We start from the raw sequence: 141093 nt of genomic DNA, 5'->3' as shown, positions 1-141093 counted from the left end.
AGGACCAAGGCTGGAGGCCCCTGGTGACTACGCTGACCCGTGTGTCCTCTGCCTTCACTCCACAGGCTGTGGCAAGATGTGGGACAACCTCACCTGCTGGCCAGCCACCCCTAGGGGCCAGGTGGTTGTCTTGGCCTGTCCCCTCATCTTTAAGCTCTTCTCCTCCATTCAAGGTAAGAACCTCGGTTTGAAGGGCGGGAGCTGGGTGGCAGGAGTAGAGGTGGCCGGAGTGGGGAATCACCTCTCAAGGAAGTGAGAAGGCAAAGGAGGTGCTCAAGGGGCTAGAACAATTGGGGGTGTGGGGGGCCTTCCTGGAAGAGGCTGCACTATTAGCTCTCTGAAGGGCTCATGGGATCTGATTAGCTCTTCCCAGAAAGATAAGCATGTGGGAAGGGCTCACTAAATATTTGTTCAGCGATTGATAACTGATTGGCAGTTATGACTCCCATGTTCCCATTTTGGGGGGCTGGTCTTGGTTCATTCTTTCACTACCTGGAGGCAATGATCTTCCAGACTCTGCGAAACTGGCCTTTCTTGCACAACTTGTCAGGTCCTGCTTAAGTGAATGTGCGCATACAAGGTAGAAAAGAAAAGGGGGGACCTCTTCAGGAAATGGGCCGTCTTGCTACTGAATAATTAAAGGGGTTTAGGGCACATAGTCAGTCATACTTTCATTCCGAGAATGTTCGTTAAACACCTACTGGCTTGACCAGCACTGGGCTGGACAAACGCAGCATGGGTCAGAAGGATAAAATGCTCTGTGTTCAGGGAGCTCATGTTCTAGTTGAAGACATTTAGCAAGAAAGCACATGCAAATATTGTAAGTAGTAAGCAGTGCTGGGAGAGAGAAGAGACAGAAGCAACCTAAGGCAGCTGTCCCGGCGGCCTCTACAAGGAGGTGATACTGGGACTACTGTCTGAAGACCTGGGCTGGGAAAGAGTCTCAAAGATCCTGGCGGGGGGGCAGAGGGGCGGGGGGGTCGCTGAGAGGATCCACAGCCCGTGGTATGAGCCCTGAGGAAACTCAGTGGAGGCCACGTGAGCTCGGGGGAGGGAGGAGGGAACAGGGCCCAGGCAGGCAGAGGCCTGGAGGGCTGACAGGGCGTGGGCTCTCCCCTGAGTTCACTCAGAAGCCATGACAGAGGTTGCGCAGGTGACGGACACAGTCCAGTTGGGGATTTTTAACTGATAACTGGTTTCTGTGAGAAGAGAGGATTCTGGGAGTACAACCCCAGGGCAGAGGAGAGATGCTGATGGTTTGGACTTGGGTGGACGGCAAGTCAGGGGAGGGAAGCAGGAAGGTGGGGGAAGAGGGAGGGAGAGATCCAGCATGCCCCACTCAGGTATGGGTTTGATGAGTTGGGGGAGGACAGAGGGAGGAGCAGGGCTGGGGTGGGAAGGGGTGGTGATGGACAGGACCTAGATAAGAATTGAGAGGATGAGCAAAAGTCTCTCTCTCCAGGTGACCTTTCCCCCTCTGGGCCTATTTCCCTATTTGTAAAGTGAGAATGGGAGGGGGACCAAATCGTCTCTGTGAGGCAGTCTTGTTTTGCTCCCCAGTGCTCAGGGATGCGTGCTCAGCGGTCAAGGAGATCTGGGTGCTGTCCTTGAGGGTGGCCTCCATGACATGCCTCAGCCACAGGCATGTCACAGTCCAGGCCAGCACCCAGCTAGCCCAACCCTCTTCCAGGGGGACCCAGCACCTGGGCAGGTAGGACCTGAGCTCCCTGGGACAGCTCTCATAATGCTCCCTTCTGCAGAGCCTGGCAACCAGCCTTTCTTCGCATCCCTGGAAGCACCCACTAATTGCATTCCACTCTGACACTATGCTAATTGCATCCCTCCTGAGGCTCCTCCTTCTGTCCCTGCTGGAATTGAGAAGGCAGCTCCTTCACTTGAGAACCGGAACTCCAGCCCACCATCTGGCTAACACGGAGGCTGCCAGCCTCACTGGGGCCCCCACCGAGCCCTCAGGCTGATGAGAGAAGGCAGCTTTTCCTCAGGTGGAGTCAGTCAACTGCTCACTGAGCCCACCTTGTGACAAGCTGAATAGGAAGTACACTTTACCGCTCGGTGTCCATCAGCCAGATGCCCTTGTGCAGTGAGCAACCCGCACAGCTATCGTTGGTGACTCTGAAAATGATGGTGAGGAATAGGAGACTGGGTTAGGGGCTGAATCTGTAGGGGAAAGAGGGTGTGTTTTCCTGGGCAACTAGATGAAAAAAGTGTAACCCAGGAAACTGGCCTAGCCCAGTGCCGCTTCCTCTGCAAAGTCCTTCCTGCCACAGTGGCAGGAAGGAACCTCACAGCCGACTGCTCCTTCCTGGAGATCCCCCTACCCCAGCCATCCCTCAGTTCCCTATCCAGAAAATGGGGTGACAAGCACCTCCTTCAAATGGCAGCCAGAAGGATTCACAGAAATAGTGAATAGGGAGTTACCTGGGATGCTCTGAGCACACGGCAAAGTTTCGAAATATTAGACATGCGCAGTGACCCTCCCCAAGCTCAGGATAGCTTGACGCCTCCCGCCTCCTACAGCTCTGCACCTGGACACCTGAACTAAGTCCTCAGTCACGTCAGTGCAGATGAGGGTCAAAGTTACCTGGGAAGACTGTGGGGACCGCACCTGCTCTACCCTGTATCTCCTATGTGGTTTTGGAAAAGTGACCAGCCTCTTGGAGCTTGGCTCCCCAACTGTGATAATTGAGGGGCTCCAAAAAGATAATGGGCCCGAAGTGCTCTATCCAGTATACCTGGGGAAAGTTCTCAAAACATCCGTGGTGGTGATGGTGATGGCGATGATGTTGATGGTGGCGCTGACGATGGTGGTTCAGGTGAGAAAGCAGCTAGAAGGCAAGGATGTCAGGAGCCATCTTCTTTCTCAGTTCCTCCTCATCAGCTCGCTTCATCTCTTTCCCTAATCTTTTCTCCTCCCACCTTCTTTCTCAACTTCTTACCTCTTCCTCCTACCTGTTCTTTCTCCTCTCATCCTCTCTCCCTCTCCTTTTTCCCTCCTCCTCCTCATCTCCCTCCTCCTTCTCCCTCCCTCCCGAACAACAAGCCTGGCAGGTGGGCTCTCTTCTGGACTCGGTGTCTCTGTAAGCAGTCCTGGGATAGAGGCAAGGGGGCTCCTCTTTGTCTTGCCCATTTCCTATCCAGCCTCTCCCTGCCCTGAAGAGGGGGACCCTAGGGGGTACCCCTCACCTCACATGGCCCATTAATGGTCCTGTCCCTTGGCTGCAGCCCTGGGCCTCCAGGGACAGAGGACAGTACACTGCCCCGGAAACCCAGCCTCAGCGGTTCAGCTCCGAGATTCTGCAGTCCTGTGTGGCTCAATTCTTCTCATGCTTGCCATTGCCTGGGCAGGTGCTCCTGCCAGGAACTCCCACTTCTCCATGTGTCAGGACTTCACATCTGTGCCTTTATAAGATGTCCTCCAATTCTCACCCACCTCCTGCCTTACTCTGGTCCCTCTCCAGCAGCACATCTGAACCCCTGGCCCCAGGGTGTGGGAGGAAACCCAGACCCATAGGCCCAGGCAGACTGACCCAGGAGAACTGGGCAGGCCTGGGCCCCTTACCCCAGCCAGAAGGCTGCTGTCTGTACACACGGGACCAAGAAACCAAATGACACAGTAGCATCCATGACCCTGTGACAGGAGTCAGCATTCAGCTCATGCCAAGGGTCAGGGATCAGTCTGTGCCAAGGATCCAGGCTGCCTGTGATGAGGATCAGGGTTTAAATCGCCCTGAGGTCAGGTTTATACACAGCAAGGGGCAGGAATGTCTGCCCTGTCATCTGTGTGGGAGGGTCCACTGGCGGCCCTGGAGGGGCTTCTCCCTGCCCCAGGCTGCCCCAGGCTGCCGCGTGGTATCCTGGATATCTAGGTCAGAACAGCTGGAACCTGATGCTGCAGCGGGTGGTAAGAGTAGGGCTGAGCCCACAGATAGACAGCCTCCATGCCTACTCCTCCAACCTGCCAGCTCCCACCTCAACCTCTCTCCTCTCCACCCCACCCTCCACCCAGGCCGCAACGTGAGCCGCAGCTGCACCGAAGCGGGCTGGACGCCCCTGGAACCTGGCCCCTACCCCGTTGCCTGTGGCTTGGATGACAATTCATCGAGTTTGGATGAGGTGGGCCTCCATGCACCACACGCACGCACACACACACACACACACACGCACACACACGAGTGCCTGGGTCTGCTGGCTCCTTCCACTCTCTCCCACCAAGGGGCACGGTTGCCCTCTGTGTAGGAGCCAGGACTCCTGGCATCTGCCCTCCTCAAGCCTCCTCCCTCTCCAGGCGCACATTCCCAGGGGCTCATCCCTCGGCTCCCCTGAAGGGTCCAGGAGGATGACACATAGCAGCAAAGCTGAAGCATCACCCTGAGGCTGCCCACCCCACCCCCTCGCAGGAACCTTGCTCCAGCCCTGGGCATGGCAGGGCAGACAGGACCCCTCCCCCATGTCATGCAGAAGGGAAACCAAGGTGCGGGTCCTACAAGGAACTGGCCTCAGATACCCAGCAGCCAGTCAGAGACAGGGCCAGGGCCATTGTCCTCAGTCCCAGGGCAGGAGCTGCCCTGGAGCAGACTGTCAGTGATCTCTCTAAGGATGTGGAGCCAGAAGCCAGGGAGAGATACTGATGGGGAGGCTGGAATATGACTGGAGTCCCGAGCTAGGAGCCCCTCACAGCTTTGATGTGTGAACACAGTCTGGCTGTCTGTGATGACTTCTGTCCCACTCCCGATGCCCTTCACAGATAGGGACTTTTACTGCTCCCAAGAGGGCAGCAATTTTCTCAGAGGCCTTCAAAGCCCACCAGATCCTCAGGCAGGATCTAAATCCACTAAATCCTATCTAACCACTGGCCTCTATTCCAGCAGGGAGTGGGAGGCAGGGAGGAAGGAAGGGCTGCCCAGTGACCTTGGCTTTGTGTGTGCATCCATGGGGAAGGGGCAGCAGGAAGCCCTCGGCATCCAACTTTGTCCCACCTCCCCAGAAAGGCCAGAATGCCCTCCTCCTGCTAACCCCAGCCCCGACAAATCACAAATTTGTGACACTACCCACCCCTAGTGTCTTCTTTGGGCTTCCCTGGAGGCTCAGTGGTAAAGAATCTGCCTGTCAATGCAGGAGACTTGGGTTTGATCCCTGGGTCGGGAGGATACCCTGGAGGAGGAAATGGCACCCCACTCCAGTACTCTGGCCTGGGAAATCCCATGGACAGAGGAGCCTGGAGGGCTACAGTCCATGGGGTCACAAAGAGTCAGACAAGACTTAGCGACTAAACAACAGCAGTGTCTTCTTTACCATTGTCTTCAGTGAGGAGGGAGGGCTTCGTGTGAGGGTCTGAAGGGTGAGCAGTCTTATGCCCAAAGATACCAAGCCCAGAGTTGGCCCAGAAGGTCTGCTGGACACATGACTGAAAAGTGAATGGATGGGCCAGTGGAACGTGTGGCATTTTTGCTCCTTCCTCCACTGACATTTCTCCTGCGAAGGAGCAGAGAAGAGTTGAGATCAACCCCCAGCCCCACCCTGGGAAGCAGCCCTGACTCATCTGTGGAAACCAGGGAGTCAGGGGGTCTGGGGGCTGGGAGCCCCAGGCCTCAGCCTCCTGGTCTGCCAGGGCAGGGGAGGGAGGCAGGATGCATAGGGCACCCCGCCCCTAGGTGAGCGCCCCTCACCCCACCCAAGATCCTCACCCCCCTCCCTCTAGCAGCAGCAGACAATGTTCTACAGTTCTGTGAAGACCGGCTACACCATCGGCTACAGCCTGTCCCTCGCCACTCTCCTGGTCGCCACGGCCATCCTGAGCCTGTTCAGGTGAGGACCAGCCCGAGCCATAGGCCTCAGAGCAGACCGACCAGGTCACTCCGCACCCAGGCATGCTGTTCCTCGCTCCACGGTCAGCCCCTATTCAGTCCTGCCCCTGCTCCCCTTCCAGGCCAGCCTCCCCTCGAGACAGCAGGCCACTCAAAGTGATCCCCTGTGTCAGCCTCATCCCTCACAGGGTGCCAGTCACTGGGGGATAGGTCACCAGAGGCCTGTGCCCTGGAAGGAGGTACAGCAAGCCAGGCTGCACATGTGGATAGGATGCCGGGGGACAGGGTCCCCCTTGAGGGCAGGGTCCACTTTCAGAGGCTTCGAGTCCTCCCCTCTCTCAGAGCGCTGGATGTGTTGGATGGGGTGGGGGTCTGAGGCCTTCTTCGGCCTCCCAGATCTGGCCGCCTCCCACAGGAAGCTCCACTGCACACGGAACTACATCCATATGCACCTCTTCATATCCTTCATCCTGAGGGCCGCCGCCGTCTTCATCAAAGACTTGGCCCTCTTCAACAGTGGGGAGACGGACCATTGCTCCAAGGGCTCGGTGAGGACCCATCCAGGCCTGCCGCCCTCTGCCCTCTCTCCTGAATCTCCTCTTCTCTCTCTCCTCCCTCCTGTCTTCTCCTTCCCCTCTCTCTCCCTGTCTCTTTTTCTCTCTCTCCAAAGATGGCCAAACTCCTGTCTGACCCTGCCTGCCAGTTCCTTGAATCCCACTTCCCTCCCACAGCAGGCAGGGGTGCTTGGCTATCTGGGGGTTCACACACCTCCTCCTGCCAATGAGAAACACCTCTTGTAGGTGGGAAAGGGGACACTTGGTGCCACAGCCCATAACCCCCTTCCCGCCTCCACTGCTAACTTCCCATGGGACCTTAGGGAAACTCCCTGCCTCAGTTTCCCCATCATGCAAAGACATTTGAGCTTCCTTCCAACCCTCCTCCCTGCCATTTGCATCCCCAGGGCTCTGCTCACTGTGCCCCCCCTTTTCCTACCCCATGGCCACCTGGAGCCAGTCCCACCCCACACTGCCCTGCTTTTCTTCGTTTCTTCCCCTGCCGTCAGTCACTCTGGACCTGCCTAGGGAAGGGAGATTGAGAACATTTAAAGAAGTCATTGCCCATCACTAAGGATCCATCTCCAGGTGATTCTGAGCCCCTTCCTGAGTGCCTCACAGCCCTGAGCAGAGACAGAGAGCTTGAGACCAGTCCTGGCTCCTGTCTACCCCTTGTGGTCAAAGACTCATTGCCTCACGAGTGACCTCAGAGGTAGTGTGTTACTTCAGGGATCAGCAGTACCTTCTCCCCAAAGAGTGAGATTGAAAGTGAATCTCTGCAGAGAGTGATGGTAGAATCTCAGTGTCTCAAGGGAGAGGGAACACCAAGAGGAGCCCTCTGGCCATTCCCAGAGTGCCTCAGATGACCCCGCCTGGGAGCTGGGCTCAGACCCGTGGGACATGAGCCCCAGAGCCTAGGGAGCAGCCTGCAGCCTCCAGCGCACTTGTTGAGGATAATGGTGGCTTCCCTATTCATTAGCAGCTCTGTGAAGCTTTTCTAAGGCAAGAAGCAGCACAGATAATTGTCCTGTTAAAGATCTGAGTTATTCTTGCTGTCAAGCAAATGCGGGAGGAGGGGGGGAATGGACTGCCTATAGCAGGAGGGACCTAAGTAAGACCCGAGGAAGGAATTTCCAGCCAGGAGAAGAGTGGAGTCTGCTCTCTGAGGATGCTTCAAAGCCAAGGGCACAGGAGGGAATGGTGGGAACCTGAGGTCTGGGTACAGGGAGGAGTGAAAAACAGAAGACTTCCTGGAGGACAGTGTCTCTAAACTCTGGCTTACATGTATCTGGGCTTACTTTGAAATGGAAGACTGTTTTTGGGAGAAGACAGAGGGTCCAGAAGACCTTCTGATCATGCCAGCTGGGCCTCCCAGAGCCCCTGATTGCCCTCCCCAGGGGTCTCCCTGACTTCTCCCTTGTCCTCACCCACTTGTCTAGGGAACCCGTTCTTCACCTATCTTCTCCAGCCCCCAAGAGGAATGAGCACCCCTCCCGTCTCCTCTTTTTCCTAATTTCTTCATCCCCCTTATCCTCCTCTTCTCTGTCCCTATCTTTCCCCAAAAATTCCATCTCACTGCCCCCCATTTGCTTTATAGCTCACAGCCCCTCCTGCTACAGGCAATCTGTCTCCCCTCCCCTCCCCTGTCCTTGAGGCTCCTGACACAGTCCACAGCTCCTCTCCCTACACACTCAAGGGACTCTTGCTAATAAGAGCAAGAATCCTTCCTTATACCTCTTCCAGCTACTTTCCATAGTAATAGGAATAAGGTGATTGAGTAGCAGAGGTGGTAAGTGGATGGATTGGTAGCTGGATGGCTGAGTAAATAATGTGCAGATGACTTGAGTAGGTGGAAGGATAAAAGGATGAAGTAAGAAAAATTGGATAGATGATGGGTAGAGGGGGTGGGGTATATCAGTGGGTGGATGGACAAGTGGATAAATGAATGGATGAAGAGATGTCCAGCTGTCTGAGTCCGTAGTGGATGTCTGATACGTAGATAATAGATGAATGGAGAGATTGCTAGGTGAGTGTGTCGATGGCTTGGCAGATGGAAGATGGTGGTTGCCGATAGATGATGTATGGATGCATGGATGGTAGATAGAAAGATGGGTGACTTGAAAGTGGGTGCTGGGGGTAGGTGGGTAAGTGTATGGATAAGTGGATAGGTGGGTAGATGGATGACTGGGTGGGTAGGTGAGTTAATAGATATATAGACAGGAAGATAAATAGATAATACATTCATGGGCGGGTAATTAAAATTGTGAGCTTATTCCAAAGCATCTGATGGTCTAAAATTAGAGCTAACAAGGAAGTTGGCTGTACTGCAGTTCTGTTGATCACCACAGACAGAAATGTGGGCAGGCAGGGACCCCTGCTTGCTCCAGTGAGCCCCCTCCCTGCTCCTCCCCTGCAGGTGGGCTGCAAGGCAGCCGTGGTCTTATTCCAGTACTGTGTCATGGCCAACTTCTTCTGGCTGCTGGTGGAGGGCCTCTACCTGCACACCCTGCTCGCCGTCTCCTTCTTCTCCGAGCGGAAGTACTTCTGGGGGTACATATTCATCGGCTGGGGTATGGTACCAGGGAGGGCTGCCAGGATGGGAACAAGGGGGCAAAGCTCGGGGAGCTCTTTAGGGGGGCGGGTACCAACCCAGCCTGCACCCTTAGGTCTTGCTGGGCTGCAAGTCCTACCTGCAGGGCACTCGGCCAAGGATCGAGAAAAGTCCTCCAATTGTCTGACCCCTGAGCAGGCGCCCTCTGGCTCCAGCTGCACCTTGGGCTGACCTGTGGGACAGACAGGCTCTCTGAACATCCTTTCACTTCCCCTTCACCCCTCGAAACACACAGGGATGCTGCTAATCTATAAAGCACCTCTGTCAAAAGGAGAGAAAGACTCCCACTTTCTGTAGACAGGCACAGTCCCTCAGTCTCAAAGCTTCGCCCCCTCAGTAGCGTATCTCTGCAGAGTGAACTGTCTGCATATGCCACCACAAGTGACCGCATTGGAAACCCTCCCTTTTCTCTCCCTGTCCCTCCCTGGTTCTTCCTCCTCATCTCTCCCTCTTTCTCCCATGCCCTCTCCTCTTTCTCTCTCCTTCGGTCCTGACAGGGGTGCCCAGCACATTCACCCTGGTTTGGACCATCATCAGGATCCACTTTGAGAATTATGGGTGAGCGGTCAGCTGGCCCCCTCCTCCTGGCTCCCGGCACTCAGGGCAGATCCCCTGGGTGGGATCAGGAGGGGCTGGGGAGTAACAGCCTCGGGGCCAGTGGTTTTTAAAGGGCTCCGGGGCAGAGCTGGGGACGGTGGGAGGGGGACTGACTCTCCTGGGTCAAGGACAAGCTCTCCTTCTCTCCCACCGTCCCCCGCCCCAGATGCTGGGACACAATCAACTCCTCACTGTGGTGGATCATAAAGGCCCCCATCCTTGCCTCCATCTTGGTAAGCCCTGCTCCCACCACTTAGGGATGGGGAGACTGGGCCCGGAGTGGGTAGGCAATTGACCAAGGCCCCACTGGACATTCACGTCTAGGTCAGAACTGAAACCTAGACTTCCTGATCGATGCCTGAGGCAGGACTGTCCCCAGCTCTTTCCCCAGAAGTTCTTCCTTTAGAGTAGAGAAAGCAAATGGGGAGGCCCAGCCCTTGGGGATGTGAAAGGGGGTTCCTGGATGACTCTCCCGAACAGGGAAGAGCTAGGGAAAAGGTACAATAGACAGGTAACTTGGCCTTGGTGGAAAAGGCCATCAGTCCAGGGGACTAGACACCCTGCCTCCCCTCCCTGACCACCTAACCTTGGCCCCACCATCCACCAGGTGAATTTCATCCTGTTCATTCGCATCATTGGAATCCTGGTTCAGAAACTGCGACCCCCAGATGTCGGGAAGAGTGACAGCAGCCCGTACTCGTGAGTACAGGTCCAGGGCCCCAGCCCTCCCAATATCCCCAGCTCCAGTCCTCAGATCATTACCCATTCCCTAGAAGCTCCCCTCCAGAGTCACCAAACAGCCAGCATGCTCTGCCCAGCTCCACCCCATGGCCTGGCTCAGTCCACACATGTCCCCACCCCAACCCTCCCCTGGCCCGTGAGTCCCAGGCCTACTTCTCTTCACGACTTACGTAGAAGGGGATCTGCCCTGCTGTGTATCTGCTGCTAAACTAGGGAGCTTGAGAAGATAGTGGATAACCTGTGTCCTTTTCACACCATGTGCCCAGTGCCTGACTCGTGCCTGGCACAAAAATGAGGTGTGGTAGACAGATGCCTAGGAGAAGCCCCAGGTCTACCAAGGAGACAGCCACATTCAGGACTCAGTACCCCCTGAGAGTAGTAATGGCACCCGCAGGTTACATGCCAGGCGCGTGCAATGGGGTTTCCAGGCTTCATCTCATTCCATCCATATAGTCTCCTCCAAGTGTGAGTCGCTGGGTCATGTCTGACTCTCTGTGACCCCATGGACTGTAGCCTCCCAGGCTGCTCTGTCCATGGGATTCTCCAGGCAAGAATACTGGAGTGGGTTGCCATTTCCTTCTCCTAGTCGCCTCCAAATCATACCCATTTCACAGATGAGGAAACTGACCCATACTCCCTCCTCCTCAAAGGTTTGGGAGCACATCACCATGGCAGGGCAAGGGCACACTGCCCGTGGGGACAGAGGTCATAGCCTTGCTTGAAAGGTGTAAGGGGCATTCCTGTGCTTGTGGGGATGAGAGAACCGGCAGGTTTCATGAGAACAATTAGGCTGGAAGACAGAACTAGAGAAACCCAAAGCGGGTGGCTGTGGGAGGGTGAGTCGGTTTGTACACCCACAGATGGGAACAGGAGATTGATTATATGCACCACACAGACAAGGCAAACCTGGGGCATCCCACCAGGGCCTTTCAGTGCTGGGATTCTAGAATGTTCTCCTGGGCCCAGCTTCTCTCTGGGGAATCTGTGCTGTTGTTCTAATCTGGCTAGAAAGAATGTCACGAGCTGCTGGATTTAGGATTCTATTCTGGAATCCTGCGATTCTCTCTGATGAGACTAAGACGACTTGAGTTCCTGGTGTGACAGCTCTCCCTCCTGCTGGGTGTGGAGGCGGGGCTTCCCTTCCAGTCTGAGAAAGGAAGGCCCTTCAGGGGCTGCAGTGGGCCGGAGGGCTAGCACAGCAGGCCTGTGCCCCCTCTTCCTCTACTTTGCCTGCAGGGCCTTGTTTCCCCCAAACGTACAACTGCTCAAAAGGGCTTGCATCTGAGGCAGAGCGAGCCGGTCATCGCCAGGTCCACGTGGGTGAGGTGGAAACTGAACAGCTGTCGGCAGGCAGAAGAGGTGGGGGGAGTGGAAGATGGAGCTCCCTGTGGAGGGACTGTCAGCTCCCACTCTCCACCTCCCCACAAGCCTTCAGTTTAAAGAAAGCCTCCATCTGCCAGTCGCGGGTGCGTGGGATAGGTTTGCAGCCAGATAGCGGTGGGCAGGGCTGGGGATATTGGTGTGGTGGGGAACCAGGTCCAGGAAGGAGTGGGTGGGGCCAGGCCAGCTCTTCTGCCCACAGTTTGCTGTGGGTCCTTAGACTCAGGGCTAGGCTCCCCTGGACTGACTGCCAGGGCAGGAGAGATAAAGGCAGAGACACATCCACCCCTCAGACCTCTCCCAGCCAGAGGACTGTGGGTTCACGCTGCCTGGACCAGCTATCAGGTCAGGGGGCTGGGAGGACTGAACCAGGATGAGCCCTGTTCCACAGGAAAGCGGCGAGGTGTTTCAAGTGAGTGTGGACCCTGCTGAGCACGCAAGGGTGGTAAAGGAAGAGCTGGTCTTTTGGAGAATGCTGGGGTTGCGTGTATTGGTCAGGGGAGGCGGGGGGAAAGGGGTGTGATCCCAGAGAAGGTAGCAACTCCTGAGGAAGTGGACACAGCAGAGAAGCCAAAGACAGGCCTTTGCTAGTTGACCCTGAGTCACCCTTGGTGACCAAGCACAAACTTGAGCACCCACCATCCTCCCAAGTGACCTTGGATGCGGTCAGCAACCATGAGCCTTCCTTCCCAAAGGCCCTCAAATTCCAATAAAGCATTGGTCTCTCATGAAAACATTGCACTTTGTAGCACCCAAAGCACTTCCGAGTTTACAGTGGTTGGATGGCATCACCAACTCAGTGGAGATGAGTTTGAGCAAACTCTGGGAGATAGTGAAGGACAAGGAAGCCTGGTGTGCTGCAGTCCATGGGATCCCAAAGAGCTGGACACGATGTAGAGACTGAAAAACCACTTCTCTTACTTGACCGTGTTGAGCATACACTCACCCCATTGTACAGATTGTAGAAATTGAGACCAGGGAAAAACAAACCACGATGTCCCGTTGCTTAATATCCCCATTAGTGGCCATGGAGCCTGAAATAACCACTATTACGCATCATCCTAGGGTTTTTCAGCAGTGGCCTTCCTTTATGTGCTCTCCTCCAGGAAGTGAAATAGAGGGGTTACATTCTGTCTCTCATGAGCCTGTCCAGGGGAGGACGCCCGGGGGGCATGAGGATATAGGCACTGCAGATACAGAACAGAAATATGTGGGCAAAGGGCTGGCGAGAACCCACAGCCCATCCTCACACATCCTGCTCCTTGTCCCTGTCTTCTGTGGCCACATGTGTGGACACGCATGCCCACTGCCTGCCCCTCCCCTGTCCCCAGGAGATTGGCCAAGTCCACCCTTCTGCTGATCCCCCTGTTTGGCGTGCACTACATCATGTTCGCCTTCTTCCCCGACAACTTTAAGGCTGAAGTGAAACTGGTCTTTGAGCTCGTCGTGGGTTCTTTCCAGGTAGGAACTGTGGACGTAAGGCTGCATTCTTCTCTGGGCTTTAAGGGAGGGGATTCTCCTGGAGCCTTGGCCTCTTGCCCCTAGGTGCCAATCTTTTCATTGTAATAAGTATCTATTAAGCACCTACTCTACGTTTAGCCCTTTGATTAACCGAGGGAACACGGGTAGGGCAGGGCTTGGGGCTCTCTGGGTCTATCTACCTCACTTCTCCTGCTCCCTTCCTCCCCAGGGTTTCGTGGTGGCCATCCTCTACTGCTTCCTGAATGGCGAGGTAAGCCCCTCCCAGACCTTGGGGGCCAGGGAACAGAGTCTCGTCGCCCCAGGGTCCAAAAGCCCTGATGTGGAGAGCAGAGAAGGGTCAAACCTTGCTATGCCAAAGGTGGTCCTCAGACTAGTTCGTCAGTGATGGCACCTAGGACCTTGCTTAAAATGCTGATTTCTGAGACGACCCCGGACTTGCTGACTTTGAATCTGCTTTTAAGAAAATCTCCGGGGATTCGTGTGATTCGTGAGAGAAGAATGTGAGAAGTGCTGTGTTGGGTGGCTATGTGCAGTGTGAGCGGGGATGGTTGGAGGCAGCAAGAGAAGGTTGAGTCACTGTGGAGCCTGGTTACAAAGCAAAAAATCTACTTGGATGAGTTCAAGTGATTTAGAAGGCAAGGATCAGGAGACTACAGTACAGCCACCCCAGGCAGCATCCCACTCCCTCCCTAGACTGCATTCTCTGATCCTCTCTGGCTCCCACCTCCCTCAACTCCAATCGCTTGATTTGACCTGGCTCCACCAAGGAGGTCCCATCTCTGCAGCGCCCAAAGTAGCCTCTGGCCCCTCACATTAGACTCCTCAAGAGGATATGACTGACCGGGTCCGCATCCTAGATGGAGTACAGCCCAGTCAGCATGCCAGGAGGCTTCCTTGGGGCGGGCCTGACCACTCTCCCTTCTCCCAGGTGCAGGCAGAGCTGCGGCGGAAGTGGCGGCGCTGGCACCTGCAGGGCGTCTTGGGTTGGGACCCCAAATACCAGCACCCGTCCGCAGGCAGCAACGGGGCCACATGCAGCACGCAGGTCTCCATGCTGACCCGCGTCAGCCCGGGTGCGGGCCGCTCCTCCAGCTTCCAGGCCGAAGTCTCCCTGGTCTGACCGCCAGGTGCCCAGGCGGGTGGGCGACCCCTCTCGCCGGCACCGCCCGCCACCCCGCGCGGCACCGGGGACAGAGACCTCTCGGGCGAGGTCAGCCCCAGCCCTGAGCTCAGGAGGCTTCCCAGGGCCCCCAGATCACTGTCCGGAAGCCCCTGGAGAATGCTGCCTTTGCGCCTGCCTGGAGGACGAGGGTACATAGGTGGAGGAACACTGGAAGCTCCTACCTGGAAGACGTGGGGTGAAGCTCAGTCTTCAGACTCCGCCCCCCAAAGACTCCCTCCTCCAATCGAGGGCAAGAAACCTGCATATTCTCCTGATTCCACCCCCGGTAGCTCTCGAGAGCCATCGGAGAAAGGCCACCGCCTATCCCCAGACAGTGCATTTGGGAATGTGCTGTTATCTCAGGCGACAAGGGTACTGCCCCGAAAGGTCACCTGCCACCACCACCTGGACAGTGCCTGAAGTTCCACCGCTGACATCAGGTTCTTTTGGGTTAAGCATCACCATTCAGGCATCTCTCCAGACATGCGGTCCCCTCCCTCAGTGCCTCCTCATAGCTGCCAGCTCTTCGCAGTGAATGAGTTTTTCTGCCTCCAGCAGGTGCGGTTGTAAACAAGGAGTTTTTAGTTTGGGGAGGGCAGCTATCTCCATAGTCCCTGCTAAGGTGGAGTTGCCCCGGGATGGCTGGACCAATTCCAGTAGATTACCTCCAGCCCTACCGATCCTCATGGGCTATGGGAGCTGCCCACCTGTGTGCCAACTATTAGCACCAGGCTCAGAGATGATGGACGCTCACAGGCCCCTTCATCCTCACAGCAACCCAGCAAGGTGGGCACTAAATCACAGCGAGCCTCACACAGAGCAGGGACCTCACCTTGTCACACAGACAGGATTTGAACTCAGATCTTGCTGATGGGAAAGTGAAAGCACAGACTTTTATGCTGCCTTTTATATATTGTAACCAGCGGGATCCTCTTGCTTATTTGTATCACCATTGGTATCATTATTAGCACCATCCCCAAACCCCATTCCCATTCTCCCCGGAGTGTGGCTGAGGAGTCCTCTGGCCCGTGTATCCTCTGGACAAGAGCCTGGGGGTTGTCACAGCCTGTATCTTCCCTGCACCCCTGTGGCCACACGGCCTGCTACCCACGCCCCAGCCAGAAGATCCCCTCAGGACTGCAAACAGCCTTGTGCAACAATAAACACTGGGTTGGATTAGCCTGGTTTTCCTGGTGGTTGGTGTTCCCATGTGGGATAAAATGGGGACCAGCTTCCAACTCGTGGCCATCCCCCCACCCCCCATTCCAAGGAGGGCTGGTCAAAATCGTCACCGAAGTCAGACGCCACCACCCCTCTGGCTTCCATGTGAGGAACACACGGTTCTAAGGGCTCTCAACTCACATATTGCTCAGTGGTGCCCTCCTCTCTCCTCTGAGGGTGGTGAAGTTCTATCCCGTCCTTGTTGTGTCCCCCTGCCCCCTAAATCCAACCAAGAAGAGACAGTTCTATTCTTGGAACTATACAAGACAGCTGACAGAGCTGTCCGCAGTCCCAGAAGTGGTTACGTCTGGGCACCGACACCCAAAGAGCATGCAGGTCATGAGATGACCATGTTGCCGTTCTCCAGGTGGCAGAGGACAGAATAAGTGTCACCAGAAACAGACAATGCCTCTAATAGGTTTAAACACAGAGGCTGCAGGGTGAAGAAGATGATGCTGGTCAGCAACGGATGGATTCAAAGCCATTGCTCCCGTTGACCTCCTTGGGTTCCCCTTCCTGCAAACTTTCTGCCTGGTCCTGGCCCAGCCACCACTCTGCCTAAAATCCCTCCATTAGTGAGTCATATCTGGGAAGAGAAGCAGAGTTATCATCCAGGAGGATGGAAAAAGAGAGAGAGACCCAAGACAGGGACAAAGAAAAAAAAAGGACAGAGGTGGGGCCCTGCCACCCCACAACTCCCCCCTCCTGGCAGGGGTTGAGGGGCATTCAGGAATGGAGAGAAGTTGAGACACGGTTCCTGGCCAGCAGAGGTCATGAGCAGACATCCTAGGCTGTATATGAACTGGGAGTAGAATAGGGGTGACCACGAGCAGAATTTCTCCTGCACCCCTCACCAGTACCTCTCCTGCCTTTCTGGGCACGATCAGACCAGACCAGCTCATCTCTATCGCCACCTGGTGGGTGCCTCGAGGACTTCACCAAGGTTAGCCTTAGGGACCCAAATACCTGAGTGGAGGCCCCTCCCCAGAAGGCCAGGTGACAAAGAGGTCAGGCCTCTCTCCCTCAAATCCATTTCAGAATGAGATTCAAGAGAGAGAGGAGGTGGTGAGGACACAGGATTGATGATCCCAGAGACAGCATGGGATGAAAGAGACCCAGGATGGGCCCTCCAACCAAGCCCTTGTGACAGTGCTTCCAGCCTCGGACCCAGCTGTGACCCCAGGTAGAACCAGACCTCTGGTAGCCTGCAGGCGAGGCCCTGGCCCTTGACCACATCTGACCCCAGACCCTAAGGGCAAAGCCCAGATAACTCAGGTGGGCTCACTCTGGGAAGACAAGTAGCGCCCCCACCATCCTGGCACAGACTGCCATCATGTAGATGACTCCTACCACTCCGGAGGACAGGATGCCCAAGGAGGTGACTAGTCTGCCAGTAGAATGGATAAGGAGCATCTTCCAGGTGAGGGATACTTCCTGAGAACTAGGGAGGAGTCGCCAGATTCCAAGGGAACAGAAGAAGTGCCAGAATCACCTGAATCCAAGTAAGCAAGTATGAGGGGGCTCTTTGCAGCAGGAATTCAGTAGGGGCTTCTTAAATGAAGCCAAAGGGAGAGGGTGGGTTTTGGGCAGGCCACTCTGGCTGCTGAGAAGAACCCCAAGGGCGGGACAAGGAAAAGCTGCCAGTCCATCATCCAGATGGGGAGGACCTGGTTTGGAACATGCTGAAGTAAGGTCTGTGGGGTACCTGGGAGAAGACCCAAGACTGCTGGAACCTGATCTAAGGGGCCAGAGCCCAGGCAGGAGGTAGGGAGACCAGAGCAGCCCCTGGGGGTGGGCTCAGGGAGTCTATATCCCCAGGCACCTCCATCTGGTTGGCAGGCAGGGGTGGTTGGAGTGAAGAGCTGGTATCAGTGCCTCAGTTCCCATCACTTGCCCAGGGCCTGTTTTAACGGGCAATGACCCCACGCCCGCACCCCCCGCTCCTTGCTGTTCCCTCCATGTGGGAACAGGAACTGCTCTTATCTCTCCCGGGGGAGGGGGCCGGAGCCACAGCTGGCAGTCATTAAACACCCTGATCAGGCCAGGGATGGCTGAGATATTAATAGCCAGGAGTCGATGGCCTGGGAGACGCAGCCTCCCAGAAAAAGGGACAGAACCCTCTGCAGGCCATGGGAGGATGAGGAAGATGGGTCAGGAGGCCATCCAGGCAATGCCCCAGCCCCCAGGCAGGACAGATGAAATCCAGAGAGGAGGGAAGGGACTTGGGATCGCCAGTAAGTCATCAGTGCAGCCCAGCCTTTAACTCAGTTCTCACAGCCCCAGAACCCTGCTTCATTATATGAATTGTCATAGGTCAGATTCACTTTGATTGCCCTGTACAGAAACCTAAAGGCAGACCTAATTGGTGAGCCTGACTCTTTATTGTCTTTATTTCAAAATCTTGATTTTTTTTGCTCATTTTGTGCTTTGACATTAGTTTTGATTTTTTTTAATATTGCATTAAAATACTTATCCTGATTACCACTGAGTTTTTTGCAACCCCCTTAAGTTTTGCATCCAAAAACAGTGCCTCACTTGCCTCACCATAGTCCCAGCCCAGCTCCCAGAGGTCCCAGTGTCTCTGAGCTCAGCATATTGGCATGGAAAAAACTTTGAAGAGTTCTGAGCCAGCCTCTATGTGGCCCAGAGGGAAGGGGTCCTGCCAGGGTGATGCCCACTAGAAGTAGGGAGCTCCAAGATTAATTCAGAGGCTCAATAAATGTCAACTTAGACCTAGATGTTTCCTGTCCACTCTACCATCCTCAATGTGTTGACCTTTGTCCTCAGACTTATTGTCTCTTGATTGCAAGATGGTTGCTGTTGCTCCAAGCATCACATTCTCACAGGACCCCATTCACTGGCAGGGAGGAGAGTGCTTCCTGTGTGTCTCTTTTTTGTCAGGAAAATAAGCTATCCCAGAACCTACTTTCTATATACTCTCTTCAGGCCCCTTGGCTAGGACTAGGTCACACACGCAAGCCCTGGCTGTAAGAGAGACCAGGCTTTCAGAGGCAAGTCGATCTAATAAGGAGGAAGGATCGATCTGATAGAGGCAGATAGCTGTTGAGTAGGCAACCAACAGAGTCTGACTCTCAGTCTCCTTTGGGACGCCTCTTTGGGTAAGTGTATGGCCTTCTGGATTCCCTCCATCTAAGCCTGTGGGTGTGGTAGATGGCAGAAGGGAGGAAGCCAAACCAGTGATGGGTCAGTGGTCAGACCTAGAAAACACTCTAAGTCTCTGTGCAAAAAGAGATTTTAAACATTTATCATTTGTGTATTTACTTAATTGTACCCGGTCTTGGTTGCAGCATTTGGGTTCTTGTTCCCTGGGACTGAACCCAGATTCCCCTGCATTAGGAGCACAGTCTTAGCCACCCGACCACAAGGGAAGTCCCAGAAAGAGATTGAAAGTAGGAAAGTAAACAAACGTATAAAAGTTTGGAAGAATGAAAACTAGGGCACTCCTAGCTTTGTGGTCACACCACCCCAGCTACTACCTTGAAGGAAATTATTGTCAGTGTCCGAGTTGCACACCCATTAAACTGGTGACAAGGAAGTGGAGCAGAGTATGCTGCTGTGGCAAAAACTCACATCTGCCAGATCCCACCCAGCAGCCACCACACCACAGGAAGAGAGGCCCCCACTCCCCTTCTGCCTTCCACTTGCTCCCAAAGAGCCTCCCTCTAAGTTGCATCTGAATTCTCAGCAGTCGGGGGGTCTGGGCCTTCTAGCCCCTGCAACCCAGGGAAATATGGAGGGGGCCAGGGAGGGGACACCAACGGCCAGTGGGCCATTTCTAGCACAGAGGCTCAGGTGACTTTGCGGCCTGAGTCCCCAGAAATCAGAGCCCATGACCAGGAACCAGGAACAGGGAACAGAGAAATATGACACGGGGAAACTGAGAGCGCCAATACTCCAGGGGGCTATTGAGCTGGTCACCGCTCTGCCAGTGGGAACTCGTGTCCACGGGGACCCTCCAAGGAGTGCCTCACACTGCTGGGCAGGGCAGGACTGAGTGTAAGTGGATGCCTGCAGCTGTCCCACAATGACTCTGGAGGCCCTGGGGCAGAAAGCAAGAGCTGTGTGGGACAGCTGAGGTGGGGTCAGTTTTTCCTGCAGGAACGGCAGAGGCGGGTGAAGAAGACACGAGGCAGAGCCCAATACAGGCGGCCTTGTGGCAGGAGAGAAAGAAGCCTGGCACAAACTAGGCTAGAGTCTTCTAAGGTCTCGGTGGACATTCACGGTGGCCAGGCGCTCGTGGACTCCCAGCCTGTGCTCCCGGCTCTAGGCCCCATCTCAGTTCACTCTGGCTCCTCAGACCGCTCCAACCCCAGCCATCCCTCCATTTCCACCCTGGGGATGAGCTGCTCTCACCTCTGCACTGGGCCCAGCAATGCTGAGACAGGCCCACAGGTCCCCACTCAGCCACCTTCCCCATGCCCCATGGAGCAGAGGAACTTCTGGAACCTTCCAGGCCTCTGGGAGTGGAAGGAGGCTTGAGAGAAGGTGCCTACTCTGACCTTCTTGCCTTCAAATCTGTAGCTCCACTGTCTTTACCCAGCAGGGCCTCCTGAGAACCACAGGTTGCCTGGTGGGGGGGCAGGGGAGGCTATCTTCCAATGCAGAGGGGGACACACCCACCTCTAGCTTCAGTTTTCAATTCCTTTCCCTTCAAGCTTTTATCCCAGAGAATGAAACCTAAACAAGCATCTGAGAGATGTGTCCCCTCCTCTTCCCACCACTCACCAGCTGAAGCTGGGTTTTCCTCCCCCAATCCACCCTCTACCCCATCCTCCCCCCATCCTCAGCCCCTCATCCTCCTTCCCTCCATCCCCCCCTCCCCACATCCTCCCTGTTCCCAGAGATGGCTTCACCCATCCCCACCCCTTCCCTGGTTGTCATGGTGGAAGGGCTTCAAAGTAGTGTGATTTCAGGGCTTAGGGCAAGAGAATGATACCGGTTTATTATTTTCACAGTATTAACGTCATTCTGTTCACTCAGCAAATAGTGACTGAGCTCTTGCTGTGTGCACTGTTCTAAACAGAGACCAAGGCAGAGGTCCTGTGCTCACAGAGCTGAGCCTCCAATGGAGGAGTCAATAAATAAGAGAGGAAAATTATAGAATAAAGAAGGCAAGACGGGCTTGGGGAAGGGGCGCTCTGTTGGTTGGGGTGGTTGGACAAGGTCACCCCAAAGGGTGGCGTGGTGACAGGCGGTTTCCCTTTCCTGGTCATCAGAGGATTTTAAACCATATAAGTCAGAACTGGGGCCCAGAGACTTTGAGGTCCAGGTCAAAAGATCCAGTCCCCTGCATGTGCAGTAGCAGCCCTGACAGTATGTGAGAGCTACATCCTGGGCCTTGGGGCCTCAATGCTATTGGAACCTCCCCTAAGCAGGGGCTCCAGCGCCCACAGCTCGCATGGTCACTGGGAGGGGATACCTGCTCAGACACGGGGAGAGTGGTTCCTTGGAGCTACACTGTGGCAGTAACCCGGTCCAGAGATTCCATCTGGGTGTGGGGGCCAATAGGCAACCCCCCCCCAACACCCAACACCGGTTCAGTGTCCTCTGTGCCAAGTGACAGAGAACAGACCGCTCTTGAAAAGACTAATATTTACTCTTCAAATGGGCGCTGGCACAGGCTATTTCCTGCAACTGGCGACTGGCTCACCCCATGGGCTGGACACGACAAGAGGCGTTCCGGGAGACAGGCTGATGTCCTCGTGGACACCAGCTGCCCCGAACGAGACAGTATCTTTGAGATGGGAACGGTATGTTCCAAGGTCCCATCTTGTCATCTCAACTCTGCTTGCGCACCTTCGTGGTGGGGTGCTCACGACCTCCCCGAGCGCTGTTGGACAGCCCTGTGAGAAAGTGCATCCTTGTTCTGGCCCCGTGTTCCTTGCTTTCAGCCCTCGCTCTCATCCCTGGGGCCTCAGAAAATGTGCCTGGAACAACCCCTCAGGGCAGGCATGGTCCTGGTCCTCTTCTTGCCTCCCAGCTCCAGCCCCCTCCAGTTTCACTTCCCCAGGGCTCACTCTGCTGGCCCTGGAGCCAGGACAGGCTATTTATGGGGTGGGAGGGAGACTCGCCTTGGGTGCACCTCTGTCCCCTGCAGCTGTGTGCTGTCCCCGTGAGAGCCCTTAAGTGGAGTGCCTCCTGTGGGAAAGAACCTCCGCAAGGAAACTCTTGGTCAGACAGCCTGAATCTAAGGAGAGGGTCCCTGGCGGCCAGAGTTGGCTCCCACCCACCTGCGTTCCCTCTCTGCAACCCCCTCCTCTCAGTTCTCTCTCCTCCCCCTGCCCCCATGGGTCCCAGAAACCATCCCTACCCATTACAGCCCCTGGGCTTGGCTCAAGCTCCCCAGTGGAGCCCAGGAGGCTGAAACACTCCAGGAGCACACAGGTCTTCGGAGGACCCAGAGGCAGGCCCTGTCAACCCGTCAAGTCCAGTCAGGCCAGGGCACCCTGGAAAGATCTCCAGGGGCAACGCAGACCCCCTGGTTCTTCCAGGGCTCTCAGACCTAGCTGCTGACTCTAGCTGGTCCTCTTTTTGTTGTTGTTTTTTGGTTGGTGGGTTTTTTTAATTCCTTATTTTCTCTATGCGTGCTAAGTCGTTTCAGTCATGTCCGACTCTTTGCGACCCCAGGGACTATAGCCCTGTATAGTCCTCCTGTCAGGGGACAGGCTCCTGTGTCCATGGACATTCTCCAGGCAAGAATACTGGAGTGGGTTGCCGTGCCCTCCTCCAAGGGATTTTCCCGACCCAGGGATCGAACCCGTGTCTCTTACGTCTTCTGTATTTACCTAACTCCCTAACTTCTGACTCCTTATAGGCAACCATTCAGATGAATTTGACATGGATCTTTGGGAGTATATGTCATCATTTTGTGCACATATGTTTCTAATTTGTATAAATGCCATTTTTTTTACTCTGTGTTACATTCTGAAGCTGTATCCATGCGGCTACATCTAAATCTGGCTCTTCTGCTTCCCGCCCACTGCCCCACAGTAAGCCTGCATGATTTATCCGTCACGGTAGACATACCAGTTGCTTTCTGCCAACGAAAGTAATGCTTCAGTAAACATTTCTCTTCATACGTGTCCCCTTAAGGATCTGTGTAAGAATTTCCCAGGGACACAGAACTAGAATTGAAGTTTCCACAGCATAAGGTGCAGGTACGCTAAATTTTGAGAGGCAGCTGTATCCGTTTTCTAGGACCGCCAGAACAAAGTGCCTCAGGCTGGGTGGATGAAAGAACAGAAATTTATTTTTTCACATTTGTGAAGGCTAATAGTTGGAGACCAAGGTGATCCATAGGGCTGGTTCCGTCTTGGCTTACAGAAGAGCACCTCCTCCCTGCGCTCTCCTGAGGTCTCCCCTCTGTACATCTCTGTGTCCTAATCTCTACTTTTAAGGATTTGAGCCCTCTTCATATGATCTTTTTTTTTTAACCTTAATTACCTTTGTAAAGACCATATCACTTCCCTCGTGGTCCAGTAGTTACGGCTTCCCTTTCTAATGCAGGGGGTGTGGGTTCAATCGCTGGTGAGGGAGCTAAGATTTCCTCCCCCAAAAACAAAACAAAACAGAAGCAATATTGTAACAAATTCAATAAAGATTTTTTAAATGATCCGTATTTTTTAAAAGACCCTATCACCAAATACAGCCACATTTTGAGGCACAGGAGGTTAGGACTTTGACATATGAATTTGAGGAAAACACAGTCCAGCTCAATAACAGTAGCACAGCTCTTCAGACTGGCCATACATGAAGTCCCATATTCCCTCAACTTGCTCCAATACTTGCTGCCACCCAGCTTTCTAAGTTTTGCCAAACTCATAGGCATAAGATAATACCTTACAACTGTTTAAATAGGTCTTTCTCTGTATTTCTAATGATTTTAAACATCTTCATATGCTTATTAGCTTTCTGGGTTTTCTCTTAGGCAATTTGCTCATTTTTCTGTTCAAGTCCCTTATCTTCCTTAATGATTTCAGGACTTGCTTGTATATTAATCCCTTGCTGATTTCAGACATTGTAAATATCTTATCATTCTTTAAACTTTGTGCATGAAATCATGATTTGTATGTCATCAGATTCATTGATCATTTCACCTTGAGGGTTGTGCTTGTGATGCGTTTTGTTTAAGAAGCACTCTTTCATGCCGGGTCAAATACAACACTCCCTGGTGTTCTTCAATGAATGAAATAGTTTTCGTCCTGCACATTCAACCGGAGATGTCTTAGAGCTGCTACAGCAGAGCCAGGAGCACTCAGGTGGGCCCTTTCCTGAGCTTCAGTCCTCTGCTGGCCCTGCCCAAGGATGCTACACAGCTGTCAGGCAGCAGCCCTGCTACCTGGCCCCACAGACGTTTGGTTCAGTTCAGTTCAGTCGCTTAGTCATGTCCAACTCTTTGCAACCCCATGAACTGTAGCTTGCCAGGCCTCCCTGTCCATCACCAACTCCCGGAGTCCACCCAAACCCATGTCCATTGAGTCAGTGTTAGAGTCCCAGAAAAAGGCAGGCAGTTCATCAGCCTAAACTAGCACACAGCCCTCCTGGCACAGAAAGGGCACCCTTTATGGGCGAAGATCCCTTTTTATTCTCTGTGGCACTTTTTATTCCAAGTGTACCTTGTTCTCAACCCAAAGGACAAAGCTCTGGGCTACACTGTCACCGGCTACCTAGGACAGGCCTCAACTCCTGCATCTGAACAGCAATAGGGTTGCACCTGATGGTGCCTAAAGGTTCTGTCAACTCCCAAATCCCAGAACTCAATAATCCAGATACTTATTTTGAAAGTCTTTGTCCTCCTCTGAAAATCTTCGCTCAGGACTGATGGTGACGAGAAACTTGGAGCATGCGTTCCCCTATGTGGTTAAAGCGTGGTCAGGAAAGCTGGGTGCATTTGTTTTCTTTCTGGGGAATTCTATCAGCTGCTGAAGGAATCACCCTGCAAAACAGCACCAGTCCCTGGGCTGGGAAGCTGGTGGTGTGCCCTCTGGTGGCTGGTCCTGGGAAATGAAAAAAGAAAAAAACGATATGACAGGAGCTCAGAGCCCAGAACAGGGAAAGGTAACTAACTGGCTGGGGGCACACAGCCAGGCAGAAGCAGAGGCTGCAGAGAAGGCAGCCCTCCCAGCCCCCAGGCCAGGGCCACAGTTTCTATTTTGGTTTTCCCAAGGTTCTTCCTGGACCCATGATTGCATTCCAGACTCCAGGGATTAGTGCTGAAGACTATTTGAGCCTGTACACCTGTCTAGACCTCACTGGACAAGAGGACTTGAATTTCATTTCTCTCAACACAACCCCCTCCATTATGCCAGGCCCACATCACCCCCTCTAGGAAAACAGACCCACAACTCAGAATTTTTCACACAAACACACAAGTTAATGAGCACCTTGGATTTATTCTCTTCCCACTTCCAGAGCCAGCTTGTTTATTTTATATATATATATATATATATATGTATATATATATATACACACACATAGTATATAATGGTTATACAACATTCTTTACCTATATCAACACGTTTAGACTTTATGACTGTCTGAAAGTTTGTTAAAACACACTCATCATATACTCAAAATAGATCTTCGTTATTACATGAAAACAGAAGAAGCTCGTATAACAAGGGTAGCAAGCATTCAAAATTAATATGTGAGATAAATGGTTTTCCCTGGCTAAACAAGCCTCAATCTTTAATGCCCTCAATCTTCAATGGAGTAGAAAACTCCATTAAACAAAATGGAATCCTGGGGGCCACATCGTATGAATGACTCATTGGATAATACTTGTAGAACAACCCAGAATCGCTTAAGTCTGAGGGTTAAAGAAGGTCTTATGTACCCAGCACAGGGTGAAGGAGCAGAATGGATTTGATCCTTTCACACTACATAAAGGTGCTTGCGGGCAACAGCCTCGCCATCAGTACATACGGGCAGATGTTCCTACATGCTTCCGTTCCCAGATTTTACTGACAAGTCTTTTTTCACAGGTTCTCTACCAATCACATTTCCCCAGCAATACACATTTGACATTACTGCTCCCAGATGGCAGAACCAGAGCTCTCCTCACCTGGGTCAGAAACAGGCCATGAGATCTGGTCTAACCAGCAGACCTGGCCTCCCTGGATCCTGGAGGACCAAACATCACTGGTACTAAAGGTGCTGTGCCTGGAAGGCAGGAGGCAGGTCCAGGGGCAGGAAGAGAGGCCACTACCTTCCTGCAGTGAAAGCATGAGGCGTTTTTCTGCAAAGGTCAGAAGACACAGCTGTGCTGAGCTGCGCTGCCTGAAGCATGCAGAACCTCCGCACGCTGAGTGGAGCAAATGCAAAGCCTTTCTCCTCCTGCACATGAACGATGGATTCACCCACCATCCCCTCCATGACTGCTTTTCCCCAGCCAACACCTCGCTGGGGAGCAGGCTGATATTACCACCATTTCCCAGAGGACCCCAGCCCATGGGCCACAACTCGCCCACTGTGGGGCCGGACCAAGTGGAAGAGCCGTGCCAACCTCCAGGCCTGGGCCAGTTGACAGGGCGCTCCATCCCGCGTTACCTCTCCAGGGCACATCTACTCTCTTCTTCCACCTGTATTAATGCTCAGGGCGCACAGGTAAGGCTTCCCTGCACTTGACTGGGATTCTGTGTAGAATCGCTTGGAATGTGAGCAACACTGGGGCAGGTGTCTGCGTGCTCATCTGGCCTCCATAATCCCTCCCTCCTGGCCAGTCCTCACTTGCACTGTGCTGTTCTCTGAGGGTCACCCATCCCGGTGTGACGAGTGGCTGATTCCATCAAAGAACAGTGAACAGCAGCCCTGGTTGAAAGTATAGCGTGCAACCTCCATATGCCAAGGAGACAGCTGCTGTCTTCCAGCAACCAGCCAGGCCCCACCTCCACACTTCGTCTGCCCCCTGCTTCCTGCACCCCAAAGAGCCAGCCTTGCTGTGTGCCTGTGGTGCTCAGGGGAGAGGGCTGGGCCTCAGTGTCATCTGCTCCCTCTCTGAAGCTCCTGGACCCACCCTGTCGATTACAGTGAAAGGTGGCTTCCCCCTCCATCCAGAGCCTCTAATTTCAGCCTCTGTCGCTAGGACTGGAATGTAGGCAGCAGAAGTGCAAAGAGGCAGGGGAGATCTGAATGGGGGCACCTAGGAAAAGAACAGGGAACTCAAGGTGGGGGTGGGAGGAAGGATGCTAAGTGTTCTCATTTCCTTCCAATATCCTTTTTCTTACCCTTTGAAGATTTAAAACTGACTCACAGATAAAAGGGGTGCCAGCTGCAGAAGCAAAACCGGGAGCCTATGGTCATCCTCCCACTGCGGGCAGTGAGGCCTCTAGTACCGAGAGGAAATCCCACCCAAACATACCTCCGAGTGTCCCTGCCCAGGACAGGAAACCCAAGCATGGCCCTGTCACAGTCAAGCCGGAAAGAAAAGCAGAGCCTACGTGGTTCCCTTACTAGCACACCTGCAGGCGGGGAAGCCTTGGGCTCGGCCCCTGCCGGACAGCACTGAGCCACATCCCCGCCCAGATAGAGCAGACGGACACTGCACACAGTGATGCTCAAGATCTTGCCACATCTGACACCAGAAGGCACTTTTAAGGGTTTTCCAACATTAGCAGCCGTGAGATCAGTTAACGACTGAGAAAACAAAGGTGCTAGAGCAGCTAAAACGAAGGCCCATGGCGGAGTGAGGGCCATGTGGGGTCAACTTTCTGGCATCAAGGATGACACAGGGCTAAAAAGCTCTACGCCTGACCAAGTCAACCCCGAGCCTGCGATTTCCCTTGGACAAAATCTCCAGAATGCCTTTCCTATCATCAGCCTCTTCCTCCACTTGAATTGAGGCTGCTCTTAGCTGAATTTCAGTTACGTAATGTTTATGTGGTCATTACTCTGTACTGTTTGCCGACTGCGTCTTTTCCCTTGGTTTGCAAAAGTAAATCTCAGACCACATGTAGGTGTTGACAGATTCAGACCACATTCGACCAGCTTGTGGATCACCACTCCATTAGGCCAGGAGGGTCTCCTCTGCAAGGACTGTGCTTCACTACTTGCTGAATGTGGATCACAGACCCCCAGGGCATCTGGGTACCGGGCTACGTGGCAACACCAATAGCACACGAACTCAAGATGAAAATAATATATTGGTAAGCTGTTCTAATCAACTTTAAAAGCTCTGTGTGCGCTGCTAATATGAAAAGATTGTCTCTCCTCCTTAGCTTCCCATTCTATTTCACCATCTCTTCAAAGTTATGTCCCAGAAAGCCTGAAAATTTATCTGCTGCTGCTGCTGCTGCTAAGTCACTTCAGTCGTGTCCGACCCTGTGCGACCCCATAGACGGCAGCCCACCAGGCTCCACCGTCCCTGGGATTCTCTAGGCAAGATCACTGGAGTGGGTTGCCATTTCCTTCTCCAATGCATGAAACTGAAAAGTGAAAGTGAAGTCGCTCAGTCGTGTCTGACCCTCAGCGACCCCATGGACTGCAGCCCACCAGGCTCCTCCGTCCATGGGGTTTTCCAGGCAAGAGTACTGGAGTGGGGTGCCATAGCCTTCTCCGCTTTATCTGCTAGGGATGCAGGAAATTAAAGTGTTAGTCTCTCAGTTGTGTCTGACTCTTTGCAACCCCATGGACTGTAGCCCTCTAGGCTCCTCTATCATGGGATTCTCCAGGCAAGAATACTAGGGTGAGTTGCCATTCCCTTCTCCAGGGGATCTTTCCAAACCAGGGATCTAACCCACATCTCCTGCATTGCAGGCAGAGTCTCTTACCATCTGAGCCACCAGTGAAGCCCCCGCAGAAAATTATGCAAATTGAGAAATCATTGGGGAGATGACTCTGAGGTTTAACATCTAAGGATGCTGCCAATGTAACTTTCACGTCCAAATACTTTGATTAAAAATAGGAAATTCTATTATAAGAAAATAAAGTTACCATGGCAACATTTTCCCACTACAGTTCCTAGTCACATGAACTTTTCTTTTAAGTGACACTAGGTAGCTCAGTAACAATACACCACCAGTAATGAAATGACCAAGGTCAAGTGAATTCCCTAAAATGACATCCTTGCTTTCCTTACCTGCTCGTTAACTCCTGTGATAGTTTTCAACTCTTAAAAACTACCAAAATAGGAATCTGTAATTTATCAATATCACACAATTCAACCCAGAGTATTCTATGCAATATGGTGGAGCTATTCATATTCCAGACTTCTACAAAGAACAATCCAAAAGCCAAACTTCCCAAATGGCCTCCTGAGCAGTACTGGACAACCCAGGCTGAAGTTTCTAGAGGCCTCAGGGATCATATTCAGATCTAAATTTTGGAAAACTATGATCAGTCAATATTTTGACAATGAGAGAAAGAAAAGTACTTTTCAGAGCACCTGTGTGTGTGCAAAGTTGCTTCAGTCATGTCCAACTCTTTGTGACCCCATGGACTGTAGCCCGCCAGGCTCCTCTATCCATGGGGATTCTCCAGGCAAGAATACGAGGGTGGGTTGCCATTTCCTTCTCCAGGGGATCTTCCCAACCCAGGAACTGAGCACAGGGTTAATTATAAAGCTTTATAAGCTATAAAGCTCTAAAAAGTTAACATACACATAACCTTTGTTCATATAAAAATGAGGGAGTTGGTGATAGACAGGGAAGCCTGGTATGCTGCAGTCCATGGGGTCACAGAGTCAGACACGACTGAGCAACTGAACTGAACTAAATCTAATTAAGATGATTACAAAAGGTGTAGAGGAGTAATTAATTTGTGAGGTCTTCTGAGAACAAGTACTCAGGGTCAAGTATTAAAGGACATGATTAAAATGCCCAGCACTCGGCTGCCACATACAATGTTGATGAAGCAGCCTCTCCCACCTGTAACTGCAAACTGCCAACGTGTGAATGTGTGACCCACCTCCTCTAGTTTGTGGCCAACTGCAAGGAGTCCTGATATTCTCATTTCTGCTCATGCTTATAAGCTTATGATCCAGTAGCACTGGTTACTTAATTTTAAAAATATTCAGATATACCCTACAAATAAATACAAAACATTTCTGTATCCCTACAGTCCCACTACCATGAAAGATTATATATAAATTAAATAAGTTCAGTTTTCTCAACCATTATCTCAGCTTCAGTTTGTTCTTAACCCTAAGTGAAGTTCAATTTATATCCAAAATATATTTAAATATTCTAAAGGTATCAGACCTAAGTTATCAAAAATGTAAACAAAATTTATCTATGTTATACCTATAAACCACTTTTTAAGTTAATTCACCCTGTGCTGACCCTCTTAAAAAAAAAACTCACCAGAGTCACATTTAGACTGAAAAGCTGATACAGATGTTTAAGTGGTTCCTTGGAGACAACTGCCAATTACTTAAAACTACCGATACTGAATCTACTGGTTTATTGCATCACTCAACGTAAAAGACCAAAATCATTCCATGTTGGTCTTCCAGTAATGTGCTTTCTGACTGGGCTCCCAGATTCTGCTGTCCAAAGTGCTGAACTGGAGATTCTGCAGTAACTCTCACACAAAACTGAGACCAGATGTCCAGCAACTTCGTGCTTCCCACTGCACCAGTGAAAAAAATCTTGGTTTGAAGGATCAGTCTGCTTTGGTTGAAAGGAACTTCGAGGATGGAAACTTGAGGTGAAGCCAAGAAGTAAAAGGGGAAACGCCGATGACCCTCAAAGGAAAATCAAAGGATCCGTCCATCCCATGGCCTCAGCCTCACACTCCGCAGTCAGACTGCTTGTCCTGAAGCTGCCTCGTCAGTATCTGATGAGAAGACAGGAAAGCCACTCCTATGTGGAAGAGGATTTGCCAGAGGTTCCTCAGCCCATGCAGGTACACGTTGCCCAGGCAAATGAAGAGCAGCATCAGCACCACCTTCATAGTCCTGGCTGGACTGTAGAACAGGTACAGATAACACTGAAATGACACCAGAAGAGGGAGGCCCATCAGAGATAGCAAGATGGCCGAGGTCAGACGCCAGGTCCACTGATAGTACCTGCCCTGCAGTGGCGTTTCATACACGTTGGCTTAGTAAACTGAAATTTGTTACAGTGGAGCTTGGACTCACTGGATCAGTTGTTGTCAATCAGTGGATGAAAGTGGGGATTTGGAAGAGATAAGAAAGTGAAATAGGTTACAGGAGGAATGAGAACACAGCCCTCTTGAAAGAAATTAAGAAATACAGACAGACATGTCCAGGCTGTGCTGTACATAAAGAAGAGATGTGGGTCGGGGGCAGACAGCCAGGTGGGGATACCCTAACAAGAGCAACTGGCCTAAAGGAACTTTTCCTTTGGGGGAGTTATAACAGGTGAGAAAGTTGGTGAGAGAAGCTGTGCTTTTACTATGTTAGTTTTTCCTGAGTTACAACTACATAGGGGACCACTGTTCCCTAGACAGCCTCCCTATTACATCTTCAGAAGCATCTCTGACTCAGGGAAAGGTCTTCCAGAATGATGCTTCCTGTAGGGCTATCACACAGAAAGAGGACATTCTTGCTCTGCAAAAGGTGGAAATCATTTTTTGTTTCAGTGTTTAAAAAAAAAGGCACATTCTGAAAACACAGGGCAATCTGACAAAAGCTCAGAGTGAAGTGGGAGGGAGAGTTCCCCATCGAAAGAGCTAATCAAGTAAGACCGCAGATGAGGGGATGAAGGTGGAACTGGAAGATCCCTGCAGCCCTGAAACGCAAGGTCCAGGAAACTATTCTTGTCAACACCCATGATCTCGGGGACTTGATTTTCCAAAGTATGAGTGTATTTTCAATCTTAGGTTGAAAATTTCTTTTTGCACAATCAGATAATACGTAAAAATAGGCCATCTAGGATGTACGCAGAAGAGAGAGGAAGTGCCCTGAGAAAAGAACTTTTAATTACAAGAAGAAGAGGCTTAAATATGCATAAAAGGTACTAAAATCCTAGACTTTGTAGAGGGTGGGGACAGAGAGTCAGGTTTTTTTGTTAGAATTAACTCTGCTTAAAGGGGATTCAAGTCTTGCCTGGTGGCTCAGACGGTAAAGAATCTGCCTGCAATGCAGGAGACCTGGGTTCGATCCCTGGGTCGAGAAGATCCCCTGCAGAAGGGAATGGCTACCCACTCCAGTATCCTTGCCTGGAGAACTCCATGGACGGAGGAGCCTGGTGGGCTACAGTCCATGGGGTCACAAAGAGTCGGACACGACCAAGCGACTAACACTTTCACTGCTACCTTTTCATAGGGGATTCAAAAGCCCCTTCCTACCCCAGCCCTTAAGCACGCAGCTTCTCCGGAAATAACTAATAATCAAAGCGCTCTAGTTAGTATTATAATTTTTGTTTCATTTCCTAAGGACAGATTTCATTTCTATTAGAAACAACAATTTTTTCCCCAGTCCTGTGTCTGAAAAAAACACATATACCTGGGCGTCAGTTCTGCAGAAAGACATTTCTGTACTTGGATGCCCAGCAATAAGCACAAGGCAGGGCTCTGCCTCACACTGGCCAGGCCCAACCCAATCCCCACTGCAGTCTCATCCCTCCCTTCTTGGGAGCCCGGTCCCAGTTTCTAGTTTCTGTCCTGCACTGTTTCAGAGGCCCTGAGGCCTAGGGCAAATGACTTTCCCTTTCTGGGCCGAAAAGTCTTTTCTCTGTACAATGAGAGGACTGGACAGGATGGGTGGAAAGTTGTTCTGCTAAGGGCTGGGACTGTCCATGATTTGAACCAATGTCTTGGTGGAATGAAAGCAGGATCTGGAAACTCACTGATGGTTCCAACAGAGCAAAATAAGGTAATGGGCTTAACCCACTCACTAAAACATCAACATTTCACCCACCTGGAAAATGCAGGCTACAAAAGGAATAAGAAAAGCCAGAATATTTCCAATTTCTTCATGTGCAACCTAAGACAAATAAGAGGAACACATGAAAAGGAACAGTTAGAGGGAATGAAACAGTATGACATGAAGTGCATTACTCTGCATTGGGTCTGGTATAACCGACAGTACAAAATCCCTGCCTGGGTGAGAAACCAGCCCCTGTTCACGTATCAGACCGGGGGGTGACAGAAGATCCTTCTGAATGGCCAGGATACACCAAGCATGTCCAGTTCCCATGCATGTGTGCTGAGCCCGCAACCCGGAATGTTCCCCACCCCCAGCCCTGCCAACCTCTCAAAATCCAACTCATCTGTCAGTACTAACTTTCCCCAATTCCTCCCACCCCAGGTACTGCCACCTCCTAGTGATGTCACCATACTCTGATATGTGCCCTGAGGCAGGTTCGTTGAGCAACGAACCCCTGTTCTAGTGCATACAGACATTTGGTAAGTATCCGCTTATGAGTCATCATAAACAGCAAGAGCGGGAACCATAGCACGTGTTGGCCAAAGATGGGGTGTGGAAACAGCCAGCCACCACTCAGGGCCCAGGATGCTGCCATTCCCCAAACACCCTGGTCTCTGTAAGGCCCCTGAGATTCAACCTCAGCTGCACTTCAGATTTTAGCTACCACGTGCCTAGGTGTGAGCATCTTGACTCTGGCTTTTTTTTAAATTGAAGGATAGTTGATTTACAGTGTTGTGCTATTTCTGCTATACAGCAAAGTGACTCAGTTATACATACAAGTACATTCTTTTTTATATTCTTTTCCATTATGGTTTATCTCAGGAGGTTGGATACAGTTCCCTGTGCTATAGTAGGATCTTGTTTATCCATTCTAAATGTAATAGTTTGCATCTACTTATCCCCAACTCTGTTTTTAAAGTTAACATCTATCTGTTCATGTTCATAATGGTACCATGCTTGTTTTTAAGTGCTTGAAATACTTCAAAATTTAAAAATAATAAGTAAAAAGCATTAGAATAGAAAGCTGCTTTGAGATGAGCAGGCTGCCAAATCAACTTCATAGTGATACAGTTCTTTTGACAAAGACACAGGGAGGCTGGTATCCATCTGAATGATATAAATCAGAGTATGAGACAACTCTACCCGGGGAAAAAGGGCCTGAATCTTAAAGTCCGAGAGTCAAACTTTGCCTTGGATGAACAATCCAGCCCTTGCAGGGACTCTCGGTGTCCCCAGGGCCACAGCGTGGCCAGCTGTCCTTGTAGCAAGGTGTCCATTTCTCACCAGTATTCCAGCAGCCCCTTTGGCTTCTCAGGAAAACAAATACAAAAGAGCAAGTTTCTTATTTGCTCAACTCACTATGAAGAATAAAACGAGAAGTAAGAATTTTACTTCAATTTTTAAAACGTAGTGAATAATAACCTTGTAAACAATATGCACCCATATCTGCTTCTTCCATCGCCTGTCTTTCGATTTAAACTGTATAGAAAAGGTTACCTGTAAAGAATGTTCTGCGAGGTGAATTCCGCGAATGAGGTTCAGGGCGGCGCACATGATGTTGAGAATAAGGGAAAGGATGCCCAGGGCTGTCACTGGTTCCATTCGGAAACTAGGAGCTTCACAAGGAAAAAAAGGAAGTGTTTAGTGAAAACAATTTCTATATGAAAAAAAAGTAAAAACATGAACTAGACCTCTGCTAATGAACAAGTTCAATTAAACACACAATCGCAAACATATTAATTTAAAAAGCAGCTGTAGTTAGAGTGGGAAAAGGCAAGGGATGAAGGACAGAAAGGAGCTGGAAATCCAAGGTGAATTTCTTCGAGAAAGAGGCCCTTCTCTAAGAAAGCATAGATTTTCTTAAGTACTTCATTTCCTTTCTATTTAAACCAGCGGTTCTCAGCCAGAGATAAGGCTCTTCAATCAATGTCTAGGGACATTTTAGGTTGTCCTCCCTGGGAACAGGTTGCTACAATGCACAGGACAGCTTCCGTAACAAAGAATTTCCAGTACAAAATGTCAGTAGGGCTTAGGCTGAGAAATCCAGATTTAAAACAATTTATGGCTTTAGTTGTAAATTGCTTGTCAAACCCTAAAGCTTTTCTATTACACACCTCAACCATCAGCATGTAAAGTGTTCCATTCTTTTTCTGATAGGGACAATATTCAATATTATGTGTGCTTCTGGAGCAATTCATAGCAAATGCGATTTTTTAAATTTCAAAGTTATTGGGAAGAGGAGGGAAACATGGATTATTTCGGCTACAAGCTATTTCCAGAACTCTAATCAAGACAAAATGATCACTCCCTCTTTAAAGATAACTGCTAAAACTGACTCTGGTTCACACAATTAAGCAGGGTCCCACCATTCTCTTGCTGTGCTCCTTTTATTAATTTATTTTATTTTTTTGCTGTGCCACTCGGCATGTGGGATCCTTCCCTGACTAGGGGTGAACCCCCCATCCCCAGCACTGGAACTGTAGAGTCTTAGCCACTGGACCACCAGGGAAGTCCTTGCTGTACTCCTTTTAAATCATCCTTTTTTGTCCTCACATTTCCCGCATATGGATACACACACACACACACAAACACCACAGCCCAACTGATGCCTACTGTTAGTGTGTTAGTTTACACTACGAAAACTCCTCTCAGAACAGAGCTACCTGTTAAGACTCTAGACTTGGGACAATAGTGGGGAGTCAAACCACAGTAAAACGTCCTAGAAAGATAGGCAAGTTGTCACCTTCTGCATTTGCTCCTCTTGTCTACGTGGTTAAAAAACAAAACATACATCACAAAGTGACCCTGTCTTCAGGTTCAGCAAAGGAGAAGCTTGGGGTCTGATGCCCTAGACATCCTTCCATGAATGTTAAGTCCAATCCCAATGTAAATTACAACAACTTACTGAATGGCATAAGAGTCAATCCAGGAATTCACTGGTTGAAACAGTTCAAATCGAAAACCAAAGTTAAGCCAAAAAATGTGAACATTTAAAAAACACCACTTTCAAAATTCAAGCAATGAGTTTAGCATAAAACTGTTAACAAAGTAATTAGACTGTTATAGTATAGATGGTTCTGTCTTCCAGGGAAGGATTATACCATTACAGAGTTCTTAGAATGCAAATATCCACTTTAACTCAAAGTTGGTTTAACTGGATATAACTGTAAACAAAGAATACCAAAAAGCATGCTTTGCTATGTGCTAGGTATTGAATGCTTCATGTTGTTAGTGGCACACTAAGTCACGGGTGCCAGGGCGCTGTGAATATGTTCATCAACACTTCATCCCTCGACAAGGACTCAGAAATCCAAAGGGACAGAGAGATGTTTCTGGGTCCCACAGAGAACCCAAGAGCGAGAGGTCTAGTAGGCCTGGCCCTGACCCCTGCCCACTCTCATCCCCACAGCCCTCCACGCCCTCCATCAAGGAGTGGGGGTTTCTTGGTGGAGATTTGCAATGTTTCACCATTGCAGTGATGAGATAAGGACTCACTGTTAAAGGAAAAAAGGAGAGAGAGAGAATGTACAAATCTGTACTATTCAACAAGTGACTTCCAGCAAAGGAGAATGAAAATCTCCTTCAGTTCAGTTCAGTTGCTTAGTCATGTCTGATTCTTTGTGACCCCATGGACTACAGCACACCAGGCTTCCTTGTCCATCACCAACTCCCAGAGCCTGCTCATGTCCACCGACTCATGTCCATTGAGTCAGTGATGATATCCAACCATCTCATCCTCTGTCGTCCCCTTCTCCTCCTGCCTTCAATCTTTCCCAGCATCAGCGTCTTTTCCAATGAGTCAGCTCTTCACATCAGGTGGACAAAGTATTGGAGCTTCACCTTCAGCATCAGTCCTTCCAATGAATATTCAGGACTGATTTCCTTTAGGATGGACTGGCTTGATCACCTTGCTGTCCAACGGACTCTCAAGAGTCTTCTCTAACACCACAGTTCAAAAGCATCAATTCTTTGGTGCTCAGCTTTCTTTATGGTCCTCTCACATCATATGTATGGTCTCTCACATCCATACATGACCACTGGAAAAACCACAGCTTTGACTATAACGGACTTTGTCGGTAAAGTAACGTCTCTGCTTTTTAATATGCTGTCTAGGTTGGTCATAATTTTTCTTCCAAGGAGCATGCAGCTTTTAATTTCATGGCTACAGTCACTATCTGCAGTGATTTTGGAGCCCAAAAAAATAAAATCTGTCACTGTTTCCATTGTTTCCCCATCTATTTCCCATGAAGTGATGGGACCAGATGCCATGATCTTCATTTTTTGAATGTTGAGTTTTAAGCCAGCTTTTTCACTCTCCTCTTTCACTTCCATCAAAAGGCTCTTTAGTTCCTCTTTGCTTTCTGCCTTAGGATGGTTTCATCTGCATATCTGAGGTTATTGATATTTCTCCCTGAAATCTTGATTCCGGCTTGTGCTTCATCCAGTCCGGCATTGTATATGATGTACTCTGCATATAAGTTAAATAAGCAGGGTGACAATACACAGCCTTGACGTACTTCTTTCCCAATTTCGAATCAGCCCATTGTTCCATGTCAGGTTCTAACTGTTGCTTCTTGACTTGCATACAGATTTCTCAGGAGGCAGGTAAGGCGGTCTGGTATTCCCATCTCTTGAAGAACTTTCCACGGTTGTTGTGATCCACACAGTCAAAGGCTTTAGCGTAGTCAACGAAGCAGATGTTTTTCTGGAATTCTCTTGCTTTTTGTGTGATCCAACAACATCATTTATATGTGCAGGGTTCACCCTGCTTAAGAAAACAACCTGCTAAGTCACTCTTCTAAATTTCATCAGAAGAGTTGCCTCCCTTCAGATCAGCTTACTTGTCACAACAGTCAAGCTTCTTCTTCTTTTTTTTTTTTTTAAATAAAAGCTACCTGGAAACAAGATCAGCCCATGTCTTTTCCCCCACACATTTTATATACCGCCCCCCACCCAAACACCTTCCTAGTCGAACAATCAATGTCCATTTGAAATACACACTCTCACCTCATTTTCATCAATACCAGAGCACAGCAGGCCACCTACCTGGCTCCAGGTGCATCAGTGTGTGTCCGTTCATCACCCCATTAGCCACATCTGTGTCTTCCAGGGTGAGAACCACTGGTGGCTGGAACTTGAGTTCCTCCTGAATTTTTCCTAAGCTGCTGTCCATCTGGGTGGAACTTACATAGTTAAAATGCCACTTCACTTTCTGAATGACATTGTCTGTGAAAAGAGAGCAGTCCAAACTGAATGTCATCACAATGGATGTTATAAGACAATAGGTACACAATGAAATTTGCATTTCTAAGCAAGCTAATAAGTTAGCCAGACTCTGAAGAGTGTCAACTACACATGAGGGTCGAATGATTTGTAGATATCAGGACTGGTCTCATCAGTCTCTCAGAGGAGATTAATTAAAATGTGACAGTCTGTCCATCAGGACCTCAGTGGCAAGGGAATCAGGGGACAGGCTTGAGTCTTAGCTCAAGCACAACTCATAGTACAAACCTGGGCCATTCACAAAGGATTTCTAAGATTGCAAAATGGGGACAGTCATTCTTGACCTGATTATCTCAAGAAAAGGCGTGTGAAAAAAAACTACAAATAAACGTGAATATGTTGTGCAAACCAGGATTATATGAAAGGTATTGGTTTTAATTATTTGATTTACATTTAGTATTAATCCATTACCAACTTTTAATAAGTACTTGAGGTGAAGTTTCAAATATATTGACAAAACAAAATCATGTATAATTCTAATATCCGTGTGGGGTGTGTGCATGCGCTCAGTCGTATCTGACTCTTTGTGACCCCATGGACTGTAGCCCACCAGGCTCCTCTGTCCATGGAATTCTCCAGGCACGAATACTGGAGTGTGTTGCCTCCAAGGGATCTTCTCAACTCAGGGACTGAACCTCAGTCTCTTGCATCTCCTGCATCGGCAGGTGGATTCTTTACCACCGTGCTACCGGGAAGCTCTAATATCCACATACTTTTACTTTCATTCTACACTCACTCAATAATGAGCAAACGTGATGCCAGGAAGGGGCTCCTGTGAGACAAAGCCCACCACTTTCAAAGGAGGAGGCATGCAGAGATGACAGGGGAGAGAACACAGGTCTACCAGCTGCCAATCAAACGACAGCCAAGGGATGCTGCAGCTATGGTCTACTTGGGGACACAGAAGAAGTGGGGCTGAGAGTGGCAGTCCTCACAGGGAGGCTTAAGAGGGACTTGTGGTCTATGTCACAGGCCTACCAGGTGCAGGCTGGAGTACCAGGGAGTTTCCCAGCACCTCTGGGTGACACCAAAAGACAGTGCTGGCCCTATTACTGATGGACTGGCCACAGACCACACGAGGGGGTGTGAGCAGTAGCTGCCAGAAAGCCTAAGTGGCCACATTTCCAGGTGGCAGCCCTACACCTGACCCTGAGAACCAAATGCTGTCAGCCCCTCATTCAAGAGCATCACAGGGACTGTGGCAGGTTACATTGAGACTGGAGAACCCCCCAACTCCCACCTCCACTCCTCTTCTCCCCCTCAAAAATGACCTGAATCACACCTGACAGAAACAGGGCCTATGCTATCACAACTGCTGTGTTCCAGACCCCTGAGCCTCCACAGGGCCTCTCTGACAGAGCCTAGAAAAGTAGTCTTGTCTTCCAGAGCTGTGTTTCTCAAACCTCTGCATGAGGACTAGTGTTTCCTTATTTCCAAATGGTTGCAGACAGATACTTGGATAAAATACAGCTGAAAATGTCACAGGAATGTCCAAGTACCGTAAGAATGTCTAACCTTTTATTGTCACTCCCTGTATGTGCCTCGCGCTGGAAGCACAGGTCCATGAACCACCCTTGAGCAGCGCTGCTCTAGAGCAGGGGTTGGCACAGTGTTCTCAGAGTGCCAGACAGACAACGTTTTAAGTTTATAGGCCCCAGATGGCCTGTCATAGCTCATCTCTGCCAGGGAAGGGCAAAAGCAGCCACAGACAACCTGTCAGTAATAGAGCAAGCATGGCTGTGTTCCCCTTTATTTACAAAAACAGACTCTCGGCCTGCAGTTTGCTGACCCCCCTGCTCCAGAATAAGACACAGGGTTCACCCTCTTCTACCCCGCTCCAAGCTCTGGAGAGGTAAAAAGCCAGAGTGTTGGACCTGGCTTCAAGTTTGCAGGCCCCTTTCATTGCTGTGAAATTTCATTAAAAGTGAAATGAAGTCGCTCAGTTGTGTCCGACTCTTTGCGATCCCATGGCCTGTAGTCTACCAGGCTTCTCTGTCCATGGGATTTTCCAGGCAAGAGTACTGGAGTGGGTTGCCATTTCCTTCTCCAGGGGATCCTCCTGACCCAGGGATCAAACCCAGGTCTCCTGCATTTCAGGCAGACACTTTACCCTCTGAGCGACCAGGGAAGCCCCCTGAAATTTCATGGCATGAGGCTATTCTTCAGTGACATGGTCCTGAACCTCCAGTGATTTTCCCTGATGGTCAAAGCCAAACTCAAACTGGAAATTCTATACATACGATGCTGCAAGAAAGAACAACAACTAAGAAAGTGGGTTACAAACCAAATTCGAGAAAGGCATATGGCCTGGAGGCGAGGCCGACACAGGTGGTGTCATAGGAAGCTGTAAATTCCCACCACAGTGTCTCCAGGAAGCAGAAGGCCATGGCTGCTGGACACTGGAGGGAGCAGATAGCCATGCAGGCCACGTCCCGCGAAGAAGAGAAGCTGTAACGAAAGGAACTATGTCACCAGGGAACAGACCCACATATTCACATCCTGCACCCGGCCATCACCTTGCCTCCACTCTGGATCTGCTGGGCCTTGAACAGTCTGGAGCTGTCTGTTGCATACATATCGTCTCTTCAGGTGGACCTGCCCGGGACTGTGCCTTTCTTACACTTCCTCGAAAATGTATAGCAGCATTTGCCACTGACAAGGTGTGATTACTCTAACTTGCCTGCGTCCATGCTAACTCACTCAGTCATGTCCGACTCTTTGTGACCCCTTGGACTCTAGACTGTCAGGCTCCTCTGTCCGTGGGATTCTCCAGGCAAGAATGCTGGAGTGCATTGCTGTGCCCTCCTCCAGGGATCACTTTAACTTATTAATCATTAAACAAGCTATGGGACTGCTCACCTGTAACAAAAAATGTCTGTTTCCTCTGTGAAAATAATGGTGAATATTTAAGTTAAAAGACAAACGAGTAAACACTGTATATTCTACTTTTCAAATAAAGACTGAATTGCCCAGAATTTCATTTGAAGTCATAGGTTTTTGCTTTTTCTGAGAAAAGGTTTCCTCTTTGAGGTACAGCACAAAATGTGCATAGAATGTGAGATTATTCCAACCTAATGAGGACGGGACCCCCAAGGAAGGGGGTTTCAGGCACCCAGAGAAGGGAGCTGCAGATGTGGGCAGATGCAGCTTAGTGTTGGCTCCTGGGCACCCGGCCAACAGGTGACAGCTTCACATGCCTGCCATCTGGGTCCGTCTTCAGGCCACAGCTCTTCTTGCCTGACAGCCCCACCTAGTCTGGAGGCAGGCCTAGACTTTCCCTTTCATTTTCCTGATTCTGAGACTGGACTACTCTAATGGATCCCACCTTACTCAGGTGAATCAAAAATTTACTATTAAGGAGAGCAAAAAGGACTTGGGAAGTGAAAACCTAAATTCTGGAAAAGAGAGATGTAAAATCTGTAACAGCCCATTGTGAGATTTCAAAACCTGCCTTGCCCCTGATCCCTCCACAGGACGTCTTTTGTCTCTAAGCCCTAAAATAAGAAATGACACAACCAGAACCTGGCTGCTAGTTGCCTGCACTCAAATCCTGGCTCTACCACCTTAGGTTAAAAAGTTGTTTAACCTCAGTTTCCTTCCCTGTAAAATAGGTCTAATACCATTATCTACCTCATAGGCCACCTGCAGCACTTAGAATAGGGCCTAGACCATAGAAAACAGTACTAGTTCTTCTGACCATGATTACTGTAACCACCTGATTCCTGCTTCCACTGGAGCATTGGCCTCACTGTAGCATGCTCAGTGTCCTCTCATTTGACTTGGAGTTCCTTGAGAAGACGGACCTACTGATGCTCATTTTTCACTCCCCTGCTCCTGTCACATAAAAATTTTTTTTTTACTTTAAAATTTGTTTTAAAGGTGAAAACATTCTAAAAAGCAAAAACTGAGGGCTAAAACTCCAAGTCAAGCCTTATTTTCTTGGTGTCCTCACTCTCATCCTTTTCCTTGTCCTGACATTTTAATCCAGTATTTCCTCCCGACTTGCCTTTCTCCACGCCTGCACCCTAATGCAGAAAAAACTACCAAACTAAAAGCATGAAGACTGGGTGACCCGGTGCTCACAGTGCTCATGGCCTCTCCGCTCACAGTGAGGTGGGAGTGAGGCTGCAAAGCTCGAGCGCCTTTGATTCTACTATAGATACACGACCTCGAACCACTGTCTGACATGAGACCTCCTCTTCATATGGTGTGATTAGCATAATGCCACTTCTGCTCATGGTTCAGAGTGACCCAAATTGGGTTGATATTCTGGAACAGGAAACAGGCTTGCTTACTGGATGCTGAAGTCACATCCTTCTGCGGAACCTCGACCTGGATACTGGGCCAGTCGCAAGGCTAAAGTCTTGAGGCGTCTCCTGCATTCCAGGAAGTCTTGGCTGTGGTAGAAATCAGTGGAGGCCGAGAGCGGCAGTCCATCCCTCACCCTTACCACGCAGGCAAAAAGGATCAAGGACATGGTCCGCAAGAGAAGTCATGAGGACACCTGAGGAAGGAAGGTCACCTTGTTACTGAGGGCCCAGTGATGAGCTGGCAGCACCCCACCCTGGAAATGTTCACTCTGGGTTGTCTCGCCCTCACCTCTACCATAAATGCAAATGTGTGGCTTTTATTATAACTTCCCTGCCCTCTGTTGCTAGATCACTCCCAACTGTCGCCCCTCCATTAGCCTCCCTGTCTCATCTTCACTTGAAATCCTCCTTTTCCTTCTCTCTAATGAATGTCTCCATTTCCAGAGTTAAACCAACTGGGATGAGGCAATGGAGATGTGAGGAAGCAGGCCGAAAGGGAGCCATGGCAGTGACAGTGAGGAATAGGACACAGGCCGCAAGATGGCCCCAAAGGGCCAGGAAGAGCCTGATGCTGATGCAGCAGGGACGGGGTCCAGGGAGCTGTGCGTTTCAGGTGCTCCATGAAGGTAAGTGCTGAGTGGTTCACTTGCCATATCCTGACCTGCAGTGGAGGGATTCTGAGCATTTAACCTAAAGCTGGTGGCAAGGAAGGCAGAAGGCGAAAAGAAAAGAGAGGATAGCGTGTCCTCCTGAATTTCTTCACGTTTGACACTGAGCCAATCTTCAGAATGATGACTGAGTTCCTCCAGATGGCTAAAGCAAGTCATTTAGCAAATGATATTATGGTAAGATACTAAATATTTAGCCATGATAGGTGAGCACCATTAAGAAACACTAGGAAACAGATTTGGAGGCCTCGTGGTGCCTGAGGCAAACTGGAACAAGGTGCTTCTCAGGGTGGAAACAGCCCTGGACCAGTTCTGCAGGCAGAGCCTGGCGAGGGTTTCAGCCCCCATCTGCAACTTCTGCGTGTGCTCGCACGGGGCGTAACCTCACACCTGCGTGCGGCAGCCCTGCACCCAGGGATTAGGGGGTGGCTCTATCAGCTTTCATGCATCTTCCCATGTATCCACACATCCTGTTTCACAGACCCTGTTGTCAGGGCCTCTACCTGGATAGGATATTAGCAGGTGTGTGCACTGCCAAAGAACAATGGGGATGTAATCTGGCACCTCAATTCCCATGAGCAGTAGGAAACGGGAGCCCCAGGATACACGCTGCTCTTTTCACCTCTGTGGCTCTGTGCATTCTTCACCTGAGTTCACACTCCTCAGATCTCACATCCAAATCCACACCAAGGACTGTCTCCAATACACCCTCCTAGAAGTACTTTTACCTCTCTCTAAATTCCCAGAGAAACTACCTCTTTGTTTTCTGTGTTACTGACTTACCATTTCTACTACCTAAGGGTAAGTTCTAAGAATAAAGGCCATATCTGTAATGGATGAATGGATAATTAATCCCAGTTTAAACAGGAAGAAACTGCAGTAGTATAAAAATAACAGAAGGCTAAAGGCTTCCCCAGTGGCTCAGATGGTAAAGAATATGCCTGCAATGCAGGAGACAGGAGTTCAATCCCCAGGTCGGGAAAATCCCCTAGAGAAGCGAATGGCAACCTACTCCAAGAGTATTCTTGCCTGGGAAATCCCATGGACAGAGGAGTCTGGTGGGTTACAGTCTGTGGGGACGCAAAAGAGTCAGACATGACTTACCCACTAAACAACAACAACTACAAAATAAAAATTAGTCTACAAGGCAACAGACCATACATAGCCCATTTCTCCAATCTCCCCAGACTTTTCATTGAGGGGTAAAAATGTAAAAAATCTAAGGAACTAGGAAAGGAAGAAATAAGCAAGAAATAAAATGACTCCTATCTGCAGATGACATAATTGTCTACATGGAAGATCCCCAAGAACCTACAAAAAAACAAAAACAAAAAAACCTCCTAAAATGAAGGAGGAGTTCAACAAGGTTTCAGAATATAAGATCAACATACAAAAATCTATTCTTTTTCTACATACCAGCAATGGATCATAGAAACAAAAATTTTAAATAACATTTATCATCATCCCCAAAATGATCTCAATAAAGCTATACTTTTTTTAATGCAATGTTAGTTGCTCAGATGTGTCCGACTATTTGTGATCCCATGGACTGTAGCCCAGCAGGCTCCACTATCCATGGGATTTCCCAGGCAAGAATACTGGAGTGGGATGCCATTTTCTTCTGCAGGGAATCCTCCTGACCCAGGGATCGAATCCAGGTCTCCTGCAGGCAGATTCTTTACCATCTCAGACACTAGGGAACCCCATTTTTAATGCAATACTTAGGTGTAAATCTAACAAAACATGTATGGGACTTGTAGGCTGAAAACTATAAAACACTGCTGGAAGAAATCAAAGAAGTCCTAAGTGAGGAGATATACCATGTTATGAACTAGAAGACTCAACATAGTAAAGATCTCCTCCCAAAGTGATATACAGGTTCAATATAATTCCTGTAAAAATATCAGCAAGATAGTTTATAGATATAAATAAGAATATTCTAAAATTTATACGGAAAGGCAAGGAAGCTAAAATAGCTAAAACAATTTTGAAAAAGAATAAAGGGGACCATACCTCACAATCTTATTTCAAGACTTGTTGTATAGCAACAGTAATCAAGGCTGTGTGTTATTAGCAGAGGGATAGGCACACAAATCAGTGAAACAGAATACAGAACCCACAAATTAGACCTACACAAGAACAGTCAAATGATTTTGGCAATGGTACAAAAGCAATTAAATGGAATAAGGACAGACTTTTCAACAAATGGTGCTGGAGCAATGAATATCTATAGGGAAAGAAAGAGGGAGAAAGGGAGGTGTGAATGGACGGAAGGAAAAGAAAAAAAGAGAATCTTGACCTAGTCTCACACCTTACATAAAAAGGAAATCAAAACAGATCATAAATTTAAATGTAAAAACTAGAAGTATAAAAGTAGAAGAAAACAAAGAGAAAATGTTCAGGACTTGAGGAAGGGTTCTCAGGTATGAGACCAACAGCACAATCCATAAAAGAAACTGCAATAAATTGGATTTTATCAAAGTTTAAAACTTTTGCACTGCCTAAATCCACGTGAAGAGGATGAAAAGAAAAGCAAGAGAGTGGGAAAAATATTTTTAAACCACACACCTCCAAAAGGACTCTAGATATTTAGAATTTTTTTAAAGCACTCTCAAAAGCCAACAGTGATAACAAAGATCCAGTTAGAAAATGGACAAAGCACATGAACAGACATTTCACCAAAGAGGATATAGAGATGGCAAAAAAGAATGGGAAAAGATATCTAGCATCTCTAGCTATTAAGGGAAACGCAACTTAAGATCACAGTGAGATAATATTACTTACTGATTAGAACAGATACAAAAATTTTGAGTGACAGTATCAAATGCTGGCAAACGTGCACAGGAATGGGATCTCTCACACACTGCTGAGAAGACTTTAACATAGGACAGTCACTCTGGAAAATAAGTTTGGCATGGAATATAAGTTTGGCAGGTTTTTTTTTAACTAAACATGCAATTATCATACAATCTATCAGTCATACTCTGTACTATCTCTGCACATTCTTGTCAGGATAACTGCCGTTGCTGTTCAGTTGCACAGTCGTGTCCGACTCCTTGTGACCCCATGGACTGCAGCCAGGCCTCCCTGTCCCTCGCTGTCTCCCGGAGTTTGCCCAAGTTCATGTCCATTGAATCAGTCAGTATAATTACTTTAACATAAAAATGGAAATAAGTATTAACTTAAAGTTTTTAATCCCTTACTTAAATTCAGCTCATACTTGTTTTTTATGTTTAAATGTCATTTAAAAATGTCTCTACTAGTAGAACAATATTCTTTTATGCTAATTAACTGTAATTCTGATGATTTATGCATGCATATTGAAGGGCATGTTTTATAGGGAGCAGCTCTGCAACTAAATAACATTTCCAAACTGGAAGGTACTATAATTTCTGAATTCATTATAATAAAAGCTGCTTGCAGATAACCAGAATTCAGTTTATAAAAGGAAAGCAGTGGCATGAATCTGGAAAATCATGCCTCAGTTACAGAAAAAGTTATACAAGGACAAAGGCAGCTGAAGAGTGCTCACACAGACACACAAATCTGTCTTACTAGCTCCTTCTACAGGCCAGGGGACCCTATAACCTAGCACCATGCCTGGCACATACTAGGAAGCTCTCAATATAACTTTTAAACTAATAAAGCTTATCTAAAAACTAAGTTTCAGAACTAATAAAAAAGCTTTCCTACAATAAATCTCCACTTGGAAAAGAGAAAGGTTTACATAAATGAAAAATTTTAAAAGAAACTGAAGTAGTAATCAAATATAGCACCCTAGTTACTATTAGAGTTTATAAAAATTATATTTTAATCTGCCTCTGCCATTTCCCAAATCCTTTTCTCAGCATCTATTTATAAACTGATCATATTATCAATTGTCCCTTTTCTACTAGCAAAAGGCTGTGCTTAGCTGGAGGGCAGCCTGGTTCCCACTGGTTTCTTTTCATCTCTGTATCCTTAACCCTCTTCCAAACCTCTACCACATACACTTCTCCTCCTCTTTCCAAAGAGGGAAAAAGGGGGAAAGACAAACAGCACTAAACAACCAGGCCTTACCAAACAAATTTAAATAAGCAAAACAAGTTTGACTTGGCACACATATATCCAAACACAAGGGTTCACCATAAGGCATTGCTCACATCTTAAAACCACAATACGTAGGACAAAATAGAGAAAATTACGTTTCCCTTACTGAATTCACCTTCAGCCACAGGACTTGAGAATTGGGCACACCTCATTTGCAGTTCAAGAAAGTGCTTTGGTTCTGCATTGCTTGGGGATGAGGTAGGGAGGAGGGTTACAGGTCAAGTTTGCCATTCCTTAGGAGCTAAGAAGAGTAGGGGATGGAATTTGATACCAAGTAATACTATATGCCAGGTTTCCCAGGTGGCTCAGTGGTAAAGAATCCACATGCCAACGCAGCAAACACAGCAGACATCTGCTGTTCGATCCCTGGGTCGGGAAGATCCCCTGGAGAAGAAAATAACAACCTACTCCAGTATTCTTACCTGAGAAATCCCATGGATAGGGAGCCTGGTGGGCTACAGTCCACGGGGTCGCAAAGAGTTTGACATGGCTGACAGTGCGCGCGCACACACACACACACACACACAGAGTATTATATGCCAGGCACTATGCTATGAATTTTCACACTGATGATGCTTAATGCTCATAACTATCTATAAGATGGGTATGATCTATACTGGACAGATGGGGAAATGGTAGTTCTAAAGCTCAAGTGGTAGAGCCAGTATTCCATCCCAAACTTCCTTACTCAGAAATACTGGAAAGCCTGTGGTCTTTCCAGTACACTCTGTGTCTCTAAATCCAATCTTTGGGATTACAGCAACTCTATCTTGCTAAAACAGTTCCTTTCCCTAGAGCATTCATACTTAGAATGAATCAGAGATCTGTTAATAAAAGGAGCCAAGACCTAGGGTTACACTAGTTACAACTGCTCCTCACTCATTGTATTCCTTTGGATAAGTCACTTTTCCTCTCTGATCAGCAATCATTTTTGGATGCCTTTGATCTCTGAGGCTCTAAAGGATAAAAAGCTTTGGGACCCCAAAATGTTCTCTGTGTTGTAAACACAAACTCTTAGAGCTATAACAACATTGCCTAAAATGTGTTTTCCAGGGCAAACCATTATGTCAATTTAATTCTATTTAGCAATAACAAAGGAGTCAATTATTTACATTTTCATTTTACTAAAATTATCTCTATCAGAATCAATTTCTTTCTTTGTACATTTAATGAAAATTGACCCTATCCACCGTCTGAATTTTATTTCTTTCCTGACCATGTCACAAATTTCACCAATTACTTTTCACCACTGGGAATATTCTTTTGTGGCTTTGATGTCTACAAACCTAATTAAGCACTGGAGTGCTTAATCCTTCTGGCACTGGAATCTAGATGTAATCCTATAACGGGCACATATGCTCATCAGCTCCGACATCTGATGTTCACAAAAGCTGGTCTACTAAACCCAGTATCTGGTAAACCAAGTCTTACAAGATCGGCACGCTAAGGGAAGTTTGTTATTAAAATACTCTGACGTGAGGTTCGTGGATTATTAAGTAAACAATCATCCCATCATTCGGACACACCCCGTCTCCTCCCACTGTGGGCAGCGCTCCACCGGCATCTGGCAACTGAGGGTTCCCACAGGCTCGCACCTTGGGTCGTCCTGGAGTCAGGAGAGCAGCTGGCGGCAGAAAGGGGAGCCGAGACTTCGGGAAGCCCCAAGAAGCCCTGGAGAACTAAACCGGGCCAGAGGGCCGGACGGGCCGGGGTGTAGGGGGCTCCACTTCCAGGCCCGCCCTGCGCCACACCCGAACCCGCCTGCTCTCGGCTAACGGACCGCAGCGCCCGCCTCAGCCCGCCAGCCCTCACCTCGCCCCGACAGCGGCCTCCGGGAGTCGGCGCCCTCCCGCCGCGCCACCCTCCGCCTCCTCTGCAATCAGCCCACCCGGCAGACCTGGCCCGGGTCACAGGCAGCCCAGGCACAGGTAGACGACCCTGCGCATGCGCGAGTCTTGAACCACAACATCTCCCCTGCCCCCGCTTATTCGCTGGTGCCGAGCAACACCCACACCCAAACCGACCAATCCTGGCGCGCCTCCACTGCCGGGTCCCAGAGGAGTCTTGATTGAAAGACTTCTTAAAGGGCTTCGACCCAAATGTAGATTGGGCATGGCTGGGGTGCGCCTGCCAACTTTCCTCGCGTCTCCCGGTTCTCACCCGCGTGGGTCTGAGGTCCAAGTATGTAATTCCCACGTCCGGAGGTTCGAAGAGGCTTCTCAGTTTAAGCTTAGTTTGAAGCCGGGATAGCGAAAGGTTCTGATGTGTGGAAGTAAGGAGGTTCCGCGTGACGACGCGATACGCCCGGGGCGTGGGTTCGGCTATCTGCTGGGCGAGAGGCCCGAGACAGTCAAACCAAAGATCACAGACTGCTGCCACCCTGGATGAGGTGCCAAAGTCCGGCCCCAAGGGACTCCAATCTGGGGGGCGGACGTACTCACAGACTGGTGATTGATCAACTGGTTGATTTATTCATTTAACAAATCGTAAGCACCTGCTGCGAACCAGACACTATGTCAGGAACTGCGGACAAAACGAGTAACTTCTGATACTAAAATCTATATTAAGAGGAGAGAGAAGACTGACAGCACCCATACTGCAATATACAACACATGTTTAAGTACAAACTGAGCTATGTACTCACCGGAGAGGAGCACGGGTTTTGAAAGGGTTTACTGGAGCTTCTGGCCTGGATTTGGTGGTTCAGGGGGGCTTCCTTGACACTGGATGAGTAATAGCTAACTAGGCAAAGGGAGGAAGAGTGCTTCAGACAGACAGATGTATAAAGAACTCTGTGTGGACTATAGCAGGGCTCCTTGAAAGATGAAAACCAACCCTGGGTTGGGGAGTGGTGAGGGGAGGTGGGTGGGGAGTTGTTTAATAGGCACAGGCTTTCACTTGGGGAAAATGAAAAAGTTCTGGAAACGGATAGTGGTGATGTTTGCACAACAATGTAATGTACTATATATCACAGAACTGTACATTTAAAAATGGTGAAAATGGTAAGTTTTATGTTATGTACATTTTGCCACCAAAGAGGAAAAATAAACTCAGAGTTTAGAGAGTAAAGAAGTAGAGTAAAAGCCACTAGAGAATAGAAGAGGTAAGATCATGTAAGGTATTGGAGGCCATAGTAGAATTTGGTACAGGTGAAAACTGATTTGATTTATATTTTGTAAAAACCACTTTGGCTGCTGATATTAAGATCAAAATGGAGATGGCTCTTGGAAACTGTGGTAGGGCCAGTTGGGAAGTCAATGCAGTTGTCTGGACAAGAGAAGATGAAGCTAGAATTTAGGCTGGAACAGTGTGAAGCAGAAGAGAACTGGGCAGTCTGCAGAGAAATGTAGAAGCAAAATCAATAGGACTTGGTGATGAATTGGATGTGAAAGGGTGACAAAGTAGCTTCAAGGATAATGCCATTTTCCACAAGTGATGCTTTGTGAAGTTTATATTGCCAGCCCTTGGCCCTGATTTCCAATCAAAGAGCCAGCCACAAACTTCAACATCTCCATTAGAGGTCACCTCAAACTGCACACATCCAGAGCTGATTTATCACTTACCCTTAGCCCTCTGTGAAATGGGATAAAACCCCCTCCACGGGATGAATAAAGGAATTGTGGAGAGAGAGCACAGCAAAGCAAATGAGCCTGCTCTGGATCAGGGCCACCACTCAGGGAAATGAAGCTCTAGAAGGCAGAATTGCCCTGATACCCTTTTTGAGGAGTAAAACTTTCCAAGATCTGCATCCTCAGTGAAATGGCTGCTTCTCACTCTGTGCTACAGAGAAAACCAACCTTACTCCCATGTTCATCATGGACGGACTAGACAAGAGAGAAGACAGCCAGAGTTTTAGTTTTTTTTTTTTTTTCCAGAGTTTTAGTGGCCTTTTTTCAGAGTTTTAGTGGTTGCCAGTGACCCAGACAATCATGATGGTGTGATAACTCACCTAGGGCCAGACATCCTGGAATGTGAAGTCAAGTGGGCCTTAGGAAGCATCACTATGAACAAAGCTAATGGAGGTGATGGAATTCCAGTTGAGCTATTTCAAATCCTAAAAGATGGTGCTGTGAAAGTGCTGTATTCAATATGCCAGCAAATTTGGAACACTCAGCAGTAGCCACAGGACTGGAAAAGGTCAGTTTTCATCCCAATCCCAAAGACAGGCAATGCCAAAGAATGCTCAAACTACTGCACAGTTGCACTCATCTCGCACGCTAGTAAAGTAATGCTCAAAATTCTCCAAGCCAGGCTTCTACAGTCTGTGAACTGTGAACTTCCAGACATTCAAACTGGTGTTAGAAAAGGCGGAGGAACCAAAGATCAAATTGCCAACATCTGCTGGATCATCGAAAAAGCAAGAGAGTTCCAGAAAAACATCTACTTCTGCTTTATTGACTATGCCAAAGCCTTTGACTGTGTGCATCACAACAAACTGTGGAAAATTCTGAAAGAAATGGGAATACCAGACCACCTGATCTGCCTCTTGAGAAATCCATATGCAGGTCAGGAAGCAAAAGTTAGAACTGGAAAATGGAACAACAGACTGGTTTCAAATAGGAAAAGGAGTATGTCAAGGCTGTATATTGTCACCCTGCTTATTTAACTTATATGCAGAGTACATCATGAGAAACGCTGGGCTGGAAGAAGCACAAGCTGGAATCAAGATTGCCAGGAGAAATATCAATAATCTCAGATATGCAGATGTCACCACCCTTATGGCAGAAAGTGAAGAAGAACTAAAGACCCTCTTGATGAAAGTGAAAGAGGAGTGAAAAAGTTGACTTAAAGCTCAACATTCAGAAAACTATGATTAAGGCATCCGGTCCCTTCACTTCATGGCAAATGGATGAGGAAACAGTGTCAGATGCCGGAAGCCAGCACGGGAGTTCCACCAATGACAAAGGTCATGGGGAGAGGATCTGACATGCAAAGGCAATCAGAACTCGAGACGCCCCCTGGACCTGCCCGAGCATCTACCCCAAAACCAAAATCTGTCTGTTTTACTATTTCACAACTTTCACCAACTCTTCTGACATTAACGGGGGGCTATCCCCGACCACCTTTCTCTGTAAGAAAATCAACTTAAGACTCTAGTTAATAAGTCTCCTGGGCATAATAGGAGTGTTTCAATTCAAACCCCTCTGATGACTTTCTAGCTTGCCTGACAGGTTTGTTCGGATTCACAGCCTCCCAACCACGAGAGGCATGGGAAGCTTAAGGTATTCTAACAATGCAGAGCTTCTCAGAGAGTTAAAATTGTTAGATTAGAACTAGTAGAGGATTTCTTTGTTGAGCTAATGCTTGCTGCCAAGTTTCCATATCCCTTACCTACTGTGTCCCTGGGAGTGTATTGATTAATATAATTGGTGTATAGGAATGTAAGTAGTAGCTTTAGTGTTTGTAACCTTGGACCCTTGAGTTAATTCTTTTCTTGTTATAGCCCACCACACTTTTGCCCTATAGGAATGCAACTTTATCTAATGCTTTCAGAGGGTGGCGCCTGACTTTAGAATAATCTCCTTTAGAGAAAAATAAGTTTTCTGAAGAAAGGGTCATAAAATGTTAACAGGCCTCCTGGCCAGAAGATGATGTAAATCACCTAAAGCTTTTGCATATGATAAGTTTGCAGAAAGAAAGCCTGGCTTCGATAAGCATCAAGGACTGCTGACCTTGCATGATTCTACCCCCTCCCCCGCCCCCATTACCCTCTATGCACAACTTAAGGTATAAAAACTACTTTGGAAAATAAAGTTGCGGGCCTTGCTCACCGAAGCTTGGTCTCCCCATGTCGTCCTTTCTCTTTCCTTTTCTTTTTCAGGCTGATCCCCTGGAGCGCAGGGGCCCTCTGCATTCACTTTACTGCCTGGGCTTCTAAGACCCACTCGAGAAGGTGCCCAGGGTGGGGCACCTTCCGCGATTTGAGTAGTCGCCTGCGGCCTACATGAACAGAGCAAGTCCCGTGCTGGGGCTTTATTGGCTTTCTGCGTAAACCAAGGAATATCAGCCTCTTTTCTCTCCTCTATTTTCTTAACTGCAAAATTCTTTCCTTATCTCTCTCTATTTCTATCCTTTTCACCAATGTCGTCCTCCCGAGGGAATCCCTGGATCCAACTGGGGCTGGACCCCAGTAGTCATACTTAATTTTCGGGGCTCCCAAATCACTGCAGATGATGACTGTAGCCATGAAATTAAAAGACACTTACTCCTTGGAAGGAAAGTTATGACCAACCTAGATAACATATTAAAAAGCAGAGACATTACTCTGCCAACAAACGTCGGTCTAGTTAAGGCTATGGTCTTTCCAGTGGTCATGTATGGATGTGAGAGTTGGACTATAAAGAAAGCTGAGCGCCGAAGAATTGATGCTTTTGAACTGTGGTGTTGGAGAAGACTCTTGAGAGTCCCTTGGACTGCAAGGAGATCCAACCAGTCCATCCTAAAGGAAATCAGTCTTGAATATTCATTGGAAGTACTGATGTTGAAGCTGAAACTCCAATATTTTGGCCACCCGATGTGAAGAGCTGACTCATTTGAAAAGACCCTGATGCTGGAAAAGATTGAAGGTGGGAGGAGAAGGGGACAGCAGAGGATGAAATGGTTGGATAGCATCACGGACTCAATGAGCATGAGTTTGAGTAAGCTCCCTGAATTGGTGATGGACAGGGAGGCCTGGCGTGCTGCAGTCCATGGGGTCGCAAAGAGTTGGACATGACTGAGTGACTGAACTGAACAGCGGTAAAAGTGTGGCCCAAGAGGTTGGCCCAGCTCCCTCTTTGTATGTTGCGGCAAACCACCTCTGCACTATAGTGCATAGGCAGCACAGTTCAGTTCAGTTCAGTCGCTCAGTCGTGTCCGACTCTTTGCGACCCCATGAATCACAGCACGCCAGGCCTCCCTGTCCATCACCAACTCCTGGAGTTCACTCAAACTCACATCCAAATCGAGTCGGTGATGCCATCCAGCCATCTCATCCTCTGTTGTCCCCTTCTCCTCCTGCCCCCAATCCCTCCCAGCATCAGAGTCTTTTCCAATGAGTCAACTCTTCGCATGAGGTGGCCCAAGTATTGGAGTTTCAACTTTAGCATCAGTCCTTCCAAAGAACACCCAGGATTGATCTCCTTTAGAATGGACTGGTTGGACCTCCCTGCAGTCCAAGGGACTCTCAAGAGTCTTCTCCAACACCACAGTTCAAAAGCATCAATTCTTCAGAGCTCAGCTTTCTTGACAGTCCAACTCTCACAACCATACATGACCACTGGAAAAACCATAGCCCTGACTAGATGGACCTTTGTTGGCAAAGTAATGTCTCTGCTTTTGAATATGCTATCTAGGTTGGTCATAACTTTCTTCCAAGGAGTTCAGTTCAGTTCAGTCACTCAGTTGTGTCCGACTCTTTGCGACCCCATGAATCGCAGCACACCAAGCATCTTTTAATTTCATGGCTGCAATCACCATCTACAGTGATTTTGGAGCCCCAAAAAATAAAGTCTGCCACTGTTTCCCCATCTATTTCCCATGAAGTGATGGGACCAGATGCCATGATCTTAGTTTTCTGAATGTTGAGATTTAAGCCAACTTTTTCACTCTCCTCTTTCACTTTCATCAAGAGGCTTTTTAGTTCCTCTTCACTTTCTGCCATAAGGGTGGTGTTATGCATATCTGAGGTTATCGATATTGCTCCTGGCCATCTTGATTCCAGCTTGTGTGTCTTCCAGCCCAGCGTTTCTCATGATGTACTCTGCATATAAGTTAAATAAGCAGGGTGACAATATACAGCCTTGACATACTCCTTTTCCTATTTGGAACCAGTCTGTTGTTCCATGTCCAGTTCTGACTGTTGCTTCCTGACCTGCATACGGATTTCTCAAGAGGCAGGTCAGGTGGTCTGGTATTCCCATCTCTTTCAGAATTTTCCATAGTTTATTGTGATCCACACAGTCAAAGGCTTTGACATAGTCAATAAAGCAGAAATCAGTGTTTTTCTGGCAGCACAGATCAGATCAGATCAGTCGCTCAGTCGTGTCCCACTACTTGCAACCCCATGAATCGCAGCACGCCAGGCCTCCCTGTCCATCACCAACTCCCAGAGTCCACTCAGACTCACATCCATCGAGTCAGTGATGCCATCCAGCCATCTCATCCTCTGTCATCCCCTTCTCCTCCTGCCCCCAATCCCTCCCAGCATCAGAGTCTTTTCCAATGAGTCAACTCTTCGCATGAGGTGGCCAAAGTACTGGAGTTTCAGCTTTAGCATCATTCCTTCCAATGAAATCCCAGGGCTGATCTCCTTCAGAATGGACTGGTTGGATCTCCTTGCAGTCCAAGGGACTCTCAAGAGTCTTCTCCAACACCACAGTTCAAAAGCATCAATTCCTCGGCGCTCAGCTTTCTTCACAGTCCAACTCTCACATCCATACATGACCACAGGAAAAACCATAGCCTTGACTAGACGAACCTTTGTTGGAAAAGTAATGTCTCTGCTTTTGAATATTTTATCTAGGTTGGTCAAAACTTTCCAAGGAGTAAGCGTCTTTTAATTTCATGGCTGCAGTCACCATCTGTACTGATTTTGGAGCCCAGAAAAATAAAGTGTGACACTGTTTCCACTGTTTCCCCATCTATTTCCCATGAAGTGATGGGACCGGATGCTAGCACAGGGAGGTGGTTAAAAGCAAGAATTCTAAAGCCAGACTGCTTCTGTTCAGATGCTGGTTTTGCCCTTAGCAGCTAGGAGATCTTGGGCAAGTTACCTAATCTCTGCTTTCTCATCTGTAAAACGGAAAAAATAATAGTGCTTTTTAGGGTAGTAAATCTGATTTTTTTTTTAAGGGCCCAAAGGAAAAAGAGGGCTATATGCGAGTTTCTCCCTCAGCAAAAGCCGACACCGGTGTTTTCCTCGGCCTTGCAGGGTTTGGCTTGAAAGGAGGCAATGCCCAAAGTTCAGGGTCCAGATGCAGGCCTGTAGGCACCAGAGCGGTGTTTAAAGAGGTGTGAATGTCGACCCAGGTGGGCAAGCTCCCACAGAGTGCCGGTACCCAAAGCCTAAAAGCCCAGACGCTACCACGGAAACCGCCCCTAAGCCTAGCTTGCACACACGTAGAAGATCCACAAACAGCTCAAGATTCTCAGGGGTGGGGCCAGAGGAGGACGTCAACATTCTCTCTTATTAAGAGCGTGCCCAATCACAAATGACGTTCTGCCTGTTCCCCGCCCCCTAGGTGGGAGGACCCAATCAACGTAGAGAGTGTAGGCCAACCTATCTTGGTCCCTGCTGCGGCCGTAGTACGTCTGACCGCTCCGGTCTAGATCAGGAGATCTGCCGGGCCTGAGGCCGAGTTCCACCCTGGCTTCCCGGGATGTCGGTGGCTTTCGTACCGGACTGGCTGAGAGGGAAGGCAGAAGTCAATCAGGAGACCATCCAGCGGGTAAGCGCTAACACGGGCACAGAGTTCTTAGTAGAGATCCTAAATGGCTGCGGATGCTGGAAGCTTCCTGGAGCGAGCAGCTGAGACTGGTGGTGTGCGTAGGTGACTTGCTGTGAGGTGAGAATGAAGTCAGCAGAGGTGCTGGGGCTGGAAAGCCGGGCCTTAGGGGGAGCGGGGGCGGGGGGCGCAGAGGCGGCAGTGGTCCTCGCCGCCCTGACGTCATCGCACTGACCCTTTGTCTGGTCTTTTAGCTCCTGGAGGAGAATGACCAGCTGATCCGCTGTATCGTGGAATATCAGAACAAAGGCCGGGCGAATGAGTGCGTCCAGTGAGTCTCCTCTTTATTCCCTTAATTTGTGAGTGTGAAGGGGAAGCTAGTATTGGAATCCATCAGCTGACCTGAACTAGGAGTCTTGAGTGAGCACAGATAAGGCTCAGAGGAATTACTTACTTGCCCAAGATAATACAGACAGTACATTGTGAAGCCTGGAGTCAGACGTGGCTTCCTCTTCAAAACTTGAATTGTGCTCATTGCAGAGTCCTCGAAAAGCCATGCCGGCCGATGACAACAGGGATGGGGACGGTTCAGTTAAGTTCAGTTCAGTCGCTCAGTCGTGTCTGACTCTTTGCGACCCCATGAATTGCAGCACGCCAGGCCTCCCTGTCCATCACCAACTCCCAGAGTCTACCCAAACTCATGTCCATTGAGTTGGTTATGCCACCCAACCATCTCATCTTCTGCCGTCCCCTTCTCCTCTTGCCCTCAATCTTTCCCAGCATCAGGGTCTTTTCAAATGAGTCAGCTCTTCGCATCAGGTGGCCAAAGTATTGGCGTTTCAGCTTCAACCTAAGTCCTTCCAATGATCACCCTCACAGGACTGATTTCCTTTAGGATGGACTGGTTGGATCTTCTTGCAGTCCAAGGGACTCTCAAGAGTCTTCTCCAACACCACAGTTCAAAAGCATCAATTCTTCGGCACGCAGCTTTCTTCACAGTCCAACTCTCACATCGATACATGACCACTGGAAAAACCATAGCCTTGAGTAGACCGACCTTTGTTGGCAGAGTAATGTCTCTGCTTTTTAATATGCTTGTCTAGGTTGGTCATAACTTTCTTCCAAGGAGTAAGCGTCTTTTAATTTCATGGCTGCAATCACTATTTGCAGTGATTTTGGAGCTCAAAAAAATAAAGTCAGCCACTGTTTCCCCATCTATTTCCCATGAAGTGATGGGACAGGATGCCTTAATCTTAGTTTTCTGAGTGTTGAGCTTTAAGCCAACTTTTTCACTCTCATTTTTTATTTTCATCGAGAGGCTCTTTAGTTCTTCTTCACTTTCTGCCATAAAGGTGGTGTCATCTGCATATCTGAGATTATTGATATTTTCCTGGCAATCTTGATTCCAGTTTGTGCTTCCTCCAGCCCAGCATTTCTCATGATGTGCTCTGCATATGAATTAAATAAGCAGGGGGACATTATACAGCCTTGACAGACTCCTTTTCCTATTTGGAACTAGTTTGTTGTTCCATGTCCAGTTCTAGCATTCGGAAAATGTCTCACGAAATGATGAGAGCGGTGGCTGTTTCTGGTCGTGGATCCCTGGCTCATATTTTTGTGGTAACACATACAAAGACCAATAAAAGTTCTCAGTTAAGACAGAGGTAAATTTGGCACAGTAATTTAAGGTCCTCTCTAGCCATATGCCAAGATGAGAGAAAACACTCTGTTTTCTAAGTGTAGTTCCAGGAATTATGCCCCGTTTATTACAGAAACAAAAAAGATTTTATTTCATTGCGAATGAAGCCATGCTTTCCCCACCCCCTAAAAAGTAACCCTCAATTCCTCACTGAACAGCTTAGTGGAGATATCCATCTTGGGTAAGTCTTTACATTGGACACTGGCATTTGGTGATTTGCTTTTTTACAGTTTATAGTAAACAACTCCCATTTTTCTATATGGAAAACCATTGCCAAACACTCTATTTGGTGCAGTGATTCTCAAATTATGGGTAAGTTACCAAAATCTCCTCATGGACATTTTCACATTGCATGGTGCATGATTCCTGCCCCCTAGTCTGATTTGGGGCTCGACCCCTTGACTGAGAAATGCGATCGTAGTAAACATGCTTTTATCATGGAAGTGTCTTGTCCTTTCTTTAACTTTTTTCAAGATTTTTTTTGGCCTTGTACCACATGGGATCTTAGTTCCCTGCCTGTGTGCGTGCTTAATTGCCTCAGTCGTGCTGTGTGACCCTACAGACTGTAGCTGACCAGGCTCCTCTGTCTATGGGATTCTCCAGGCAAGAATACTGGAGGAGGTTGCCATGCCCTTCCAAGGGATCGTCCCTACCCAGGGATTGAACCTGTGTCTCCTACATTGCAGGAGGATTCTTTCAACTGCTGAGCCACCAGGGAAACCCTTAGTTCCCTGACTAGGGATCTGACCTGTGACCCTGCAGTGGAAGTATGGAGTCCTAACCCTGGACCTCCAGGGAATTCCCTGTTCAAGATTTTTTTATAAGTAATACTGAGTATCAGGCACTACTTCAGCTACTGGGGAATCATTACCAAAACAGATACCAGCTCTGCTTTCATGGAGCTTATAGACTGTAGAATCATATAATTAGGCATATAATAATAAGTGCTTTGAATAAGAATAAAGCACAGTAAATGGGAGGAAGTGCTAGTTTATACAGGTTATCTTTGATGTGGCATTTGGGTAGACACCTTAGGTGAGGAAGGCAGCTATGCAAATGTGTGAATCAAAGTGAGCATGGGGTGAAGTCCCCCAGGCTAGAGCTTGCTGGATAGCTTCAAGTCTCTGCAAGGACTCCACTCTGGCCAGAACTTAGTGAGTAGAGGGAAAGTGACAGATGAGATCAGAGAGAGAGACTAGAGGCCCTGATCATGTAGGTCCTTATAGGCCATGAGAAGAGCTGAGCTTTACTCATAATGCGATGGGGACCTTTGAAGAGTTTTGAACAGAGGTATTACATGATCTTAACCTAAACTCTAAAATCACTCAGGCTGCTATGAGTATAATTACAGTAGGGGTACAAAGGTAGAACAGGGAGACAGGTTAGAGAGTGGTCCACTACAGTGATCCAAGCAAGAAGTGATGGTGGCTTGGCCGAGAGATATAGCTGCGGTAGTGAGAAGTGAGAACAGGTAAGATTCTGGATGTATTTTCCTCTGATATGTTAAATAGACACGTTGACAAAACTGATCTAGTCAGTAGATGAGCCATTCACTAGATAAAATTCTTTTCCAGTTTTTTGTTCAATAAAAACACACCTCTAATTTTTATGTTTTTCACCCATAGGTACCAGCATGTGTTACACAGAAATCTCATTTATTTGGCTACCATCGCAGATGCCAACCCAACCAGTGCTTCAAAAGCAATGGAATAGTCTTTCAGTTGGCTGTTGTGAGGAGTAATTGAATGTGATCTATTTCCTATGAAATGGATTTTTGCCAGCTCAACTGCTTAGAATGTGAATGGAACCTCTGTGGCTCTTCTAAAAATGTGAAAATGTAAAGAAAGCTACTAACTTAACCATATTCTCAGTATAAATACTTAATAATTAAGTGGATTCCCTCAATTAAGTTGACTCCAAGTGTCCTCCATCCTGAAATAAGTGTGTTTGGATAACAGAGATATAATGGGCATCTTCAAGTCAACCTTTTTAGTTTCAATCTGAAGAGGAAACTGAGCAGGTATTGGGCGATCAGCAGAAATTGGTGAGACTTTCCACTGAGACACTGCCAAATGGACGTGTGACTGTTTCTCCCTCCTGCCAGTTTGTGGTGGTGGACCCCTGACTGCTGTTTTCATGTTGCCTTGAAATAAAGCTTGCCTTTCCACAAAAGCCTGATATTAAGGTATAGAAATTTTCATGTAATGTCTTCCACTTGGTTTTTGAGGAAAAGTGTAAGGAGCTAAAAATACATGTAACACCACCACAGTCATTGCTAATAAAAAAATAGTAATTCTTAAGTATCATCCAACATCATCTACTAATAGAAGATGTGATGCCAAAGGAAGAGTATCTTTTTCTTTTCTATCCTTTTAAGGTTATTGGCTAGGCCTCTATAACAAAAGACAGATTAACAGAAGAAAAGCATATGCATTTATTTAATATGTTTACATGACATGGGAGCCTTCATAAGGAAACAAAAGACCCAAAGAAACAGTTAAACCTGAGCATTTTTATATATGAAGTTCGATGAAAAGTATAAAGTTTTAGAAAAATGTGATGGGACATAAGGGTATGAACTAAGTGTAGGAAACTGGGGGAAATTTAGCAAGGCCTTTTTGTTCAAAATCTCTGTCCCTCTGGGTGTGGGAGGGCACCTCTCATCTGAGAGTCACATGACCTGCTTTATGGGAGAAGGTCTGAGAGTCCCTCTAGGATCTGCTGTTTCTCAAATTCCTTCCTTAAAATATTCACTATGCCAAGGAGCTGTATTTTGGAGTGGCATGTCCTGAATTCTGTGATGTTCAATTTTCTTCTCTTCCCACAAAATGTGATTTTGTTGATGTGTCTGAAACAGGATCCCAACAAAATTCACACCCTGCATTTTGTTGACATCACTATGTCTGTAAAAATACTTAATTCCCTTTTCCTTTTTTTCCCATTTGTTGAAAAAAACATCATTTGCTCTAAAAATTTTGACATTTCTGTTGTATCCCTGTGGTGTGGTGTCATTATATGTCCCACTATGGCCCAGTTTTCCTATAAACTAGTAGATCAAGGTGCTCGTTCAGACTCAGATTCTAGTATCTGTGGCAAGAATATATCATAGGAAGTGATAGGTGCTTGCTTTTCCATCACATCAGGAAATAACCCAAAATGATTTATTATCAAGCTCCTGATAGCCTTTCACTTAAATTATGATCTACCCAGCTTTGATAGGTTATTTCATTCAGTTCAGTTCAGTTCAGTCACTCAGTTGTGTACGACTCTTTGTGACCCTATGAGTCGCAGCACACCAGGCCTCCCTGTCCATCACCAACTCCTGGAGTTCGCTCAAACTCACACCCAAATCGAGTCGGTGATGCCATCCAGCCATCTCATCCTCTGTTGTCCCCTTCTCCTCCTGCCCCCAATCTCTCCCAGCACCAGGGTCTTTTCCAATGAGTCAGCTCTTCGCATGAGGTGGCCCAAGTATTGGAGTTTCAGCTTTAGCATCAGTCCTTCCGAAGAACACCCAGGATTGATCTCCTTTAGAATGGACTGGTTGGACCTCCCTGCAGTCCAAGGGACTCTCAAGAGTCTTCTCCAACACCACAGTTCAAAAGCATCAATTCTTCAGAGCTCAGCTTTCTTGACAGTCCAACTCTCACAACCATACATGACCACTGGAAAAACCATAGCCTTGACTAGACGGACCTTTGTTGGCAAAGTAATGTCTCTGCTTTTGAATATGCTATCTAGGTTGGTCATAACTTTCTTCCAAGGAGTTCAGTTCAGTTCAGTCACTCAGTTGTGTCCAACTCTTTGCGACCCCATGAATCGCAGCACACCAAGCATCTTTTAATTTCATGGCTGCAATCACCATCTACAGTGATTTTGGAGCCCCTAAAAATAAAGTCTGCCACTGTTTCCCCATCTATTTCCCATGAAGTGATGGGACCAGATGCCATGATCTTAGTTTTCTGAATGTTGAGATTTAAGCCAACTTTTTCACTCTCCTCTTTCACTTTCATCAAGAGGCTTTTTAGTTCTCTTCACTTTCTGCCATAAGGGTGGTGTTATGCATATCTGAGGTTATCGATATTGCTCCTGGCCATCTTGATTCCAGCTTGTGCGTCTTCCAGCCCAGCGTTTCTCATGATGTACTCTGCATATAAGTTAAATAAGCAGGGTGACAATATACAGCCTTGACATACTCCTTTTCCTATTTGAAACCAGTCTGTTGTTCCATGTCCAGTTCTAACTGCTGCTTCCTGATCTGCATATGGATTTCTCAAGAGGCAGGTCAGGTGGTCTGGTATTCCCATCTCTTTCAGAATTTTCCATAGTTTATTGTGATCCACACAGTCAAAGGCTTTGACATAGTCAATAAAGCGGAAATCGATGTTTTTTCTGGCAGCACAGATCAGTCGCTGAGTCGTGTCCGACTGTTTGCAACCCCATGAATCGCAGCACGCCAGGCCTCCCTCTCCATCACCAACTCCTGGAGTTTACTCAAACTCATGTCCATTGAGTTGGTGATGCCATCCAGCCATCTCATCTTCTGTCGTCCCTTCTCCTCCTGCCCCCAATCCCTCCCAGCATCAGGGTCTTTTCCAATGAGTCAACTCTTCGCATCAGGTGGCCATAGTATTGGAGTTTCAGCTTTAGCATCAGTCCTCCAGTGAACACCCAGGACTGATCTTTAGGATGGACTGGTTGGACCTCCTTGCAGTCCAAGGGACTCTCAAGAGTCTTCTCCAATACCACAGTCCAAAAGCATCAATTCTTGAGCTCTCAGCTTTCTTCACAGTCCAACTTTCACATCCATACATGACCACTGGAAAAACCATAGCCTTGACTAGACGGACCTTTGTTGGCAGATAATGTCTCTGCTTTTGAATATGCTATCTAAGTTGGTCATAACTTTCCAAGGAGTAAGCGTCTTTTAATTTCATGGTTGCATCACCATCTGCAGTGATTTTGGAGCCCAAAAAATAAAGTCTACCACTGTTTCCCCATCTATTTTCCATGAAGTGATGGGACCAGATGCCATGATCGTTTTCTGAATGTTGAGCTTTAAGCCAACTTTTTCACTCTCCTCTTTCACTTTCATCAAGAGGCTTTTTAGTTCCTCTTCACTTTCTGCCATAAGGGTGGTGTTATCTGCATATCTGAGGTTATTGATATTTCTCCTGGCAATATTGATTCCAGTTTGTGCTTCTTCCAGCCCAGTGTTTCTCATGATGTACTCTGTATATAAGTTAAATAAGCAGGGTGACAATATACAGCCTTGACATACTCCTTTTCCTATTTGGAACCAGTCTGTTGTCCCATGTCCAGTTCTAACTGTTGCTTCCTGACCTGCATATGGATTTCTCAAGAGGCAGGTCAGGTGGTCTGGTATTCCCATCTCTTTCAGAATTTTCCACAGTTTATTGTGATCCACACAGTCAAAGGCTTTGGCATAGTCAATAAAGCGGAAATAGATGTTTTTCTGGAACTCTCTTGCTTTTTCCATGATCCAGCGGATGTTGGCAATTTTATCTCTGGTTCCTCTGGGTTTTCTAAAACCAGCTTGAATAACTGGAAGTTCACGGTTCATGTATTGCTGAATCCTGGCTTGGAGAATTTTGAGCATTACTTTAGTAGTGTGTGAGATGAGTGCAATCGTGTGGTAGTTTGAGCATTCTTTGACATTGCCTTTCTTTGGGATTGGAATGAAAACTGACCTTTTCCAGTCCTGTGGCCACTGCTGAGTTTTCCAAATTTGCTGGCATATTGAGTGCAACACTTTCACAGCATCATCTTTCAGGATTTGAAATAGCTTAACCGGAATTCCATCACCTCCACTACCTTTGTTCGTAGTGATACTTTCTAAGGCCCACTTGACTTCACATTCCAGGATGTCTGGCTCTAGGTGAGTGATCACACCATCGTGATTATCTGGGTCGTGAAGCTCTTTTTTGTTCAGTTCTTCTGTGTATTCTTGCCACCTCTTCTTAATAATCTTCTGCTTCTGTTAGGTCCATACCATTTCTATCCTTTATCAAGCCCATCTTTGCATGAAATATTCCCTTGGTATCTCTAATTTTCTTGAGATTTCTAGTCTTTCCCATTCTGTTGTTTTCTTCTATTTCTTTGCATTGATCACTGAGGAAGGCTTTCTTATCTCTCCTTGCTGTTCTTTGGAACTCTGCATTCAGATGCTTATATCTTTCCTTTTCTCCTTTGCTTTTTGCTTCTCTTCTTCATTAGGGATTACCTAATGGTGATTTTTCTATGTTATCATTCTTTCTGCTTCTTTTATCTTTGTTCTGTCAAGAACTTTCCTTCTTTGAGATGTATCTGTTAAACGGGGCAAAGAGCTTCTTGTAAGTGAACCCCAAATTAAAACCTCCTTTTGTTGAGAGTCAAGGGTTTCAACCCAGGAAGGCTGTAATATGTAAACAGTGAAGAGAGACCTCATTTTAAATCCCAAATCTGTCAGAACCTCTGTAAGCTCTGTTTCCTAAGCTCTACAATGGAGATAAGAAAAGTAGTATCTGCCTCTTGAGGTTATGAGGTGGAGATTATGTGGTTGGGAGCTGGGCATGGTAAACATTCAAGTGTGTTAGCTGAAGGCTCTGGCCCTTTTCAGAGGCCCCGACTCATTCTGTCATCTGTAGGGTTCTATCCCATCATTGGTCTTCTCTGTTCTCTATTATTCATGTGGTTTGTGCTTGTACTCTATGCCAGGTAGGCTGCTGAAGGGCCTGATCTGATCAGCAAATATGGTAGGTGCTGTGCAATGTCTTTAGTTTTGCATTGCTATGCTATGCTAAGTCACTTCAGTCGTGTCCGACTCTGTGCGACCTCATAGACGGCAGCCCACCAGGCTCTCCCGTCCCTGGGATTCTCCAGGCAAGAACACTGGAGTGGGTTGAGGATTTCCCATGAAAGCCTGGATTTCTAGCAATGCTGGATTACAGGTCCACAGTGAAAACTATCAGCTGGAGTGTGATAGCAGCTGCCCCCCACTCACGTTATTAGACAGCTTGAACACTTAAAAATCTGTCAAGAAGGTAGATCTCACGTTAAGTCTTTTTACCACAATAAAGTAAAAAGGAAAGAAAGCAGAGTGCTTGCCAGATCCTGGGTAGAGGGGAGAAGGAGCAGTTATTGTTTAATTGGTACAAAATTTTAGTTTTACAAGATGAAGATTGTCCTGTGGCTAGATGGTAGTGATGGTGATATAACAATGCGAATCTACTTGGTGCTTCTGAACAATAAGCTAAAAAAAGTTAAAAGACCAGTTTATGAAAAGTTAAAGTATATATTATAATTTTAAGAAAATAACGGAAAACAACAACCACCCAACAGTGTGGCCCATGGTAAAGATAAATCAATGTAGCAAATTGAGCGCAGAAATAGAACGGCACATATGTGGTCACAAAGCCAAGGTAATTCAATGTATAAAAGACAGTCTTTTCAACAAATGGTGGTGGAACTATGGTATATCCCTATGAGAAAAAAAAGAACTTCAGCTTCTACCTCACACCATATCCACAAATGCTGACAGATCATAGACGTACACCAAAAAGACAGGGTTATAAAATTTCTAAAAGGAAATATAGGAGAAAATCTTCATGACCTTGGGGTAGGCAGAGATTTCTTACACAGAGAAGCACAAACCATAAAAGAAAAAGTTGATCAAATGACTTCATAAAAAATTTAAAAACTGCTTTCCACAGCCACTATCAAAACAATGAAAAGGCAAGACAGACTGGGAGAAAATAGTCACAATTACATAAACCTAGCAAGGATTTGTATTCAGAATATACATACATCGTTTAACAACACGTTATTATACAGAATTCTTGCTTTCTATTAGACGAAGAACATGATTAAAATAAGGGCAAAGGTCTTGAACTGACAATTTAGAAAAGAGGTAGAATCGCCTTGAACACTATGCCCATGACGCTGGCCCCCAAAGCGGAAACGCACGTATAACTGTACCTAAACGGCCTTTGAAGTGAGACAGTCTAACAGGATAGGGTCATAACTACTCCCTGAGTAAAAAGAAAGTCAAAACTGTCAGTCTACCGATCCTCAACGACTTGATTCTCCAAACTCTTGCAGCTATGGACAATAAGGAAGCCTCGCGATATCTGCAAATACTTTGACACGGCCCTTGAGAAAGGACAACAGGAAGTAGAGAGCGCAGGCGCGTCCGGGGCTTCCCCACAGTTGGCGTCTGATTGCAACGTAAAGGAGGAAAGGGGCGGAGCAAAAAAGAACCAGCTCAGGTATAGGAGCGCGGGACTCGAGCTCCCAGGCATTCCCACGTAGGCGTAGCCGCTACTGTTAACCACCGCCTTCGAGTACGTGCTCTCGCGGTATTTGTCCTGGCTCTCGCGGGGTTTAGCGTGGCAATCAGAGACCCGGCCGGGGGGCGGGGGTGGCGGTCCGTTAGTGGCGTTGGCCTCCGGCCGCGGAGGCAGCGCTTTCTCCTCTGTCTACTGGGAGGTCTCAGGCTGGAGGCCAACCAGGTGAAGAGCGCGGCTGCATGTGTGTGCGCACTCCATGGGAGCCGGGAGGCCTGAGGTGAGAGGGAGCGGGTCTCGGCCTCCGGCGCTGTCGCGACAGGCCTGCGGGAGGTGACTGAGGCGCGGGCTCCGCCCCAGCCCCCGCCCCAGCCCCCGCCCTGACCGCTTTCCTCTCCATCTCTCCCAGCTTTTGCTGCCGCCTCGGTCGCTATGGGGGCGCAGGACCGGCCGCAATGCCACTTCGACATCGAAATCAACCGGGAGCCGGGTGAGCCGGGCCACTGGGGAGCCCTGCGGGGCCTTGGCTTGCCTTGGGGAAGGGGAGGGGTCTACCTTCATCAACCCTCCCCCAAGCCTTTTTGGGAACTGGTAGGCGCAGTCCGTACTCCCTTTTCTCCTGAGGGAAAATCTGTGGAGAGGAGGGTGGTCCGGATACAAACTAATCGGAGTCCAGGCCTCGTCCTCCCAAACTCCTTGCCCCTGCACCCCTCCTGAGTGTTCCTGCCCTGCCTTAGCGCCAGGAAAAGGGGTGCGATCCTTCTGGACTTTGTCTCTCACAATATCTCTAAGGAGCAAACACTCCCAATTTCGATTTCTGGTATCTTGCTCTGTACTATGAGCTTTGGACTCGTACGTTGTATATTTTCTAATTCTTGTGCATCATTAATAGGTTAACTTTGCTTTTATTTTTCCTTAAGTGTCTTTAGCCATAATTCCTTGGTTCATGGGGTAATGACTTAGCACAAGTCTTGGGCTTTAAACCAAAGCATTTAGTATCAACGGACTTGCAATGTGTGTTCTCTTCCATTACTGTTTTCTTTAGGGAATCCAGCCATTCCTTGGTATATTTTTTTGAAAATGAGATATTTTCTTCTCAAGGATAGTTAACTTCATTCTACGTAGCAGAGCGTGCGAGATTTCAAACAGTTTTCTTAGCTTTTTTTTTTTTTTTTTTTACTGTGACAGAAGTTTTAATTGGAAGCATGTATACAGTCTTTCTGCAGATCTTGTTCAGCAGATTGTCTACTGTTCTAGACTGAGAATATAGCAATGCATAAAACAAAGGCCTCTCTTCCTTGTAGTTTATATTCTGTTGGAGGAAGACAGACAATAAACCAGAAAAAAAAATAAGTGTCTTGTAATAGGGGTACTGTTTTAATAGATTGGTCAGAAAAGGACATTTTAAGAGGATGACATTTAAGTAGACCTGAAAGAGAAGGTGAGGGTGTGGATATCTCAGAGAAGAACCTTCCTGATAGAGGAACAGATAATATGAAGGCCTTGACGAAAAAGTGTACCTTCTTGTTTGAGGAACAGAAAGTGTAGTAGCCTCCTTGACTTGATGAGAAAGCGTACCTTCTTGTTTGAGGAGTAAAGGAGGCAACTGAGTAGCACAAAATGAGTAAAGGCCAGAGTAAGAACTTTGACTCCGTGAGATAAAATGTTGAAAGGTTTTGAGCAAAGGAATGATGTGATCTTAGAAATTTTTGTTGCATTCTCTCTTCATCTTTTGAACCTTGAGGCTCTTAATCATTATTCTATAGTGAATTTTCGTTTTGAATAAGAAGGCTTATTTTTTTAAGAGTTAAAAATAGCATAGTCCTGGAAAGTAGAGGTCAAACAAAGGTTCTGTAGCCCTGGAAAGTACTCCTTATCTTGTACGCATTCATATCCTAGTTTCGCAAATAACTTTTGTCATGAAACATCTCCAGAATGTGATTGGCAAATGTAAAATGAACTTTGATCACCAATATTATAATACCGTTCCGGTAGAAGTGACTAGAACTCTAGAGAACACTGAACCGTATATAAAACAAGGAATGCTTGCATTGTTCTAGGTTGAACCAGTTGATAACTGGCAATTTCATATGGTTCAGTTTCATATATAATATTGATATTTCTCTAGCACTTTTCAGTATATTATCTAAGTAGTAGGTACTTGTGGAGAAGGCAATGGCACCCCACTCCAGTACTCTTGCCTGGAGTATCCCATGGACGGAGGAGCCTGGAAGGCTGCAGTCCATGGGGTCGCTGAGGGTCGGACACGACTGAGCGACTTCACTTTCACTTTTCACTTTCACGCATTGGAGAAGGAAATGGCAACCCACTCCAGTGTTCTTGCCTGGAGAATCCCAGGGATGGGGGAGCCTGGTAGGCTGCCGTCTATGGGGTCTCACAGGGTCGGACACGACTGAAGCGACTTAGCAGCAGCAGCAGTAGGTACTTGATTTTTACACAGCTTGTAAGAATCTCTTCAGTTGTTTGAAATGAGGTGTCTTGCTTTGTATTATTTAACCTTTAGTATGTATGTCATTGAGTATTTATTCAAGTAATAACTCTTGTCTTCTCGTATAGTTAATAATTCACTTGATACAAAGTAATATCTTTTATTTACTTTGATAAGTAAAGATCCTTTAATGAGTAGCTACGTTGTCCATATTAATGAGAGATCAATAAGTACTGATAAAAATTGAACAGCACAGTGTGTATTTTCCATTACTATCAATGGAAATTTGTATATTTTATAGCAAACGAGGCTTTTGAATTGTAAAGCCACCAAATGAATGCAAGTATATATTAAAAGAGGAATGTCTTTAAATTACATGAGTATAGTTACAGAACTATTCATGTTGTTACTTCTCTTTGAGTTTTGGTGGTTTGTGGCTTTTAAGCAACTAGCTCATTTAATCTTAAGTTGTCAAACAACATCGTCCTTTAATTTAGTATCTGTGGGATCTATAGTAATATCACTTTTATTCCTCATGCTGATAATTTGTGCCTGTTGTCTTTCTTTCTGTGGCCAGTTTGGCTAGGAGTTTTACCAATTTTACTGTTATTTCAAAGAACCAGATTTTCATTTCATTGGTGTTTTGTTCTGTTTTCTTTTTTCAGAGGTTCTGTTTATTTTTTCTGACAGGCAGGTCCACCCTTCTTTGATTAAATATTAGTTCTCTCTATGGTTGTTACTGGTTGGTTAAACTGAGTACCTTTCAGGGCAGACATGAAATAGGAATCTACCTTTTCCTTCTATTTGGTGCTTCAGAAACTTATTTTGCCCTTTTCAGATGTTGTATCAAGAAGTGGAATATTGGAGCCCAGGGAAACAGGTTTTAGATATCTGGTGCAAACTGATTTAAGCCAGTTTAGTCAAAAATGGCTATTAAGTTTTTAGAGCATATCAAGGAGTCACCAATAAGTTAATGGCTGTAGACTGCTTTTGTCACAACCTTGCTACCAGGACACAGTGAAAGCAAGTCACATTTGCCATATGTAGATGTTGACAAGCAAGTATACATACACATAAGTCATAAAACCAGTTCTGTAAGTCTGATGAAGTCATTTTCAGTGCTCCAAGTACTCTTTATGTGGAAGATTTCTGGTCTTGAAAATTGCCATGCGAATCTTTTAGTTTTGTGTACCAGAATCCTCTTAAATCTTGACTAGACCCAGGACCTTTTTGATGAACCCAGCCTGAGGTTCTACTCCAAAGGGTGACTCCAGATTTATGTCCTATTAATGGAAGGGTATGGATTATCTCCAAATGTTTTTATTCAGTCTGTATGTTCCAGACATTACCAGTTTGCCAATAAAAACAGATTTTAAGCATTCATTTTACTAATTACTATTTGATTAGAGATAAAGATAGCAAAAGCAGTATTAGAAGTCACCTCTGGAGTACGGCCTTTGATTTATCACTCCCCTGGAGGCTGTGTGTTTCTTAGAGGCCTGAGGTGTAGTTTTAAAATGAGAATGTCTATGTAAGGTATTTTTGAAAAGTTATAGTTGTAATATATTACATTATAATAGTATAATGGTGTAGACCTTTTTTTGTTTTCAAACTGGGAAATGCTATCATGAGACCAGAAGTCAAACTCCCAATTTTTTCACTCCCATTTCTGTTAGTATTCAATAGTTTTTCAAAGGCAGCAATGACACAACAGATTGAATGCAGAAGCAGATAGGAAAATCTATCTTTTATTACATTAGACATGAAATAGGAAATCTCATGAAATGAGATTTGCAAAAATGTAAAAGATGACACTCATTAAGTTTTTTGTTCATATTTCAAAATGTAAAGTATTAAGAAAGAACCCATATTGGGCTTCCCTGGCAGCTCAGTAGTAAAGAGACTGCCTGCTAGTGCAGGAGTCATGGGTTCAACCCCTGGTCTGAGAAGATCCCACCTGCTACAGAACAACTAAGCCAGTGGGCCCAGCTACTGAGCCTGTGCTCTAAGGCCTAGAAACTGTAGCTGCTGAACCCCGTGTGCCCTAGAGCCTGTGCTCCTTGACAAGAGAAGCCGCTGCAGTGAGAAACCCGTACACTGCAACTGGAGGCTCGTCCCCTCTTGCTGCAACTAGAGAAAAACCTGTGTAGCAACAAAGACCCAGCACAGCCAAAATTAAATGCATAAAATTATTTTTTTAAAAACCATATTCAAATGTCTTTATAAAGTCTTCAGTAATTGTTTAGCATATAGAGGGATTCTGAGACCAAAGAGTTTGAGAACTGCTGATAAAGACACATGCTTTCATAGAACTCAAGCATTGGGTTTTATCTGCAATCGTTTTAAACTTTTTGTTTGAATATAATTTCATGTTTATAGGAAGTTGAAAAGTAAAAGCAGTAAAAAGAATGCCAATCTATTCTTTACCTGCTGCTGCTGCTGCTAAGTCGCTTCAGTCGTGTCCGACTCTGTGCGACCCCATAGATGGCAGCCCACCAGGCTCCCCCGTCCCTGGGATTCTCCAGGCAAGAACACTGGAGTGGGTTGCCATTTCCTTCTCCAATGCGTGAAAGTGAAAAGTGAAAGTGAAGTCACTCAGTCGCGTCCAACTCTTCACGACCCCATGGACTGCAGCCCACCAGGCTCCTCCGTCCATGGGATTTTCCAGGCAAGAGTACTGGAGTGGGGTGCCATTACCTTCTCCGATTCTTTACCTAGATTCTTTACCTAGATTCACCTATTTACATTTTATACCATTTGCTTTATTAATCTCTCTCTTTCTCTCTAAACGCACAATTTTTTTCTGAATCATTTGAAGATATGTTACCCACATCATGGCTCTTTACCCCTAAGTACGTGCATGTATTTATTAAGAATAGAAATATTCATTAAAAGAGTCTTAAACATTTTAAAATTTTTTTCAAAGAAAAGAAAGGGGTATTCTCCAACATAACCACAATGCGGTTGTCAACTTCATAAATTTACATGGATACAATCTACTATCTCTGTATTCTGTTTTTGTTCGTTGGCCTAAAAAATCATTTATATCATTCTTTACCCTCCATTTCCATAGCTTTTGTCTTTTATGAGATTGACATTTTAAAAAGATATAGCCTCCTTCTTGAATAGAATGTTACTTATTTTGTATTTGTCAGAGGCTTAAAGTGGTGTTGGAGAAGACTCTTGAGAGTCCCTTGGACTGCAAGGAGATCCAACCAGTCCATTCTGAAGGAGATCAGCCCTGGGATTTCTTTGGAAGGAATGATGCTAAAGCTGAAACTCCAGTACTTTGGCCACCTCATGCGAAGAGTTGACTCATTGGAAAAGACTCTGATGCTGGGAGGGATTGGGGGCAGGAGGAGAAGGGGATGACAGAGGATGAGATGGCTGGATGGCATCACTGACTCGATGGACGTGAGTCTGAGTGAACTCTGGGAGTTGGTGATGGACAGGGAGGCCTGGCGTGCTGTGATTGATGGGGTCACAAAGAGTTGGACACGACTGAGCGACTGAACTGAACTGAACTAAAGTTGATTTTCCAAAATGATGACCAAGGTGTTTCTTTAAAAGAATGCTTGACTTTAGAATTTTGTTTATGTGGGCCTCAGAACAATGTCATAAAACCCTGGCAATTTATCAAAATAGGTAAAATGGATGTTTTAGCTTTACTGCTCAAGGTTCACATGAATCAAAGAAACTAAAAATATGTTCTTAGTAAACACTATAGAGTATTTGGAACTGAAACTGAGAAACAAGTTTAAAGTAAAGAGGAAGACAAATGTTTGAGTACTGCTTATGACCTAGGGAAAGCCCTCTGACCTCTTTGTAAATGGAAGTGCTGCTGCTGCTGCTGCTGCTGCTGCTGCTAAGTCGCTTCAGTCGTGTCTGACTCTGTGCGACCCCATAGACGGCAGCCCACCAGGCTCCTCCAACCCTGGGATTCTCCAGGCAAGAACACTGGAGTGGGTTGCCATTTCCTTCTCCAGTGCGTGAAAGTGAAAAGTGAAAGTGAAGTCGTGTCTGACTCTTAGCGACCCTATGGATTGCAGCCCACCAGGCTCCTCCGTCCATGGGATTTTCCAGGCAAAAGTACTGGAGTGGGGAAATGGAAGTACTATAGAGTCATTATTGTGGTTCTAAAGTACAGCAAAATTTGCTTGTATTCGAAATTAACCTTTAAACTTTAGATTAATATCCAAAATAACTTATACTTTGAGATAGAGCAGGGCATATGAGACCTGATTTGTACGGGGGCCGGGAGAAATGAATCTCCCATCTCAAGCATGCTCTGGGTCATAAGCTTGTGAATACAATGACTCGATGACTCTGGATGCAATGGTTTGCTCCATTTAAATGATTTCTCCCTTTTGTATATACTCAGACTAATAAGACTTCAGTGCAGTATTGCTTGCATGGTAAGGTTCTTGAAAAGAGTAATTAAATAATACAACCACGTGTCTTAAAGATCATATTTTTAAAATGAATTTATTCTAATCAATTAAGGAGCACAATTTTTCTTAGCCAGATTACCATTTGTGTTGTGACACAGATAGCAAGGAGGGGAACTACTGTGTGGGAGAAAAGGATGGTGAGCAGCACTGCTGTTTTGAATTATTCTCATCTATTTACTAGTTACTTGAAAGACCACAAGGAGGGTTATGCTAATGACAGTGCTGAGAAAGGTCAGAGTGAGGTGTGATCAGTTGTAGGATTTCCCCAGTGATGTTTAAATGTTATAAGATATTCTTATAACTAAAAGCATGCCTTTATCATTGATACTCCTAAGATAAAAAATATTTTTTACTAGAACCTGAAATTCCCTTGTCCCCAGCTCACATTGTCCCATGGGAACAGTTGTCTTTCTATGTGGTTTTTTGATAATGCAGTGTTTCTTTCAGTTTTTTCATGTTATTGCAGAGTTGCCTGTATTTGTAAAGAACCTAGCACAGCATGTGACACACTTGTTTTTTAAGTTGCTTTAATTAGTGCATTTGCGTGAACGTGAGCTTGAGCACTGAGCTCATGTTCAGTTTTAGGGCAAAGGCTTGTTACCATTTCTGTAAGCAAGAAGGTTCTCCTTCACCCCCTTTTCTCCTTATTTTTTTTATAAATTGGGCCCAGAGAATCCCAGTAATAACCACAGGCCTGGTTGAAAGGTCGTGAAGGCAAATTCATACGGATTTTTTTAAAAATTAAATTTTTTTATTGAAAGATAATTGATTTACAGAATTTTGTTGTTTTCTGTCAAACCTCAACATGAATCAGCTATAGGTATACATATATCCCCTCCCTATATATCCCTTTCCTCTTGAACCTCTCTCCCATCTCCTGCCCCATCCCACCCCTCTAGATTGATACAGAGCCCCTGTTGAGTTTCCTGAGCCATACACCAAATTCCCATAGACTGTCTACTTTACATATGGTAATGTAAATTTCCTTGTTACTCTTTCCATACATCTCACCCTCTCCTCCCCTCTCCCCATGTCCTTAAGTTTATTCTCTATGTCTGTTTCTCCATTGCTGCCCTGTAAATAAATTCTTGAGTACCATTTTTCTAGATTCCATGTATATGTGTTAGAATACAATATCTATCTTTCTCTGACTCACTTCACTCTGTATAATAGGTTCTGGGTTCATCCACCTTATCAGAACTGACTCAAACGCATTGCTTTTTATGGCTGAGTAATATTCCATTGTGTATATGTACTACTTCTTTATCCATTCATCTGTCGATGGACATCTAGGTTGCTTCCATGTTCTAGCTATTGTAAATAGTGCTGCAGTGAACAATGAGATACATGTGTCTTTTTCAATTTTGGTTTCCTCAGGGTATATGCCTAAGAGTGGAGCTGGGTCATATGGTGGTTTTATTCCTAGTTTTTATAAGGAATCTCCATACCGTCTTCCTTAGTGGCTGTATCAATTTACATTCCCACCACAGTGCAAGAGCATTCCCTTTTCTCCACACCCTCTCCAGCATTTATTGTTTGTAGACTTCTTGATGATGGCCATTCTGACCGGTGTGAGGTGATATCTCATTGTAGTTTTGATTTGCATTTCTCTAATAATGAGCGATGTTGAGCATCTTTTGATGAGTTTGTTAGCCATCTGTGTGTCATCTTTGGAGAAATGTCTGTTTAAGTCTTTTTCCCGCTTTTTGATTGGGTTGTTTTTCTGGTATTGAGTTGTATGAGCTGCTTGTATATTTTGGAAATCAATCCTTTCTTACTTGTTTCATTTGCTATTCTCCCATTCTGAGAGTTGTTACGGGTTTTTATGGGGACTTTGAGAGGAGAAAATTGGCTTCTTAGCACTATCCTTTTCCTTCCTTTTCTCTGCCTCAAATCTCCACGTGAAATATACAAAGATTTTTCTCCTTTTTTGCCTTTAACGTAAGATGGTTATTCCTTGTCTCTTACCTCTTACTCCTGTTTGAATCCCTGTGCTTTTCAGCTGTTTTTCTACATTTGTTGGTATTCATCTGTCAGTGTTGTTGCAAATGGAATTCTGACAATGGTGGATGAACTACATGTCCAGTATGATTCAGAATTTTTTTTTAACAGTTCTGATAGGTACATCATTTACTTTACAGTCTTTAGCAGTGTTCTTAACCTTGTACTGTAGTACTGCACCCAAAACAATTTGGTTTTGTTCATGTTTTTTTCTTTTGCTCTTAACAACACAGTGCCATGGCAGAGACAGAATTTCTGCTCTAACCATTGCCCCATGAGTGTGAAAGGTCAATAGAAATTTTGTTTCTTCATCAGGTTAGAGGGTAGGGTATTCAGTTCAGTTCACTTCAGTCGCTCAGTCGTGTCTGACTCTTTGCGACCCCATGAATCGCAGCACACCAGGCCTCCCTGTCCATCACCAACTCCCAGAGTCCACTCAGACTTACGTGCATCGAGTCAGTGATGCCATCCAGCCATCTCATCCTCTGTTGTCCCCTTTTCCTCCTGCCGCCAATCCCTCCCAGCATCAGAGTCTTCTCCAGTGAGTCAACTCTTCGCATGAGGTGGCCAAAGTACTGGAGTTTCAGCTTCAGCATCATTCCCTCCAAAGAAATCCCAGAGCTGATCTCCTTCAGAATGGACCGGTTGGATCTCCTTGCAGTCCAAGCGACTCTCAAGAGTCTTCTCCAACACCACAGTTCAAAAGCATCAATTCTTCGGCACTCAGCTTTCTTCACAGTCCAACTCTCACGTCCATACATGACCACAGGAAAAACCATAGCCTTGACTAGATGTACCTTTGTTGGCAAAGTAATGTCTCTGCTTTTCAATATGCTGTCTGGGTTGGTCATAACTTTCCTTCCAAGGAGTGAGCGTCTTTTAATTTCATGGCTGCAGTCACCATCTGCAGTGATTTTGGAGCCCCAGAAAATAAAGTCTGACACTGTTTCCACTGTTTCCCCATCTATTTCCCATGAAATGATGGGACCAGATGCCATGATCTTCGTTTTCTGAATGTTGAGCTTTAAGCCAACATTTTCACTCTCCACTTTTACTTTCATCAAGAGGCTTTTTAGTTCCTCTTCACTTTCTGCCATAAGGGTGGTGTCATCTGCATATCTGAGGTTATTGATACTTCTCCCGGCAATCTTGATTCCAGCTTCTGCTTCTTCCAGCCCAGCATTTCTCATGATGTACTCTGCATATAAGTTAAATAAGTAGGGTGACAATATACAGCCTTGACGTACTCCTACCACTAGAGGGTTCATAATTGTCTGTAAAGGAGAAACTAAAAATATTTGAAATTTTCATCAGTTTTTGTGTGGAGGCATAAGACTTTGGGCGGAAGAACTCTTTATTGAAGTTACTATAGTCCTAGAGAAAAGGTGAAGTTTCAGTTGTTTTGATTATATCTTTTATTCTGAAAAACATCTATCTTAAAGAGATTCCAAAGACCTATGTATGTTGTAGTTTGCAAAGCTATATGATTTTGAATTTTGACACCCACCTAGCCAGCCATTTCTTAGGGATTTATGAGTGATGGAAATACTCTGATAAGAGTATTAATAAATTATTTTACATAGAATAATAAATTATTTCTATGTAAATACAAAGAATAGTACTTAATATTACTGATATTACATGCATTTCCTAAAATTCTGAAATGTTTTTAGATACATTGCTATCTTCCTTTTTGCTTTCTTAACTTTCTCTTCATTTCTTTAGACATCAAGATCAGCTAGAAGGTTTTGAAACTGCATTAATTTGACTCCAGCACTCGATTTGACAGTGCTGACATGGGAGTCTCTTCTTATATGATTCCATTCTTCTACTTTTTATCCTTTAAGGTTGTTTCTTACACAGTAACCTTGTTTTGTCCTCACAGTAACTGACTGACATGCCAGGAATAAAGTAAAATCTTAGTGACACAATATATCAAGGCATTTTGTGTCTACTGGATTATGCCTGATCCAGTTAATTTTGATATATTCTACAAGTCTTGACTATGTACAAATGTTCATAATGGAAAAGCTTTTATAGAATAAAGGGAAAAGGAACTCCTGGAAAATGGTTGTAATTCAAAATTCCCTTTATTTTATTGATAGGAGGGCAAAGTTGAAACAGTTTTTAAAATAATATGATTTGCCCCTTGTACTCTCATTCACAAGGTGAGTTTTCAAGACATTACAGAATATGTAATGATGTCACTGCTCTGACAGCTGATGGAACAGTTACCTGAGTATTCTTGTTTTGAAAATTTCTGAGTTTTAATTTATAATACAGTAAATATCAAAATTATAACCCACATTTTAAAAGCTTTAGTCATTTTTGAGAGTTTAAAGGAGTCCTGAGATGAACAGATTTGTGAAACACTTCTCTTTTGGCATGAGAGGCATGTTGAGTTCTGTCTGACTCTTTGCAACCCCATGGACTGTAGCCTGTCAGGCTCTTCTGTCATGGGATTCTCCAGGCAAGAATACTGAGAGTGGGTTGCAATTTCCTCCTCCAGGGGATCTTCCCTGACCCAGAGATCGAACCTGAGTTTCCTGCATTGGTAGGCAGATTGTTTATTGCATAATTAAGTCGAATTTGGAGACTTGCTCCTATTGTTTCTTGTTTGTTTGTTGATTAGTTTTTAGGAACCATAACCTATTCTCTTTCTGCCCTCTCAGGGAATTTAATGTGAGTTTTAGTTGTGAGTGACAGTTCAGGGGTTGGCTGTGAACAGTTCTTGCATAAAGGTAAATGTAGAGGACAGAGCTTTCTTCTACTAGTACTAGCCCAGAGTGACTGTCTTATGATGTGCTCTCATCACTGGAGGGGTTTAGGCATAAATCAGACAACTGTTATCGAGAATATCTTTAAAGATTAATAGTTCAGGTAGGAGATATACTAAGAGAGATCTAATAAAATAAGGTCCTGTTAAAGACACTTAAAATCCCACAGTTCTGGACTGAATTCACTTTGGTTGCATGTGAATCCTAATGCTAATAAATATAGTATGGTTCTTATTAATTGGTATTGCCTAGTTAAATTCTTTTCCTGTTGAATCTCTTAAAAAAATTAAAATGAATGATAAAAATGGGCCTCTCAATTTGTTTATTTTCTTTATTTCTCCCATATAAATATGATACATTTAATCAACTTGCTTACCTGTTTTTCATGTGTTTTATTTCAGTTGGTCGAATTATGTTTCAGCTCTTTTCAGATATATGTCCAAAAACATGCAAAAACTTCCTTTGCCTATGCTCAGGTAAATGAATTATTAGATTATTTCCAATGAGAAGTCCTGGCTTAAAATTTTACCTTCCTTAACAGAATAGCTGTTTTCCTTAAAAAGTAATGGATTGTGAAATGAAAAATAAAAAATATTATTTTCACTGATAAGTCAGGGAAGCATTTCTTAAAGAGAGGAGAAAGAAATGGTCTCAAAAATTAAAAAGGAAGTACCACCATATGTAATGGAATCTTTATGCATTGTAGTTTAAAAAATAATAGCATGTATTCAAAACTGATTTATTTTGATAGAATTTTACAGATTTTAGTACTTTGAATAAATTTAGCCTTCCAGATCTCACAATAAATTTACGATTAGAGGATAGAGAAGCAGAACATAATGATGTTGTTGTTACATGTAATTGGATTTATATTTTTAAACAGTAGATAAAATGGGGAGGAAAGACATTTATAATGTTGCTTATGTCTTAGAGTGTCCTATACCAGGGAGGAATTTGACAAAGAGCTAATTGAATGGTTGTTCCCATGGAAGAATATGTTTGTAGCTAAATTTAATTTCTTTTTTTTTTCCAGGAGAGAAAGGCCTTGGGAAAACAACTGGAAAGAAGTTATGTTATAAAGGTTCTACATTCCATCGTGTGGTTAAAAACTTTATGATTCAGGGTGGGGACTTCAGTGAAGGTAGAGCTAAAAGTTATGCTCTTAATAACTGTATTAATTCCTAAAGCACCTCATTATTTTAATTGTAAATATTGTGTCACAGTATGATGTAAATATTAGATGGTCAGTGAATAGTTGTTGGATGAATGAATGTTGTAAGCCAAGAATATATCAGGTCAGATCAGATCAGATCAGTCGCTCAGTCGTGTCCGACTCTGTGACCCCATGAATTGCAGCACACCAGGCCTCCCTGTCCATCACCAACTCCCAGAGTTCACTCAGACTCACGTCCATCGAGTCAGTGATTCCATCCAGCCATCTCATCCTCTGTCGTCCCCTTCTCCTCCTGCCCCCAATCCCTCCCAGCATCAGAGTCTTTTCCAATGAGTCAACTCTTCTCATGAGCGTGGTGGCCAAAGTACTGGAGTTTCAGCTTCAGCATCATTCCTTCCAAAGAAATCCCAGGGCTGATCTCCTTCAGAATGGACCGGTTGGATCTCCTTGCAGTCCAAGCGACTCTCAAGAGTCTTCTCCAACACCACAGTTCAAAAGCATCAATTCTTTGGCGCTCAGCCTTCTTCACAGTCCAACTCTCACATCCATACATGACCACAGGAAAAACCATAGTCTTGACTAGACAAACCTTTACTGGCAAAGTAATGTCTCTGCTTTTGAATATGCTATCTAGGTTGGTCATAACTTCCAAGGAGTAAGCGTCTTTTAATTTCATGGCTGCAGTCACCATCTGTAGTGATTTTGGAGCCCAGGAAAATAAAGTCTGACACTGTTTCCACTGTTTCCCCATCTATTTCCCATGAAGTGATGGGACCAGATGCCATGATCTTCGTTTTCTGAATGTTGAGCTTTAAGCCAACTTTTTCACTTTTATAAAAAGCAAAATACTAAGAGGTTTTTTGTTTTGTTTTTATGCAGTTTTAATACAGTTATTTGGTGAATACCCTCTAGTGAATGCCAAAGTATTGTTCAATTGGTTTTATTCTTTTAGAGTTTTGTCAGTGTTTGAAATAAATGGGTTCTGGGGATAATTTTTTAAAATAGTTTTTATTATAATGGAATTGGATTTATAGTTTAAAAATGAGGTTGATTGAGGATTATTAGAATTTTTATCATCTGCAGGAATTACAAGGTGTTAACTCCTTCAGCAAATTAAAACCATAAAGAGTAATTTATGTATGTTAGTATTTTTTTAGTTTTCATCATTGTTTAACGTAGCTCATTATTTTCAGGTAATGGAAAAGGTGGAGAATCAATTTATGGTGGTTATTTTAAAGGTAAGGCTTAATATTTTATGGTCTTTTGTCTCATTTCTGATATAAAGCAAGTTTGATCATGTACTTTTAATGAGAAGAGGTTTACTTATAGTTCACTTTTTGCATGAAACTAATGCTGCATGAAAATACTTTATTTGCATGAACTTGGGGATAAATTATATTGTAATATATAACTTTTAATTGACAAGATTAATTAAGGCTAACTTTATGGTTAAACATGACTTTCAGCATGGAGGTTAGGCAACTATATACATGAAAACTCCTATCTTCCTGCCTAAAACTGTCAACATATTCTTTTGTTTATAGAGAATGTGGTCTTTTGCAAAATGAAAAGGTAAGAGAACGAAGCTCAGTAACACAAACTCCAACTCTTTTCCCTTGCACCCTTCCTAATAAATTTATGGAGAGTCTGGGTCAGGTTGTGACTGGATTTCTTATATTGCTTGAAGACTTGGAAAACTCTGTATACTATTTCATACATGCACCTGTATCTTTTTTTCTTTTTCCAATGGGTTATTATTTCCATGTCAGGGTGAAGAGTCTAGTTTTTTTTTTCTTTTCCCCTCTAAGCCAAACAGTGTCTTTGAATAAAAGTTGGTATTTCTTCCTTTCTCAAAGGTTTGTATGTTTTCTTTTGTATAGTAGAACTATATGATTGTGTTTTATTCCTACAGTAGTATTTGCATAAATCTAACTATTACACTTGCCCCAAAAAGCCTTAGAAAAGTCAGTTGCAGAAATTTATAATGGGATCCAGTATTACTAGGTTTTAATGCCATGATAGCTTCAGTGTTATAATAGTCTTTTATATTTCTTTTGGGGAAAAATGGATTACTACTCTTTTTCAGAAGCCTGTTCCCAAGGTAATCTTTTTTTTGTTTTTGTTTTTTAAGTTTTCTGTGTTTCTGTTTGTTCAAAAGAAAGATTTGTTTGTATCAATGTTAAAAGGAAACTTAAATTAGTTTTCAGGATACTTCTGCTGGAATTAAATCCGTCTCTAAGTGATCTTTATGACAGAGGTTTTCCTTTGAACTAGTAGCAAACAGCTCTTGAGCTGATTCCATTAGCATGTAGCAATTTGAAATTAATACTGTAGGCCACTTTAACATTGTTGTTGCCTGTGGCGGATATTTGTATGTATATCTTAAAATTGAATCTTGCCATTTAAATTTTTGTATTTGCAGGGCTTTCTTCCTTAGATAGTTTTTGATCCTATTGATTAGAATCTACATACTTGATTTAATTAGGCATGTCTCTAAACTTACTGTAATATTTTGGTTAGGGTTGGTTTCATCATCTAGCAACAATTTGATTGAGTAATAAATTTACCATATAGAAATTAAGCACATAAGAGGATTATTAAAGCTCCCATGAATGGTGCATTATGCAGGATGATTGGAAATTTGGAAGAAACGAGCTCTACTATATTTTTTTTTTTTAATTTTCTTGGTAGTTTTACCTGAAAGTTAATAGTTTAAATATCATTTAGCCAAAGTCTGTTGGTACTAAAAGTGACTGTTCTAAGGCTGTTTGTATAAAGTGTTAAATATATGTTCTTTTTCTCAAAGCTAAGTAGTAAATAAGTAGTATCTGGGTTTTTTTTTTTTTATGCTTTTGTTATTTGGTTAGTTAAAAGAATTTTTTTCGAAATAGTCACGTATCTGTACTGACCAGAAGAGGAATTTCATCCTTTGCTTTCTATTTACTGCTTTGAACATTACACGTTAAAAGTGGCTTATAATTGGAGACTGACAAATTTGTGTTTTCTTCAAACAGATGAAAACTTTATTCTCAAACATGACAGAGCGTTCCTTTTGTCAATGGCAAATCGAGGGAAACATACCAATGGTTCCCAGTTTTTCATGTGAGTAGGCATAATTCAGAGATGAGCTTTTCCTAAACAGAGAAGCGCTGTTCATAAGAAAGATGGTATCCTTGATCCAAATTTACTACTAGGTTCTGTCAGCTTGAGTTTTATTATGTTATAGTAACTGGTAAGCTCTTAACAGCCATCTCAGTATTAAGAATATATCCTGGATTTGAAGGATGGTACTTAAAAGGCATAACTTGAAGATGTAAATTATTCTGTTGTCATCTTAAGAAATTGGCTTTGACTCTTAACAAATTTGGGGGCTCAGTTTATCAAATCTGAATTGGAATATAAACTCTTGATGAGCATTTAAAAAATTGTTCATGACTGGAACTGAATGTATCCTTGGCGTGGAAAGCAGTTGGTTTGAGTAAACCATAGTATGGTTGCTTTTCCCTCTTACTGTTGTTCTTTGAGCCAGTTTGAGAGGTGCCATTATTTTCTGACACTGTATAGAGATAAATGATTTGGTGTTAAGCCAACATTTGTAGCAATCTTAAACTTTGTGAGATCTCTATGCATAATTGAACTAACCCAATATTGCTTTCATTTTCACCAAAAATTTGTGCTGTTATTGCTTAGAAAACTTTAGAATGATAAATTTGTTTTTTAAAAAACAAACACTTTTACATGTACGTGTATACACAACCAAAACCTTAGTTATTTCTCATCTGAAAGACTTTTGGCATACTCTCTGTTATGTTCTTATGTAAAGTTATTCTAAAACCTATTTTTATTATAACTCCATGATATAAAATATGAAAGGTAGTTGCCTAGTATGGAGTTTAATGCTTTTGATTGAAAGTAAATTTCTGCAGTTATCCTATATATATTGGAGAAATATTTTTTCCATACCAGAAAAAAATTTTGTCATCTTTCTGAATGGATGGGTATGAATGGCGCTTCCCTGTATTTAAAGGAGTAAAGTATTCATATAAAATAAATCTCACACTTTATGTTTGTGTGAAAAATAAATTCCAACATGATCTGATAAAGTTCAGATAAGGGGCATTCTGTTCCCAAGAATGTCCTAAAAATGGAAAGCTGACAGAAGATAATAATGCTTGGATTTGTACAGGAAAAAAAGAAGACTTAAAACAGTTATTCCTCTATCTTTTTTGATCCCATAGAGTATTAGTTACTACACTTCTTTACTAGAATATTTTTCTATTCTTAATCTCCTTGAGAGCCAAAAAAAAAAGTAGTGGAAAATATTTTGAAAAACTTAATGTAGGAGCTGTTTACTCTTTGATTAAGGTTTCCCATTTCCATTTTTAAGCTTATCTGAACTGTGAACATGATAAACTAATGATTCATTGGTCAAAAGCTACCATCTGAGGGCTCTAAAGTTTCTTTTAGATTTCCTTTTTTAATCAGTAATTTCAAAATTTGATTTATCGGGTAGTAGTAGCTTCTTCCCATTGTTACATACTTATTAGCTTATTTATAAAATATTAAGAGATAAAACCCATGCATGTATATGCATTGACTAAAATTCAGTATATGAGAGTCTGACTTCAAAAAATTTAGAGTATCTTGTTTTTTTGTTACTTAGTATTTGCTTAAGTCTTTTCTAGAAATGTTTAGCATCAAACAAAATTAAAGCTATGTCTATTTTCTACATGACTTAATTTTACATCGGACTATCTTTTGACAAGGAATGCCAAATGAAAATTGTAACATTTATAAATTAGGATTAAGTTTTAACCTTGTTTTTATAATTAACTGCTTATGGATGGCACTAAGATCACTGTAAACTTGTGATTGAAAGAAACTTTTCTGCTTCTAGTTTGAAATTTACTTTTGGAAATGAGTTTTCAGTTAAAAACAGTCTTGGAAGTAATTAAACATTTTTGCAGTCACAAAATAAAATCCTCTTTTTTTTTTTTTAAAGAAGCTTTTATGCACGTGCTTTTTTTATGTGGGCTAAAAGTACCAATTCCTCAGGGGTTTCAGGATAAAATAAAACTATTCACTTTTCTAAATAAAATGTTTCCTTGCTTTTATACAAAGAATAAGTCAAATGGAGACGGTGGCCCATAGAAGTATCTTTGAAAATCTATGTCTTGCAAGCCCAAATCTATTTGGAATTGGAAGTAGTTAAGAAAAAGCATAATGTACAATCTTCAAGTTGTGTAGATGATCACAGACAATTGCTCTAAAAGTTGAGGTTCTGAGGGTTGATGGTCACTGAGCTGTCAGACAGCTTCCCATTGGTGACTTCTAAATTTTATCCTCCTCCCACACTTCTTTGGCACCTTGAGCAGCAGTTCTGCAGTCTGAAAAAGAAAGAGTAGTGTGAGAATGGATCATAAAATGCCAAGAACTGCCTTTATAGTTCCGCTTAATAAGGACATTTAATAAATCCTTGCAAAATGGTATTTGCAGTTCATGTTATAAATCTGTTACCTTGTAATTCCAAGGAGTAAATTTGGTGCAATTAGTGTGGTACTTTGAGCAAAATGTTTCTCAAGAATTCTTGTGCTTTTTGTAAAAACTATCGCCTTCATTACTTGAAACACTTAAGACCTCTCCTTCCTAAGGCATATACATCATTTTATTAAAATTTTTTGTATATATTGCTTTCTTTGGGTGGAAAAATTATGTGTGTGATAAAAACCAGATTGTCTTTTGTATAAAGCTATTTATAATTTTTGCAGTAATTGCTTATATCTACTACTATATTAGTCATAGTGATTTTGCTTTTAGGGACCTAAATAGAAGAAAACTAATTATTTTTGGAATAGTACTGCTCAAGAAACATGAAAGAAGTAATACATGGCACTATCCCCATGAATCACTGAGGAAGTAATAGTTTGTTCATGCTGAGGTATTTTTGAAGGAATTCAAAGACCTAGGACCATGTTAATGGGGTTCATTTTATTATTATTTATTTTTTAGGCCAAAGACTAGGAAGAGGCTGCAATAAAAGTTATAGGATTATAAAGCCTAGGACTAGAAAAGAATTTAGAGATCCTCTATTCCAGTCTTTCTGTTCTATAGATAATGCTAAATAAGGACGAAAAGACATATACAGTCTAGGTTATAGTGTTTTTCTCATAATCTTGAAGAAATTGATGGCTAAAAAGAGCATGCTGAACACTGTATGCTACATAGGTTTATTGACCGTCTGCTCTGAGTTTATTTATTTATTTAGACTTGTGAGATATTAGTTCCAGGGATTGAACCTCAACAGTAAAAGCACAGAGTCCTAACTTCTGGGCCATCAGGGAATTCCCCTGAATTTATTTTAATTTTAGTCAGTTTTAGATGCATCAACTGTTGCTGGAAAAATAATATGACACACAAGAAAGCATTTTCTTGTCCTTTAGCTGTCAGTAATAACTATCAAGTCTGGCTCTGAAATTCATTGTCTTTCATTCATCAGAAAGATGAAGAAGATACTGCATAACAAATTAAAGAGATTAGTTAGGTAATTTATAAGTTTGTATTAAGTAACTCTTCTCCTGGGTTAGAGCACTAACCTATCAGGAAACCTTGTATCTAGTCTTACCGTATGCCTTGAGTTAGTTTTGTTTTTCCTTTTCTGTTTGTAAACTGTAGCTCACTTTCAAATATAAATAACATTTTGGTGTGAAAATGCAGACATTAAAGGAAGAAAGTGTTTCTATAGGTTGATCCTAAATTTTTGAGTATATGAAATGATTTATATGCAAATATTGTCTTGCCTAAAAGAAATAGTTGTGGTTGCTTAATTTTCATCAGTCTGAAAGGTAGTTCAAAGCAGCTTTGGTTCATCTTGCCAAAGTCAGCCAGTTTCTTCATTGGCTGCTGTTAGAGCATATTGATGGAGAAGGCAATGGCAACCCACTCTAGTACTCTTGCCTGGAAAATCCCATGGACAAAGGAGCCTGGTAGGCTGCAGTCCATGGGGTCGCAAAGAGTCGGACATGACTGAGCGACTGCACTTTGACTTTCCACTTTCATGCATCGGAGAAGGAAATGGCAACCCACTCCAGTGTTCTTGCCTGGATAACCGCAGGGACGGCAGAGCCTGGTGGGCTGCCATCTGTGGGGTCACACAGAATCGGACACAACTGGAGTGACTTAGCAGCAGCAGCAGAGCATATTGGAGTAATGATCACGCTCATCCCCCTTGGCTTAGTCTGTGAAGGCCTCATGTCACACCAGGGAGTGGGAATACCCACAGAACCTTCGAGAACAGGCTTTGTCACTTGCCACTGTTAGCAGTCATGATAATTATAAAAATTTAAGAAAATAGGATAGTCAAAAAGTCGGACTTTGATCTTTAAACAAAAGTTCATCTTGTTTGTTACATCTTGTTATAAATAGGACTGTGGGAGGAAAACATAAGTTTTAGGATATCTTCTGTGTCATTTAGAATAGCTACTCACCTGAATGAGAGAAGTGCTGATTGTTTCAGAGTAGCAGAGCAAGAGGAGTTGAGGGGTGGTTCGGTTTCAGGGCTTTACAAAGCTGTATTGATATTTGGGGGTAGAAATGCTTTTTCTTTCCACATATTCATGAGTTTGTTTGAGAAGAAATGCTACTAAGTATTAATAACCTGAGAAGTTTTTCCTTACTTTTTTAGGAACAGTACCTTCATATGTTAAAGATTTTTCATGAACAGATTTCATGACACTTAACCATAATCCATATTCTCTGGATATCAAATGTCATCCCTGACATCCAGTCTGAATATTACTTAGTGTTTGTGTGACATTTGTGTTAGCAGCATGGACGGAATTCTGTATCTTGTGGTGTTTGGTGTGTATTATGTTAATTTTAGTGCTGAATTTTTTAAAGCTGTTCCATTTTAGTGGCTTCTGGAATGATAGGTAGAGCACTGTACTGTGGGTTCGTTAGTTTCCATTGCCCTTACATGAGCTTTGTTACGCTGTACAATTTGGTGCCTCTTACAGTTTCAGGAGTCGAACGGGAAAATTGCATGTTAAAGGTTGTGACAAATAGATTGTCTTTATTTCCTTCTCTCATACTACTTTACAAATAGAGTCACTTTTTTTCTTAACATTCATTGGAAACACCACATTATTTGAAACATATTCTTTGACAGTCATTCATGTATCAATGCCTTTTAACATTTTTAAATATTTCAAGATTTAGTATGTCCAAAACCCCTGTAAAGAATTTTGTCCACTGTATATAATATGGGTTTTGGTCTGAATAGTAATAGATATGTTTAAATTATAATTGAGTTAAAATTGATCAGACAGTGTATATTCATTGAACAAAAAATTTTTATAATGGGGAAAATCAGACATTTGAGAGGAAAAGAAAGTACTGTAGCCAACCAAGATTTGACAGCATACATTTTCTTATACTTTCATTTCTCTTGCCTTTTTATCCTTTGAGAAGATTCTTAAAATTCTAGGTATGCTGCCTTATTATTATTATTATTTTCAGTGACTTAACTAAAAAAGTGTGTGTAATGGCAGTGAACAGAAACTACAATCTAAACATTTGCTCATTAACTCATAATGTATAGTAGTCTGATGTGATGTGTAACCAACAAAGGTTTCAAATGTAGAAACATGAAAGGTTCCTTAATTATCTGAAGTGAATTAGTAAAAAGTATTCTCTGGAATTTTGTTTTGAAGTCTCTTAACTCAGTTTTTTCCATTGAGATTTTTGTTTTTGTACCTCTAGTAACTGCTCCTGGGTATTCAGATTTTTATATTTATGTATGTACTCCAGATACATTATTATCTTTTTGAGAAGGATGTTAGTTGACTTAGCCAGTTTCTAGGAATATAAAAGGAAATATAATATTTTGTTTCTAACTATTATTCACACTGTGATGTTACAAATATTAGGGACCTGAGCAGATTCCCACTTCAACCACAGTGCTTTTCTTAAGCATAGTTCATCTCTACATACATATCCTATGTGAAAGAAAATTTAGAGCCCTCCTTTTTAAAAAGCTTTCTTGCTTTGCATAAAACTTGAAAGTATTTAATTTCAAAGTTATATTGATATTAAAACATAGATTCAGTCTTGTCTTAAAAGTGTATTACAATTTATTTCTTGCCATTTTTGTGTAAAATTTACAGAAAGAGTGTTACACCGTGCGCTCCAAAGGTAATGTCTCATTACTCTAAGGCTCTCTCTCTTTCTTTCTTTACCTTTATTTATCTCTTTAATCCTGTTGTTATATGCATTAAGAAAAAAACTTTCTGCTTGATCTGTGGCAGCAGTACATGTAAAATAAGTGTGTTTTATTGTTCATAGTAAATCCTGGGAAGTATAATTTTAATTTCAGTGGCCTGTTACCACCAAGTTCCCACACATCTTGGGGACTGGGGTATATTGTATATAATGGTTTATATCTCATTTCAGTACAGAACTGTTACTTTCTGTATAAGGCCAAAATCTGCTTTGATAATGGTAAAAAAAAAAATGTAGTTTCTTTTTTTGCAGTATCAGTCATACTTTTCTGTTTCTAGGATTTATGAGATTTAGATGAACCCTTGTGCATGTATTTTTAAAGCAGATTCAGAGGTGAAGGGAACTGGAAAATCAGTATCTGAGTGACAGTAGAAAATGGAAATGTGAAAATATTGGAAGCTTTTCTAACTTGAAATGTTTTTGTGGTTATTTCTCCTTCAGGTGTGTTTTCATAAGCATGTATAAACTTACATATTTATGATAGCCCCTGGCTTTAAGGTCTTAACTTACTGGGCATATGTTATCACTACATTGGTCCTTACAGCTGTATAGTTTTGAAACATCAATTAAGAATTGGTGGGGTGAGGTCTCGTTGTCTATTTTAGTAGAATTGAAGGGCTTGGACCAAGCATATAATTTTTTTCCCTTGCCCATCAGCCCAGTTCCAGTAAGCCTGCTTTACCTTGGAATTTCTGCTGTTAGAATGTGGGCTGAGAACTCCAGAGGGCTTCTTTTTGTTAAGCTACTTCCAGTATTCTTATTATATAGCCTAACCCAATTAGATCATAAGTTTGTATTTCTGCATCCTGAATTGCAGATGCGAGTAATAGACTTAGTTATTCACACCTGTTTAGGCACAGTAGGCCAGTTGAAATTTATCCTTGAAAGAATTGCTCTTGTTTTCATTTGTTTTCCTTGCTAGTGCACTAAAGGTTGAGTTTGTGTTCAGTTCTCACTTGAATTAAAAACAAGACTTGAATCTGTCATAAAGGTTCTATTCTCAAATTGAGTTTCAAGTAGTATTTTGCTGCGTCACTGCAGTAAGTTCAAATTTTTAATTACACCATTAGTTCCAAAGATTTGCCCTAAGGTGGTTTTTACAGCACTTCTATTAACCAGGGTGCAAACTGAATTGGATTCTGTGTGTTTTAAGAAAATATATAGACTTTTCCTCAATACCAGAATATCTGAGAGTTGTGAGAGAAAGGCCCAAGGAAGAGAAATATATCTAATTAATACATCATTGTTTTTACTGCTACATGTTTGAGACTGAACCTTTACATTATAGAACATTTTTTACCTTTAAAATTGTTATCTCTTTCCATCTTTCATACAGTGGAATCACTGTCTAGCATATGTCCTAATTTTTACTGTCTTTACTGTGCTTGGTAAAGTTGCGTAATTATGGGAAGCACATTTCTGTATTAAAGTTACTGTCAGGATAGTTTTTGGATGCTCCTTTCATGATTTAAGCATCAGTGCCTAACCGTTTGCTACATTTTCTTTTCTTCTGTTTTTATTCATTTTTATGGTTACATTGGCTTCAACTACCACTTCTCAATCTTCTAGGGAAAATTTGAGACTAGTGGTTTTAAAACTCAAGATTCCCTTTAAAATTCTGCCACTTCTTGAGTTGATATTTTAATTTTTTAAAGCTAAACTGTAGTACTGTTACAGAACTAAAAATTCTTAATGTAAATATATGTGTTATATTTCCTGATAGAATAATGCTTTTTAGTATTGAAGGCTAAAATTATGTTTTATTGACTTATATTCCTTAGAATTTCCTTAAAATGATAATAAAAATTGACATTAGAGCTTCTAGTACAAGTGACTGCTTTCACATGGTCTGATAATCCAGTGACGATTCTCTCAAATACTATTTCTCTTTCTTATAAACTAAGATGTTTGTGATAGAGTCTAGTTATCTACTTTTGAATTTTTTTCCACTATATAATTCACATAGTCTGAAGATGTGTGAAAATGCTATGGGAAAACCAGCTTGAGTTCAAAATGCCTTAACCATAATATACCCCCTAGGCTTCCCAAGAGTGGCTGTCTGCCAATTTGTGACTGTAAAGCAAGCAGTTGGATGTTTTTGGGCCATGGAAATGTAAAGTACCTGTAATGTTATCCACAATTACTTACTTTGTGGTCAGAAGTGTTGGCAGATGGAAAATTTGCTCCCTATTGCGTTTTCTGAGTTGTTTTGAGTGGCAACTTAAGTGAAGCAAGAGGGGCAGGAAGTTCTAAAAACGGCTGTTGAGGCCTACCTCCAGCTACCTGCCTAAAAGATGCAGACTCAGTATGAAAAATAACTAGTAGAAAAACTCACTTAAGTGTGGGGGGGCACTTGTTAAGTGTTGATCACACTTTTCTTTCCATAAGCAAATGGCTAGATGTTTTTTATTCTTGTTTAATTATCTTGATAAGTTTTGAGTTTGTTTTTGTTTTTGTTATTGTCATTGTTTCGGATTTGAGAGTAACTTTAATTTTAATGTATATTTATGCTGTATATTTCAAACCTATTTCACATATATGTGTATATATATATAGTCTTCATATTGGAGAGAGAAAAATTTGTAATGCATTGTCATCTTGAGGGTTTTTTTAATCAGTAAAATGACTACTATTGCTGTTTTTAAGCTTATTAAGTTTAGGTGTATATCATGTTTAACTTTTTCCCCTTTTTATCTTTACTTCTTTGTTCTCTACATGCTGTGCTTTTAAACCCTTCTGCTCTGTACACCTGAACACCTGGTTTCTGCCATCTTCTTTGTGTTGATATTTGTTGCACAGTACCACAAAACCTGCTCCACACCTGGATGGGTAAGAGTTACATTCTTAATATTTTGGGGAGGTGTGCTGGTGGCCAGTCCAACCAATTAGACCGTAGTGAACCCTCAAGGGGGCACTCTTGACCTCTGGTTTATTCTCTCATAGCCAAGCTCTCCCCTAAGGATCACAGGATGCAGTAGTCTTGAGACCACGGATGGTGTCTCAGTATCAAGTGCAATCTGATTGGTACACTCTCTACTGTAAAATAGTTAAGAATCATTGTTTTAAAAGCAGAAAACTAAGGCCCAGTTTGAGCAAGGTTTTTTTTTTCCTTTTATGAAGCAGAACTTCTAATTTCCTTCTAGTTGCTTCATACATCAGACACTTTTATTTTCAGGTCTGTGGACATGTCATTTACAATTGTCTTGATTACTAATCTTGGCTTAACTATCATCAAACCAGTTTTTCTTGAATTTGTATTGTGACAGGGTGCATGTTGTCTTTGGACTAGTTATTTCTGGTTTTGAAGTGATCGAACAAATTGAAAATCTGAAAACTGATGCTGCAAGTAGACCGTATGCAGATGTACGAGTTATTGACTGCGGGGTGCTTGCCACAAAGTCAGCAAAAGACGGTAAGAGTGTTTTGAGTGCAGAGGGAGCTAGGATACAGGTAACACTTGTTGAAGACTATAACTTAAAGATACCTCCTAGATTTCAGTAGTGGAAGAAACTCCTACGAGTAATATACCAATATCCCTGATGCCTCCATATCATACCCTGTATTCAATCCATCAGAAATCTTTCCAACTCTGACTTTGTCTTTTTACTTCCCCTGTTGTCACCTTGGTCCAAACCCAAATATCTTTTACCTGGGTTATTCCAATAGCCTCACCACAGTTCACTTTGCCTCTATCATTGCTTCTGTATAATCTTTTCTCAGTAATGATAGCTTCGTAACTGGTCTTCTTGCTTCCACCTGACCCTCTACAGTCCTCAGCAGCAACCAAAGCCAGCTTCTCCAAGGGTTCCCTCTCTGTCAACCAAAACTAAAGTCTTTACTGTGGTTTGTAAGGGATTCTGGCTTTTTGCTGTTTCTCTAATCTCTCCATATTCATTGTCTTCCCAGCAGTGTTAATCTTTACTCAAACATGCCAGACACTTGGGGACTTTGTGCTAGCTGTTCCTTCTATCTGGAATACTCTTTGTTCAGATACCTGCATGACCCCTGTCCCTCGCTTCTTTCAGGTCTCTGCTCAAATGTTATCTTAAATTACCTTGACTTGCCTTGTTCCCTTTACTCTGTGTTTTCCTCCCTCTTCTTTAAGCATTTATCATTTGTTATATTAGGTAGTTACTTATTTTCTTATCTGACTGAACTAATATATAAACTTCACGAGGGCTTTGTTACCTTACAATCTCACCAACAAGTTGTATTATCAACTTGAAAAAAAGTTTATTTAAATTTTTAGTGGGCTTTATATAAAACATGTTTTATAATACTTGGTAATCATTTCTTTTTACTCTGAAAGGTGGGCAGTGAAATCCAGTACTAATACTTTTATTACTATTTATTAAAAGTTTTTGAGAAAAAAAGGAAGAAGCCAACTCATTCAGAAGTCTCGGATTCCTCTTCCAATTCCTCATCCTCTTCAGAATCATCCTCAGAAAGTGAAATTGAACATGAGAGAAGCAGAAGAAGGAAACATAAGAGGAGACCGAAAGTTAAACATTCTAAAAAGAGACGAAAGGAAGCAAGCAGTTCAGAAGAGCCAAGAAATAAACATATAATAAGCCCAAAAGGGTAAGTGTGAGACACCAGGGTAGTCTTACCTAGAAAACAAACACCCTGGAATGGGAACAGTATGTGTGATTCTGTAAACTTATCTTTGTTACCTATTGTTGAAAAGGATAGTATTTTAGGAAGTTTATATTGAAATGTTGCAAATCTAAGGGTAGCACAGATGTTTTATATCAAAGATTTATGCATTTGTAGGTAAAAACAATCCCTAAAACTCTTAAAGAAAGGATCATTTGGCAATTCTTGTATCAGAGTTTTAGTGCAGTGACTGTTTCACTCACTCATGTTTTATATGTTCTGTTTATGAAAATTGTGTTAACCTTTTTAGTGGGATTTGCAAGGTATCAGTACTTTTGCTGTTAATTATGTTATTTAATACTAAAATTTTAGATATACACATTTTAATTGGTGATTTGATTGTTCTTTCTAAGTCATTCTGAGAGGAGTGATACCAATGAAAAAAGATCTGTTGATTCAAATGCCAAAAGGGAAAAGCCTGTGGTCCGCCCAGAAGAGATTCCTCCAGTGCCCGAGAACCGATTTTTACTGAGAAGAGATATGCCTCTTGTCACAGTGGAGCCTGAACCGTAAGGATGATTAACCTACATGTTTTTGTTTCTCTGACTGATAATTCCTGTCACCTCATTGCAGGTGCACACTCATTTATTGAGCGTGACCCATAGTCAAAGCACTTTGAAATATACTGTGGGAGATACTGGATTCATGAATGCCATGGACCCTATCTTTCAAAATTCGTATTCTGCTAATAGAAAAAGGGAATTTGCCAAGTTGACCTGGGAGAGTTCTTAGTGGAGATCTGGGAAGATTTCTTTACTAACTTCATTTACTTAGCCTTTCATTAGAGGGTGAGATTTTGGTTACCAGAACAGAGGGTTAGTTGAACTCTTTGGGTCCAGTCAGGTTTTAAAACATAGTGCAAAATTATTGCATGGTGATTTGGGATATAATTTAGTACCATATGTTATTATTGTTAACTTACTCAGTGATAACTCCTCTATATTAGAAAAGCTAAAATGTAGCTTTAGATTTGGTCTCAAAAAATAGTGCTTAATGTATTTTGTGTGTTACACTCAAGTTTAGAATTGTTAAGAGAAATGTTGTATGACTAGAAATACCATAAAGTGGTTGGGGTAATTGGCAATTGAGTTATTTTGAAGTCTGAAAAGTTATAGAGATGTCCCTGTTCACAGTTAAGTCTCTATATAAGATTATTGTTTAGACCGTTAGATATTTTAAAATTCTAAGAATTCTGTCTTGTGAACAAATCTTAAAATACAAAACACCATTCATTGATCAAATCCATCTAGTTTCCAGAAAGTAGGAAACTTGAAAGGTCAATTTCAGTGTCATCTAGTAGGAGTTGGCAAACGACAGTCCTCCGTGGGCTAAATTCAGCCTCTTGTCTGGTTTTGTGCAGCCTATGAGCTAAATGTGATTTTTATGTTTTTAAATGTTTGTGGAAAAAAATCAGAAGAATAATAATATTTTGTGATATGTGAAAATTGTATGAAATTCAAATTTCAGTGTCCATTAAATTTTACTGGAACACAGCCATATCCATTTGTTCACTATTTTCTTGGGCCGTTTTTATGCTATAGCAGCAGGATTGAGGAGTTGCAGAGAGTTTGTATGTGGTGCTGTCATTGGTATATATGCTGTTCAGTGCACTACACATCACAGTGTATTATATTTCAAATTTCATTGATAAAACATTTGTGAAAACTTGTTTTCTTTTTGTTACATAATCATCTTTAATTTTCTTCTTGGCCTAGAAATCCTAAAATACTTTCTCTTCGACTTTTAAGAAAAAGTTTGCTGACCCCTATTATCTGGTATTTTTTTTAAGTAGTTTATACCACTGTCTTGTATTTATGGTTGAATATCATTGGTGAGTTTATTTGGTCATTGCTTCTCTTTGGTTACATAATATCTTTGGAAGTTATATCCTGCAGAATAATTTTGAATCATAATTGGTAAATAGTTGTGTCATAACAAAGATAGCAAGTTGATCTATTTCATTAGAATGCTTGAGATTTGATCAGTCACTTGGGAGCTAAAATTAATGTGCTAAGAATGCAAGATATGCAATATGAAAGGATAAGAAACAGGGACTGACAGCCTTATAGAGCTTGCCATCTTACTGAATTTGCCAGCAGTTAAGTTCTTTATCGGAGAAGGCAATGGCACCCCCACTCCAGTACTCTTGCCTGGAAAATCCCATGGATGGAGGAGGCTGGTGCACTGCAGTCCATGGGGTCGCTAGGAGTTGGACACAACTGAGCGACTTCACTTTCACTTTTCACTTGCATGCATTGGAGAAGGAAATGGCAACCCACTCCAGTGTTTTTGCCTGGAGAATCCCAGGGACAAGGGGAGCCTGGTGGGCTGCCGTCTATGGAGTTGCACAGAGTCAGGACACGACTGATGCGACTTAGCAGCAGCAGCAAGCTCATTACCACTTATACTTTGTTTAGCAGAAGCTGGATTCTACACTTGCTCTAATTCATTTGTTCTCATGTTCAGCTGCACTTCAGTGTAATTTGGCAAGCTTTTAAAAATACCAGTTTCTGGGCCATACAACAGAGTAAATTGGAATGTTGTGGGGAAGGAGGTGGAGAGTGGCAATGTTGGATCAGCCATGTAAAAGATACCAGATGAACATTAATTCATGCTGAACAGTTAGAGGCAGGTCATTTGGTTCAGTGATGTGTTCTTCATGAGGAAAATGAGGTAAACAGTTGTCTACCAAGAGTACCGGCTTCTTTCATTGTGAGAATCAAATGATATCATGAATATGAAATAACCGAAAAAACTATAATATACTTTTTAGTTAAGGTTTTCTTATAGTGGCATTGTATGTTTATCTGGAGCCAGATTCCTGGCTGGGAAAACCCTGTTATATCATGGTTGTAAAAGTCATGTTTCATTCCTCTATGTGACGTTGGACAACATTCTTAACTGTAATCTTAAAATTCTTTATTTTTAAAAAGGAGTTGATAATAATACCTACCTCATAGTATTGTTATGAGAATTAAATGAACTAATAATGCCTTTAATGATATCTGTTAACATTTATTTAAAGGATTTTTTTGATGAGAACCTACTTATAGCACAGGAAACTCACTCAGTATTTTCTGTAATGGCCTATCTGGGAAAAGAATTTCAAAAAAGAGTGGATATATGTATATATAAATAACTGATTCACTTTGCTGTACACCTGAGACTAGCAAAACATTGTAAATCATCTGTACTCCAATAAAGATTTAAAAAATAACAGAGGATTTGCTTAGAAAATTAGGTCATGTGGAGTGCCTCATTCTATAAAAGTGTTAGATCTAAGTGAACTGTTATTGTATTAAAGGAACATAAATTCTCCGTTTACACACTGAGAAAACTGCCTAGCATTTGTTTATTTTTAATTTTCAATCTTCTTTTCCAGGAAAATTCCTGATGTTACACCCACTGTAAGTGACCAGAAACCATCTGTGTCAAAGTCTGGACGGAAGATTAAAGGAAGGGGCACAATTGTATGTGTGTTAAAACTTAATTTTTTTCAAATTAGTTATCTGAGCAGTAAAATGTTTTTACCTGTAGGCAAATCCTAGCTTTAATCTTAGGCATAGTCCAAAGTCTGTCCAGGGAGCTAGTTGTATTCTCTTAAATTAATATGTAGCTATGCGAAGGCACTGCTGTTAGATCAGTGTTTATTGCTATGTTTGAATGGATTTAAATATTGAAATGAATGTGAAATAGTATGTTCAGAAATCTTAGTATATTGAATAAGCTAATGAGTATAACCATTAGGACTTCTAAGGGAAAGTTTATGTGTGATTACAGGTGAATATCTGCCTTTCCTATTTCTTTTAGTTTGATTTAACTTTATACCATCATTATGGTACTTCAGTTATTATTGCATTTAAATGGCATCCAAGATTGAGTCTTATGCTTACCTGTCCTATAGCAGATTACAGTTGGGAAGTATTTTTTAAATAGTTATTCCTAACTTTGTTTTTAAAGCGCTATCACACACCTCCAAGATCAAGATCCTGTTCTGAATCAGATGATGATGATAGCAGTGAAACTCCTCCTCACTGGAAAGAAGAAATGCAGAGATTAAGAGCATATAGACCACCTAGTGGAGAAAAATGGAGTAAAGGAGATAAGTAAGTAAAAGTATAATCCTATCTCTGCTATATTTTAAGTCTTAAGGGAATAGAGACATACTTCTGGGTTTTTCACTAAAGATTTATATTTAAAATTAGATTGTGACCAGAGAATACATTTGGGAATGCTTGATGAAATGGAAGGAGGGCTGATTGGCTTTGGATACTTTTAAATCAAAATTCTATTTTCTCTCACAAGACCATTACCCTACTGAATTTCTTAAAGATTTCTTGTTTAATTTTAGCAATAATCAGGACTTTATTTTTTTTAACTTACATAGCAGATTCTCTCATAGCCTCTTTTTTTGTAGTCACTAATGGTAGATAAAAAAATTTGTAGCCATTGTGTGTGTTAACTTCTGACCCTAGGGACTGTTGCTTCTTCAGCAGTGTACCCATCTCTTGTCTTCAGTGACACTCCACAGTGGAATATCTATTTTAGAAGTGGGGCTGGCCCCAGAATAGCTAGTGCAAAATATACCAATGGGACCCTGTGTAGAATTCTCTTTCTCTGTGGCCATCCAATGGAATGGTTCAGAGTTCAGAGAAGGAGGACAAGGTGTGTGATCTGCTGTGTGCAAGTGGTATGGATATGGTAGCACTGAGAACAGTTTTGAGCTCTGACATTAGCACTGATATTGTAAAGCCTGCATCTTAGTTTTCATGTACTTTTCCCCCAATTTCTGTACTAAGTAGTTTAACTAAAACCTTAAGGAAAAGTCTATGATCACCTCTATGATCCTGAGATAAAACAATAGTCATGCTAGTTTTAAGAAGAGGCAGGCCTCCCTGATAGCTCAGTGGTAGAGAATCCACCTGCCAGTATAGGAGAAACGGATTCAATCCCTGATCTGGGAAGATCTTACACGCCTTGGAGCAACTAAGCCTGTGTGCCACAACTGTTGAGTCTGTGCCTGGGAGCCACAACTACTTAAACCCATGTGCACTAGAGCCTGTGCAAGAAAAGCCACCATAATGAGAAGCCCATGCACTGCAACTAGAGAGTAGCCTCCACTTGCCACAACTAGAGAAAGCACATGCAACAAGGAAGACCCAGCACAGCCAAAAATAAATAAGGTTATTTTTTAAAAAAAGAAAGAAAAAGAGGATTGTCAGGAATTCCCTGGTGATCAAGTGATTAGGACTTGGAGCTTTCACTACCAGGTCCCAGGTTCCATCCCTGGTCGGGGAACTAAGATCTCACAAGTCATGCAGCCAAAAAAAAGGGAGGCTTCTCTTAAAGTTTTGGCAGTTATCCTGTATCTACAGAGAATCAGCAAATTGTTTGGGAATTTGATTTGACTCCCTCAGAAATTATTCCTGGAGGCAGAGCATTATTGAGCAGATCAAAGCCAGGAACGTGGTAGGTGAGCAGTGCTTTTGTAATTAGTTGGTTTGCTTTTCAAAACTATTTTCCTATCAAATTTGAAAATTCCTGATTTGACTCTGGAAAAATCCTTTTGTAAGTGAATCTGTTAATAGTTATTTCTTTGAAGTTTTATAATTTCAGGACCAGGCCTATCAACTATTTGCTTTATCCTTCCTACATGTGCTTAAAGCATTGATAGAGTTAGTACTTGGTTGTTAACTAGGCTTTTGTTGATGCCTAGTATTGACAACAAATGTGTTTTAATTTTAAAGCTTAGAAAACATGCTTGTACATAACTGCCTGCATATTATGTCCTTTTTATAGGTTAAGTGATCCCTCTTCAAGCCGATGGGATGAAAGGAGCTTGTCCCAGAGATCCCGATCGTGGTCCTATAATGGGTATTATTCAGATCTGAGTACAGCAAGACACTCTGATGGTCACCATAAAAAACGCAGAAAAGAGAAAAAGGTTAAGCATAAAAAGAAAGCTAAAAAGCAGAAACATTGCAGAAGGCACAAACAGACTAAGAAAAGAAGGATTGTTGTACCGTCTGACATAGAATCCTTAAAATCTTCAACCCGACGAGTGAAATCCTCATGTGATAGAGAAAGGAGATCTCATTCTTCCTCGTCTTCATCTCATCACTCGTCCAAGAGGGATTGGTCTAAATCTGATAAGGATGACCAGAGCTCTTCAACGCATTCCAGCAGAGACTCATACAGATCAAAATCTCACTCGCAGTCTTATTCTAGAGGAAGCTCAAGATCAAGGACTGCCTCAAAATCTTCATCACATTCTCGAAGTAGATCAAAGTCCAGATCTAGTTCTAAGTCGGGGCACCAAAGAACAGCATCAAAATCACCAAGAAGAACAGCCTCTCAGTTAAGTGAAAATAAACCTGTTAAAACAGAACCTTTAAGAGCAACAGTGACACAAAATGAAAATGTTGTAGTACAACCAGTGGTGGCAGAAAATATTCCTGTTATACCACTGAGTGACAGCCCCCCTCCTTCAAGGTGGAAGCCTGGGCAGAAGCCCTGGAAGCCCTCTTATGAACGAATCCAGGAAATGAAAGCTAAAACAACCCATTTGCTGCCCATCCAAAGCACTTATAGTTTAGCAAATATTAAAGAGACTGGTAGTTCATCATCCTACCATAAAAGAGAAAAAAATTCAGAAAGTGATCGTAGTGCTTATTCAAAATACAGTGATAGAAGTTCAGAAAGTTCACCAAGGTCAAGGAGCAGATCTTCTAGGAGTAGATCTTATTCCAGATCATACACAAGGTCTCGAAGTTTAGCTAGTTCACATTCACGGTCTAGGTCTCCCTCATCTAGATCTCATTCACGAAATAAATACAGTGACCATTCACGGTGTAGTAGATCATCTTCATACTCTTCTGTTAGCAGTGATGATGGGAGACGAGCCAAGAGAAAATTTAGATCCAGTGGGAAAAAAAGTTATACCTCAAATAGAAGGCATAGCAGCAGCTCTGAAAAAGCACTTCGTAACAGATATGTCAAAGGCAGAGCCAAGTCTTCATGTCATAGAAAGTACAGTGAAAGCAGATCATCTTTAGATTACTCTTCAGACACTGAACAGTCAAGTGTTCAGGTTACGCAGTCAGCCCAGGAGAAGCAAGTCCAAATGGAAGTGAATAATAAACAAGAGAGAAACAGAGATGAAGACAAATCTAGGCCTGAACGGGAATGCCCTCATTCAAAAAAAAGAACTTTGAAAGAAAATCTTTCTGATCACTTTCGAAATAGCAGTAAGCCCAAAAGGAAGAATTATGCTGGGAGTAAATGGGACTCTGAGTCAAATTCTGAACGAGATGTAACTAAAAACAATAAAAATAGTCCCCGGCCATCTTCTGATAAGGAGGAAGGTGAGGCCACTTCGGATTCTGAGTCAGAGTCTGGTGAAATTCACATCAAAGCCAAACCCACAACTAAGTCTTCAGCAAATACTTTACTGCCTGATGGTAACAGTGCCTGGAAATCAAGCAAACAGCACTCCTCAACCTCTGATTCTGAGGAATTCTATTCCAATTCAGAAAACACTAGAGGAAAGCCACACAAGCATAAACACAGCTCAAAGGAAAATATTAAAAGGGAACACACCAAAAAAGCAAAAGAGAAATTAAAAGGGAAAAAAGATAAAAAGCACAAGACTCCAAAACGAAAACAAGCATTTCACTGGCAGCCTCCACTAGAATTTGGTGAAGAGGAGGAGGAGGAGATTAATGAAAAGCAAGTTACTCAGGAGGCGAAAGAGAAAAAGCAAGTTTCTGAGAACAGTGAAACCATAAAAGAAAATATTCCCCAAACTAAGAAGCCCTGTGAAGACAGCAGCCTTTCAGGTAAACATAGCACAACAGTGTCATCAGATATTGATCAGTCTACTAAAGATGGTGTTAAACTCAGCACTTCTCCTGTAACCGTAAACACTGATGAAAATGTAGTCCGTTCTCCCCCAAACATTCAGCATATTGAAGAGAGCATCCCAAGCGGAGCAGAGGATATGCTACAAGCAGATGACAACATGGAGATTTGCACTCCTGATCGGAGCTCCCCAGGAAAGGCCGAGGGGACTTCCCCTCTAGGAAATTCAAGGCTTGATACCCCAGATATAAGCATTGTTCTAAAGCAGGATATGGCAGCAGAGTATCCTGAGGCAGAGTTGAGAAAACAGGAAAGCAGTATGTCAGAAATCAAAATGTTGGGTGAGATGGGCAAACAGGACAGCGGCTCTGCCAGCTTGACCAGTGCTGTAGAAAGTACTATAAAGAACGAGGTAGCTGAGAAAAGCCAGACGAGCCTCGTGGATAATAAATGGAAGCCCCTGCAAGGTGTGGGGAACCTTGCAGCACCATCTGCTACCACATCCAGTGCTACGGACGTTAAGGCACTGACTGCTATGCCTGAAATGAAACCACAGGGTTTGAGAATAGAAATTAAAAGCAAAAATAAAGTTCGGCCTGGGTCTCTCTTTGATGAAGTAAGAAAGACGGCACGCTTAAACCGGAGGCCAAGAAATCAAGAGAGTTCAAGTGATGAACAGACACCTAGTCGAGATGGTGATAGCCAGTCCAGGAGTCCAAGTAGATCTAGAAGTAAGTCTGAGACCAAATCAAGACACAGAACAAGGTCTGTCTCCTATAGTCACTCAAGAAGTCGATCGAGAAGTTCCACATCATCTTATCGGTGAGTGTTACTCTCTTTTTGTCTCCCAAGCAGAGTCCGTTACCATTTTGTTTGGAAGAACACCAGAGTTAGGGACAAGACCACTGTTTCCAAATACCTGGGAGGAAATAAGGAGAAGGCTTGTGCTATGTGACTCACAGAGCAGACTGAAGACACAGGGAGTAGAGATTTCAGGGGAAGAAGTTTGGGCTCAGGGTAAACAACTATTGCTGTTAGTTAAAGCTCCCTGGTATTTGCAATGCGTTGCCATGATAAGGGACAGAGTCTCCATCTTTAAAGGTGTAAGCCCACTCTCTGCTATCAGTCATACCTTAGAAGGGAATCTTGCATTTACTGCTGGGGACCAGCCTCAGCAGAGTCCAGGGATACCCTCAAGATGAACGGCATCGGCGAATGAATGACACGGGGAGGCCAAGCTTCAGTGAGCGAGGCCCATAACTTTATTTTCAAAAGGAGCTTTATACCCTGACTTGTACATAGAGGAAAATGAAAGATGCAAGGTCATGCAGAGTCAGCCCAAACACTCCAGCAGTTTTGCCCTTATCGAAACCAGGGTTTTTTTCTGTATGCCTTTCCATAAACAAGGGTCTTATGCTATGTACATTATCTTCTGGCCTGGAGGCCTGTTGACATTTTATGACCCTTTTTTGATAAAAGGTTGATCAACCAGAAAACTTGTTTTCCCTTGAAGTGTTTTTACTTTATATTTCTAATCTGTGTCAGCCTCAGAAAGTACTAAACAGTTATATTTTCATGGAGCAAAGGTACAGTGGGTCACAACAAGGAAAGAACTTATTAGCTCAAAGGTCTGATGTGGTTAATACCAAGGCTACTACTTGTTTTTCTTACATTGCAACTACATTAACTAATGCACTCCCAGGTGCACAAGGGATAAGGGATATGGGAACTTGGCAGCAAGCATTGGCCCAATAATGAAGCCCTTTACCAGTACTATTCTAATAATTTTTCACCCCTTAAAGGGCTCTATGCCCATTAGGACTTTTAGAATGTTTAGGCTTCCCGTGCCTTTCATGGTTGGGAAGTTGTGAACAATCATGTGCGTTAGTTGTAAGAGTAAGGAAAAACCTGTGAAGCAAGCTAGAATGCCAACAGAGGGGTTAGAATAGAAGTATTCCTTTCATGCCCAGGAGACTTATTAACTTAGAGTCCTAAGTTGATTTTCTCGAGAGAAAGGTGGTCGGGGATAGCCCCCTGCTAATATCAGAAGAGTGGTTGAAAGGCATAATATAGTAAACAGTAGACAGACAGATTTTGGTTTCGGGGTAGATGCTCAAGCAGGTCCAGGGAATCCCTCGAGTCCTGATCTGCCTTTGCCTGTCAGGTCTTCTCTGTATGACCTTTGTCATGGGTGGGATCTCTCGTGGGGGCTCCTGGAACATTTATGGAATATGTAGGATTTAGAAATCAGTAATTTAACCCTCCATTTTATACGAGTGGAAGGTGAGGGCCAGAGAGACCAAGTTGGCTGCCCCAAGACATGCATCTAGTTGATCTTTATTCAGGGGGCAGGAAATGGTAAAAAAGTGATCATCTTTTGATTGATTGATTGATTTTTGGTTCAAGTTACATCTAACTTTTGTCATTGACATAGACTGGATAATGCAGAGAATGAGCATTTTTACAACTGAAAAAAGTGATGGTGGTATGAAGTTAATAACTAATTTGTATTCTTTTCTTGTAAACTTTTCATGGTTTTTACCTCACTGTCTCTTACTCATATCCTTTATTATTTTGTGCTTGATTTTCATCACTTTAACTTGAAATAGACTAAGAATCTTTAACTTTTTTCTTCCTAGTTTTTTTTTCACTTACCCAGATTTCTTTAAAAATAGGAAATAACATTTACCATCTATAATAACCATCTCCCACTTACTCTTAAATTGCTTGCAGTATGTAGTCTGTGCCTTCCTCCTCTCATCTCACTCAGCTGACTTAAGATTTTCAGGTATTTCTGCATGGCCAGTGCCAGGGCATGTTTTCAGTCCTTCTGGAAGCACTCTGCTGGCTCTCCTCATCCCTCAGACCATTCCTGCTTTGCCGGGGACCAGCCCCGGCTGATCGAAGGAGAGACGGCATAGGCGAAGATCAGGATACGATAGCTTCAATTAGATATTAATTAAAGATATAAAGAGTAATAGAATAAGGATAACTCAGTAGGAAAATTCAGTGGAGAAAAGAGGCTGAGTAGCTTGGTTTACGCGGGAGACCAATAAAACTTCAAGACAAGAAGTTTGCACCACTTACGTAGGCCGCAGGCGTCCTTCCATTCTCCCGAAGGAGAGGAGACACTGAGGCCTCCCCGGTCGGATCTTAGAAGCCCAGGCATAATTAGTAAGCATGGTGGGTTCCGCGCTCCAGATGGAGACTCAGCCAGAGTGAGAGAGAGAGCGACATGGGGAGACCAGTATTTCGAGAAACTGATCCCAATTCTTTATTTTCCAGAGTCTGTTTTTATACACTGCGATGTTATACAAAAGTCACGTGGGGACAGCAGTCCTGACTTTTATCAAAGTCAGGTGCTTCATACAAATGTATACAGAGGTCTTAGGGGTGTTACATCATCTTCTGGCCAGGGGGGCCTGCTGACAATTTACGACCCTCTCCTTGTGACAGCAGTCAGTCAATCAGGACACTTATTTCTCCAGGGCTGATTATTCTCAAAACAGAGGCCACCCAAATAAAGTTACATTCCTACAGGGTGAGGGTGTAGTGGGTTTTAGTTAAGGAAAGAATTTACTTAGCCTAAGGTCTAACGTGATTAATATCAAAGGTTAATTCTATATATTCATTAATGTGTGTAAGGGCAGGGGATGTGGAGACTTAGCAACAAACATTGGCTCAACAAATGAAAAACCCTTCACCAACACAATTTCTAATCAGCCCATTATACTTATACTAATAGTTTTCTAACTTCTCTAAAGAACCTGTTTTTAGAGGGTTTAAAGCATCTCGTGCCTCTCACGGTTGGGAGGCTGTGAGCAATCACATGTGGCCGGACGAGCCTGTCAGGCAGGCCAGAGAACCTTCAGAGGAGTTTGTAGGTTAAAACACTCTTATCACGCCCAGGAATTATTATAAACTGGAGCTCTAAGTTAACTCCTTCTCCGAAAGAGGTGGTGGGGGACAGCCCCCCGTAAAGTCAGAGGTGTAGGTAAGAGCACAAAGTAGTAAAGTAGGCAGGCTCTGGTTATGGGGTAGACGCTCGAGGATTTCCAGGGGGACTCCTGAGGCTCGATCCCGCCTTTGCGTATGTCGAGCCTCCTTCCTCATGACCTTTGCCATGGGCGGAGTACCTCACTCTGGCCCCCAACATCTCCCCCTTTTTTATTTCTTAAAACAACCAGATGCAGCTCAGTCGCGAGCTTCCGAATGCTCTGCCAGAGAATCCTGACAATACAAGGAAGAATGATTATGAGAAGTAGGATTAGAGACTAGGGATATTAGACAGAATATTTTTTCCAGAAATAAAGTTAGAGATGGTGTGAAAAAAGTCATTAGCTGCTCCAGCGGCGGTAAAATCCAGTTGAGAGTGTTCCAAGGTCTGTATTTGATTATGAAGTTTCCCTAAGTCCAGGCCAATATCAGAACTGTTACAAACACCTGAGATATGATTTTTAATCTTTTCCCATTCATAATCTGTCTCGTTTACCTTCAAAGATGTCACGCATATCCACCTGTAATCAGCGTGGCATGTCAAAGCCATCTTCACCTTTAAAGCCTGTAACTCAGTCCCAATATGCATAATTGCTTCTTCTAAGGCGTCTACTCTCATCTCTAATTTCCTATCTATAGCTTCCTGAGTTGCTAGACTTAAAGAGACATTTTTAGACATAGCATCAACATATTGGGCCGTATGCACTTGTTGAGTCAATGATACTGCTGCCGCAGTAACAGAAGTAATTGTTGCTATCAAAGCTGATATTCCTAGGATAAGCAAGACCACAAACTGTCGCGATCGCATTAAATCCTGCAGTTGTTGTAACACAGTAAGACCATAGCTATCATACAGGCACCATAAGATAGGATGGGCATTGTAACACCACAAAGGAGCAAACATTACATTGAGGGCTTAAACAAGATGAAAGCATACATTGTTCACAAGTCACTACGTTAGGTCCACCTGAATAATTCATGCCTACATTAAGTTTGTTGGAGTCATTAGTAAAAAGGAAAACATTAGGCAAGGGTGGATAAGCTAAAACAGAATAAGTAGAATTATTTTCTGGTTGGAGTTCACGCTGCAGCTGCCCTGTCAGTCTCGCCGGGATCTCGATGTTTATCTTGTCTCCCCTGCTGGCCGGCGCCGCGCTGGTCTGGACGGCACTTTGTGGGTGCACTCTCTTCTCTGGCCCTCACTCGCTGCACAAACTTCTTTGCTCTAGGTCGCGGGGTGCAGCGAGGAGGGTGCGGGGCGAGGCTGGAGGCGCAGAGGCGAGAGCTGCCTAGTGGGCGGGGCAAGCGAGTGCGCGCCGCGAACCTGGCCTGTCTGGAACCCAAATTGGTGAATCTGCGTCCTGTGGAAAAATACAAGCACATCCTCGACTGCTAGTTAATAATGGGTCAGGACCCTTCCATTGTCTGGAGAGGAGGTCCTTCCATTTGACTAATGGCTTTGCATTCAATTGCTCTGGGCACCAATGGCAAAGCATTGCAGTAGTTCCGGCGGAATCGGCATTTAAAATATTTATTACAAAAAGAGCAAGTTGCAAGATTTGATGGGGAGAACTATACCTAAACTCCCCTTCTTTTAATTTTTGAATTTGAAGCTCTAATGTTTGATGTGCTCTTTCCACAATGGCTTGTCCCCGGGGATTATAAGGGATGCCTGTATTGTGTTTAATTTGAAACTGTAAACAAAATTCCTGAAAAGACTTAGAAATGTAAGCAGGAGCATTGTCAGTTTTCAGAGCTTTTAGCAGGCTCAAATATGAAAAACAAGTAAAGAGATGTTGTATTACATCTTTAATTGCTTCCCCTGTATGAGCAGTTGCAATAATAACATGAGAAAAGGTGTCTACAGTTAAAGAACAAAGGACAGTTTTCCAAATGAAGAGACATGAGTTACACCCATTTGCCAGAGTACGTTAGGTTTGAGACCGCGAGGATTAACTCCCGTAGGTAGACTATTATAAACAGTGGGGCAATATAAGCAAGAACGCACAATCTCCCTAGCAGTTTCTCTGGGAATTTGGAATTGATATTTTAAGGCAGCAGCATATTGATGATGAAGTGAGTGAGAGGCTCTGGCCTCCTCAATCACAGTAGCTACTGTATTTCTGGTTAAGTCAGCCAAAACATTAAAGGCATTGAAAGGGCCGGGCAATCCGGAATGAGCCCGAATGTGTCCAGTGAAAAATATTTTATTTCTTTTCCACATTTGTTGCTGTAATTTAGTTAACAAATGAAATATGGTAGTTTTATTTTTAGACAAAAACCACAGTTTCAATGTGTGGAAACAACCTGACAATATACTGAGAATCAGAATAAAGGGTAAATTCTTCATCTGCAAACATAGCAGAAGCCTCTATGACTGCTGTTATTTCAGCTCTTTGAGCTGAAGTTTCCCGTGTTTCTAAAACCTTTTGGTGATTTTTAGTAACTATGGAGGCTTTACCATTTGTTGACCCGTCAGTAAAAACTATTTGAGCATTTGGAATAGGAGATTGTTTACATCTGACAGGAAAAATAACTGGATGTCTGGATATAAAATTCAGCAAAACATGCGAGGGTAAATGATGCAAAAATTTTGACCAAAATAATTTCCTACGGCAATCTGCCAGTCCTCATCAAACATTAGAAGAGCATCAAGTTGTTCCTTATTATATGGAATTACAATTTCTGATGGCTCTTTACCAAATAATTCAATGTTCCACTTTTTTCCTTTTCATATCAAAGTAGCTATCAATCCCGGATAAGAAGCCGCTACCTTTTTAGCTTGGGCGGGGAGATGGACCCATTCTAGGGGGCCGTTTTGCCATAAAACCAATTTTTTGTCTGGCTACCCCAATTACACCTATGGGGGTTTTATGGCAAAGGAATTGTCAAGCAGTTGTCAATTTAATTTTTAAAATTTACATTTAAAATTTTGGGATATGTTAATTTAGGTCTAATGTTTAGTTTAGGTCTCTGTATAAATTTAAATAATAAATGCATAACCTCCTTATCTCATTTTGGTATACAGATATATCTAAATGCAAAATGTATTTATATGTGTATTTATACATGGCAACAAGTATAAACTTATTGACATAATCAATGTACTTGAATTAATCTTTATAATTAATATGTTAATTAATATATATTACAGCAATACAACACGTACACAGCTAATACCAACCAACACAAACCAATGTACTGCAATAATACATGTCACACATATATAATTATACAGTATATAGAACATATATCATCACAGCACATCAATCCATACCAATTAATATCAGCCACACACATTATATTACTGCAATATACATTTGATTATACAGTACATGTATAACATGCATATATACTATACATATTAATTATATACAAATTAATTAAGTATAGATCTATAAATAGAATTAGATATACCTTTATTATATTTTATTTATACCCATATCTAATTAGGCAAACTGCAATTAGGCAAATATATTTATATTATGTATTTATAATAATATATATAGTATTGTTAATTGTACAGCCTGTTGATAACTAAGAAATTGAGAAAACCCTTCTCTGAGTATCTCCTATTTGAGACAGCATGTCCCTCCCCCATAGGGTAAAGGGGAGCGTAGGAACTACGTAGGGTTGGAAAGTTCCACAGGTATCTTCAAACTGCCAATCTAACATTTTTGAACTTTTAACTACTGTGGGGGCTTGAGGGCAAATGAAACAAAATTTGACCCCTGAAATCTATCAGGGCAACTTGACAATCATCACTATTTTGTAAAAGACTTGCAGTTGATCCTTATTGAGTGAAATTATTATATTTGCTACTTATTTTCTAAAAAGTTCCACACTTCTTTTTTCCTCCTTTTATAATTAATTGTGCCACCAAGCTGGGATAAGATAAAACTATTTTTCTTGGGGTCACTGGTAGATGGAACCAATGGGCCTTTTTGTCATAAGCACCCTGTAGGTGTATGTTTTGTGGCAAGAATAATTTAATCTCATCTTTTGGTAATATTAATCTTAATTAACTGATCATTTAAAGTCTCATACACTTCAACAAGAGCTAACTCTGTCTCATTAGTCAACTTTCTCTTAGAACTGGAATTAGGATCAATTTTTAAGCAATCAAATAAAGGCTTTAAATCTGCAGTAGTCAGTTTTAAATGTGGGCATATCCAATTAATGTCCCCTAATAATTTTTGGAAATCATTTAAAGTTAGTAAACAATCTCTCCACAGCTTCAAAGGGGCATTATCAGTTTTTTAAAACTTTTGGCACACCTAAATATGAGAAGCAAGTAAAGAGGTGTTGCACAACATCTTTATAAGCTTCTCCAGTTTTTGTTTTGTAACCTAAATCTGGTCTATAGCTTTTTAGATGACAAGCAACCATCTAATCTTTGCTTGAATACTTCCAGCAACAGGGAACTCACTACTCTTACAAGGTTTTAAACTCTCCCTCACCCTTTTTTTTTTTTTTTTACAGCATTCTCACCCCGCATACCACTTTCTCTAATCTCACCAACTCATTTGGGCCAGGAACTGGGCCAGTCTTTCCCAGCAATGTTAAGTGACGTCTGTTCTTGTGTCTAATAGCCCTGACAGTTTATTTTCTTGAATTAAAAGATCTTTTAAAGGCCTTGGAGCTGTAATTTCCTGCACCCAAAAGGCTAGATCACTAAATCCAAATGTTCTGTGGCTCCTAGCCTGAGAAGTCAAGGTTTTTTCCTGTCTGATAGCTGTATTACTCTTTGACCTTTATTAATTTGCACAGTTTTAGTAGGCGGTGAGGTCAAAACTTTAATTTCTCAATATAATCAGAATCTACTACACCATACACCACCGAAATTTTCTTTTTCTTTTTATTTACTTATTTATTTATTTTCTTTCTTTCTTTCTTCTTTTTTTTTTTTAAAGAAAGCGAGCTACGCCCTAGCACAAGTCCTACAATGCCCTCAGGTAGGGGGCCAGCCACTCCCGTTGGAATTGGAGTAACCTCGTCAAGGGTTAATATTGTTGCTAAATCCCCTTACCGTTTGGCTTTTCTCTTAGCCTGGGTGAGACCCCCCTGAGGGGTCTGCATATTGTGCATGCAGTCTGTTTTAAAAGCTCCACTGTTTAAAAAACTTTTTATCTTTTTCAGGCTTAGGCAACACTTTGAGAGGCTTTGGGGGCAAAGTGGGGAACTCTTGGGCCCTGGAAGGCGCAAACGGAGGCGGCGGCTATCGCCCCAAATCAGAAAGTGGTAGATAAGCTTTTTTAAAAGTTTGCGCAGAGGGGGAGGTAGCTCGCCAGGGCGTCTGGCCACAGTGTCCTGTAAGTCCTCTCCTCTCTCCTCTGCTGATTTTTTCTTCCTTCTACTCTTTAAATCTTTCTCAAGTTTTCTTTCCCTCACTCTATCTTTTTCCTTCCTCTTCTCTTCTCTTTTACTTTCTATCATTTCCTTCTTGTTTCCCTCTTTCATTCTCCCTTCTTCCTTCTTACTGTCTTCTCTTTCTTTCGTTTCTTTTCCTTTACTTTCTTTCTCTCTAACTTTTTCTTTCCTCCTCCCTCTCTTTCTCTCTGTATCTCTTTTTCTAACTTCCTTTTTTCCTTTTTCTATCTTGCTGCATTCCCTGATTTCTTCCTCCTCCGTTCCTCTCTCCTTTTCACTCTTTAGTTCTTTTTCTATCTTTAGATCTTTCTCTATTTTCTTTCCTTTTTTCTTTTTCACTTTTTTTCTTTTTTCTTTTTCTTTTTCTCTCTCTTTTTTTTTTTTTTGCTTGGGTGAGGCCCCCCTGAGGGGGTTTTCTGCAAGGAGCAGGCTCTGTATATTGTGTATTTTTTAAAAGCTGCTTTGTTTAAAAATAAAACTTTTTTATCTTTTTCAACTTTAGGCAATGCTCTGGGAGACTTTGGATGTAAACTGGGGAATTTTTAGGCCCTGGGAGGTGCAAGCGGAGGTGGAGTAGTCGCCTTAAATCAGAAATTGTTGGACAAATTTTTAAAGGTTTGTGTAGAGGGAGAGGGGGCTCGCCAGGGCGCCCGGCCGCAGCCTCCTGTAAGCCCTCTCACTCCTCGGGAGGTAGAGCACAGTGTCCCTCCTCTTCCTTGTCAATGGCAGAAAATATGATCTGCGCAGAAGGTGGAGACCCACTACCATCCACCGCTATAGCCTCTCCCATAGGTCATCCCCACAGCCTCATGACGAGGATCCAGAACATTTTTAATCATATTTATAGGATAAGTGTTTAGTTGTTTTTTTTCACCTTCACCCAAGTATCTAAATTAACAGTAACTTCTTTAACAGTTTCAGATTACTTGTATAAAGAGTTGCCATTCTTAGTTTCAGTGTTATCCATGTCAGAAAGTTAAACATAATAGAAGATAAAGCTTTTAGCTTTCAAAAGATCAGGCTTTTCTTTGGCCTTTTAACTTCAGAAACCATTTTTTCTCTCTAACTCTAACTCTTTAACACTTTCAACACTTCCCACTCCTCTCGCCCTGTCTATCCTACAGGGGGGTCCGCGGCACCCTTGAGTGGGGTCCTAGCCGTCCCGAACATTGGAAGAACAATAGGGCTGATGGCCCAGATTGTTCCGGGGGAGGAACAGTAGGCTGATCGCCCAAACTGTTCCAAGGGAGGAGCAGTAGGGCTGGTGACCCAAACTGCTCCGTGGGGGAACAAGAGGGCTGGTGACCCAGTTGTTCCGAGAACGGGGAGCAATAGGGCTGATGGCTCTGATTGCTTTGGGGAGCTTACCTTCGAAAATCCCTGTCTCGGGCGCCACCTGCCGGGGACCAGCCCCGGCTGATCCAGGGTACTCGAAGGAGAGACGGCATAGGCGAAGATCAGGATACGATAGCTTCAATTAGATATTAATTAAAGATATAAAGAGTAATAGAATAAGGATAGCTCAGTAGGAAAATTCAGTGGAGAAAAGAGGCTGAGTAGCTTGGTTTACGCGGGAGACCAATAAAACTTCAAGACAAGAAGTTTGCACCACTTACATAGGCCGCAGGCGTCCTTCCGTTCTCCCGAAGGAGAGGAGACACTGAGGCCTCCCCGGTCGGATCTTAGAAGCCCAGGCATAATTAGTAAGCATGGTGGGTTCCGCGCTCCAGATGGAGACTCAGCCAGAGTGAGAGAGAGAGCGACATGGGGAGACCAGTATTTCGAGAAACTGATCCCAATTCTTTATTTTCCAGAGTCTGTTTTTATACACTGCGATGTTATACAAAAGTCACGTGGGGACAGCAGTCCTGACTTTTATCAAAGTCAGGTGCTTCATACAAATGTATACAGAGGTCTTAGGGGTGTTACATCATCTTCTGGCCAGGGGGGGCCTGCTGACAATTTACGACCCTCTCCTTGTGACAGCAGTCAGTCAATCAGGACACTTATTTCTCCAGGGCTGATTATTCTCAAAACAGAGGCCACCCAAATAAAGTTACATTCCTACAGGGTGAGGGTGTAGTGGGTTTTAGTTAAGGAAAGAATTTACTTAGCCTAAGGTCTAACGTGATTAATATCAAAGGTTAATTCTATATATTCATTAATGTGTGTAAGGGCAGGGGATGTGGAGACTTAGCAACAAACATTGGCTCAACAAATGAAAAACCCTTCACCAACACAATTTCTAATCAGCCCATTATACTTATACTAATAGTTTTCTAACTTCTCTAAAGAACCTGTTTTTAGAGGGTTTAAAGCATCTCGTGCCTCTCACGGTTGGGAGGCTGTGAGCAATCACATGTGGCCGGACGAGCCTGTCAGGCAGGCCAGAGAACCTTCAGAGGAGTTTGTAGGTTAAAACACTCTTATCACGCCCAGGAATTATTATAAACTGGAGCTCTAAGTTAACTCCTTCTCCGAAAGAGGTGGTGGGGGACAGCCCCCCGTAAAGTCAGAGGTGTAGGTAAGAGCACAAAGTAGTAAAGTAGGCAGGCTCTGGTTATGGGGTAGACGCTCGAGGATTTCCAGGGGGACTCCTGAGGCTCGATCCCGCCTTTGCGTATGTCGAGCCTCCTTCATGACCTTTGCCATGGGCGGAGTACCTCACTCTGGCCCCCAACACTGCTTGAGTGTGGGCTTCTCTTCTTCCTCGGGCTCTGATTCACGGCAAGCCCCAGAGAGCTGGTGAATTCTGGCCTTTTCTCTCTGGGTTCATATTCTAGATGCAGGTGCCTGTTTAGCTTCTGCAGTCTGCTGCTGTCTGCTCATTGTCTACCTGGCATTCACCCTCCGATAACTCTGAGCTGTTGGTGGTTCTGGTCACTGTCATCTTCCTTCCTACCCCTGCATTTGGAGTGGGTAGTGTTTCATTTCAGAAATGCTGAGAATTTTGCTCTTAAGTTGAGCAGCTCACAGGTGGTAGATTTGAGATAGCTGAACTGTGCCTCCCTATTTTGGTTACCCACCCGGGCCTGACTCCCCTTCTGGCCTGTGAACTTGGTGGAATCAAGGACTGTTTGCTACTCATCTTTTAGCCACCTCACAGAGTTACCCTGTAATTGTTTGAGTAAATGACTAGAATCTTATGAGAATAGAATGTCTTTGCAAATAAACTGCACCTGTCTTCCAGAACGTAAGTATATACTAACTACAACCTGTAAAGATATTACGTAAGGAGCATATACACAGGGTTATTCTGATCCTGAATGACAGGTACAAACTAAGAGGAAAAGGTTTGGGAGCCAAGTGAATGCAGGGTGGGGGCAAATTTGCATTAAGTTTCTTGTTTGTTTTATTAAATATTAAATAGGTATAAATTTTTTAATGATTGAGGTATAAAACATACAAATGATTAAGGTATAGAAAATAATTTTCTATCTTAAAAAATAGAGCTTTGACATAATAGAGCCCAACCTGAAGCTACCCTACTTTCTCTCTTCTCTCCAAGAGTTAAATATTATTCTAAACTTCTGTTATAATATTCTTGTTTTTCTTTGTTGTCTTTCTATAAATGTTTCTATCTATATATAATGTTTTTTGTTGTTTTCAAATAGAATCCTTTTTTTATATGTATAGATGTTCTACATTTGCCTTTTTCACTCAACATTATGTTCCCAAGATTTAACTGTGTTGATACATGTAAATGTAGTTAATTTTCCTACGTTAGGATATTTCAGTATATATCTGTGAATTGTTTTAAAACCCATTCTGCTGTTAATAAGGATTTGGGTTGTTTCCTTTTGCTGGTATTACAGAAACGGCTCCTGTGAACATACCTGTATCAGCCTTTTCTGTTTTTTATTTATTTCATTCTGTTCAGTTTAAACTCTCATTAGCCATCTCTTGTCATACCTGCTGTGAGGAGTTTATGAGAGACCTTTCCAAAGACCTTTCCTCTATTGGGTTTTCCCACTCCTGCCCTACTAGTAATTAATCTTAACAGCATAATGAGTTAATATAATTATATTTTTTCCACTCTTAATTGTAGATCAAGAAGCTACTCTAGAAGTCGGAGCAGAGGGTGGTATAGCAGAGGCCGCACAAGGAGCCGGAGCAGTTCCTACCGCAGTTACAAAAGTCATAGGTGACCTCGTGAATCCCACCCTACAATGTGGTTTCCAGTCTATCTCCCTGCACAGGCAGAGTGGAGTAGCTGTTGAAAAGGGTCTTGTCATTGCTCAATACCAAACCAGTGTCCCACCTGTCTTCCCCTTCCCCACCCAGTTCTTTTCCCAGTGACTTTCTTTATGTGCACCTCATAGAAGAATTGTGTAAAACTTAAACCTTTCCTGTGAAACCCAACAGGCTTTAAAAAAAAAAAATCCAGTATGCTTTTAATATGAGAAATGAAATAAATATAGCTGCTGGATTTCATTGTGTTTTCTCCTTAATGGGTAAATAAATGCCTAGATTTTTTATGTAGCCTGTCCTGATCCACAAATTGATGGTCCCTCATGTGGTTACTCTTAGGACGTCCAGCAGGAGCAGATCCAGGAGCAGCTCCTATGATCCTCACAGCCGGTCCAGGTATGGACAGGGCCTGGGAAACCACCCCTTAATTCCCTTTTTAAAGGTGTTGTATTTCATGGGAAAACATGTCTTTGACTTTTTAAAACAGTTTTTATTTGTTGACCCATTTTTCTCTAGTGTCAAAAGTGATAGTTGATGTCAAATTGTAATGGCAGGGGTTTATTGACTATAATTGCCTATAAGATGCACCAGATTCAATTGAACTAACTCAGTGTCAACTTTGTGATATTTTTCAATGCAAAAAAGAAATTAACGTTTTTCTGTTTAATGTGGTAAGTCGGATTTGGAGCAGTTATTAAATGTTTCCAGTACGTGTTATGCACATAATGTCTTCATTCTGTCATATAGTGCCCGTGTTCTATGAGGACACTTAAGAACCTAAAAAGAAATGGGAGTATATGAATATTTGAATGGGAAAATTTAGTGTTTGTTATTGCTGTTAAAGCAGGTCCTACACTTACGATAGCTACTATAGCAGAAGTCGGAGCCGAAGTAGAAGCCAGAGAAGTGACAGTTATCACCGAGGCAGAAGCTACAATAGGCGATCCAGGTGGGTCTCTGTTCTCTCAAGCACTGTAAGTTATTGCGGGCACTTGGGGTATGGGGCGATAGACTGCTATAGCAGAGAAAGCATCATCTTCTAAGGACAGAAATTCTTCTTTCTCTTCTTGAATTTCTTCAGTCCAGAGGCAGTTACTGAAAGTGGGCTTTGTATTAAGAGTTGCTGGGTAGTGTTTATTGGTTGTGTTTAAACATTAAACATTTAAACATGTTTAAATCTAAAGTGCATTCTTAAATATTCACATATCCTTGGACAAAGATTTCTTTTGGAAGGAATAGAGAGAGAAGACCACTCAAACTGTGGCCCATTCTTTACGGTTACTTGCTAGAAATAACAGCCAATTTGTCAGTGTTTTAAATTTTAAAAAGGTAGTATTTTTTTTGTAATATGTAATAAAATGTCATAGTCACTTGCTTCAGTAGCAGGATTTGTGGCTTATATGGTTAAAAATGTCTTTTATGTGTTAATATATATTCATAGATATGTTTTATATAACATATAGTTATTGCAGAAGTCTTTTTGGTTACTTTTTGTGTATCTCTTTCCTGGTGGCTTCTGGTCTTGCCCTCCCTCACCACCACTGCTCTGCCCCCGTGCCTTGCGGTTACAGTCAGTGGTGCTTACAGAATTTCAGTGTGATACAGACACTCCCTTATTTGAAACTCTTCAAGTACACCCCAGTGACCTTAGGGGCAGGTCCACCATGCTCCTGAGTATTGCATGGAGGCCTCTCCACCTACCAACTCCAGCTTGGGCTTTTCTGTGTTCCCTGCACTAACATTCTGGAACCTTTATTTTCTGCCTAGAGATTCACATGCCCATTTCACCATCTCCCATCACGCCTCTTGAAATAACCCACTCACTGCCCCTGGGAAGCCCTTCCTGACTGCTCATCCTGAGATATATTCCCTGCTGTGTGTTTTATTTATCTTACTACCCTCTATTCCAGACTACCCTTGAGCCCAGGGAACACTAGTCCGCTGTGTGTGTGCCCTTAGCATCTAGCAAAGTGACTGGCTCTTTGTGGATATTTTTCCCAAAATAACTGAATGGTGACCATTACCAAAGTCTTCTTCACTCACTGTCCCAGTGGTCCCATCCCTGCCCCACCTCACCCCTCATTGGGCTCACATTTTGATTTGATTTTGATTTCCTTGTCTTAATGAATTCTTGTTGGCCTTTTTTCCCCTTCTTCAGTCTAATTAAATATTGATGTTCATTTTGGGTAACATGGAAAATTATTCTCATTTCCTTGAGTGGATTTCAAGTAATTCCACAGGAAGTGCTATTTCTTTATTTACGCCTTGATATTACCACCATCTGTCACTAACATCTTTGAAAAGTCCACAGTGTTGTCATGGTCAGTACTGTACTTTTCTACCCACTATGCTGTGCCTCCTCGAGTCACTTGCTTTCAAGCCCCTTATATCAAAAAAGAAGTTTCAACAAGAATTCAAAAGGGTTGAGAGTTAAAAGATATTTGTATATTTGTTTTGTCTTGTTATACAGGAGTTGTAGATCTTATGGCTCTGACAGTGAAAGTGACCGAAGTTACTCTCATCACCGAAGTCCCAGTGAAAGCAGCAGATATAGTTGAAAGTGTCCCCTTTTTTTTATATGAATTATATCTTATGTGTAAATACCTGGTAACTTAAAAAATTAAGAAACTTAATGGCAGTCTGTTGTTCTGTTTCAGTATTAGAGATGAATTTGAAAAATAGACACTTCTTAATTGTTATTTGTTTATTTACATGTGCATAGAATTTAAAATACAGATATGTCTCCTTAAAATATTTGTATGCCACATTTTACAGTAGCCAACTATGGAAATTAATTTCTTTTTCTTGAATCAAGAAATCATGAAATTTAAGTATAATTTGCAATATTATTTTAGATAGATGATTTGTCTCATATATTTCTTAGAATACAGATTCTTTTTGCCCATTTTTAAGGTTTTAGCATCTATGCTGCCCAAGCATAGAACTGAAGGAGAACTGTGAAAGGAGGCCAAATACTTCCATACCAATTACACAGTCTTATTCATGTGTGCTCTTAAAAACAAACCACCCAAAACTGATACTGATGGTAACCAGGCAGTGGCTCCTTTCTTCTTTGTTGTTTCAGAGGATCAAGAACGTGGTCATAATACAGCCCACTGTCTTATTTCAGGCTGGCGGGTGAGGTTAAAAAGAATAGATCAGCCTTAACTATAAATATCTGCACTGTCTCTGTAGCCCTAATGTTTCATGTGCTTTTTTAATAAATATTATTAGAAGTTCAGTTTGTTTAAAAAAAAAAAAAAGTTCTATTCCAGTTTATGCTCTGGTGCTTGGTAACTTTTGGTGCATTATTCTTATATATTATACATTAGAATTCCATCAGAGAGAGAAATAAATTTTTAAAAAGTTCATTGGCACCAAGTAGGGTTCATTGTAAGCTGTATTCACTTTAACTATTTGGAGAGCTTCTCTCAAGCACAGGTGTGGGCTGCGGGCCGTGGAGCAGGCAGGATTGGCACAGGGTTGTGTAACCACTTGGGTATGCTGCCCAGAACTGATGCCTGGAAGAGTTGAATGGAGAGTGGACTTCAAAAGTAACACTAAGATCTACCTGCCACCATTTTGGACACATTTTTCAGGGCTTTACTTTAAAGCCTTTCAAGTAAGAGATGTAAGAGCAGTTGAACGGTCCTTAGCACCCGCCAGCTTGTTCCCTTGTTTCAGTGGCCTGCAGTGATGCAGTGAAACCTTGTGTGAGATGGGTAAGCCTATGACGACAGACAGGAAATCAGGGTGTGCAGTATTGCATAGATTACACATATTCAGTGTCTTGGGTGGTTCCTGTAAAAATGATTTGACCTATAAAAACTGGTGAGATTTTGTGTTTTTTTATCTTCAGTTTGAGCTTTTTCCCCAAGTGTACTTAATCACCTTAGTGCCAGTTTTATCCAGTTATGCAGAAGAAATTCATATTGGATATTTGATGCAGAAGTTTGTGCCATCCTACCCCTTGCCTGCTATACTTGGGAAGTGGGAAAGAACCCCCAGTTGAAGGGATCTAACCACCCCTGATGGATGGAGGGGTGACCTTGGATGTATTACAACCATCACCTATAAAAGGTTCATAAACAGGGTTAAGTGGCCAATTGTTTGCCAAGTTGACAGATGAGAGTACATTAGAAAGTAGGACCTGACTCAAGCAAACACTTGATGGTGAATAAAAAACAATGTGTGATTCATATGAGCATTCTCAAAAGTTGCCTGCAGAGGAGAATATTGCTTTAATAATATTCAGTGGAAAAAAACTGCATTTAGAACTCAAACCAAAACTGCCAAATCTAATTACGTTAAGAAAAGTTACCTTTAGGCAGTGTATTAGTTTTCTATTGCTGTGTAACAGATTATCCCAAACTTAGCAGCTTAAAGCAATACTCATTTCTTAGCTTACAGTTCTGTAGCTCATGAGTCCAGCGTGATACGGCTGGATTCTCTGCTCAGGGTCTCACAAGGCTGAAATCAAGGGTCAGCAGGGTGGCATTCCTTTGTGGAGGCTCTGGGGAAGAAATCTGCTTCCAGGTTAATTCAGGTTGTTGGCAGTATACAGTCCCTTGCTGGCTGTCAGCTGGGGTCCTCTCTCTCGGCTCCTTGAGGCTGCTCGCATTCCTCCTTGTGCGCTTTCCTCCATCTCCAAACCAGCAATGGCCCATCGGGGTCTTCTCATGCTTCAGATCTCTCTGCCTTCCTCCTCTGTTTTAAGGTTCATGTGATTAGATCACGGTTCATGTGTGAGACAGTGTCCCTATATAAGGTCAGCTGTGCCATAGAATGTAGTCACAGAAGTGATATATTTACAGGTATCTGGGCTTGGGGCATGAAAAGAGGGAAGGGCGTTTTAGAATTCTACCTCCCACAGGCAATAACGTTGCAGGTTGTGCTATGGGTAGAATTTTATCCTCAAAAGGTGAGCCCTAGAAGCCTCGTTTGTTTTCTCCATGGAAAAGAACAGCCCTCAGCTGCACCATTCAACTTGTGTGTTTACTGAATGGACTACAGAAATAGCTTTTCTTCCTAAAGGGGATTGTTCTGTATTTTAAATTATTTTTTAATAAAATTGAATTACATCGTGTATTGTGCTTCTTAACAGAAAATGCATTATTGGACTGTTTTTGTAATGTCCTCTTTATTGCAAATGAAACAATATAGCTGGTATTGTTCAAAAACAGTAGAAAATACTTTTGTATATATTGGCAATGTCTAATTTGTATATACTTCATTTAAATTCCCTAAAACTTAAAAGGGAGGCCTTGTAGAAATTAAACTATATACTTAGTCTAAGTTTGAGTCTGAGCATGTTTCATCCTTCTTTATTTACCAAGACTTCAAATAGTCTTTCTGAAATGGAAAAGGAAGCATTGAGTCTCTTTGCTGAACCAGCCAGGGAAGAGATTTCATCTCTTCTCTCTGTGGCTCATTTTCCTCTTCTGGCCGGGTATTAGTGGTGGGGCACGAGGTGGTGCTAGAGACAACTTCAGGCAGAATGTTTACCTAGGCAGAGAACCATTGATGGTGCTTGGTCATGCTTCCCCTGCCAACCCAGATTTCTTTCAGGTCCAGTTGTCATCCAGCTGAGGTGGCCTGCATACAGATATCCTTGCAGAGAAGGGACTGTGTCCCACCCCATCTGTGAGATGCTGCTCAGGGACAGCACGTTTACCTGCTAAGCCACCTACAGCCTCCGCCTTCCCTCCCTAAGAGTGGTTCACCAAGCAAGCACATAGCACTTACTCTGGGAGAAAATATTCCTTGTGATATTTTTAGCATCCACATGAGAATTTGCAGGGCAAGTACAATTAACTTTTTTCTCCTCAGAACTCAAAGGGATTTGTACTTTCTTAGTGAATACAACATAACCTCACACAGTAAGATTGGCAGAGATTCAGTTTCCAAAGTTGAGTTAACAGTAAACCGCCAAGTCAGGTAGTTCCTGAAAACAGTCAAATCTGGATGTGTTGCCTTAAAATTTAAAGAAAATTGTAGAGTCAGTTTGCTGTAGGGAAATCCCCAAGTGAGGTTCCTTTAGAGTCGTTTATTTTTTAGAAAGCACCATGATCTTTACTGATGTTCTGATAGCATCTTGATCGGCTGGGCAGTATTGGGAGGAAATGTGTTAAGGACTTTTGACTGTGCTGAATTAGCTAGCAAGATGATTCAAGGGAAATAAATGCCCCTCATAACTGACCATGAATACTGGCCAGGCATCACTGGAAGAGAAAGGAGGTTCCACCAGTGCAGAATGAGTGACACAAACTGTGTGGCCAGGGGAGGGGGCCCAGAAGCCATGGCTCATGTGGGAAGAGACTGGGCTCAGATGGCTGGTCTTTAGGAGAGGGAATCCACTCTGCTGCTGCTCAGAGAGGTGAGCGCCTAAATCCCATGAGGGACTTGTGAAGAATGAACTGGGCAGAATGCTAAGAGGACTCGTGCACAGCAGGGAGAAGTTCTTTGATGCTTAAAGGTTGGGGGGAGGAGCTGGTTCCCTGGAAGATGGCAGCTTGTAGACAGACCCTGGGCAGCTTCAGCCAGTGCCTGAGGAACGTGAGATAAGGAGGGCCTACGTGGGCAACACGCAAAGGAGCAGGAAGCTCTAACGGACTGTTTTCTTGCATGATTTCAGTAGAATGTAAGGGCAGAGTGCTCCATTGCTTCTGCCTCCTTTACTCCCTGTGAATCAGAAGGACTGCAGTGGGGCTATGCCAAGCTTGGGGTCAAGCACTTCTGCCTCTTGGAGACCCCAGGCCCCACCATTCACCTTCTATAGCTATTGAACTCCAGCTCTACAGACTTAGCTGAGTTTCACAGTCTGCAGGACCCAGACTAGCTGGGGGAGGGTGTGTCTCCAGCCAGCCTGGAGATCTGAGGACATTAGGGTAAAAAAACAAAAAAGTGACCTGAGCGCTCAGCACAAACACTTGTATTCTGCATCTGGAGCCCTGACACTCATCCGTAATGTGAGGCGAGGCTAATAGTCCTTAGACTGTTGGTCTCTCAGCTCACACCCAGAAAGAGGGTGCAACCAGACATGAAAACCAGGAGTGCGCATCCCTTTCCGGACCATCCTGGAGATGAATCAGCCTCCCATAGAGCCCACAGGGGATAGGACTCTGGGCTGGCATATCCCCAGTCTCTGGTCACCCAGGGCCTCCTGCAACTAAAACCTCTGCCACCAGGCTAGATTCCCAGAGAAAGATCCCACTGGTCTCAATGTCTCTGGCCCAATCTGATTTTATTTTGAAGGAGTAAAGGATCTCTGTGAGCAACTTTCTGTGGCACAGCCCTTAAGGGTTTGGGGTCTGAGCCAGACTGCTTGGGTTCAAGTTTCACTCTGACACTTCTTGGTGGGTAACTGGGTAAATTGTTTGACCTTTGTAGTTATTAATATAACTTCTCCATTTTAGGAGTCGTGAGGATTAAATGCTTAGAACTAAGCACACGTTGAAGTGGTTCAGGGACATTAATTCCTGTGCTTGCCTCCAGGTGGAGAGTATGAGGAGGGCCAGGCTCAGTCACTAGTGAGAGGCCCAGGGCCCCTTGAACCAGCAGGGTGGGAGAGGATCCTGGAAGCTGCTAAGGAGGCCTTAAATGCCTAGGCCATGACGTTTATGCTGCTGGAGGGAACTGGGCAACCTGCTGGTTTGAATTAGGCCCTACCATCTACAGCTGTAGCCTATTAGTGCTGAGCTCTGAACAGGAGCGATCTACTCCCCTCCAACCCCCCACCCAGGGATCAATGCTCCCTCAACCTACAGAGCCCTGGGTCCACACCTAGTGGGTAAGTTGAACTTCCCTGCCACCCCTCCAGCCCCATGCTGCAATGTCCCTTTCTGTTTTCTGGCACTGCCCACTCTACTCCTCCCCCATTGCAGTTACGCAGCTCCACGCCCCGCCTAGGGAGGCTAAACCCTGTTGTGTGCAGACACACGCAAGTGCTGCCCCAGCACGTTTTGGGTCTGTTCCTCCTCCAACGTGGGAGAGAAGTTCAGGGCTAGAGGCTTAGGGAAGTTGTGGGGGGAAAAAAAAGCAGAAAACACAGAGCTGGCTTCTAAAAGCAGGGGTGTGGCTTTGCTGACCTTGCCAGCACCCAGTCCTGAGTGTCTGAGGATCATCCATCCCTGCCCTGATCTCCACAAACTCCTGACTTGCCCCCGTGGCATGTGATTCTGGCCTGGGATCCCCCTCCCCAATAACTTGTCCCACCTTGGACTCTCCAGAAAGCCTGCCTTGACCAACCCTGAGAGGAAGATCCTGTGGCACGGACCTTTTCAAGGCCAAGGGAACAGAACAATTCTGCCTATCTCCATCCGGCTACTCCTACAGGACAAGAATCTGGATTCTGCTACATCAAATCACCTCTAGTTCCCTGCAGATGTTTAACTGTATCCTCCCTTGGGGCATGTGCAGGGGAGTACCCTTCCTCTCCTTTTGCTCTGCTGCCTGCCAAGTCGCTTCAGTCGTGTTCGACTCTGTGCGACCCCATGGACTGCAGCCTACCAGGCTTCTCTGTCCATGGGATTCTCCAGGCAAGAACACTGGAGTGGGTTGCCATTTCCTTCTCCAATGCATGAAAGTGGAAAGTGAAAGTGAAGTCACTCAGTCGTGTCTGACTCTTAGCGACCCCATGGACTGCAGCCCACCAGGCTCCTCCATCCATGGGATTTTCCAGGCAACAGTACTGGAGTGGGGTGCCATTGCCTTCTCCCTCCTTTTGCTCTAGCGTTACTCAGCTTTCAGTCCTCAGCTCTGAGCCAGCCCCACATGAGCCCACCAGACAGCTCTTCGGACAGTGCCTTCCTGCCATGTCTCATGTGACCCAAGTCCCAGTAGCCTCCCAGAACTGGCTTGTCCTGGGGTTCCCCCAGTAGATGGGCTGTAGGCCAGAGAAGAAATGGGAACAGCTAAGGTCTTCAGGAAGACTGAGCCCCCTATTCCCTCCTTTCTCACCCAACCTCCAGCCCCTTCTTTGGCTTGACTATTGCAACCAAGACCAATTCCAAAAGGGCCAGCATCCCTACCTTGGTCACACTGGCCACAACCCCTGCCAAACCTTGGCTGGGAAATGGGCCCAAGAGTGTCCCTTGCAGCCGCCTGCCAGGCTCCTCCCAGTTTGTGAGGCAGGCTGCTCCAGCCTCACCTTTCCTTGGCTCCTCACGCTGGTATCTGACTGTGAGATCTGTCCTGTTCTGCCTTCACTGTCCTTAGCCAACCAATGGGTATACACGGTTCCTCTCTTACCACGTCTCAGGCCTGTGCAAGGGAGCCACAGAGTCAGATGAGGAAGTGGGTTGGGATGGTGGAAGAAGCAGAAGGCAGCCCTGAGGTGATGGGCTGGTCAGACATGCAGGTTGCTCTGGCCTGGCCTCAGCTTGAGGCCTTTGGGAGCTGAGTCAATTCACCCACCACAGCCACAGAGATGCAGAATATCTGCTGTGTGGTCATCGCTGGGGGCATGGGCCCCCATCGGTGCCCCTTCTTCTCTTGCCATCTTTTTCCACCAAGGTCTCATCTCACCCTCCATCCAGCTATGTGGTTTCCTCCTCTTTCTCTTGGCACTCTTTGGTCACCCCCATTTTTGCCCATGAGATGTTTTCTCCCTGACCCTGGAACGGCCTTAAGGGCCTAAATCCTGGCCTCACGGGAGGCCGTTGCAGTTTCACAGGACAGACATCAGACTACGGGATGGCGCCTGCCTGGGATCTTGGCCTCTACTCCATTTCCTTCTCTGGCATCCAGAACCAAGTTACTCTGAACTGGCCCCAGAGGCCCTGCCCACTCATGAGCAAGGTGGCAGGCATACTCAGGGGACACTGCTACAGCCAGGCATGGGCGGGTGTGTAAGCACAAGTGCATGTGTGAGCGAAGAGGGTGGGGGATACAGTGTGGTACTGCCAGGATGTGGGCAATGTGAAAGTGACCAAACGTGGGGCAGCCATCAGCTTGGAGTAGGGGAACAGAAGCATCTGAATGATGACACAGATGACATTGTGGCCCTCTCCACAATGATGGCCCAACCACCACCTAGGCTCTGCGAGGCCTACCGTCCTGTGGTCCCCACTCTGCGGCCTGCTTGGCCTGGCAGTGTTTCCTTGCAGCCTCTTGCCAGCACAACCAGCCCCCAGCCCCCACTGGCATCCATGCCAGAGCAGCATTCCGCAGCCCTGGCTGTATCTCTCCAGCAGAAACAGCAGGAAGGCCTCTCAGCAGCCATCAAGCTCCACAGCTAGGGGACACAGTGGGACCTGGGCCTCTGGCCCTCACTCCTCTAGTCTTGCCTTCTCCCAGCTCTGGGTCTGTCACATGAAAGGATTTGATCAATGCACCTGTGGTTCACATTCTCCCATCTCCTGCCCTGGGCGTCCCTGTGTCGCCAGAGGCAGCCACCAGGTCAGTATGGATCGACAAGAAGCAAGTCCTGGAGACAGAATAACATAAACCCTGAGCTGCCCTGGGATCGGGGTGGGGGGTCAGCTCAGTTGGAGATCCTAGACTCACTCTCAGGTCAGAGCAGCCCAGGGCAGAGGGTGGGGATGGTGACCCAGCAACTGGGTTGGGTTGAACCCAACGCTGGGTTCAGTCCCTCAGTGTGAGGTCGCTCAGGGGAGCAGGTGTAAGCCTTTTCTGTAACTGGTTGGTGGGCGCGGGAGCGCCCAGCTTCCCCATTTTGGGGCCTCCTCCTCCTATGACCCCACCTCGGTGGCGCATCTGGAGGGCTCCCAGGTTAGACTCTGGGATGAACTTCCTGGCGGAAAGGGGGCTCGGTGCGAGAGAGTGAGTCCAGGGACCATCCTCTAGGATGGGAGCGGCGGGGCCTGGCCGGAGTCCGCGGCGGCCCGAGGCGGGGCTGGCTGCACCCGGACGGCGCGCACCACGCGTGTCCGCGCCCCCGCCGGCGCGCAGGGCGGCCTGGCCCTTTAAGCGTCCAGACGGCGGCCCCAGCTGACGCGCGGGCTCCAATCGGCGCCCCGCGCCCCCCGCCCGCCGCGCCTGAGGCTCTGGGGCCGCAGCTGCTCGGCGGCTGGACTCGCCGCGGCCCTGCGCCTCCGCCCGCCCGGCCGCGCCCCCGGGGGCCATGGTCGCGGGGCCCTGCGCGGGGGCGGCCCCCAGCGCGGCGCTACATGGAGCGGCCCCGGCCTGGCCGCCGGGGGCAGCGCGATCCCGCGGGGCCCTGTGAGCCCCCAGCGCCACGGCACCATGGTACGCAAGGCCCTGCCTGTCCCCCCACTTATCCGCCCACCTGCCCGCTCTGCCCTCTCGAGCGAACAGCCGGTCGTCTCGGCGTGGAGGGGTGTGAGGGATCTTAGCCCTCGCCGGGTCTCCCCTACCCCTTCTCGGGGTCCCTGCGGGCTGGGAATGCGGAGCTTTGACGCGGTCCTGGGCTGGGAAGGGGTTAAATTCCTGGGGTTGGGGCCGGGGCGCGAGAGGCTGAGGTCCTGCTAGGCACCAGCGGAGGGGGGCGCTTCTCTGGGCCGGGGACGGCGCCGCCCTCGGACTGGGTGATGGGGGGAGGGAGGAGGTCGGATTCCCGCCTGGGCCTTGGGCCACGTGGGCGCTGGAGCCGCCCTGCCAGGGGATTCGGGGCTCCTGGGCCAAGCGGGATCGGGGGAGGACGCCTGCAGCTCTGGTCCAAACTCCTGTGTGACCTTGGACCTGTCCACCGCCCTCTCTGGGCCTGTTTCTCGGGAAGGACGAGTGGCCTGAGTTGAGAGGAGGCTGGCACAGATACCCTCTCCCTAAAAGGAGGAGGCAGTAAGTCATGAGCCTGTGCCCCCTGTGCTCAGTCTGGGTCCACCCACTGCTTTCTGGGGACAGAAGAATTGACGTGGGAGTAGAGGGTGCAGATGGACACCCAGGTTTCATCCTGGGGCCTCCAGGGAGATTCTGGGGCAGCATAGGGAGCTAGCTGGTGGTTTTGTGATGGTGAGGCAGGGTACCTCTCAGGAGTAGAAGGCTCTGCCGGTGGTGAGCAGCCTCAGCAGGTGTCCCTGGCACCTGGCCTGCCCCCACCAGCCTGGCTTGTGGGGGAGGGTTTGAGAGCATGAAATGCCCTGGCAACAGAAGTCCCTGACCATTCCTCTGGTCTTGTGTCTTAGCCCAGCTGGCCTGGACTTGGGGTGGGGTGTGTGACTGCAGCTGGCACAGCCAGATGGGGAGGGGCATCTACAGCTTCAGGAAACTGGCACATCTGGCTGGAGAGGCAGACACAGCTGGTGGGCCCTGTGTGGGAGGTACCAGGCTAGGGGGTAACCATACCCCACTGAGGGGCTGCCAGATAAGGACTCAGGCAGCATCTATGTGCCTGGTCAAGGAAGTACAGTCAGGGCTCCTGGTTGTAAGATCCTTGGGCCCCTCAAGGGCCAAGGATGGTGCAGCCTTGCCTGGGGGTGTTGCCTCAGAAATGGAGTCTCTGGGGCAACACTACCCCCCAGGCTAAAACCTTTCCTCCCCTGCTGAGGCCAGAGGAGTCTTCACTGGATCCTGGGGCCAGATGTGCACACAGGAAGTGTTAGGCACTGCCCTTGACCCATGGCAGATAAGCACTGGAGGGCGTTCTGTGAAGGAGCAGTGGACCTGGGATGGGTACCCCACAACACGTCTGACATTGACAAGTCCTTATCCAAGCTACTTCCCCACCACTCTCTGGCCCTGGAGGCCCTGAGGAACTTCTGTTACAGCCAAATTGCATCCTGACCCCTCACTGACTTGCAGGTGGCAGCAGCTCTAGGGAGGAGGGTACAGGTTGCCGGAGGTGCTGGTGGGGTCTGGGGAACCACAGCTGGTCCTGAGACGCCTCGTCCTGCTTTTTGAGTCATTAAAGGCCAAGAAATACTTTCCCATGGAATAGTATCCAGTCCAACACAGATTTGGTGGCCTCAGCAGGGCTGAAAGTCCAGGGGCTCTGCTTCTGTTGACTGTGAGACCCTCCCATTCTGAGCCCATCTGTGTAATAAAGTTTGGTCCCAGAAGATGAATTAGAATGAGTCAGAGGATGGAGATGAAAGGGGGTTGGCACTTTATTCCTGTTAGATTGGCCAGACCAAGATGGGCTAGCAGCCCTGAGACAGAGGAACAAACAAGTGGCTTCTTGGCTGGGGTGAAGGAGGTGTTGGGGAGGAACTCAAGAGAGATGGTGGTGGACTTCCCTGGTGGTCCAGTGGTTGGGAATCTGCTTGCCAATACAGGGAACGTGGGTTCAGTCCCTGGTCCAGGAAGATCCTACGTGCTGCGGGGTAGCCGGGCCCGTGTGCCATAACTACTAGAGCCCGCAAGCTGCAGCTGCTGAAAAAAAAGAGAGAGCATGAGGTGGGTGCTGCCCTGGGCTACTGGGTGTGAAGGGTGAAGCCCAGGGCAGGTCCTCTCATTCAAGTGACTGAAAGGACTGACATAAAGGGAGGGGTAGGCTGTGGATGGATGGGACTGGGGTTTCATCCCGAGGCTTCCAGAGACATGCATAGGGTAGGAGAGCTGATGGCTTTGCAGTGCAACAAGGTACCCTCAAATGTAGGAGGCTCTGACTTAGCGGACAGGGCCTGAGGAGGGCCAGAACCAGGCAGGTCGTTGATAGATGTTAACTGAATATCTGCTGTGCGCTGGATCCATGCAAGGAACTGGGCAGCCTGCCTGTCTGTGCTGCTCACCTTTTGGGGAAGCCGCTGTGGTTGGACCAAGAATTAAGCTAGCCCTTGCTTAATTCCAGGCCCTTCCTTAATTAAGCCCTTGCTTGCTGCTGCTGCTTTTAAGTCACTTCAGTCGTGTCCGACTCTGTGCAACCCCATAGACAGCAGCCCACCAGGCTCCCCCGTCCCTGGGATTCTCTAGGCAAGAACACTGGAGTGGGTTGCCATTTCCTTCTCCAATGCGTGAAAGTGAAAAGTGAAAGTGAAGTCGCTCAGTTGTGTCCGACCCTCAGCAACCCCATGGACTGCAGCCTTCCAGGCTCCTCCGTCCATGGGATTCTCCAGGCAAGAGTACTGGAGTGGGGTGCCATTGCCTTCTCCAAGCCCTTGCTTAATTCCAGGCAATTCACAGGTACTGAAAGTGGCCCAAAGATCTAATAATCTGACCAGATTCAAAGGCCTCCTTCAGGCTCCACCAAGATGACATCATCTGGGAACCTCTGGGCCTGGACCACACCTGACCTGGGGTATGGGGGGCCTAGAGGGAAAGGGTTTGGTACAGGTCTTGGGATGCAGGACTTTTGATGCTAAAACCAGGGCCGTCCCCAGCAAACCAGGACTGGGTCGTCTCCCCACAGGCATCCTTTCAGTATTTCCAGGCCCTGTGGATTCTCTCCCTGACACTCACTTACAGATAAAACCAATCCTGCCCAACCCCAAACACCTCAGGAACAGAAGTCACCTAGCTCACTGCTCTGTCTCTGGCCACTGTACCTCCAGGACAGTGACTGTGACTTTTGTTCCGAAAGTGTCTGGGGCTGGGCAGGATTGGTTTAATTTGTAAGTGAGTGTCAGGGAGACAATCCATGGGGACCAGAAATACTGAAATGATGCCTCTGGGGAGACAACCCAGTCCTCGTTTTTGCTGGGGACGACCCTGGTTTTAGCATCAAAAGTCCTGCATCCCAGGAAACCCCTAGGTTCCTGGCCCACCTGCATAGTTGGTCATCCTCGAACCTTTTCCTTCCCCTTTTCTCCTTTTCCGCTTCCCTTCCCGGGATGACTGCTCCCATTTCACAGTGGAACAGCTGGAGGTCCAGAAAAGTCAACCACTGACCCAGGAGCTGATACGCGGCCTCAGAAGGTCACGGCCAGAGTCTGAGCTCTGAGGGACAGCTGACTCGGGCTTGAACCCTGGTTCCCCATCGTCTTTGCTTGAGTCTTTCGGCACCTTCTCTGTCACGTGGAACCAATAGTGATGGGGGATGGGGGGCACCTCCTGGCTGGCCTCGACCTGACCTGTGCCCTCGGCCCTGCAGTTGCTGGTTGAGAAGACAACGGACTCACCGGCGGCCGAGTTCTCGCTGGTGGAGGACGTGGCGCTGCACTTCGCCTGCTTGATGGGCCGCCTGAACGAGCAGCGCCTCTTCCAGCCTGACCTGTGCGACGTGGACTTGGTGCTGGTGCCCCAGCGCAGCGTCTTTCCAGCCCACAAGGGCGTGCTGGCCGCCTACAGCCAGTTCTTCCACTCGCTCTTCACCCAGAACAAGCAGCTGCAGCGCGTGGAGCTGTCCCTGGAGGCGCTGGCACCCGGCGGCCTGCAGCAGATCCTCAACTTCATCTACACGTCCAAGCTGCTGGTCAACGCGGCCAACGTCCACGAAGTGCTGAGTGCCGCCTCACTGCTGCAGATGGCCGACATCGCTGCGTCCTGCCAGGAGCTGCTAGATGCCCGCTCCCTCGGCCCCCCGGGCCCTGGTGCCGTGGCCCTCGCCCAGCCAGCTGCCGGCTGCACCCCGGCTGCACCAACCTACTACTGCGACATCAAGCAGGAGGCCGACGCCCCGGGCCTGCCCAAGATCTACGCCCGAGAGGGCCCCGACCCCTACTCCGTGCGCGTCGAGGACGGGGCTGGGGCCACAGGTGGCACGGTGCCTGCCGCCCTTGGGCCGGCTCAGCCCTTCTTCAAGGAGGAGAAGGAGGGTGGCGTTGAAGAGGCTGGCGGGCCCCCAGCCAGCTTGTGCAAGCTGGAGGGTGGGGAGGAGCTGGAGGAAGAGCTCGGGGGTTCTGGCACCTACAGTCGGCGAGAGCAGTCCCAGATCATCGTGGAGGTGAACCTCAACAACCAGACACTGCATGTGTCCACAGGGCCCGAGGGCAAGCCAGGCGCTGCCACTGGCCCGGCCACCATGGTGCTGGGCCGGGAGGACGGGCTGCAGAGACACTCGGAAGAGGAGGAGGATGACGAAGAGGAGGAGGAAGAGGAGGACGAGGAGGAAGAGGAGGGAGGAGGCAGTGGAGCAGAGGAGGAGGAGGAGGATGAGGAGGGCGGCAGTCAGGGGGAGGATGAGGAGGATGAGGAGGAGGAAGGGCACAGCGAGCAAGAGGAGGAAGAGGAGGAGGAAGAGGAAGGGCACAGCGAGCAGGATCAGGAGAGCTCAGAGGAGGAGGAAGATGAGGAGGACGGGGAGGCAGGGGGCAGGCAGGGGGGCCTGGGGCGCCGCAGCAGCCGGGCAGAGCCCCCTGCCCACAGTCGCATGGCCACGAGGTCTGCCCGGCGCCGTGGCCCCCCTGAGCCGGAGGAGGCCGGGCGGCGGGGCGGGAAGCGGCCAAAGCCACCTGCAGGAGTGGCTCCCGCTCCTGGCTCCCGAGGGCCACAGGCTGCTGATGGGCTGGGGGCAAAGGTGAAGCTGGAGGAGAAACAGCACCATCCATGCCAGAAGTGCCCGCGCGTTTTCAACAACCGTTGGTACCTGGAGAAGCACATGAATGTGACCCACAGCCGCATGCAGATCTGCGACCAGTGCGGCAAGCGCTTCCTGCTAGAGAGCGAGCTGCTGCTGCACCGGCAGACAGACTGCGAACGCAACATCCAGGTGGGCCTCCAAGGGGCCTGCAGGGGGCAGCCATCCAGGCTGAGCCAGGCCGGAACTGGGCCCTGGGCACCCAGTGTCCTGCTGCCTGTGTTGTCTGCACAGTCTGCAGAGAGCAGGCTCAGCCCCCACCCCCCAACCCCGCCCCAGGGACAGTGGGACCAGCCCCAGCCCAAGGGTGAGCCCAGAGTGGTGAGAGCTCAGGGGATGACGTCAGGGAGAGCTTCCTGGAGGAGGCAGATAGAGCTGGGCTTCCGCAAGAGTGCAGAAAGGATTGGAACAAACAGGACCCTTGCCAGAGAGGCAGAGGGGAGCAGGGACTCAGGAGAATGAGAGGAGAGAGTTGTCTGAGCATGTGAGGCTGGGGGACAGCCAGCTCTGAGGAGGGATGAGTCAGTGTTTTTGGACTGCTGCAAGGCCAGCAGGGCCCCCAGGTATATAGTTTGGTAGATTGAGCAGTGCAGGAAAGCACAGAGGGGAGGAGGGGTTTGCCCGGAAGGGGGCGCCATTTTCCACTTATTGCAAGGGCTGAGTGGAGCAAGGGGCAGCCAGGCGGGAGGAAACCCCTGCATTCAGCTCTTTGGAGGTACCAGCTGGCCTGGGCATGGGGAAGAGGGACTGGATGAGCAGTTCGGGAAGTGCAGGGGGCCCAACAGGAAGGCTGCTGGGGCCAAACAGGGGATCTGGGCTGACTGCCAAGCATTGAGCCAGCCTGCATCTGGGCCAGCCTGGCCTTTCAGGGTGAAGACGGCACAAGGCCAGCCAAGTGATTTTTTGCCTTTTCTGGCTGAGAGTGAGGTTGAGGGGCAGTAGGTAGGCGATGCTAATTGCCTGAACTAATTGCTAATTGGAGAAAGTGTTACCTGAGGGTTACCTGGATTCCTGCCCCACCCTCAGGCACATGCTCCCACCTGCCTGCCTGCTGGCCTGCCCTGTGACTCTCCACATGCACACCCCCGAGCTTCCCTCCTGAAAGGGAAAGACGCTTGTACTTCTACCCTGGGTACCCTGACCCAATTTCTGCCTAAGCCCTGGCCTACTGCAGGGGTAAGGGCCCAGGAGACGAGGAGGAGGGGAGTGTGGTCCCCAGGGTTCCCACTACCATCTCGTGTCCAAAAGGCCCTTGCACCTCCTGCAGTCCCCCAGCCCTTTGGAACCTGTTCCCTTGGGGATCTATCTCTGTGGTGTCAAGGTATGGGCCCCAGCAGGGGAGGCAGCAGAAATAATGTCTCAGCTTTGCCAGAACTTGTTATCCGAGGGGCTCCCCCTTGCACTGTAGCCTCCTCACCCACTGTGGCCCTTCAGCCAGTTATGTGTCTCTCCTCTGTAGAAAGATGTCTTGTTGAAATGAGCACAGAGGAGGGACTTCGTGGAAGAGGTGGCCCATGACCCTAGTGAGTTCAGGATGAGGAGGGAGGGCCCCAGGCTGCAACCCTGGGCGGGTGGGCAGGTGGGTAACATTAGGGATTTACCACCCCTGACTCAGAATATCAAACGTAGCTGGTCCTTGGCCACCAAGATCTCTCTCTCGAGCACAGTTCAGGTGGGGAAACTGAGGCCTAGAGAGGCAGTGACTTGTCCTAGGTCACATGGTCCTGACCCAGGGCCTAAAGTCTTTTCATTCCACAGTGTGTGACATGTGGCAAAGCTTTTAAGAAGCTCTGGTCCCTCCACGAGCACAATAAAATTGTGCACGGCTACGCAGAAAAGAAGTTCTCCTGTGAAATTTGTGAGAAGAAGTTCTACACCATGGCTCACGTGCGCAAGCATATGGTTGGTAAGTCTAGGCCTGTGGCGGAACGGGCCCAAGGTCCAAGCTGGGCCAGCTGCTGGGTGTGCTAGGAAGTCTTTCACATCCAGGGACAATATAAAGGGATGAGAAAGCACCAAGTAGCTGGGAGGTGGGGCGGGGACAGTGGATGGGGCAGTGGGGCCGAGGAGGGGGTAGGGCTAGTCTGGGGCCAGGGCTGCCATGTACGGTTGGGCACGTTGCACATGGCACAAGGGCTCATGACAGGAGGGCAGGTGGAGACCAGAATCCAGCTAGCACACTGCTACCCAGGCTGGCACCCCAACATGGGGCTAGGTCCACAAGAGCACCTTCTGCTAAATTACACAGAGTGCTTACTGTGTGGGCTGACACAGCCCCTGTCTCAGTCTGAGGACAGCTATGCCCCTGACAGGGCTTCAGACTTCTCTGAATGCAACCCTCCTCCCAGGAGTCATACCTGGACACAAGTGTGTCTTGGGCCACTTCGCTGCCTTGGGCATGGCTGTCCCTCCCCTCTAGGTGGGCCTGGCTGAGAGTCTGGCTGTTGTCTGGGTGGCCCTCCTTTCTTTGCCCACTTGGGGGCTGGAGCTCTCCCCACTGTCTAGCCAGGGAGACAGTGAGCCCTGGCCAGAGATGCCCTTTCTCTACCAGACAGTACTGGAGGCTTCCAATATGAACTGACTGGGAGCTGGGAACCTGGGGTGTAGGTATCAGCCAGGAGCATGCTAGGTAACCCAGGATTGGTGGTCCTTCCTGGGCTTGGATTCCCCAGCTCTGAACTGTGAGGGGGGCCCTCCGTGTCTCCAGATGCTTCCTCCCACATCTTCCTTGGAGTTTGTTTTGGCAGGGAGTGCAGATAACTCCTTCTGGATGGCAGGGGACCCAAGGCTGAGGCCTTTACAGGTGCCATCCTCTGTAAAGCCCAGCCACCTTGGAGACCCAGGACCACTCTTCCTGTTTTTATAGAAGAGGATGCTGAAACTCACTGAGGCTCACAGCAGCCATACAGAGAACCAGTGGCTAGGCCAGGATTTGAGCCGAGGCTAAGGAACCATGAAGGCCTCTGTGCTTGTCTGAGCAGACAGAGACCTAGCGGGGGGTGTGGGAGGGAGGGACAGGGAGGGAGGGGGAAGGACCTCGCCTGGGGGACAGAGGCCACGGGGCAGGTCCCAGGGTAGATGGTGCCCCAGGAGGTGGGTTCAAGGCTCAGCGTGGGGTCGGTCCAGCAGGGGTCCCCTGGGAGAAGCCAGATGGGTCCCTGAGATGTCATGGCCATGGTGCCTGCCCCGTAGCCCACACCAAGGACATGCCCTTCACCTGCGAGACCTGTGGGAAGTCCTTCAAACGCAGCATGTCTCTCAAGGTGCACTCCCTGCAGCACTCCGGGGAGAAGCCGTTCAGATGCGAGGTGAGTCCACTTCTGCCCCCAGGGACCACCCTGAACAGGGCAGGGATCAGGGGCAACAGCAGCTTAAAAACCAGGGGGTAGGGGGACTGGAGTATAGGGTGCAGAAAGAGAGGGGGCCCTCCTGTTGTTTGCCTTCTACTCCATCCTTCCCTGGTTGCCCACCTACACCAACCCCCCCCCACCCCCGCCACATACCCCTGCTTCCTCTCACTATCTCAGTGCTGCACGTTCAGGGTGGGAAGTCTGCATGGGCTGGAACCATAGGACAGGCTTTCTGGAGAGGTGGAGAAAGACACATCTTAGGCAAAGATCAGAGATGGAGTTGCAGGTGGGGCTGAGGGAGGCCTTTGGACAAGGAGGAAGGATGGAGAGTCTTAAGCACAAGGGCTCCCTCCACTCTGGGGCCTTTTCCCACTTGCTGAGCCCCATTCCTGCCTGGGCCTCTCTACCTGTGCCCCATGCGCTGCCCCACCCCAGGAGCACCTCAGCCGGCCTTGGCATCCACCCGTCCTTGCCCAGGAGTCCCTCCCACTGTGAGTCCTTCCCGGCCCTGTGAGCTGGGGACCAGCGCTTACCTCCCTGAAGGTTATTCCCCCACTCTGCCCTGGGTCTTGCCCCACCCAACCCTGCCCTCAGAACTGCAATGAGCGCTTCCAGTACAAGTACCAGCTGCGGTCACACATGAGCATCCACATCGGCCACAAGCAGTTCATGTGCCAGTGGTGTGGCAAAGACTTCAACATGAAGCAGTACTTTGATGAGCACATGAAGACCCACACAGGTACTGCTGTCCAACGGTGATGGCCTCTGCGCCGTAGCAGGCATCCTTCTCTGCCCTTTTCTGAGGCTCAGCCCTGGCCTCCCTGACTCCCACGGTCGGGTGAGGGAGGCTGGCTCACAGGTTGGGGGTGGGGGGCGTGGCGGCCCCCCAGCAACTCCCCGAGGCCCATCCCCACCCACCCTGCAGGGGAGAAGCCGTACATCTGCGAGATCTGCGGCAAGAGCTTCACCAGCCGGCCCAACATGAAGCGGCACCGGCGCACGCACACCGGCGAAAAGCCCTACCCCTGCGACGTGTGCGGCCAGCGCTTCCGTTTCTCCAACATGCTCAAGGCGCACAAGGAGAAGTGCTTCCGCGTCAGCCACCCCATGGCCAGCGACGGCGCCCCCGCGGCCCCGGGCCTGCCCCCTGCCCCGCCCCAGGCTCTGCCCCTGCTGCCCGGGCTGCCGCAGACCCTGCCACCCCCGCCGCACCTGCCGCCCCCGCCGCCGCTCTTCCCCACGGCCTCCAGCCCGGGCAGCGGGAGGCTGAGCACCAACAACTAACTGCCTGCCTGCTCCAAGGGGCCCAGGACCCTGCCCTCCTCCTTGGGGGGCAGTGACACCTCCAGAGTTGGCTGGACCCCGGCCTCGCCCCAAGGCCCCTGACCCTGGGGGGTGTGCAGGCTGGCAGCCCCCAGAGCTGGCCGAGGACACCTCGCTACCAAGTGCCCCCTTTCAGTGACTTCTTGAAGCCTTTACTTTTTTTTGTTGTTTGTTTTTTGGGAAGTGAAGGAAAAAGAAAAGAGAGGAAACCATTGGCAGTATCCCCCTCCAGGTGAGGGGGGCGCTGGAGGCGGCAGGTAGGGGGGACAGGGGCCCAGGGAGCAGGTGTGACTGGTCACTCTGCTGAGGCCTAAGCCAGAGGGAGGGGGGTGGCCCAGCCCAGATCACCTTTAGCCACTTATCCGCGCCTTTCCTGGGCCCCCTAACTTGCGCCTCATATCCTGGAGGGTTTGGGGAGAAGTTGGGTGCCATCTCCCTTTGGAGGAGGTGTGGACCCAGTGTGAGGGCTGCGGATATCCAGGCAGAGGCTTGAGCCTGGATGCCCTGGGAGCGTGCCAGGAGGCTGTGGCAAGGCGTGAAGACTGCAGCTCTACATAGGGAGGGTCAGGGGGGTGTGGGGCGGGCAGGGGCTGGACCCCAGACATTTGCTTTCCCCATTCACAACCCTGCGGCAGGCACAGGGATCCCCGACCTGCACTAGGCTGCACCGAGGGCCCTGGGTCCTGGAGAAGATGTCCCCGGAAGCCGCTGGGCCTCAGGGTGTTGTGGGCCAGGCCCTGGGTAGACAGACGGGCTGGCTCCCACAGCACTAGCTCCCAGGGCCTGCTGCCCAGGAGCCCCTGCAGATGGGTGGACCCCAGGGGCAGGCCCCTAAGGAGGAGGCTTGGGCCAATGTTCTGAGGTTTCAAGGTGCTATCAGTGGGGCAGAGGCCAGGGCAGCTGTTCACAGAGCACCCCATCCCTCACCAGCTGCCCCAGCTGCATCTCCCACACTAGAGATGTGTGTGTCTGTGTCCGTCTGCTCCCTGAAGGCAGCACAGGCCTCCTCCGCTCCCTGGACCTGGTCACAACCCGCCCCTGGCTGACATCCAGCACCCTTGTCCCTCCTGGGCCTCTGTGCTCATGGGTGGCACGAGGAGCCTGCATGACCAGGCCCGGGGGTCAGGGTCGCGGGCGCTGGGAGAGCCCCAGCCTGTGCCCAATGCTTGCCCTCACGAGGCCAGCACTAACAGGACATCCTTTTTTTGTTGTCATTTAACGTCTTGATTCCTGCCTTTAAAAGGGGGAGGAAGGTTCCATAAGCTACATATTTCCTAGTTAAGCTCTTTCCTATTGTGTTTATACAGTTTTGTTTGTTATACTCTTTGCACCTTAAACCCCCATGACTACCCCCACACCACCACCTTCCCAGCATGGCTGGAGTGGGAAGAGGCCTGAGCCCAGGGGGTCGTGGGGCGGGGACTGGCCCCATCAGCTCAAGGGCTGAGGGGGTCGGGACCCCTCAGACCTCCTTGTAAGGTCCATGGCGCTGGGGCAGGGGGCTGGGGACATTTTAATCATCAATAAACGAAGCACTTTATTCTGTACAGATGTGGGTAAGCCCAAGGAGCCCGAATGATTTGAGGATTTAGAATCCAAGCCACACAGCCCAGACTGTTCTCTGGGCTTACAGGGTTTGAGTTTGGGGCTGTAGCAGGAACAGTGCAAGCCAGAGCCTACATACGTACCCTCAGATGCCCCTGCTGTCCTCTGGGCACCCCCTCAAGAGAGGAAAGCTCCCTGTCTGGTTCCCAGCACTGCGGCTCCCCCACCCTGAGGCTGAGGGTTCTAGCCTCTTATGGGGTCAGGGTTGCACCTCTCAGGCTCCTGCTCTACTGTAGCTCTTTTCTTCTCCTGCACCCCTTGATCTCTGGGCTTCCATGACGTCCTCAGGGTCCCCCCCCACTCCCCCCTCTCCCTTGCTATTTCCAACCTCCAGTCCCAGTGCCTGGCGGCTCTTCAGAGCTTGCCCACATTTTCCTAAAAAAAGTCTGATTTCCCCAAATGGGCTGTAGGCTGGGACTCCCCTGAGCTTCTCACCCCCTGTGGCTGACACCAGGATCTCCCGTTAGAGCTGGTGGCCCTGTCACCTGCTACCGTCACTGCAGCCTTAGAAAGCCTGGGGGGCCCTGGCCAGGCTGGCCTCTGATCCGTGAAGTCAGACTTTCACAAGCAAAGGCTGGAGATGGGTGTAGGGAGCTGCTGGCGAGACCCTGTCCCAGGACTTGGGTCTCCTACTCTTGAACGCTTCCCTTCTCAGGGCATGAGAGGGGTCCAGACAGCAGGCTGGGCACTGGTCAGATGGTCATTGTATTAATAGCTTAGATGGGCACGGCCACCCCCTCTCCTGGGAGGCCCCCGTCCTAGCGGGGACAGGAGTCCTGTGTCCCTGGTGCTAAATGCTCTCTTCCCCTTTGGCCAGTGTTGGTGGGAGCTCCTTTCTGGCCAGACCACAAGGGTCTGAAGCAATAATGGAACCTCAGCCGTGCCAGTATGGATAGGGGTTCTTGTTTTACCAGCTTTTACATTTCCTTTTTAATTTTTAAAACAAATTAACAAGCACCTGGATATTGGAGGGAGGGGCTTGGGCCATCACACCCACTTCCCAGGGCTGGTGATGGGGAGGGGGCTTGGGATGATTATCTCCCACTGCAGATCTGCCAAGGGGGGCCGCTCTGTCCAGCTGGACTTCTCAGCCCACTTGGCCAAGCCTCAAGTCTGGAACCTGGCCTGCCCCTCCCCAGCTCCCCTTGTAGTCCCTGGTCTTGGGCCAGCTGGGGATGAGTGGCCAGAGAGATGACCATTCAAGCCCCATGACTACAGTTCTAGGAACCCAGGCTGGGTGGGGGGGCAGGCAGTGGGGGCAAAGCCTGAGCCTCTGATCCTGACATTTGCTGCCATGTCCCACATGGCACCCCTCGGCAGTCGGGGGTGGGGTGGCGCTCAGTGGCAAAACGGCTGTGCCCAGGTACGTGGACCCTTGATGTCTGCCCTGTGTGGTCATTCCACAGCCCCAGAGTGTATGGGGGACTGCAGGAGGGTGAGGAGAAGAGTGGAGGGGAATAAAGGCAGTACAACTGTCTCTTGGCCCAGCCTCTTCTTTACATATGCCGCCCTGACTGTGGGCTGAAAGGACTCAGACCACAGAGAGATGAAGGACAGTGCGGCCGCCAAAGACCACATGGACACCTGTGCCCGGAGCATCCCCAGGTCCCGTCTCCCTCTCCTGAGGATGGGCTGGGCTCCTGGGGAACCTCCAGAGCCAAGGGCTGAGGTCTGAAGCAGCTTGGTGTCTGCGCCTGGGAGAACAACTCAGACGGAAGACTGTGGCCTCCGAGGAGCAAGCAACTCTCCCCGTGGACCTCAGAATTATTTCGCTGGGGCACCGGGCTCCATGTGGGATAGAATTATAGGCTGTGGGGACACATGGTGAATGAATGAATGCCCCCTCACCATGTATGTAGCACTTGGTTTCAGATGCCCAGAGAGGGGTCTCAGATGAGATACCAGGGTATCTGAGGGGTCTCAGACACCGGGAGGGGCTAGGAGAGAGGCTGCTGGGTGGCTCACTAACTGGCCAGGGAGGCAGTTCAGGTCCCCAGGATGAGTACGTTGCCCTCCACGCAGCCCCACTTCTCTGAGGGGAACAGGGGCTTGCTCAAGTCACCCTGAAAGTGCCGCTTGCTGCTAGGCCTGCGGGCCTGGCTGCTCCCTGCTGGGTGTCTTGAGGGGATTCGGCCCCCCTGTGCTACCTGTCCATCCGTGCGTTGCCTCCATATCACCTCTTCCCGGCAGCCCCACTGTGCTGTGAGCAACAATCCGACGTCACACAACACGGTTTTCTAGAGAACCTCTGAGGAAAATATTTATTTTTTTAATTAAAGTTTTATTTGGACATAGTTGAAGAAGCCAAATATTTCTAGAACTTTTTTTTTTTTTTTCAAAAAACCTGCAGTTCCCCACATCTCCTCCTTTCCAACTCCCAATAAGTGAGCAGTTCCAATTCAGTTGGTATTTTTGGTGTTTTCCTGCCCATGGAAAGCACTCCTCCAACACTGCTCTCCTCCTATTTTCAGTTTTAGGCATTGGCTATTGATGTATTTCTTCAACACTCCCATCACACACACAAACACTATATACACAATTCCCCTTCCTCCCAACATGGTTATGTTACTATTTGAGGTTAGATTAATATTTAGTATCTACATTATTATGACTATGTAGACACCGATCTCAACCAAGCCATATAATGCAATAGGATTCCATTTCCTTTCTCATAACTTTTTACTTTTGGCTCTTTTAAACATAATTTACTTTGGTTTCTAGGTGTTTAGCACTGCTGCATTCCCAAACCTCTTGTCATAAATGCAACTTTCCTTCTCGTATGTGCAAACACAGTGAGTGTTCCATCCATTTCCTCACTCTCATAACCAAGGAGCAGTACAGGAAGATGACCCTAGGGAACACACAGTGCAACCAGCTTCCCACGAGGAGACTTGAGAAACTGCCTAACAGCCTCCCCCGGCCTGTCATTCCCTGTCCCTCTTTGCTGAAGACTGTGTCCTTTTGCGTTCACTGCAGAGATCTTTAACTTCTAAAAGGTTTATGTCTTAGTGGACTCCTTTTTCCTAACCCTAACATTTACCTTCTCCTCCGGACCACTTCCGGGAATGAAGCGCTTGACTGTATCTCCCTGGGTGTAAAATTGCCTGGGTGTAAAATTCAGGCTGGAAATGACTTCCCTCAGAATTTGAGATGCCAGCATTTCTGTTGAGAAGCCCAATGCTGTAAAGTTTAAAAGGATGAAATGAAGTGACAGGTCCCTCTGATCAACATCAAGCCCTGGAGTCATGCTTTCTTCCGCCCACCTGTGGTCCCTGGGCATGTCCTTGGGTGAAACCAGAGTGAGAGGGGCAGGGATGACGCAGGACTGGCCATGACTTCATGAGTTGATAGTTGTTGAAAGAGGGTGCTCAGTACATGAGAGATCAGTATATTACTCTCTCCCTGGAAATGTTTGCATTCCCCATAATTATAATTTAAAAATAAACAGCAGTTCCCCATTTCCCAGAGGGCAAAAAAACCCGTCTGTACACTGGTCATACATGATACCACCCCCTCTTACCTCTTGGCCCTCATCTCCTACTCACCTCCTCATTCATTGCTCACTGGCTTCCTTTTGGAACAGGACAGGTGTAGTCCTGCCTCAGGGCCTTAGCTCAAGCTGTTCCCTGCTTGGAATCCTCCTCCTCCATGGTTTAAACCTGCTCAAGCATAATCCACTCAGTGAGTCCATCCTGACTATTCCATTTAAAATTGTGACCTCTGCCACCCATCGCTTCCCATGCCCCATTCCCAGCTACCTGTTACCACAGCAGTTATCATCTGACACCCTGTGTAACTATTTACTTGTTGCTGTTCCCCTTTCCCTCAGCTGAAGTTAAGCTCCAAAAAGACAGGAATTCTTACTTGATGTGTTCACTGCTGAATCCTCAACATTTAGAATAGTGCACAGTAGGTTCTCGATGAATGGATGAGCCACATATAAACATTCTAGTAGAATGCCTGGTAGGAATTGAGCACCATGGGACTCATCATAATCTAAAAATATGCCACTGAATCATCTGATAAACATAAGTTAATTGTTCAGCCAGTACCTTCTGTCC

At 45.8% G+C, this 141093-nt stretch overlaps 5 protein-coding genes across 25 annotated transcripts in view; 4 read left to right on the top strand and 1 right to left on the bottom strand.

Annotated features, from left to right (window-relative positions):
- Nucleotides 1-15537, top strand: part of VIPR1 (vasoactive intestinal peptide receptor 1) — a 31859-nt gene extending 16322 nt beyond the window's left edge. For 2 of the 4 annotated variants that reach the window (XM_027523198.1, XM_027523195.1), the window contains 11 exons: nt 66-173; nt 4028-4134; nt 5720-5826; nt 6241-6373; nt 8796-8949; nt 9488-9548; nt 9754-9820; nt 10195-10286; nt 13040-13169; nt 13399-13440; nt 14119-15537. In XM_027523198.1, coding sequence (XP_027378999.1) covers nt 66-173; nt 4028-4134; nt 5720-5826; nt 6241-6373; nt 8796-8949; nt 9488-9548; nt 9754-9820; nt 10195-10286; nt 13040-13169; nt 13399-13440; nt 14119-14310 — 1193 coding nt within the window. In that variant the 3' untranslated portion in view covers nt 14311-15537. The remainder of the gene's footprint in view (nt 1-65; nt 174-4027; nt 4135-5719; nt 5827-6240; nt 6374-8795; nt 8950-9487; nt 9549-9753; nt 9821-10194; nt 10287-13039; nt 13170-13398; nt 13441-14118) is intronic. The other 2 variants (XM_027523196.1, XM_027523197.1) reach the window with 2 other exon arrangements.
- Nucleotides 15538-23173: 7636 nt separating this feature from the next.
- Nucleotides 23174-49227, bottom strand: SEC22C (SEC22 homolog C, vesicle trafficking protein). Of its 8 annotated transcripts, XR_003507734.1 has the most exons (9): nt 48368-48578; nt 45468-45579; nt 42001-42209; nt 39990-40153; nt 37469-37648; nt 33920-34038; nt 32414-32479; nt 29892-30519; nt 24133-24590 (listed from the first exon to the last, which is right to left on the bottom strand). XR_003507734.1 is itself a non-coding variant. In XM_027522492.1 (8 exons), the coding sequence occupies exons 3-8, from the start codon at nt 42180-42182 to the stop codon at nt 24525-24527; spliced, it is 777 nt and encodes a 258-aa protein (XP_027378293.1). In that variant the 5' UTR covers nt 42183-42209; nt 45468-45579; nt 48368-48578; the 3' UTR covers nt 23174-24524. The 8 variants fall into 8 exon arrangements, 7 of the variants coding, with proteins under 7 accessions (XP_027378293.1, XP_027378288.1, XP_027378287.1 ...); XM_027522492.1 differs by lacking the exon at nt 29892-30519 and having other exon boundaries at nt 23174-24590; XM_027522487.1 differs by lacking the exons at nt 24133-24590; nt 48368-48578 and adding an exon at nt 48585-49227 and having other exon boundaries at nt 24967-30519.
- Nucleotides 49228-56010: 6783 nt separating this feature from the next.
- On the top strand, nt 56011-60074 carry SS18L2 (SS18 like 2). The gene is made up of 3 exons (XM_027523138.1): nt 56011-56200; nt 56452-56528; nt 59522-60074. The coding sequence occupies exons 1-3, from the start codon at nt 56132-56134 to the stop codon at nt 59607-59609; spliced, it is 234 nt and encodes a 77-aa protein (XP_027378939.1). The 5' UTR covers nt 56011-56131; the 3' UTR covers nt 59610-60074.
- Nucleotides 60075-66138: 6064 nt separating this feature from the next.
- On the top strand, nt 66139-119677 carry NKTR (natural killer cell triggering receptor). 9 transcript variants are annotated; one of them, XM_027523291.1, is made up of 17 exons: nt 66139-66238; nt 66591-66671; nt 78261-78335; nt 78893-79000; nt 80227-80271; nt 82048-82135; nt 91109-91138; nt 91576-91721; nt 92668-92890; nt 93319-93474; nt 96348-96435; nt 96926-97071; nt 98765-101647; nt 114240-114335; nt 114722-114778; nt 115227-115331; nt 116853-119677. In XM_027523291.1, exons 2-17 carry the CDS (start codon nt 66614-66616, stop codon nt 116938-116940), a joined length of 4392 nt encoding a protein of 1463 aa, XP_027379092.1. In that variant the 5' UTR covers nt 66139-66238; nt 66591-66613; the 3' UTR covers nt 116941-119677. The 9 variants fall into 9 exon arrangements, with proteins under 9 accessions (XP_027379092.1, XP_027379091.1, XP_027379094.1 ...); XM_027523290.1 differs by lacking the exon at nt 66139-66238 and adding an exon at nt 66270-66461; XM_027523293.1 differs by lacking the exon at nt 66139-66238 and adding an exon at nt 66290-66461 and having other exon boundaries at nt 115230-115331; nt 116853-119468.
- A 5780-nt stretch (nt 119678-125457) lies between these two features.
- Nucleotides 125458-138509, top strand: ZBTB47 (zinc finger and BTB domain containing 47). Of its 3 annotated transcripts, XM_027522407.1 has the most exons (7): nt 125458-125590; nt 127576-127696; nt 129330-130886; nt 132513-132660; nt 133947-134062; nt 134699-134843; nt 135030-138509. In XM_027522407.1, exons 3-7 carry the CDS (start codon nt 129411-129413, stop codon nt 135386-135388), a joined length of 2244 nt encoding a protein of 747 aa, XP_027378208.1. In that variant the 5' UTR covers nt 125458-125590; nt 127576-127696; nt 129330-129410; the 3' UTR covers nt 135389-138509. The 3 variants fall into 3 exon arrangements, with proteins under 3 accessions (XP_027378208.1, XP_027378206.1, XP_027378207.1); XM_027522405.1 differs by lacking the exon at nt 127576-127696; XM_027522406.1 differs by lacking the exon at nt 127576-127696 and having other exon boundaries at nt 129091-130886.
- The last annotated feature ends 2584 nt before the right edge of the window (nt 138510-141093 follow it).

Source organism: Bos indicus x Bos taurus, chromosome 22, assembly GCF_003369695.1.
Source record: "Bos indicus x Bos taurus breed Angus x Brahman F1 hybrid chromosome 22, Bos_hybrid_MaternalHap_v2.0, whole genome shotgun sequence".
In the NCBI taxonomy this organism is placed as follows: domain Eukaryota; kingdom Metazoa; phylum Chordata; class Mammalia; order Artiodactyla; family Bovidae; genus Bos; species Bos indicus x Bos taurus.
The sequence above is the reverse complement of the archived record's forward strand: the minus strand, read 5'-3'. Positions and strand labels throughout refer to the sequence as shown.

Coding starts and splice junctions, on each gene's coding strand:
- ZBTB47 (XM_027522405.1), top strand. Junction 130,887..132,512: donor ACTGCGAACGCAACATCCAG/GTGGGCCTCCAA, acceptor TTCATTCCACAG/TGTGTGACATGTGGCAAAGC. Junction 132,661..133,946: donor CGTGCGCAAGCATATGGTTG/GTAAGTCTAGGC, acceptor CCTGCCCCGTAG/CCCACACCAAGGACATGCCC.
- SEC22C (XM_027522490.1), bottom strand. CDS start 42,182: ATGTCCTTGATCCTTTTTGCCTGCGTGGTAAGGGTGAGGGATGGACTG. Junction 40,154..42,000: donor GGATGTGACTTCAGCATCCA/GTAAGCAAGCCT, acceptor CTTTCGTTACAG/CTTCTCTTCTTCGCGGGACG. Junction 30,520..32,413: donor TTGTAGCCTGCATTTTCCAG/GTGGGTGAAATG, acceptor GTGTCATTTCAG/TGTTATCTGTACCTGTTCTA.
- NKTR (XM_027523291.1), top strand. CDS start 66,614: ATGGGGGCGCAGGACCGGCCGCAATGCCACTTCGACATCGAAATCAAC. Junction 91,139..91,575: donor CCTGCTCCACACCTGGATGG/GTAAGAGTTACA, acceptor GTATTGTGACAG/GGTGCATGTTGTCTTTGGAC. Junction 96,436..96,925: donor TTAAAGGAAGGGGCACAATT/GTATGTGTGTTA, acceptor TTGTTTTTAAAG/CGCTATCACACACCTCCAAG.
- SS18L2 (XM_027523138.1), top strand. CDS start 56,132: ATGTCGGTGGCTTTCGTACCGGACTGGCTGAGAGGGAAGGCAGAAGTC. Junction 56,201..56,451: donor ATCAGGAGACCATCCAGCGG/GTAAGCGCTAAC, acceptor CTGGTCTTTTAG/CTCCTGGAGGAGAATGACCA. Junction 56,529..59,521: donor CGGGCGAATGAGTGCGTCCA/GTGAGTCTCCTC, acceptor TTTCACCCATAG/GTACCAGCATGTGTTACACA.